General features: G+C 54.4%; 5 protein-coding genes across 6 annotated transcripts; 3 read left to right on the top strand and 2 right to left on the bottom strand.

Annotated features, from left to right (window-relative positions):
* Window positions 1–14,640: 14,640 nt before the first annotated feature.
* On the bottom strand, window positions 14,641–31,619 carry SOCS7 (suppressor of cytokine signaling 7). Its single transcript, XM_050715559.1, has 10 exons — window positions 30,691–31,619; window positions 26,103–26,167; window positions 23,369–23,473; window positions 22,502–22,603; window positions 21,533–21,663; window positions 20,951–21,119; window positions 18,225–18,353; window positions 15,543–15,678; window positions 15,074–15,231; window positions 14,641–14,780 (listed from the first exon to the last, which is right to left on the bottom strand). The coding sequence occupies exons 1-9, from the start codon at window positions 31,617–31,619 to the stop codon at window positions 15,111–15,113; spliced, it is 1,887 nt and encodes a 628-aa protein (XP_050571516.1). The 3' UTR covers window positions 14,641–14,780; window positions 15,074–15,110.
* A 2,179-nt stretch (window positions 31,620–33,798) lies between these two features.
* Window positions 33,799–43,703, top strand: GPR179 (G protein-coupled receptor 179). Its single transcript, XM_050715423.1, has 13 exons — window positions 33,799–34,289; window positions 34,776–34,884; window positions 35,960–36,066; window positions 36,207–36,402; window positions 36,595–36,663; window positions 37,173–37,282; window positions 37,356–37,594; window positions 38,040–38,178; window positions 38,349–38,454; window positions 38,579–38,725; window positions 39,081–40,043; window positions 40,107–42,451; window positions 42,524–43,703. Exons 1-13 carry the CDS (start codon window positions 33,799–33,801, stop codon window positions 43,701–43,703), a joined length of 6,201 nt encoding a protein of 2,066 aa, XP_050571380.1.
* Window positions 43,704–46,213: 2,510 nt separating this feature from the next.
* MRPL45 (mitochondrial ribosomal protein L45) lies at window positions 46,214–50,569 on the bottom strand. Its single transcript, XM_035569880.2, has 8 exons — window positions 50,484–50,569; window positions 50,012–50,207; window positions 49,460–49,577; window positions 48,986–49,084; window positions 48,382–48,430; window positions 47,988–48,137; window positions 47,731–47,904; window positions 46,214–46,873 (listed from the first exon to the last, which is right to left on the bottom strand). Exons 1-8 carry the CDS (start codon window positions 50,529–50,531, stop codon window positions 46,814–46,816), a joined length of 894 nt encoding a protein of 297 aa, XP_035425773.1. The 5' UTR covers window positions 50,532–50,569; the 3' UTR covers window positions 46,214–46,813.
* A 3,226-nt stretch (window positions 50,570–53,795) lies between these two features.
* Window positions 53,796–89,953, top strand: NPEPPS (aminopeptidase puromycin sensitive). 2 transcript variants are annotated; one of them, XM_035569882.2, is made up of 23 exons: window positions 53,796–54,089; window positions 63,510–63,594; window positions 70,498–70,575; window positions 71,951–72,072; window positions 72,982–73,089; window positions 74,027–74,227; window positions 74,697–74,793; window positions 74,899–74,932; window positions 76,383–76,497; window positions 78,784–78,948; window positions 79,342–79,446; window positions 79,820–79,880; window positions 80,669–80,778; window positions 81,513–81,576; window positions 81,987–82,126; window positions 83,698–83,832; window positions 84,963–85,182; window positions 85,778–85,920; window positions 86,516–86,572; window positions 87,063–87,170; window positions 87,392–87,547; window positions 87,649–87,696; window positions 89,532–89,953. In XM_035569882.2, exons 1-23 carry the CDS (start codon window positions 54,042–54,044, stop codon window positions 89,682–89,684), a joined length of 2,553 nt encoding a protein of 850 aa, XP_035425775.1. In that variant the 5' UTR covers window positions 53,796–54,041; the 3' UTR covers window positions 89,685–89,953. The 2 variants fall into 2 exon arrangements, with proteins under 2 accessions (XP_035425775.1, XP_035425774.1); XM_035569881.2 differs by lacking the exon at window positions 53,796–54,089 and adding an exon at window positions 54,698–55,144.
* A 4,401-nt stretch (window positions 89,954–94,354) lies between these two features.
* Window positions 94,355–117,692, top strand: KPNB1 (karyopherin subunit beta 1). The gene is made up of 22 exons (XM_035569883.2): window positions 94,355–94,471; window positions 94,749–94,807; window positions 96,547–96,729; window positions 98,480–98,680; window positions 100,644–100,796; window positions 101,876–101,935; window positions 102,308–102,397; window positions 102,832–102,942; window positions 104,171–104,272; window positions 105,391–105,615; window positions 105,835–106,026; window positions 107,287–107,417; window positions 108,612–108,759; window positions 109,031–109,102; window positions 111,364–111,508; window positions 113,198–113,280; window positions 113,900–114,007; window positions 114,265–114,408; window positions 114,513–114,618; window positions 114,960–115,074; window positions 115,687–115,848; window positions 116,406–117,692. Coding segments are annotated over exons 1-22 (2,631 nt in total). The 5' UTR covers window positions 94,355–94,431; the 3' UTR covers window positions 116,407–117,692.
* Window positions 117,693–118,060: the final 368 nt, after the last annotated feature.

Raw genomic sequence — 118,060 nt, 5'->3', positions numbered from 1 at the left:
GCACGGGGCCGGGCAGCACCCGGGCTGCTCCGGAGGCTCCTGGAAGGAAAAAGCTGAGGGAGATGCCCAGGGGAAGCGCCAGCTCCCGCACCTCGTGCCAGCTGCTAAAGCCAGGCAGCGACTGGAGCCTCCCTACAGCCGCAGGGAGGACAAGAGGCAGCAGGGGGGACACGGCTTTGGGGTCACAGCTCGGGACGGCCGTGGCACCGGGTGCTGACGGCATTTTCCTCAGGTTCCGAGCATCCAACGCTGTCCTGCAGCCCGCAGAGCACAACCTCTATCCCACCTCCCCTCCTGGACCTCCCCTCCTGCCCGCGAAGCTCGCCCCGCAGCTGCCACCCACCCCTTCCGGGGACATCGGTGCCCCGCTGGGACCACACCAGTCACCGCCAGCCCCAGCGGGGACCACGCTTCACCCCGAAAGCGCTGGCACCACAGCCACTGCCCGCCCCCCCCCCCCCGCCCGCCTCGGCCTCGCACAGGAGAAAAATAGCCCACTATGTGCCACAATAGCACGATTGTCCCCAGAGCCACCAGGCCCCTTCCCACCCGCCCCCGGGAGCTGCCCCACGCGCTCAGCCCCATCAAGGGCCCCTCTGTTGCCGCTGGGGCAATGGGCACGGCCTCTGCGAGCACCCCACACCTGCATCCCGGGGTGCCCCGCACCAGCTCTGCGGCACTGCCCCAGGGGTGTCTCCCATGGTGGTTATTTTAAGGCAGAGCTTCCCCTCCCTCGCCGCGGGCCGGTGGCAGGGCAGGGAGGAGCTGCCAAGCCCGGGGCCACCCGGCTGGCTGGGAACCTGCAGCAGCACCGGGAGCCACCTCGTCACCTGCCCGGGGACCCCAGCACCGTGGGGCTGCTCCGGCAGGATCAGTGCAGGACCTCGGCACAGCTCACCGCCCTGCTCCCTCCTGCCACACCGGGTGCTCAGGCGCCGGCTGGGTCCCAGCGCAGGGTGACAGCAGGATCGCTCCCTGCGGTCACCAGCGCTTCGTTTTGGCCACTTTCAGATGACTCACGAGCCGGGTTTCCACCCCTTTCCCTGGAGAGAGCCTGGCCACCAGAGTTGCTCTCCAGCTCCCAGCTCAGATTTTTCCCCTTGCTCAGCCCTTCCAGCCGTGCTGAGCCATCGCTCCCCGAGGTGCCCGCCCGTGCAGGACGCTCAGGAGTGGAGAGGGCGCAGCTGCCCCGCGTGGGGCTGGTGAGCAACACCGAACCCTCATCCAGCTGCAGCCCCAGGAAGCCAAATTGTACCGGGGCCGGGATCCTTGGGGACTAGCACAGCACCAAAAAGCCCTGCTGCACCCAGGGCTGAGCCCAAAAGGCAGCAGTGGGGAGCATCCCCTGCGCCCCCCCCAGTGCTCCTGGCTCCCTCCGAGGCTGCGGCACCGAGCGGGCGCAGCACAGCACCGCGGCTCTTGCGACACAAACCCGCGCCGCGCCTCGGCAGAGGTGTGCTGGCTGCCGTGCTGCCCGGAAAGGCAATTAGGGAGACTTAATGAAATCCTGGGGATAACCAGCCGTGGAAAAGGAGTCAGCGCTTTGGGTGCTGTGAGCCAGCGAGGAGGCGGCTGGGCCGGGGCCAGCAGTACCGCGGCAGGTTTGAAGCAGCCACCACGGTTTGCAACCCGGGGCATCCTGAGCCAGCCTGGCCCCTGGACACCCCAGACAGGTTTTCGGCACAGCACAGCACGGCGCAGCTCGCGCAGCCGGCCCTGCTGCTCGCAGCCTGCAGGCAGCCAGGTCGATATTTTCCAACTTGAGTGCTTAAAATAGGTCATCTATCTCCATTCCTTTTTAAATCAGGTCTTGCTGCCTGCTAAAGACAAACTTGGTTTATTAATGGGACAGCACCGACTTGAAACCTAATTTTTTTTTTCCTTTAATGAGAATAAAAGAGCATCCCAGAGGCCTGGCGTGTCCCATGACGATCCCCTCCCCACACTCTCCTCCAGCTTGCCCACCAGCAGCTCCGTGTGAACCGCAGGGGCGAGGCCCCAGCCCCAGCTCCTGCTCCAGGCGCTCTCGGCGAGCTGCTCGCCCCCTGCCCTGCCCGCCACGCTCCGGGGAGCTGCTCCGCGCCCTCCCACACCTCTGGCAGCAGCCACAGCCCTGGGCTGTGCCCACACCCCGGCCGGGAACCCACGCCCAAAGCGGGGAGCATGAGCCAAACCCCAACTTGTCACCAGATCTTCCCCCGCCGGAGACCACAGGCACAGAGGTGTCCCCCAGCCCTGCCTGCCACTAAGAAGATCCTTCAGCATTTCCTTCGCATTTGACGCCACAAACAACGTGGATGGCGCTGCAAGACCTTTGGGGGGTTTTAGGACACTAAAAGTCACCCAGGCGTCACCCTGCAGCGCAAGAGACGGGTGCCAGAGCTCACAGCGCGTGATGCGTGCTCAAGGTTAAACACTACAGCCGCTGCAAGCCCAGGAGCCCTCCGCACAACCAGGGACCCGCGGTGCCAAAACCCCCGCTCCGCCAACCGGCCCCCAGCACCTCGCCACGCCGCACGCCCCGACCCTGCGCCGGTGCCAGGTTTCACACTTGCAAGCCAGGATTGCGGCAGGAGGCCTGAACACAAGCTTTTCCTGTCTTTCAAGTTCAGGGTTCAGAAAAAAAAAAAAAAAAGAAAAAAAAAAAAGCATTAAGAAATGAGCAGCTCCGGTAAATAGGGAGCAGCTCCATGGGGCCCAATGCAGAAGGGTTCAGCCCCAGCAGTGAGCAGGGGGCTGTGCGTGGCCTCTGCCCCTCACCGGGATGGCAAAGTGCCATCTGCACAGAGCCAGGTCCCACGTCCCCGTCCTCCCGGCCATGCCAAGGGAGGCAGCGGCAGTTAAATTGCTCGCCCCATGTCACCAAGCTCCCCAAGTCACCCAGCAAGGGGGTGGCAGAACCAGGCAGAGAGCAAAGCCCCCATGCTCCTGGTCCTGCCCCTCAGAAGGGCACATTTCACCCCAAAACGCAGCAGAAGACAAGACCAGATTTCAAGAAACCCCCTCAAAAATCTCAGCCCCAACGCACAGCAATACGGAGTAAGCACGGAGGAATCCGAGGGGAAACCATGATTAATGCTCGGCGCTGCGACGAGCAGCACTCCTCATATCTGAACCATTTCGCACACCAATTAATCCTTTGAGGCCGGTTATTAGCCCCACTGCGGGGACGGGGAAGCCGAGTTCAAATAACCAGGAACTGAGGAACACAGCCCGAATTCAGCTCTGGGGCGAGGACGTGCAACCTCTGCTCAGAGCAGCAGGCGTCGTGCCAGTCTGCCACCGTGGCCTACATACCAGCCCGGGCGCTAACCCGGCACGCGCCCACCACCGGCCCCGGCCCCAGAGCCCCACGGTGGGGTCCCCATCCCTGCCCCCAGCCCCACGGTGGGGTCCCCATCCCCACCCGGGCTGCGGCACAAAGCCCGGCACGTCCCTCGCCGGCTGTGCGCCTCCCCGGCCGGTCGCCGCAGCAAGGGGCCTGATCCCGTGCCCCCGCTCCCACCGGTCCCCAGGGCGGTGCAGGACACGCTGCAGACCCCGGGACCCGGTGCCAGGGGCAGGAGACGAGGCTTTGCCTGCGGCCGGGCTGGCCTGCCCTCCGCCCGCCGGGATGCCGGTGCCGGCGCCACGCCAGCGGCATCGCCCCGCTGGGCTCAGCCCGGAGCCAGGGGCAGGATGGGGCCCGGCTGCAGGGACGTTTGGGGACCGAACCCCCCCGGCCGGCGGCTCCCGAGGGGGAATCGCGCGGGGCCGCCCGCGGCTTCGCCTCCAGCCCGGCCGGACCCAGGCGCCGCGGCCCCGCCACGCCGCCGCCCTCGCCGGGCACCGGGGACGAGCCCCGCAGCCCAGCCCCGGGCTCTGCCCCGCTCCCGGTCCCGGTCCCGTCCCCGAGGCGCCCGGGCATCGCCAGCACCCGGCCCCGGCCCCGTTCCCGGTGCCCCCCGGTCCCTCCCGGTGCCCCCGCCCCGAGCCGCTCACCGCGGGCGGCGGGATCCCGACCAGGCAGAAGGCGATGCCATTCATCGGGGCGCGGCTCGGCCCGGCGCGGCTCGGCCCGGCACGGCCCAGCAAGTCCCGGTCCGGCTCGGTACGGCCCGGCACCGCGCGGTCCCGCTCGGCTCGGCACGGCACGGCTCGGGCTGGGCCGGCCGCGGCCCCGGCCCCGGCCCCGGCTCCGCCTCCTCCGGGCGCCAGCGGGAGCGGGCGGGGCGCGGCACGGCTCGGCACGGCACGGGATGCAGCACCGGGACCAGGACGGGCACAGACCCGCGGGGGGCTGGGGTGGGCAGGGACCACCCAGGGAGCGGGACCGGGGACACCCAGGACACGAGGACGGGGACCCGGGGCGGGACGGTGCAGTGGGAGCGGGCGGGGGGTGGCAGGACAGCGGGACAGGGACAGCCGCACGGCAGCAGCAGGGAGAGGCCAAGGCCAGGCGATGCAGAGGGACGGACGGACAGGAAGCGCCAGGACAGAGGGACAGGGCTGCCAGGGACTGGCACGGGCCGGCACAGGGACGGAAACACCGGGCTGGGGCTGACGGAGGGCCAAAGGCTGACACGGACCATGGGGAAAGGAAACGGCCAGGACGGGAAACAGCGGGACAGATGGACAGAGCTTCGCCCAGCAGACAGAGGGACAGGGGACAGCCGGACAGGGCCTGGCACGGCTCCGACCATTTGGACCAGAGCAGAGCATCCTGAAGCCGTCCCGAAGCAGCCACCGAGCACATCCACCCCACGCCTCAGCCTCGGGGTGCCCACGGCTCCACAGAGGCTTCAAGACCACCACGGGCTTGGCCAAGGCACGCAGGAGGGACCCAGGTCTGGCCCGGCCGCCTCCCCAAACCTGCCTCCCCCCCAGGGACATCGAAAGGCATTTGAACAGCCTCGTGGGGGAAATTTCGCAGTTACCCTCCCCGCAGAGGAGGGAAGCCAAGCAGCTTTGCCAGCTCCTGCACCCTCGCCCTGGGGTGCTGCAGGGCAATGGCAGAGGGGAAACAGAGCCACACGTGACGGGAAAGCGGGAGGAGGCGCAGGAAGCCGGGGAGGAATGACGGCCACAGCCAGCGGGGACGCACGGACGCTGGGTGGGGAGGACGGGCAGAGCCACGGGGCTGGGGCTGGGCTTCAGCTGGGCGCAGCGGGTCTGAGCCCAGGGGCCTGGCACGGTGGTTTTGTTCTCCTGGTCTTACCACGGCCTGAGAGCAGCCCCGTAGGGGGCGAATCACAGCAGCACCCTGAGATGGGGCCCCTCAGCTGCTGGTGGGTGCCACGGTCCTCAGCCCAGCAGGGACATCGCTCAGTGCCAGCCCTGAGCGCTCCCCAGTCCCCCTGAGCTGCGTTCCCTGCCCACCCCCCGGAGGTGCCAACCTGCGCCCTCCGTCACACGCGCCTGGCGTGAGCACAGCCGCTGAGCGCGAGTTTTCCATGAAACAATGAAGAAAGTCTGCATCAACAAGGATTTCCTCTGGGCACTCAACAAAACCTCAGCACCACTAGGAAAAATAAATGACCCAGACGTCATCTTCCACCTCAGAAGCCCCCGGATGTGAAGGAGCCGCCGCTCTCACCCCCAGGAACCCGGGGCTGGAGAGGCCACGGGGCCGGATCCTGCTCCCAGGCACATCCTGCCCACCCCCAAGCTGCCCCCTGCCAGCTCCCCGTGTGAGCAGCGCCGGCTTCTTTGGGCAGCCACCAGCTGTGTCCCCCCGCGGGGACAGGGCCCAGGAGCTGCCCCCAGCTGAGGGGAGGGGGCAAGGGGCAGGGTTTGGCTCCAGGCTGAAGCTTTTGGGATGCGGCCGGCAGCAGCTGGCAGTGCCAAGGCCACGCGGGGCCCCTGCCATAGGGACAGATGTTCCAGCCCTTGGCACCGGCTCATCTGGCCTAGAGCCAGCCCTCGGGATGGAGCCACAGCGCCACTAGGTGCCAGCGGGTATTTGGGGGAGCTGGGGGGACCCCTCCAGGGGGACCAGTCCCAGCACCCAGAGACATGAACAGCATTTGAGGGGTGTGCGCCAGCTCCAGAAGCACGGCAGTGATGCCGGGAGCACGGCCTGTGCCTGGCTGCGGCGTGGGCAGGGAGCCCTGGGCGAGCTGTGACGCAGCGGGACCCCCACTGCTGGGCGGGCAGCACGGAGGGTCCCCAGGAGCAAGGAGGGGACAGTGCCTCGGGACCCATCCCAGCAGCCAGAGGGGATGGTTGGATGCCAGCAACAGGAAAGCGAGGGGATGTTTCCACCCCGTGAGGGTGCAGCCGGACCCACACCCTGGAGCCGTGCCACAGCTCCCAAAGCCCCCCCCGGACACCTCCCAGCTGAGGCCACGGGGGAGCGGGGCAGGGTTGGCCAGCCCAGCGGCTCTGCCATGGCCTCTCCCCAGGGACCTTCCAGGAAACCTCTCCTCCGAGCTGGGCTGGCACCGAGCACCAACCTGATTCCGTCCGCAGCCCTTCCCAGCAGCTGGCCCACGGGACAGAGCAGGGCAGCTCCCGGCCATGCCCACCCACCCTGCTTGCACTTTCCATCCTGGGGGTCTTGCCCCCAGGAAACAAGGCCACATCCTGCCTGCAGACCCCCCCATAGCCCCCACGGTGGGGCTGTGCTACCCAGCCAGGAGCCCAGCACAGTGGACGTGCTGCCAGCGGGACTCGGACACAGACCCTGGGGACCCCGCATACCCTTGCCAGGGCAGGGGGTGAGACCCAGGCTGGCCACAAGGGCCCTGACCCCCCACACACACACCCTGCTCCATGCAGGGCTGAGAGTCAGGGGAGGATCCTCAGGGAGACGCAGCCGCCCCCAGAAAGAGGTGGCCCCATTCTGGGGCGCGCAGCCTTGGGGGCTCAGAGGGTCCCCAAACACCAGCCCTGCTCCTGGCCCAGATTTTCCAGGTGGGTTGCCGAGGAGCGTCACCGCGCCCCCACCCAGCTGATGCCCCCCCCGCCAGCCCTCTTTGTCTCCCCCAGCACCGCAACCCCATCTGCAGGGAGAGGGTGGCACACATCGCCCCCAAGGGCACCCCCAAGCCTGGAGCTGTCACAGCCGCTCATCCTGCACCCCAATTGACAACGATAGACCCCAAAATCCCCATTCTGGCCCCAGCCACCAAAGCAGATGCCCTGCTCACTCGCTGTTGCCGCTTGCCCAGTTCATTGGGGCGGATCCGCCCGTGCCTTTAATCCCCCTCGGCCCCCACCCGCAGCCCAGATCCCAGCAGCTGGAGAACCGGGCTCCAAAACCCGGCGAGAGCGACCCCCCCGCCGGCACAGGCTGCCGCTCCCTGCAGAGCCGCTTACGCGCCGCAGACAAAGGGAACGAGAGGGGAATCACAGCTGGGCGATATTTTTTTAACCTAATCCCATGAATTAAAACGAAGAAAAGCAACCGCAGGGCACAGGAGCGGTGCTGGTGTGGCTGGGGCAGGGCATGGTGCTGGCAAATCCCTTGGCCCCCAGCTCTCCCCAAGCCCGGAGCGGGGCCATGCCCACAGCAGCGGGGCTGGGGACAGGGGCAGGTCCCTGGAGGACAGAGCGGGCTGGGCGCTGGGTGCCTCCGTGGGGCTGGGTCCCACACGGACCCCACTGGCCCCGCACCCAGCTCCACGCAGGCACCTCCCGGCCGGGAGCTCCTCTCCCCCCACAGCAGCCGCTGCTGCGCGAAGCCATCTTGAGCCGGCAGCAGAGTGGCGAAAGGGTTACGGCCCCCATCGCTCCGTCCCCACCGTCCGCCTCCAGGTCGGGGACAAACAAGAGCCAGGCGGCTGTGAGCGAGCGATGGATGGAGGTGTGTGGAAGCCCGGCAGCGAGGCTGAGCAACGCGGGGCGGTGCAGGCTTGCATCGATATCCCCGCACCAGGGAGGGGCCGAAATCCTGCAGGGAGCCGGGGTACCCCGGAGAGCCCCGGTTCCACGCACTGCCCTGGGCCCATTGCAACCAGTGGGAGAGCGGCCGGACGGAGCTGCCCCGCCGGCCCCTGCTATCCCTGCCCGGGTGCCGGCAGGCACGTGCCAACCTGCTGCCGATCACAGCCTAAAATTACCACGGTGCCGCTGCCAATCAGGGCGACGAGGGAGGCGTGCGGGCTGCTGCTCGGCAGCTCCTCTGCATTGCAGCTGGAGGAGCACGAGGGGGGATTCTCCAGCGGGAGAGCGCACCCTGGGGCGCAGCGGGGCAGGGGTGCGGCGGGGCCCGGTGCTCACGGCCCCAGGAGGATGCAGCCCCCGCAGGGTCTCAGCGCATCACGCGCAGACCGCACGTTGGCGTTGGCTGCTCCGGCGGGGCGGATGCGAGCGAGGTCCTGGGGTCCGACCGGGCTGGCGAAGGCACCAGCAGGCACTCGCCCACGCCACGCACGTGCCTGCGCGCTTCCCCGCCTCTCCTGGCCATGGACCTGCCCCAGGCTGGGGGGGGTCATAAGCACGCGGCCCCCAACGTGCAACAAAAGCTCGCCGTGCACTGAGGATGCCTCGTGCTGGACCACTCGCTGTGGCCCCAGGCCCGCCCGCCCCGGGGGGGCACAGCAGCATTGAATGCTCAGATCTGGGCCGAGCCAGAAGGATGGCGCTGGTGGCAAAACCAGGAGGCAGAGCCTGAGGGGCTGCAGGGTGGGAGCAGAAGCCCCTCGCCCTGGTGTGCAACAGCAGGGCCAGGAGATGCTCAGTGGAGAATAACCCCTCCGGAGGGGGACGGGATGGGAAAGACCCAGAGCCCCAGCATGGGGACACCGCGAGCAGCCACGGCCCGGGGTGGGCACCAGGGAAGGACGCAGCATCCCAGCACGATGGCCAGAACGGCTTCCAGAGGCGTTGGCTGGTAAATAACAGGGCTGGGAGACAAGGAAACACCAACAGACGCAGCCTCATCAGAGCCCCCCGTGCTTTTTCCGTACCCAGGCAGGGGTCCCCTCCCCAAATCCTGCTGCTCGCATCCTTCTGTTGCGCTACTGGGAAACACCCAGGCACACCTGGGGCCACAAAGGAGACCTGTGTCAGAGCAGGGACCATCCCTCTGGCCACCCACATCAGGTGAGGAGCCAGAAACCATCCCGGGGGCAAGCACCTGGCCAGGGCGAGCACCCATGGGTGCCCAGGGAGCTCACACATGGGGCCACGCACCGAGCATTCCCGTGCCACAGCTGGGGGAAGCGCTGCTGTCAGCGGGGCAGGGATGGGACAAGGGGACAGAGGTGCCGGGGGGTGGGCAGGGGCTCGGCCCCGGGGCTGCCGATGGGGTGGGGGGGCTGGCGGGGGTCGGGGGGCTGCAGGCTGGGGGTCTCGGGCAGTGATGCTGGGCGTGGGAAGCAGCGATGCCGGGCAGCAGGTGGGGGCCCAGGGAAGGAGAGGGGGACCCCCGGCCGGGGCTGCTGAGGAAAGCCTCGAACCGGGCCTTCCCCCCCCAGGACCGGCACCGCGCCCACGGGTGCGGCCCCGCACCGGCCCCTCCCGGCCCGCCCCCCCCGCTCCTACCTGCTCCATGGGGCCGCTCAGGGCACGGCCGCGGCGGGCCGGCCGGGGGCCATGGGCCGCTCCCGGTGCCGGTGCCGCTCCCGGAGCCGGTGCGCCCCGGTGCGGCCCCGCCGCCGCCGCCTCTCGCCGCCGCCCACGCCCGGCGCCGCCCGGCGCATCCCGGGAGCGGCGTCAGCTGAGAGCAGCGGCGGGAGGGGGCCGCGCCCGGCCCCACCCGGGGCCCCGCCGCCGCCGCCCGGCCCCCCCCCCGCATCCCCCCCCGCATCCCCCCCTTCCCCCGCCGTGCGCTCATCCTCGCCTCCATCACGCCGCCCGCATCCTCCCTGCCCCTCCCCATCACGCCCCCCCCCCGCCCTCCATCCCTCCAGCCGCCCCCCACCCAATTCGCCCCCCCCCATCACAGCGCTCCCTCACCCCCCTCCATCCCCCCCCAGGCCCTCCCCAGCTCCCTCGGGACGCCCATGGATGCCCGAGGGGGTGCCCGGGGGGGTGGCTGCTGGCGGCGCGGCCCCCCCCCCGCCCGGCTGCGCCCCCGCGGGCGGGGGGTTCGCGGCCCCGGCGCGGTGCCCGGGTAAACGCGGCCTCGGGGCAGCGCCGGTGCCAGCCCCGGAGCCCCGCCAGTGCCAGGGCCCCCCCGCCCCTGGCCCGGCCCCCCCCCCGGGCCTCAGTTTCCCTCCCGCGGCCCCGCACCGGGCCCCCCCTGCCCGCCGGGGAGCGGCGCGGAGGCGGACCCGGGGGGGCTCGGCCGGGCTCGGACCCCCCCCCCCCCCCCGGGGCCCCCGGCCCCGCCGAGCCCGGGGGGGGGCGGGCAGAAGAACGCGGCTTTGTGCGGGGGCCGCCGGCGGCTGCCAAGGAGCCATGTTGGGGCGCTGCCAGCCGGGGGCCGCCGCACAAAGGCGCCTTGTGGGGGCACGGGGGCGGCGGCCCCGGCCCCGGCACGGCCCCCCCGGCCCGGGGCTTCCCCGTCTGCAGCCCCGGAGGGCGACCCCAGACTCCCCCCCCCCCCCCCCGCATCTCTCCCCGTCTGCAGCCCCCCCGGCTCGGGCGGAGCAGGGCAGGGGGGTCCCCGCTACCAGCCCCCCCGGGCCGCCCCCCCCGCCGCCCGTTGTCCCCACGGGCTCCCCCCGGGATTCCTCTCCCCCCCCACCCCCACCCCACCCCCCGCCCGCCCCCAGCCGCGGGGGGAGCTCCCCCCACCCGCCCCAGCCCCATTCTGTCGCTCCGAGCCTTTGATCGGCAGCACGGGGGCGTTCAAAGCGCCCCAGCACCAGGCGGGGGGGTGGGCACGGGGCCCCCATCGTGCAGGTGTCCCCCCCCCAGACAGCCCCCAGCCCCCCCCAGGACCCCCCCGTCGGGCTCGAGGGACCACACAGCACCAAACAATTTCCAATCGTTTTATTTCAAACCCCCGCTCTCTCCCTCCACCCCCACCCCCCCCCCCCGCAAACCAAAAAACCATCGGTCAAAACGACGATAAAAAGGAGTTACAAACACAAAGTCAGCTCTCCCGGACTGACAGCTTACAAAAACTGGGAACTTCACACCAGCTTCCCCACGGGACCTGCAGCAGTTACTAACGGCTCCACACAAGAGGCCAAACATGCCTATTAATACAATATATACAGACAAACCCCCTCTGGAACGACCCCCAGGTACAGCCAGGCTCCCCCCCCACCCCCAAAAATAACCAAACACACCCAAAGTGCATTTGTCATGTTATATCAAAAAACATTTCTTCTTCTGAAAGATTGGCCTGCAAGTCTGTTCTTTTTTTTTTTTTAACCATTTAGTAACTTTTTAATATAGTTTATGAAAATAAATTATACAGCAACTATTTTAATAAATTAAGCGCACACACACACACAAAAAAAAAAGAAAATTAAGCAAAGCTGCATTTCTACTGGAGGTGGTTCCCAGCCGGGACCCCCCCTGGCCCCGCGCCTCCTGCTCGCTGTGCTCGGAGCCACTGCCCTTCGCCCCTTGCTCCGGCTCCGTTTCCACCTGAGAGCCCCCACCCAGCGCCGGGCGCTGCCCCCCAGCTTCCACCAGGGATTTCCCAAGTAAAACCAGGGGGTGGGCACCCGGCCCCCACCCAGCCACCGAGGGGCAGGCTCAGACCTCTTGGTGTAAAGCCATACACGTCAGATGTTAACTGCATGGAACCGAGGCCGAAGGCTGGAAGGTGCCTCCTCGGGGGCCCTGCTGCCGGGGAGCCCCCAAAGGGCTCCCCCCTAAAGGGCTCCTGGCCTCGCACTGCCCCAGAGCATCACCGAGCCTCCTGGGGGGGGGGGGGGGGGGCGCAGCCTCGCACTGCCCCCAGCTCACCTGTCTCCCTCCACGTGCTCACACGGAAAACACTTCCGTGAGAAAAACACCTCTGGGGTTTAAAAATTCGGACGGATATGTAAGGTGCCGGGTGCCCAGGCGGACAGGACAAGGTTTCTGGGTGCTCAGGCCCCTTCTGCTCCCACCCCAGCAGCACTGAGGCTCGAGGCTGCCCAAACCACGCTGAACTCTTCCCCTCCCTTTGGCCGCGAAAGGAGATCGATGCTGAGCTGAGAACGTCCACGTGAACACAGCGTCCTGGCACAAGGACGACCACACCAGCACACCGAGGCAGCCCTGGTCTGTGCTTTTCAGGACTCGGGCAGCACCCAGCAGCTGCCCTGAGCTCGCTGTGCTGTGGGACCATCAGCCACCCCACACCCAGGGCGTTTTAGGGACACGGGTGTCACGGAGCTCCTGATGGACACACGGGGGCTCTCCCACCCTGCCGCCACTGCGGAGCGGGTTGTGCGTTTTTGTCCCCAGCAAGCCCAGCAAGGGCACAGCTGGCCCCCTGCCCCATCCCAGTGCTGCTTCTCCCCCAGTCCGGCTGTTCCCCTTCCCAAACCCAGGTGCTGTTATTACACCAGCAATACCCAGTCCCCCCCCATACCAGACCAGGGATGGAATGAAAAGAATGCTGCCACCTCCACACCTGGGAGACACCAGCTTGTGCCCAGCTGCAGCAAGGGGGCATTCACAGCTCCCCCAGGTCACGCAGCTGGCCAGCAGGTCACAGCCAGGAGGTCATCGCCTGCCCCATGCCATCGCGTCCTCATCTCTGGGGTCTCCTTTTGGGGGAAAGCTTTGCAAGAGACATTTGCATCGGGCACACTCTTGCTTCGCTGGCACTGTGTAAGACACTTGAGGCATCAGCCCAGCCATGGCTGTCGGGAAGATTTTCTGTTCCAGCATACGGATAAGTTGGAAGATTCAAATCCTCAGCACACGAGCAGCTGAGATGCAGCAGGGCCAGGTGCGCTGATATTCAGGTTTCTGATATTCAGGTTTCCCGTGCACAAGGACACGGGTGCTTCCCCCCGTTGTGCTGTGCGTTGGTCGGAACAGCTGCACTTTCTGCAGGCTGATGGCTTGGAAGGAGCTGTGGGTCTGCAGCAGGGGGGGGGGAACGCGGCAAGGGCTGCAGAGGGACGAACGCCTGCCTCCCTGCGCAGGGAGGACGCAGTAGCTGTAGACCAAATTAGTTCACATTTCACCATGGGCTGAGTGAGATATGCCACCCAGCACGTTGTGGGGCAGCCACCCCGTCCTGATACCCGACAATGCAACGCAAAGTCAGCAGCGGGTAGCGTCCAATGAGGTATTTCTACAGATTTTGAAGATTAATTATTGGTTTCATCTGGAAGCCAAATCTTGTAAAAACCTTTTTTTCCCCAAGACTGAAAGCGAGGCCAGAGGTGGTGGTTAAGAAAGGGAGACCAGGATTAGTTAGCACCCTTTGCAGCAGCACTTGGCATAGGCAGACAATCAGGATTTTTCAAGGCTGCTTTAAGATCCACAGGACTGTGGATAATTCAAGGACATAGATCATTCTGCAGGGCAAGAACAAAGTCCCAGTGGCTCCCGAACAACTGCATCCAGCTCACAGGGCACTGACCCCATCTGCAGACCCAGGCCACACACAGCATCGCATTTTCAGGCCGCACGGTTGCAGGATGGGGTGTTTCTTTCGCCCAAGAACACAGGCTTGTTTCAATACCAGAGAAAAGCTTGAGACTTCTCAGCATCGCTTCGGGCAAACTTTAAACTTCACCGTGAAATGCAAACTCTTTGCAGTTGCTGTGACGGATGAAACAGCAGACCACGACTGAAAGGGACACGGGCGCTGCAGCCAGTGCTAAGCCCAGCAGCTCAGCAAGAGCTGCCGTCTCTCCTGGCGTCCTGTTCCTGAACTGCTGTGGTTCCACGGACATCCCAGGAAGAGGAAGCAGCGAGCTCCAGAAGAACCCTCAGCTGTTCCTTGCTCCGAGTCACCCCAGAGATGCTTCCATGCCCCATCAACCACCGATCGGGATCCTTCACACCTCGGTAGAAAGCCACTTCATTCACAGCTTCTAGAGACAGCCAGCAGAAAGGCTCAAAGTGCACGTCCCAAGGCTCTGCCAGACCGAGATCACTTCAAGTACCTTTGGTCCACAGGCTGCTGCCAAAGTTACAGCGACAGCTTTGCCACCTTCCTTCCACTCCTCACAGCAGTTCAGTGAAATCTTCCAGTGTTTGCTCAGGGGAACGACGCCTCCCCAAAGGGGCAGCCCTTGCTCCCCAGTGCAGCAGCAACCACTCCTTGTGGCAGAAGGCTCCAGGACATCCGAATGGCTCGCAGGCTTTTCCTTCCTTGGGCCCAGCTTTAAGGCCATCCCGCAGGTCCAGTAGCAAAGCTCGGCTGCCCAGGACGAGGCCTGGCCCTCTTCTCCAGATCCTAGGGAGCAGGGGAGCCTTGCCCCGTGCTCCCCAGAGGCTGCTCTGCGGAACTGTGTGAGATTCTGGCTCGGGCTGCCTCCCAGCAGCTCTCTGGCTGCCTCACCTCCGCAGAGCAGTCCCATCAGTGCCCAGAGCAGGCGATCTTCCCAGAGTCCCCTTCTCTCTCCTCACCTCGAAGTTTCCAAGGGAGGATAATAAAATTCAGCTGATCATAAGACAGTATTTCTCATGCTGAAAATAAACTCAAAAAAAAAAAGAAGACATCAAAAATAAAACTTTCAAAAACTTGTACATAGTGCCGTGACATTCTTTGTTCTGCAAGGAGTCCGCGAGCTGGGCTCAGCTGCCTCCGAGACCCCCTCGCCCTCAGCCAGGAGCCGAGACCCTTGGTCCCCTTCTGCTGTGCTTCTTAGGAGTCTTGAACCCTCTTCTCTCTACAAAAGAGCTTGAGAGCAGAAGTCACACTGCAGAAGCAGGCTTCACCTTCATGTGCCTCGTCCCCACCACCGCCTGACTTGGGCTACTGGATGGCAACAACCAAATTCCTAGTGGGGGGGAGAGAGAGAGGAAAGGGATCAAACAGCCCGCCCGACGTGGCCGAATCTGCCCCAGACCACTCGGGGTTTGGCACAAGAGCAAGCACAGGCCTGTGAAGGCACAAAACAAGCACAAGCAAGCGGCAGAAGCCTTGCTTGTCTCCCCGGAAGTAAAGGAAAAAGGCTGGTGGGAGCAAACAGCCTCCTTAGGGAGGATTTTGTCTTTCCTTCGCAATCAGAGGAACAGCCTGATTTAGGCTGGACCCCACGGGACAGCGCACGGACCAGCAGCACGCACGTACCATCAGTGACAGCAACACGATGGGCGAGCCGGCCTCGCTACGTAGAGGATTCGGTCTCCTGCTTCTGTTTGGAGATGAGCTGAGCTTCCTTCAGCGACAGGTACACCTCCTCCTGGGGGTCGTAGTAGTAAAACTTCCGGATGTAGGAGATCAGGGGCCTGGGGAAGGCAGGGGCAGGAGCTTCAGCCCCGAGCCACAGCCACGCCAGCCTCCGCAAAGGGGGACGAGAACCTCTCCCCCAGCAGGAACGGGAGCCCGCGCTCCTGGCAGCGGCACTGGCCGTAACACCTCACTCAGCTGCACCCCTGTGCCCCGCAGGACATTCATCCTGCTGACCCAAGGCCAAAAGCAAGAAGTCAACCACTCCCTCCCACAGCCCTTGCTGCCGACACAGAGGTCTTCTGCCTGCCATGGCGAGTGGCAGACGAAGCCAAAGCAAATTCTCCCCAGCCCAGTCCTTGGGACTTACTTGGGCAGCGGCAGCTCGGGGATGTGGTCGATCCGGACCAGCTGCCGGATCCGAAAGCGGCAAAGGTGCTGAAGGGATTTGACATTGCTGAACCTGGAGACTGGATACAGGAGCTGGACAGGTGTTGGAGGGAGACCTTTGGAAAAAAGAATATTGGAGAAGAGTGTTGTGTCAGATACGAACCGCAACCGATCCCCAGAGGAAGCGCTGGTCCCTGGGAACCGCAGCTCTCTGCGAGGCTGTGCCCAGGCAGCTCAGCACTGGCCAGGCAAACACGGGCGATACCACGAGCTATCTCCAGCCTCCCTCACAAGGCTGCAACAGCTCCTTCCAGCTCTCCCAACAGGGCACCTGCAGCCACCAGTGGTACAGCAGATCCAGGATACTGCCAACTCCTAACCGCCTCTCCCCCAGGACCAGTGGTGAAGAGTCCCTTTATACCGAGAAGCAAACTGCTTTCGAAAGGATGCAGAAGAAAGCCGAAGGGAAAGGCAGGCAGCGTGACCGGCACGTACGCTTTGCTCTGCATAACCCTTTGGGTAGCTGTATCGAGGCATTAAAAGGCCGTGGATTTGGCCAGCTCAAGCTGCGCAGGAGTTGCTCATTCTTGGGGTCACGAGGGTGGGCACAAAGGCAGAGGCGGGAGCAGCCTCGGCAGAGCCAGCTCCCCACGCAGGGAGCAGCCCGGCATGGCTGAAAAGGAGCTGCATCCAGCTGCCCCCCGCCCCACAACCTCCTCCCCCCAAGTTAAGAGCAACAATCAAGCCCACAGAACCAAGAGGTCAGCAGGAGCACCAGAAAGGATCTACGGGAGCTGGGCTCATTCACAGTGTAAGGTTTTATCTGTCTTTACAGAAGGATTCAGAGCTAGTTACACTCTAACCCCCTCCTGCTGGCCTGTCTCTGAGGGCAATGGAGTGAAAGGAGAAAAGGGAAAGCTCTTCACACTAAGATGGGCTCAGAACTGCTCCAGGCAGCTCAGGAAGCTGTGAGCCAGCTTTTGAGAAAGCAAAGAACAGGAATCAATTGAAGGCTGGGTTCCCCCCCCTCCTTATTCTACCAAAAAGGAATTAGCCTCCGGGAGCGCAGCCAGCAGCTACAGGGACGCAGCACGAGCTCTGCACGCTGTGCTGGCCGCGTGCCCCAGCGCCAGGAGCCAGGCGCCCGCTGGAAACATCCCCCTCCTCTGGGAGGCCGTTAGCGCTTCAGCAGGAGCACATCACTAACGAGCACGCCGGGGGGATGCAGATCCTAAACATTCTCCCACTAAAGATCAGGGATCAGCGTGAGACTTGGGTTTTCAGGGATCGAGGCTCAGCAGCCCCGAGCAGCGCCGGGGACCGCGGCTGCATGCAGACGGAGGGGCGCAGGAGCGGCCGCACAGCCGGCTGGCAGCTCAGTGGGGCTGGCACCAGGCGGCGAGGGACCCCCCGGCAGGTGCACGGCGCTGCTCAGGGGGATTCCTTTTCTCTTTGAAAGATATTTTCTAGAGCAAATCCTTTCTACTAAGGCGTTTGCTTGTAGAGCTGGCAAGTCCACAAAGCTCTGTTCTCAAGGGGAACAGGTCTTAGGATTGGGGAGGTAAAGTATTTTTGTATTTTTAAGTTGAAAGAATTTCTTGGAGGCAGGATACACGGCAGCAGTAGCTTTGCAGCCTTCTCCTCCCCAAAAGCATGGCCACGTTATAAATCGGCTTCCCAGTTATTGGCCATCTCTGCAGCAGGGGGCAACACTGAACAGGTCTGGGCTACGACTCCAGCTCTGCTCCGATCCCATGGGTGAGCCAGAGCCAGCCTGGAGCCAGGAACATCCCATCCCCTCCCCACCTGCCCCCACCAGGGCCTTGGCCATCTTCTCGATCCTGCCCCTCTCTGCTTCACCGCCGTGCCTTGCTTTGCTGCAGCCGCGTTCCCTTCTGCTCTGGTGCTTTGCTCAAAGCATCACCTCTCATCCTCCCTCCAACTCCTGCTCCCCACTGCTGCTCTCTCCCAAGTAAGGGGCGTATTTGTTCAGTTGGCAGACTCTTCCCTCTCTTTCACGCTGGATTTTCAGCTAGCTTTCTGACATGCAATGACAGCTGAGTCAAAACCAGAAAAAAAGTGATAAAGACACTGACCCAGTTGCCAGCCTGGCTCTCGCAGGAGGCAGATGTGAGCCCGTTCAGAAGGACCAGACTTTGCTGGATGGGAAAACAAGCACTCTGCAATTCCAGCATCATGCAATCAAACGTGCTCCAACAAAGCTTCTCAACACTCCCTCATGCTTGCAAGCACCTGCCTGTGGATGTGCCCTGGCACCACGGTCCCCCCGGGGACTCTGAACCTACAGCATCCATCACTCGAGGCTTGCATTTAGCTCCCCACTTGGAAGCGCTCCCACACGCTCAGTTTAATGCCTCTCCTCTCAGCAGCCCCAGGTGGGTCTCAGCAAAGGGAGAACTGGGAAGCTGCAAAGCTCGGAGAGGTTTCTCAGCAAAGCAGCCCTGAGACTGGGGGAGGGAAGGCAGCTGGGCTTCAGTAGCCAAGTAACTGGTAGAGGGAGCAGCTTTTTTTTTTTTTTCTTGTAATAGCCAAGCAGCTGATTGAGGGAGTAGACAAAAGCTGAACTAAGCTGGCTCTCTAGAGCACGCCAGCAGCTAATCACAGAGCAAGAGTCATCCCCCAGACCCAGCAGGACACTCACCTGGGACCCTGGACCGGAGGAAGTAAAGAAACTTCCCGTTTTTGGAGTGCATGATCGCTCTCTTTATGAACTCCACCACAGACTGGCAGCGGTCTTCGAACTTGGGATGGCACCACAGGCTGAAGGTCCCTTCCAACAGAACAGAAGAGTTTCACGTTACAGGGGCGCTGGTGGCAGGGAGAGATGTGGGACTGATGTTTTAAAGGCCAGGTGACAGCCGCCGAGAGCTGCAGCCCGGCTGGCACCGCCACCTGACACGGGAGGCACTGCTCGAATGGCAAACAATGGGACTGGAGAGGGCAGCCCAGGGGAGGCAGGGCCCCAACCTGCTGAGAGAACCCTAAGTAGGTTAAAGCCTCGAGTCAGACTGCTCTCACGCTCTTGGTGCTGCAGACACTGCCCTTCTTGTACCAGAGAGCAACCCTGCCTGTTCCCCCGCTTGCCAGAGAGCTGCCCGTGGTCCCCCCGTCCCCTTCTGCCCACAAAACCTTGCCCAAGCCAGAACGCCCTCGTGGCCAAGGAGCTACCAAGGGGATCAGGCAGTGCTTTGGCAGAACAGACCTTCACCAGGAGGAGCCCAACAGGATCCTAGGAGCGATCCCACCAGGCCCGCAGGGGGCAGATCCCCGCAGCAGGCGCGTTGCATCGCTCGTCTGCGGGCACCCTGGAACCTGGAGCCATGAGGCAGCGAGTGACTTGTGTCCCTGCACCCATCCTCGTAAAGCACTCATGCCAAGGAGAAGGTGTAGCTAAACCAGAGGTACCCAAAGTTGTGTTCCAGCCCAGGGACTTTTGGGATGAGCAGCTGCCCCAGCAGCGGCACAGGAAACCTAGAAGAGGTGGTGCTGGAGGATGTCCAGCAATCACAGCCCTCTGTAGGGTGGCCAGCAACCAGCAACAGAGGGCTTACACACTGCTCACAAATTTAAAATGCACTTCCTCTCCCCACAGCTCGGTCTGGTAGTATTTACTGGGAAATGGCATCATCTCACCCCTACCAGGGACCAGCGTGAGAAACAGTGATCCAGGTTAGCACCTGCTAAACATTCGGGCACCAGCAATCTCTGATCTGAATGAGCCCTTACGAGTGGCAAGTAGATGCAAAGGACAGACACTGGGGGGTTATTGCACAAACACCAGCCTCCGCAGGCTGCCTACTCAGCTCTCCTAAAAAAAGACAAAAATTATGTCTTCTTCCTCTCAAGTACCTGAAACCTGAAGGTCAAGCATTTATCTCTTTACCATTCCCTCAGCCCCACCATTTGTCATCTTCACGGTTTATCAGAGTGCGCAGGTCTGCAGTTCTGCACGCTGCTGCAGCACATTCAGCACAAGGCAGCCAGCCCAGGGGCAAGCATAGAGCCACTGATGCAGACAGAAACACTGGACCCAGGAATGAAGTTCTTGATGCCGTGCCATGCCTGGAAACGCTGCTCCGGGGATGGTGGCAGCACCAGCCTTCCCCACGTGCAACAAGAAATGCAGTTTGAGGGAAAGGAGGGAAGGACACCTGGCTAAGGGAGCTCTGAGAACAAGTACCCCAGCCCCAAAGCAAGAAACTGGACCGGCAGCAGCAGCAGTTTGATCCAAAGCTCAGTCATGAGCAAGCATCCTCCGTGCAGCCAACCTCACATCTCCCCCAGCTGGAAATGCTGCTTACAAGTTCTCTAAGGACAGGGTGATGAAAGCCAGTCCTCCTTATGCAATGGTCAGGACAACTGGCTCTCGACAGGCTACAATTAATGCTGGTGCACTTCCCACCAGAGGGGCTCATGACCAGAAACTCTGCTGGGTTGTTTAGCACTAGCAATGCTAAGGGAGGGGGAAGACACAGCGACATCCCCAGAGTAAGGGCAAAAAGGCAGAACAAGTGAGCTTTGCCCTGAAAGGTCACAAACCACTGTTTTCTCCAGCAGACTGCCTGGAAAGCCTCAGAACCCATTATCTGGCAGCACACCTAATGACAATGCTCTACAGGCAGCTGTTATTACAGCCTGCCCACTGGGTACAGGGCAGGTGCCAGAGTCCTGATGATGCCCTTCCCTCCTGTGCTGAGCCTTCTCGGGCTTTTCGCTCGGCCTGAGGGCAGCTGCCTGCGCTGGGGTTCGATACAGAAAACCACATCTGAAGACGAGCAGAAAAAGCATGTGGGCGAGGTGAGACAGACCCCATGCACGACAGCAAGCATGGCAGGAAGAAAGGGTGCAAACACCGCAAAGTTCTCAGAACAAACGCCCACAACAGTGGAGCTAAAACTTTCGCCTTGCACAGAGGGCAGCTGGCACTGCTGCTGAGCATCCCCCGAGCAGAACAAAGCAAGGTGACAAGCTGTGATGTCAACAGATCGCTTCTAATTTCACAGGGAGAGTTCAGTTTGGGGAATCGGACAGCTGTGAACGATGGCTCTCGCTATATCACACCTTCGTGATGAGGGATCTCAGATCTCCCCATCATCATTCTCTTCAAGTTCAGTTTTCCAAAGCAAGGCCTGAGGAGAGGCACGGGGAACTTTTCTATTCCCCGGTTTTTCATTGCTTTAAGGAAACTTGTGCCCAAGGCACAGATAGCAAGGTTAAATGCAGGACACAGAGTGAGGACACATTGCTGCTGCTCCCTCTTTTCTGCTACATCAGTGCTCCGGGCAGAGATTTGGGACCTTGAGACCAGACTGCCCACAGCCACGGGCCCCAGCCGTCAGCACCCCCAGAGCTCCCCGTGGCTCTTACCTCTGTAGTGCTCCATCCTGGTGTGATGGGTGATGCCCTGCGACCGGAAGCTGAGGCTCAGGATGTAACGGGGATCAGAACTGTCTCGGACCAGGAAGGACCCATCCGGCTTCCCTTTCAGCTTCATCTCTGCGTCCTCCCAGTTCATCGGCCCCCAGTACCACCCGCACTGCGGAAGCGAGACACGGAACGTCAGCAGACCAAAAGCAAGGAAGACTGCGTCACCAACTAAAGGCAGCACAGTTTGCTATTGTTAATTCACTTTTAATGCCAAAATTTAAGTTTCTGGTTACATTCAGCAGGAAAATAGATGGTTAGGACTCGGTGCTTTCTCTTCCAGGAGCGACATCACATCCAGCACCCAGAAGTAGTGAAATAACAGGTGTAACCATGACAGTTCTTCCCCGCATGAGCGATGCTGTTCTGCACTCACCAACGACCTCACTGGGAAAAAGGCAGGTGCTGTTTTCTGGCCCCGCCTTAAACTTTTATTCCTGGTCAGTCCCAAAAACCATGGCCTAGACCTGCAGCCTTCCCCTCCTGAGGTCCTGTGCTGCCAGCACCCCCCCACGAGGACGTTACCTTCTCCAGCTCCCGCAAGCTGGCTGCGAAGCTGCTCGAGTCTGGCCGGTAGAGCGGGCACTGGAGGTGCGGGGCGGGCTGGCTGGGCGCCGTCTCCATCGGCCGGAGGGGCACGATCCGCGGGAAGGCGTCTGCAGAGGGAGAAACGGTCCGGGCCATGGTCACCCGTCAGGAGCTCGCCCCAAAACCGAGCCGCCCCGTCCCCCGGCACGCCTGCCTCCAGAGGGCAGGGCAGGAGGAGATGAGGAAGCAGGACTGATGGACAGGAGGACAGCGTCCTCGTGAAGGACACGGCAGGAGCCACCACCTGGCTCTTCCAAGGTGACTCATTCGGAGCCCTCGTCTGCTATTTCCTTAAGCCAGCTTGGAGGGAAGCCAAGGGAAGTGCCAGGTGGCACCAGCTGGAAGGAATTAACCCATCCCAACACCTTAGTTCATAACAAGGGGGCAATTAAAGCCCCGTGGGTCCTGAAGGGCCAGAAACTGAAAACCAAAGGGGAGTTGCATAAGGAACATCCTCACATGCTGTTTAGCTGGACTGCACAGCAGGCGGGCAGAGCCTGGGCTCCTGAGCTAAGCCCTGCTCCTACAGCTGCTGTCTGACACTGCTGACACCCAAAGCACACGGAGAAGTCCACAGCCAGCGGCTGTGCTTCTGCTGAACCCAGGAAGAAGCAGAAAAAATGGGAGATGCTGAACTGAGAATAAAGCTGGCGCAATTACAAGCTTCAGGAAACAACTGGGGGCAACAAAAGAGCCACAGCACATGGAAAACAGACAAAGGACCAAGGCCAGGAAACCAGAGCCGTGACACAACGGCACACCATCAGTAGCAGTGCATGTCCCTAAGTGGGCAGAGGAGGCAGCACTGCTGCTGTCTTAAGTGCAGCCTTAAAGTTAACCAAGAAGAGCTGCAAAGTCCAAAGCCCTGGAGAACTAAATCCTTGCTGCTGCTAAAGCTAAGCTGACCTGGGGCATGGGGTGGAGGAGGCGGAGGCAGAGGGAAAGACTGCAGGGAAGACCCCATCGGACCCACTAGGACAGATGTAGGCAGCGTCCCACTGATATCATCTAGGAGAGAACAGAGGCAAGAGACATTCAGAAAACAGAAAGCGAGCGAGCCCTGCACTGCTGAGCAAACCAGCACCGAGCGCTGCCTGGAGCAGAAGGTGGAGCTCTTCTTGGAGAGCTCACGGTGCTCCGCCGACTTCTGAGAGCAGGGCACTGCTGCGGTGCCAAAGCAGCCCATCCTCAGCACGCTCAGAGGTTTGTGCACACACACCTGGAGCGAAGGAGTTAGTTCTCCAGCCCAGCTTCCTCCATGCACGCAGCTTGCAGCACAAGACAGGCATTTACAGACGACTTCACAGGCACAATGCTGCCCTAGCACGCGGGATGCGCACATCGGGTGCTGCTCACCAAGGCTGACTCGTGCTACGCTCAGAGAGGAGCCTCCTCCAGAGGAGGGTGCTGAGCAGCCGCGCCAGGCTCCTGGTACCATCCTCCCCAAAGCCTCCCTTCCACAGACTGAAGCAGGGGAAGGAACCAGCCTGGGCAGGCAATGGGAGGGAGTGAGGGATGTTTTTGTGGGCAGCCGTATCAGAGGAGACACTGCAAAATCAGCACATCACGTCCCACCTCGCATGCCTCCACCACAACCCTCCCCTCCTGCCCGACCTACAAGAAACACCGACACCACCAGCAACAGCAAGAAATCCTGCTGGGGCAGGGGGAGCAGGCAGCGAGGCCCTGCTAGGGCTCAGCACGGGCAGACAGACAGCTTCTGTGCTCCTGGACAGACACACGGATGGGCTCTCGAGAGGCACGGTGCCGTACCTAGCAGGCTGAGGCTTCTTCTTGGAGGCGGCGGCGGAGTTGGAGGGTGAGGGGAGGTCAATCCTCGCTGGGAGATGTCCACGTCCACTAGTGACACTGTTTCACCTGCAGGTTGGCGGAGCAAGACTGTTAGTGCTGCACCTCCCGGGCACGCAGGGAGGCAGGGGGAGAGGGGAAGGGGCTGGGACCCCTGCCCACGAGGAGTAAGGGAGCGATGGACACCGGTCCAGCAGCAGGCGATGGGGAAGCACTGAGCTCCTGCAGCGCTCGTCACCGACGTACAGCACTGGCACTTTATGTAATTCTTGGGAAATGGTTTCACAGCCCTACCCTGCTGATACACAGCTATGAGATAATGCGCCTATTAATTCCAGTTGGAGTTTGCCTACAAGCAGCCAATCTAACAGAAATACCTTCTATCCGGCAGGCCATGAAGGTGCCAGCTGGACAGGCCTCTACATTAAATTGCTGGAATTCACCTAAAGGCTCCAGACCCAGGACACTGGTTTGGGAAAATGACAATGCAAACTGAGATGTCTAACAAACTAGTAAAGCCTAAAATTAAACTAAATTCATGGGAGAAAAATGAAGCCATGAAATCAAGGTTAAACCATCAGTACCAGACCAACACAGACGTGAAAGGAAACCAGCTAACTCCTGAAGAGAGAACTGAGCGGTGTTAGCACAGCCAAGGAACTTTCCAAACTAAAAAAGTCTAACCCAGCTGTCACAAACCACTAACCAACACCAGAGCACCACACACACCTGAGCCATGGTCCCAGGGACCACAGGATTCGGCTGTGTCAGACTTCAACTCCTGGGGTTAGGGCCCCAATTCTGCTTCAGATGGAAAAACTTCCCCGGCCTCTCGGTCAGTACCTCCAGGTATTTACCGCACAGGGCATAGGACAATATTGACTCAGCTTCCTCCTGCCCGTAGAAGCCCTATCTACTAATAAGCAGCATTACGAGGGTTATTTATGCCTGGTTATTATCCGCGGCACCTTCTCCCTGGGGGACCGATGGGTGTGGGTGCACACGCATGCATGCAGCCACCCTTTCATTTCCACGCCCTACAAATAAAGCAGCCACGTAGGCTGGGTGCCTTCGCCTCGCACAAACAAAAAGCGACAAGACCAAGGGGGGCTGCAGGAGCCCAGCTTTCAAACCCTTCCCAGCACAGCAGCGATGGCAGCCACGTGCACCTACAGCGCAGCACGCCCGAGAAGGGGTCACAGAAGGCAAGGACCACTTCCCCAAGGGCCTCTGCTGGCCCCAGCTCGGCCCTCGCGCTGACCTGGAAGCAAGTCACCAAGAACCCCAAGCAAGCTGGGCCAGGCACTTGAGTCCTACTTTGGCAGCCCCAGCCTCAGAAATCCTCCACACAGACCTCAGCTGGGTAAGGCTGAAGTCACCAACAAATCAAAGCGACTAAAGGGCAGACACGCTGACGCTGGGGATGCTGGCACAGCCCTCTGCAAAGGAAAAGCTCCTGGAGGACACTGCCACCACTCCACCGACTTGCAAGAATTGACATAAGCCATTTTAAGAACGTTTAATAGGATAAGCTAACAATTAAATCAACCTCCCAGATTTAGAGCAGGAACTTGTCCACTCCATGCTCTCCTCTCTGTTAAATATTCATTTGAAGCCAAGATACTCAGCACGCACGGCCACGTAACGCCTGTCACCAGGAGGCACAAGAGCCACAGATCTCTGCCCGCAGCTTCCCCTAGTGACAGCTGACGGTGTAGGAGCAGGTTTTGCTTTAACCAGCCTCGATTTGCTGAATAAACGCATGTGACACACACAAAACCAGTCACATCTCGCAGGGAGCATCCTCCGCATGCTGCCCTGCTATCAGGACATCAGCCGAAGCAGTACGAGAATGGAGAAGACAACGGGCACCGGCACAGCCCGATCGCCCCCGAACGACTCCATCTCTGCAGGGCTGAAGGAGCCGCACAGAGCCACGAGAACCTGCAAGTCCTTAGCCCTGCAACAAGCCTCTCAACACGCGTTCGCTTTGTTCCTGAGCTCTGTGACACCGCGGTGGAGCTCTGCACACCTGACAAATACTCACTTGTGCCCTCAGCCCTCCTCTCCGCGAGCTTTAAGGCAGGACTCGCCCGGAGAGGTCCTGAGCCCCGCAGCTGGGGGGGCTCTTGCTGCCGGCCCACACCCACACCAGGCACATGACCGTGACAGAAGGCTCTCGGTATCAGCCGCCAGCAGAGCAGGACTTCCCCCTTGTGCCATTTATAAAGCAGCCAGCTTCCCCCAGCAGAAAGAGGAAGGTCAGAAACCAGCAGGAAGCGGGGAGAGGGGAAGCACGCAGAGAACAGAAGCTGCGCGGGGAGGCGCTGCCCCACGGAGCGGTTTCAGCCCCACAGCTGCCGGCTCCCCTCGGGCCACAGGAGGGGAGCACAGGCACAGCCCCTGCTCCACAGGGAGCTCCCGAACCACCAGTGCAAAAAGCCCCCGTGGAGGAAGGAACCTCGCCTCTAGCACAGCTCAGGCCCGCATCTCGACAGGAGAAACTGCAAAGTGCTGACATGAAACATCCCCGTTCTCTACAGCTCCTCTTGGTTCGGGTTTGAGGCCACGCAGGCCACAGGAGCTGCCCCAGGGTCACAGCTGAGGAGTAGAGGAAGGGGGCAGGCTGTCGTTACACATACACTGCTCTGTTCGCAGCAAAACGGCAGACCCAACCATACATGACTCAAATCCTTACCTGTGAAGAGGGGGCTGAAAACAACCGGGGAAAAGGCACTTTGAGTTCTTGTCAGTCTGTGTTTCCTGTTGGAAATAAAAAAAACAAAGATCATGAATAGGGATGGGGAGACTCGGTACATCCCAAAAGAAGAAAACACCGTTTGATCTCTCAGACTGGGAGAGCCTTCACCATGATTTACAGAGGTTCAAGACAGCTCAACGCCGCGTGTTTATTCGACTCCTAGAGCAGCGTGTTGGCTTAAGTAGGACAGTCAACCAGTAAAGCTAGGTCTCCATCCTGCTACTAAGCAAATCTCTAACTAGGTAATTAATAAAGTCTTTGGAAAGAAAAACCCCAAGCAAGTATCGTAACCGGAGCCAAGCAGCTGTTTCACAACAGGCACCACACCATTTCTCTGGACCAGGCATTGCCAAACGCCTCAGACAAACAGGTTGGGGCCCTGCGCAATCACGGGCTGTGCCTACAGCCAGCACACCGAATGCCCTCGCGCAGTGTTTGGAGGATGCCGCCTCCCCGAAGCGTTCCAGGAGGCAGCGAAGGGCAGGGAAGCTGAGCCTGGAGCATCAAGGTGGATGGAAACGGCTGAAAAGGCGCCTCCGGTGGGCATCCGAGAACACCGGTAATTCCTCCAAAGCTTCCTTCCCAAAACAGTGATTTTATAATGAGGCTGGAGCTACCCCTGTGCTCTCCCCACGCAGGGAACCAGCCCTTCCAGCACCCTCCCTGCTGCAGCGCCAAAGGGCTTTGTACAGACCTAGGCAGAGGGAACGCCGGCGGGGCACAGGGCACGGCAGACCCAGGGCACGAGCCCACGGCTGGGGCCAGCTGGGCAACGCGGCCCGCTGCCAGGCCTCACCACGGAAAGCGAGACAGGAGCTGTCCAACCTCTGCTATTTCAACCCAAAAACGCCGCTTAGGGACCACTCCGGGGCTGGAGGCACCCTGGGGCCAGAACCTCACTTCCACATGAGGAAAAGAGCAAAGCTGAAGGCAAGGGAGGCTCCGGTGCCGCGGATTCCTGCCCAGGGTCCTCCCAGCCCCCCGGTACACCGGGACGCGTCCCTGCTGGCTCGGACAAGGTCACCCCAAATTACACAGCACGGCCTCACTGAGCCGGCCGGAGGAACCGGTCCCACTGCACGTGGCTGGACCAGGGACCCAGGGGAGCTCTGAGACCATCCCCATCCCCTTCAACGTCGTCCCAGCGGGCCCCACGCCCCAGCCCCGCTCTCGTCACGGCCTCCTGAGCAGGCTGGGCACGGCTTCAGGGAAAAGCAGCTCTGAGCAAGGGCTCGCAGCGCTCGGAAGGATCGCGCTGATCAGACACAACTCAGCCAGCCTGCAGGGAGCAGGAAGGTGAGCTCCGGCCCCGTACGGCCGAGCAGCACGGCGCCACGTGAGCACACCGCGGACGGGTGCGCCCCGGCCCTTCGCAGGGCACCCCGAGTGCTTCTCGTCTGTGGCTGAGCTCCAGCAACGTCACCGGGTCACACAGCTGTGAACAAACAACTAATGCTGCAGGACTGCCAATAAAAGAGCTGAGAAAAATTCAACATCTCAATAGACAAAATCCCACTGAAATGCCTGGAAGTGTTTTCATTTCAAAGCTCTCGCACCTACTTGAGGGGTAGTTTTTTCGCCCTCAAAGGAGAACAAGTCACCAGTCACCAGCCACACGCGCTCACAAAGTCACACTGCGGGCTAACAGCAGCTAACCCTATAATACAGCAACTGCTCTGCTCCCACATCCTAAAGCAGAGGGGAAGGAGCACTGCCGGCACTCCGCTGTTACCAAAACAGCCACATTTTATGCCAACATCTTACGGCCAGCGACAGATTTCTGCGATTTCTCATTTCTAGCAAGCTCACATCTGCAGCAGGGTGAGAGCAAGAAGCAATTCACGTGGACTGAACACTCCATGGACAGACACGGGACCGGGAGCGCCTTGAGTGGCAGCAGACGGGGATTTCGGGGTCACCCACCGGGCCCAGACTGCAGCAGGGAACACGCTGACGTGGCCCGTCCTGCAGCAGTGACTGCAGGCAGCCTTTTAGCATGTCACAGGTCTTGTCCACCAGCTGGCTACGCGCTACTTTAGGTGTATTATATGGAGACATTAATAAAAACAAGGTCAGGCCATCAATACAACCATTGATACACCACCTTCTGCAGCTCAGGGCTGCCTGCCCTGACCCCTGAACGGCTGCAACCCAGCACTGTCCCCTAACCCTCCGTTTACCTCTGCGGTACAAATTGCTTCAAAAAGAGCAGTTTCACAGCTGCAGCCTTGAAATCCTTACACCCTGGGTGAGAAGCCTCATGTTCCACGTTTAGTTTCCAAGCCTCTCACATCTCAGAGCCCAGCCACTGATTCCAGCCAGCGGGGCTGGTTTGCTTTGAATTGCATGTGCACGCAGGAGGCAGAGCTGCCCAGTGCTGCCTCGAGGCCTGGCACTGCGGGATGCAGCTCCACACACCGGGAGCTGGTTCTCAGCGATGTCCAGGCACAGCCAGACTAACCCACTGCAGACCAAGAGCAACGTTCGCCAGCAGCGCCCAGGGGAGAGCCGCACGCCGGGAGCAGGCGCTCAGCAGCACAGACTGCTCCTTGCTGACCTTGTTCCTGTTAACAGGCAGGGGACGGCCAACACCGAGCACAACCTCCAGGTCCCACCGGTGCTCCACAGAACAGGAAGTGTCGCTCAAATAACCCGGACCTCTTCAGCAGGAGGGGGCTCCCAAAGCTGGAGGCAGCGGAGAAGTCCCTGAACCACAACAGCTGCTGCATCAGGCACCTTGAACTAACCTTTGTTAAAATCCTAATTAGCACAGCAGTTCCACGACGCTGGAGCGTGAGAAGTCAGCACTTCCCCCAGCAGTGACCATGAAACTCTCCGACAAAAGGGAAAGCCCAGGCAGCACCACAGTTCTCTCCCGCTCTGAGGAGAGACGTAACCGCCAGCCTTCCACCGCCCGAGCCCAGCGCGGGGAAGTCCTGAGGACTCCTCGCTCTCGTGGACGAGAAGAATAAGGAGTGAAAAAACCACAAGCGCGTTAGCAAAATACTGTGTCGTTACAGGCAACCTGCTCCACTGCTGGTGGAGGCACATTTAGTCGTTCGTGGGAAATGAAGCCGTGTATAAAACTAAGGCACCCTCCCACGAGGCAGGAGGTCACACGCGGATGCTCCGAGCAGCTGCGGGCCAGGGACCGGTGCAGACGGGGCTGTCCCACCTCGGAAGCCACCTCCCCTGCTGCAACGGGGAAAATTTCAGCCTCGTTGCCCCCACAACAGCTTCACGGCCGAAGCACCCGGTGAGCACAGACCAGAGCTCGGGGCTCAGCCTGGCTCCGCGCACGCCTCGAGCGAGCTTCGTGCCCACGCCAGAGGCACGCTGCCCCAGGAGCCCCGCAGGAGGAACGCCAACCCCAAAGTGCTCCAGGTACATTCAATTATTTAACGCTGCTTCCAGGCCGACCAGAAGCAGGCGTGCAGGCCTCAGAAGGGTTCTTTCTTCCTGCCTCCTGCGAGGAGTTTCACGCCAGCTGCTGGAGGTGCTGCAGGCAGCAGGCTCTGCAGCAGGGCCGGGGCTGGCACAGCACCAGGGCACCTCGCCCTCTCCTGTTGGCATCGAGCAGCTCACGGCCTCCGCAGAAACACTCCCCTTCGGCCTGTGCCACCAGGCTGGAACCGGGAGCACATCACAGCCAGGCTCACACACCAGCGTGAACAGCTCAGACCAACGTGATCCAGAACCCGCGCAGTCCCCACGCGCAGCAGGACCGAGCCACGCGCCCTCAGCGCCTCGAGAAATAGGGGCCAGCTGCTAAAAGCAGCCACAGGACGGAGACGCTGCTGCAGAAGGTCCTGGCGGTGCCAGGCAGCGGCTCAGCGCCCTGCGCAGGGCCAGCTGCTGGCGGAGCCCACCAGCCTGGTGGCTCTGCCGTGCAGTGACGTGCCCTCCCGTGACAGCGCCCGTGACAGCCTGTCGGAGGAACGGGAGCCGCCGGCAAAGGGCAGCGTTCAAACCCCACGCTGGATGAACACTGCGGGCTCTGAGCCGCGCAGCTGGAGCCAGAGCAGAAAATCCAAGCAAGAAGCCGATGTAAAGCCCCACGGCACAGCCAGCCCCGCACAGGGGTGCCAGGATCAGGCCCCCAGCACCTCCTCAGGCCTCATCCTGCACAGCGGGCTCTACCCACCAGCACCGAGGCTGAAGCCTGGGTGCCGGGCTCGTGAGGCTCAGGAAACCAGCAGGGAACGGGGGCTGGCACCGGGAGCCCCCGGGATGCGGCTCAGCATCCCCAGAGGCCGCTCTCGGGGTGCACTTCCCGGGGGCTGAGGTCCCCCCACACCAGCACCGCCTTCAGCAGGTGCCCAGCCGGCCCGGTGCTGCTCCCCCAACCCGAAGAGCCCCGCTCCCCCCGCGAGACCTCCCCGACCTCCCCAGTCCCGCAGCCCGGCCCGGCCGTGAGCACCGAGCCCAAGTCCCCTCCGGCCGCCAGCAAACCGTCGGGAGGCCGCTGCCCGGTGCCCCCCGTCCCGTCCCGTCCCGCCCCGCCCCGTCCCATCCCGGCCCGTACCTGCCCGCCTCCTGCTCGCGGCCGCGGGCCCCGCACACGTCGGTCAGGCTCCCGGCCGAGGCGGGCAGGTCCCCGGCGCGGCGGCTCCCGGTGGCGGCGGCGGCGTCCCCCGCGGCCGAGCCTCCGCTGCAGCTCTTGGTGCGGAAGAGGCGGCGGAGGCGGACCCGCAGCGAGCCCTTCCTGCAGCCCGCCCCGGGCGGCGGCGCGGGGCCGGGGCCGGGGCCGGGGCCGGGGCCGGGGCCGCTCCTCCCGTTGGCGCGGGCGGCTCCGCGCGGCGGCTCCTGCCCGTCGGGGCTGCCCGGTTCCTCCTCGGAGCCGCTGCCGGCCTCGTCGGGCTCCAGCGCCTCGAGCACCAGCAGCGCGTCGCTCGTCTCCTCGGCGGCGGGCCCGGCGGGCGGCGGCGGCCCGAGGCACGGGCAGCCCCCGGGGCCCTTGGGGCCCAGCCCCGGCGGCCGCAGCCCCAGCGCGGCCAGCTGCAGCTCCAGCCCGCCCGGCGGCCCCCAGCGCCCCGCCGCCGCCGCCGCCGCCGCCTTGGGCTCCAGGGCGCAGCGGTGCCGCGGGCACAGCAGCTCGGCGCCGCCCGCCGCCGGGCCCTCTCCGCCGCCGCCGCCGCCGCCCGCCGCCGGGCCGCCCTCCTCCGCCTCGCCGGGCCGCCCCTCGGCCGCGTTGCGGAACACCATCAGCTGCGGCGGCGGCCGGGGCCCCCGCAGCGCCCCGCCGCCCGGCAGCGCCACCGCCGCGGCGGGGAGGGGCAGCGGCAGCGGCAGCCGCCCCCCGCCGGGGCCCGGCGGCCCCGCGCCCGCCCCGCCGGTAACGGCGCCGCCCGCCGCGCCCGCCTCCGGCGCGGCCCCATAGCCCAGCAGGCGGCTGAGCACCCGGTACGAGGCCGCCGCCGCCGCCTCCCCGTCCCGCAGCTCGGCGCGCTGCATCGCTACGGCCGCCGCATGGCCCGGCCCCCAGCGGCGGCCGCCCCCCACCACCGCCGCCGCTCCCTCCTCCGCGGCGACGGCCGCCGCCGCCCCGCCCCCACACTTCCGCCGCCGGCCACGCCCCCCCACCGCCCGCGGCCACGCCTCCCTGCCCTCCGAAGCCACGCCCCCTGGGTGAGGCCACGCCCCCTCGCGCCCCCGGCACGTGCAGGCGCGGCGGGAGTGGGGGGGGGCTGAGGTGGGAGCTGGTGGGCGCTGCGCGGGGCTGCACCGATCTGCACCGGCCTGCACGGCTCTGCGCGGCTCCTGCATGGCTCCTGCACGGCTCCTGCACAGCTCCTGCATGCACGCTGCATGCCTGCTGCGCGGCTCCTGCACGGCTCCTGCATGCACGCTGCATGCACGCTGCATGCCTGCTGCATGGGTCCTGCACAGCTCCTGCATGCACGCTGCATGCCTGCTGCGCGGCTCCTGCACAGCTCCTGCGCGGCTCCTGCATGCACGCTGCATGCACGCTGCATGCCTGCTGTGCGGCTCCTGCACAGCTCCTGCGCGGCTCCTGCATGCACGCTGCATGCCTGCTGCATGCCTGCTGCGCGGCTCCTGCGCGGCTCCTACATGCACGCTGCATGCACGCTGCATGCCTGCTGCACGGCTCCTGCACAGCTCCTGCGCGGCTCCTGCATGCACGCTGCATGCCTGCTGCGCGGCTCCTGCGCGGCTCCTGCATGCACACTGCGTGCACACTGCATGCCTGCTGCACGGCTCCACGCAGCTCCTGCATGGCTCCTGCACAGCCCATGCGTGTCTCCTGCACAGCTCTCCATGGCTCCTGCACAGCTCCTGCACAGCTCCTACGCAACGCCCACACAGCTCCTGCACAGCTCTGCACACCCTGCACGGCTCCTGCACGGCTCCTGCGCAGCTTTTGCACAGCTCTTGCATGGCTCTTGCACAGCTTCTGCACAGCTGCTGCACAGTTTCTGCATGGCTGCTGCACATCCTTTGCACAGCCACTGCGTGGCTCCTGCACAGCTGCTGCACAGTTTCTGCATGGCTGCTGCACATCCTTTGCACAGCCACTGCGTGGCTCCTGCACGGCTCCTGCACGGCTCATGCAGGCACCCGGGGCAGCCCCAGCCCCCCCCCCCCCCCCGCTGGACGAGCAGAACCAGGAGCAGCTCCCGTGCGCCTGCCTGGAGGCCAGGGAGAAGCCGCCCTTGCTTTGCACCAGCCTCCCGTGCCTCAGTTTCCCCCCTGCATGCAGGCGGTGCTGCGTGACACCAAGGACACCCCCAAATTGGGGGAGGGAGCAAGGGGCAGGCTTGGAGGCACAGGACCCCTGCCCAGTGGGACCCCCATGTGCCCCCATCTCCCTCCCTGCCCCAGGACAGGGACTTTGGGCTTCCTGCCCGTGGGAGCCCAACCCCGGCCCCCTCCCCGGGGCCTGGGACGCTGCAGCACCGAGCCCCCGGGGCTACCCGGGGACCCGCGGGATGCAGGATGTGGATGCAGGATGCGGATGCGGGCTGCGGATGCGGCTCGCAGCCCGGTTGCCATGGCTGCCCGTCGGGATGCGCTTGCATCACGGGCAGCCCGAGGGGCCGGGGAGCGGGGTCCCGGGGCCGGCCGGGGGCTCCCCGCAGCGGGGCCGGTACCAACGGCAGGCGGGGGCGGGCGGGGGGGCTCCGGGCGGGCAGCGCCAGCGGCTGAGCACGGTTTGGAGCCGGTGACGTCTGTCGAGGGAGGAAAACAGGCGGCAGAGCGCGGCTCAGCGCAGCCCAGCGGGCTCCCGGCCGGCTTGGGCGCCGTGCCCACCATGCCCCACCCCGGGCCGGACGCGGGGTGCCGGGGGGCTGCACTGAGCCCGGCCATGGGGCCGCGGCGGTGGCCGCTGCTCTGGTGCCTGCACGCCGCGCTGCTCCTGGGGGGGGCACAGCGGCCCCCGGCCTCGCCACCCCCCGGGGTGCCCACGTCGGAGCCGGGGGCGTCGAGGGACGCCGAGGGCTGGGCGGCGGCGCTGGCCTTCCTGCGCTCGGGCGATGCGCAGCGCCTGGCCCGCGCCAACTGCAGCCGGGGCGTCGCGGCGGGGGCCCCCGGCCCCGGACCCCCCCCGGCTCTGCGGGCCGCCCTGCGTGCCGCCCCCGAGGCGCTGGCCCAGGCCGCCAACTTCCTCAACATGCTCTTCCAGAGCAACGACATCCGCGAGGCCAGCGTGGCCGAGGATGTGGAGTGGTACCAGGCGCTGGTCCGCAGCCTGGCCGAGGGGCACCCCTGGGTGCGCCGGGCGGTGCTGGCCCTCGACGCCCACCCGCTGGCCGCCAAGCCCCGGCTGATGCTGCAGGCCACGGCGGGCGACGGCGAGATCCGGCTGCGGGACGTCTCCGCCGCCGCCCCCAGCCTGGGCAACCGCAGCTGGGACGACGAGTGGTTCAACGCCCTCCGCTCCCAGCGCAGCCCCCAGCTCCGCAAGAGGGTGCTCAGCAACGACCTGCGCAGCATGGAGACCCCCAAGTGGCAGCGGGGCGACAGCTACGTGGGGGAGCCGGGCCACGTGCGGTGGTCGCCGCCGTTCCTCGAGTGCCGGGACGGCAAGTTCCTGCCCGCCTGGGCCGTCACGCTCTCCTCCGCCTTCTACGGGCTCAAGCCGGACCTCAGCCCGGAGTTCAAGTGAGTGGTGCCGGCGGTGACGGGGTGCAGGGGGCCGGGGGTGCACCGCGGAGGTGATGGGTGCAGCTGGAGGCATCGCCCCCAGGCGTGGGGCGCCACTCGTGTGCGGCAGGGTGCAGGGTGTGGGGTGCTGGCAGCCCTCCTCCCTGCGGCGTGTGCCAGCAGCCCCGGGGTGTGTGCGTGCCTGTGTGCATGTTGGGGGAATGTGTGTGCAGGCGTGTGCACGTGCGTGTGCACTTTTGTGTGTTCGTGCATGCGCACACACGTGCGCGTATTTGCACATCACTGCACCACACTGCTCCCCGGCCTCCTCGGCTGTCCGCGCCCCAGCCCTGAATCTCCCAGACCCAGCTCCAAGGGGGCACAGCCCCAGCCAGCGTCTGGCACCACGAGCGTCCCCCCCCCCGGGTCTGTGCCCCAGCTCCCCTGCAGCTGTGACCCCCCAGCTCCCAAATGTCCCGGGGCTGACCCCGTCCCCCTGCACAGGGGCGTCGTGCGGGTGGACATCGAGCTGCGGGACGTGGGCATCGACCAGTGCGCCAGCGGGCCGGGCTGGTTCACAGGCACGCACCGTTGCGACCTCAACAGCACCCAGGTACCCGCCACGGGCACCCTGCGCCCAGGACCCTGTTGGTCCCAGCACCCCGCTGGTCCCAGCACCCAGCACCCCACTGGTCCCAGCATCCATCCCAGCCCCTGGGGCACCGTGGGACTCCGTTCCCTCATCCATCGTGGCTGGGGCTGCTCCGCTCCAAACCGTCCCCGTCCCTGTCCCCGTCCCCGGCCAGGCTGTCCCCACCGCCCGTCCCTCCGTGCGGGATGAGCTTTATCCCCCGCCGGCCGCTCCATCTGCTCCGCTCAGCTGCTCTCGCACCGTGCCCAAGGTTTATTGTGCAAATCTTCTGCCAGCGCCAGTGCCAGCGGGGTGACCCAGCTGCCGCCCACCCGGGGACACCGGGGACAGCGCTCCGGGAGCTGGGAGCCGATGGGTGCAGCATCCCCACGGGTGTCCCTCAATGCTTCCCGGGCTGTGCCCACCTGGAGGTCACGGCAAACCCTGCAGAGCCCCAGTCTGGGGCAGCATTCGTGCCAGGGAGTTGGGCTCTGGTGCTGCCGGGGTTGTGGGGTGACAACTCGCTGCCCTCCGTCATGGGAAACGCCGGCCAAAAGCTGTCCCCACGCAGGCGGCACCTCCCCAGCTTCTATTTCAGACACTTTTCCTCTCTGCATGTAACTCCCTCGGGAGGGACGTGACCTGATCCGTGCCAGGCGTCTTTCCAGCAACAACAATACCCAGAAAAGCTCCCGGCCGGCCTGGCGGCATGGGCAGGGTCCGGCCCCAGTGCTGGGCAGCGGGGGATTAGCGGGGCTGCCGCGGCCGCTGCCGTCACGGCCGAGCCGCACGGCTGGATTAGCGCGCTCTGCTGCATTAGGTGTCCATTTAGGTTTTAGGGAGGGATTTGGGGGCCAGGCTTTGGCTTTTAATTCTTAAATGTTTAACCGCTGATTTCCAGGCCCAGGCATGGGGGAGGACAGCGTGGGGTCAGGGAGCCGGGGGTGTGCTGGAGCCCCTGGTGCCAGGGGAGCTCAGGGCTGGGGGGAGGCCAGGGCCAGTGCAACGCACGGGTGCAGGGCGATCCCTTCCGTGCACCTCTGCCTGTCTCCTCCAGTGCGTCCCCCAGGAGAGCCGCGGCTTCGTCCTCGGGCAGTATGTGTGTCGGTGCAAGCCGGGCTTTTACGGGGCCGGCGGAGTGGCCATCGGCACCGGGGCAGGTGGGTGCAGCAGCCAGCTGGGGGCCGCCCTCTCACCCTACAGCCCCCTGAAGGGTGCCGGGGCTGTGGGGGCTTTGGGATACCCAAAAGGGGGGTTTGGGGGCCTCACCTACCCCCGGCTCCATCCCCAGGCGTGGCGGGGAGCCCGGTGCCGGTGGATGGGGGGCCCCGGCTGGCGTGCCGCCCCTGCCGGGAGGGATGCGCCACCTGCGTGGACGACACCCCCTGCCTGATCCAGGAGGACCGGGCGCTGCGGGCAGCCGTCCTCTCCTGCCAGGCCTTCTGCATGCTGGCCGTCTTCCTCAGCATGCTCATCTCCTACCACTTCCGAAGGAGCAAGGCAAGCGCCAGCTGGGCTGCGCCGGGTCCCCCCGCTGCTGCTCCCCTCGCCCCGTGTCCCCCCGCCCGGCTGCCTCCTGCCGGGGGGCTCTCGAGGGAGGGTGTTCTGGGGTGGGGGTCCCTGCCCTGGGCTCTATCCCTCCCAGCACCCTTGGGCTCCCGGCTGCGCCCTCACGTGGCCCTGTCCCCGCAGAGGATCCGAGCGTCAGGAGTCGTCCTCCTGGAGACCATCCTCTTCGGGTCCCTCCTGCTCTACTTTCCTGTGAGTACCCACCCGGCCCCGTGCTGAAGCCCCCCCTCCATGCTCAGAGCGTGCCAGGGCAGGCGGCCCCGTGGCTCCACGTTAAGCTGTGGACCACAAATACACAGCCACGAGCCCCGGCATGGGGCTGCCCCCCCACCTGCCCCCATCCCAAAACGTGGCGCCGAGCCCCGAGCAGCCGTCCCACCCATCCGGCAGAGCTGGCACCGGGCAGGGCACGGGCACGGCTCCACCTAATTGTTAATTGTGCTGGCACAGGCTCCGAGGGCTGCAGTATAAACCTTCTCAGGAAACCAAATCCCTTTTCTCCCGCTGGCCACCAGAATTAATCCCTACCCAAATCCCCTCTCCCTCCCGGAAGGTCTGCGGTGGCTGCCGCGGAGCAAGGGGGAGGCGGGGGACCAGGCCACCCCCGGTCGCTGCTTCCCACGTCCCTGCCCTTTCCCCCACCCACATCACAGTGAGCGGGCACCCAACGCCGCCACCGACCCCTCCCTCCCACCGCCCAGGTCTTCATCCTATACTTCAAGCCCAGCATTTTCCGCTGCATCGTGCTGCGCTGGGTGCGCATGCTGGGCTTCGCCACCGTCTACGGCACCATCGCCCTCAAGCTGTACAGGTAGCGGGGCCGGGGGGCTGCCGGGACCACGCCGGGGACACCCAGCCCGGGGCTCACCCCCCGCACCTTGCAGGGTGCTGAGGGTGTTCCTGGCCCGCACGGCGCAGCGCGTGCCCTACATGTCGAGCGGGCGGGTGCTGAAGATGCTGGGGCTGATCCTGCTCCTGGTGCTGTGGTTCCTGGCGGCCTGGACCGTGGGGATGCTGGAGAACGTCGACAAGAACATCCCGCTGGTGATCCGCACCCAGACCACCCGCGGGCTCCACTTCTACATCTGCGGCCACGACTGCTGGGACTACATGATGGTGGTTGGTGAGCGCCGGCAGAGCCCCCCGGCACCCCCACGGCCGTCCCTGCCCGCACCTCTCCCCTCCCTGCTCCCCGTAGCCCCAGGACCCCGTCACATTAAGACAGCAGGCAGGATTTTGGTTTCCTCGTCCATCCAATCGAGCCTGCAGCAGAGCCGGGGCGTCCGAGCTGCCTCCCTCCCCCCGAGCACCCCCAGCTCATGCCCTGGCCCCAAATGAAGCACCCGGTGGCAGCAGCGCAGCCCGCTGCCAGTGCCAGGCTGTGCCGGAGGATGCCGTGCGCCTCTCCTGGCTCCATCTGCGGCACGCGCCAGCAGCACCTGGGTGAATGTGCTGGGCTGGATGCGACCCAGGGCAGGGAGGGCCCAGAGGGGAGCAGAACCCACCGGGAAAGCGTCCCCGCAGCAGGGTGTCGGGGCCGGGCACTCAGCTCCTGCTCTCTCCTGCAGCCGAGATGCTGTTCCTGCTGTGGGGCAGCTCCCTGTGCTACGCCACGCGCGCCGTGCCCTCCGCCTTCCACGAGCCCCGCTTCATGGGCATCGCGCTGCACAATGAGCTCATGATCTCGGCCGCCTTCCATGTGGCCAGGTAGGGCACGGGGCTGGAAATGGGGCTGGAAACAGAGGTTCCTGGCCCCGGCGATACAGAGCAGCAGCAGCAAAGCCCTGCAGCCAGCAGCTGCCCACCGGGGTCCCCAGGAGGGGCCAAGGTTGTGAGTGCCCCCGTGGGACCCCACGCTGCCCTCCTGCCCCTTCCAGGTTCGTCATGGTCCCCTCGCTGCACCCCGACTGGACCCTGCTGCTCTTCTTCGCTCACACCCACAGCACCGTCACCATGACCCTGGCGCTGCTTTTCATCCCAAAGGTAATGCCTGGCCCTGCCCCTGCGCTGCCCCGCGCCACCTCCCCCCTTGTCAGGGGCCTGGGACATGGGGCGGGGGCTCCCCAGGATTTTGGGGCCCCTCGGCAAGCTCGCCCCTTGCCCCCAGTTCCTGCACGCCAGCTCGCCGCTGCGGGAGGAGATCGCGGCCGAGGTTTACGAGGACGAGCTGGACATGAGGCGCTCGGGCTCCTGCCTCAACAGCAGCATCGCGTCTGCCTGGAGCGAGCGCAGTCTCGACCCCGATGACATTCGGGTGGGTGGCACACTCAGGACCTTCTTTTGACGCTAGCTATGCAGCCCCATGCAGAGTAAGAGTTGCCTTTTGCAGTCTTTCTCCTGATGCAAAACAGAGGGTGGAGAAGGGGATGCAGCAGCCGGGAGGGGGCACGGGGCGAATGGCCACGGGCCTTGGTGGGGGGAGCCCAGCCTGTCCCCTGCAGCCACCTCCTCGGGCGGACGGGCACCGGGCAGAGCAGCAGCACGGGGACATGGGCACAGCCCGGCCCCGTGGCTCCGGGGGCCAAGGTGGAGAATTGCAGGGTGGTCCCGTTGTACGTGCTCTCCTCTCTCCCTTCTCTCTGCCGTGTCCCCTGTCCCGCGGCGCGCAGGAGGAGCTGAAGAAGCTCTACGCGCAGCTGGAGGTGCTCAAGACACGGAGGATGGCAGCCAACAACCCCCACGTGCCCAAGAAGCGCGGGTCCCGACGGAGCCTGGGCCGCTCCTTCGTGCGCCGCCTCGCCGAGCTGCCCGAGGCCGTGGCGTCCCGGGGCAGCCGGGAGGAGCGGCTCCGGACCCCCGGCAGCCGCCGCGCCTCGGCCAAGCGGCTCCCCAGCGCCGGCAGCGCCAGCCTGAGGGTGCGGGATGGGGGCTTCCGACGCCACGCCGCCGCCCTGCACAAGTCCCGCAGCTCCGAGAGCCCGGCGTGGGACCCCCGGGGTGGCTCCCCTGGCCCCAGCCCCACCAGGGACACTGTGCCAGGGACACCAGCGGCGACCGCGGCAGGCTCAGAGCAATCCGACAGCGAGTCCCTCGACGCCGCCCCGCTCGTGTGCAAGTCGGCCAGCGCCCACAACCTGTCGGGGCACGAGCAGCCCCCCCAGCCCCGCGCCCTCCTGCTGAAGTCGCTGAGCGTCGTCGCCGGTGCGCGGGATGAGGCCCTGCTCGTGGCCAGCCGGGCCGCACGGGACGGGCGGGATGCTGAGCGGGATGCTGAGCTGCACGCCAAGCAGCACCCGGCCGGGGGGAGCCCCACGGACCAGGGACCCCCTGAGCAAGCTGGGAAGCCTCAGAGCCCTGCTGCAGCCACTGCGACTGCCGGTGCCCCCCTGCCAGCTGGCTCCGGCCGTGCCGACGGGGGTCCCTCGTGTGATGCGTCCCCCCCAGGGGATGGCAAGGTGCAGAAACACGTCACCTACGCGCCCACCAAGAGCATCAGCGTTGACAGCTCCCACTTCTCGGGGCGGGTGCGGGTGGCAGTGAGGAGGACCCCGCCGCCGCCCCCCGTGCGGTACCAGAGCCTGGTGCACCACACTGCGGCAGCTGGGGACAGCAGGGAGACACTGGAACCACCCGTGGGGACACCGGTGGGGACACCCGTGGGGACACTGGGGCGAGCATCCCCCATGTCGGGGCAGGGCCGGCTGCAGTCCGCCCGCTCCATCCCCGCGGAGGTTTGCCCCTGGGAGCTGATCCAGGAGGAGATTTTGAGCCGGAAGCAAAAAGCCGCCGAGCCTTCAGCCTCAGGGACCCCTGGTGACACCCCAGTGGCCCCCCCAGGCCTCAAGCCATCCTCCCAGAAAACCTTCAAGAGCCTGGGGTTGGCCATCAAAGCTTTGAACCGCTCCAGAGGGAAAAACAGCCTGAAAGGAAAGAAGGAGAGCGAGGGCAGCCTCAGGACACGGGGCCGAGACCGAGATGGGGGCAGCAGAAGGGAGAGGCCCAAGCTGGCAGGGACACCCACTCTTTCTCCAGGGGGGAGCAGCCAAGGTCCCACAAATGGAAGCCCCAAGCCCAGCCCGCAGGAGGGGGACGCGGTGCCCTGCCGGCACAACAACAATGCCGGCTCCATGTCGGAAAGCGCAGCCTGGGGGGACAGCAGGGGAAAAGCAGAGGGACAGGAGGACGGCACGGCTGTGCACACAGGCGGTGGTGAGGAGCTGGCAGAGGAGCCCAGCGCTGCCCCGGGGAGCGCAGATGCCGGCGGGGTCCCGGAGATGCCCTCGGGAGCACACGAGGTCTCGCCCAGCACCAGCCGCCAGGACACCACTGAGCATCCCCACCAAACCCTGGGGGCAGCCGGGGCAGCGCAGGCTGGTCCCCGGGCAGGGGCTGAGCCCCCTGCAGTGGGGCAGGGGCAGGAGGCCCCCAGGCACCCCACCGAGGAGCCACCACCAGCACCACCACCACCACCTGCGGAACCGGGCACGGGCAGCCCCCGGGTCCCCGGGCACAGCGCGGCCGCTGCGGGGCCGTGGGCTGAGGTGTGTCCCTGGGAAGCCCTGGGTGCCCCCCGGGGGGCTTTGGCACTACAGGAGGCAACAGCTGCAGGGGGGGGCTCACCGAGGGGGGGAAGCCCCATGAAGGTTTTGGGGAAGGGGGGCAGCCAGCCCGGCCCCTGCAGTGCCAGGGAGGGACGGGGCACCGAGGGGCTCCCCGCAAGGAGCAGGAGCACAGAGGTGGCCCAGGCGGGTGGTGGCCTTAGAACGGAGATCTGCCCCTGGGAGGGGAGTGGGGGCGAGGCTGGTCCCCCCCATGGGGGTCCTGGCAGCATCCGGCCAGGGGCAGAGCTGGGGAAAAAGCCCCCAGAGCTGCCGGCAGCGGCTCCAGGGACAGCAGGCAGCATGGGGGGCAGGATGGCCGAGGTCTGTCCATGGGAGAGTGCGGAGGGGGAGATGGCCAACAGAGCAGAAATTTGCCCCTGGGAGGTGGGGAAGCCTCAGCCGGAGAAGGGGAAGGTGCAGCAGGACGGGGGGAGGCTGCCCAGGGGGGGCAGGAGCATCCGCCCCCAGTCCCTGGGTCTGCTGAGGGCACAGGAGAGCGGGGGCAGGCAGCCAGCGGCCCGGCGGCCCTGGGGCAGTGCCAGCACCGAGCTGCCCCCCCCTCGAGCGGCCCCCGACAGCTCGGATCTGCCAAAACTCACCTCCAAGAGCCCGGAGAGCGTGAGGGCCTCGGTGTGTCCCTGGGAAGCCACGGGAGCCAGCAGCGACAGAGCAGAAGTTTGCCCTTGGGAAACAAGCACAGCCTTATCCACGGCAGAGAAAATAAAGGAGGAAAACGAAATTTCCCCAGCGGTTCCCCTGCAGACGGCAGCCCCGGGGGGCAGGAGCGAGCCGCCGCACGCCGCGGACCAAGGGAGCAGCCAGCGCGTGTCCGTGTGCCCCTGGGAAGGTGCAGAGGAGCCTGGCGAGGGGCTCACGGCAGAAAGCCCAGCTCTGCCCAAAACATCAACCCAAGCTGGAAAAGCTGGCAGCAAGAAGGCCGACGTCTGTCCGTGGGAAGCTGAGGAGGAGCCGCTTGCTAAAGCAGAAATTTGCCCTTGGGAAGTGTCCGCAGCTCCGCCGGGGAAGGGAAGATGGAGTCAGGACACGCGTGGGACTCCCCCAGCAGACGACAAACCCAGATCAAGAGAACCTGAGGGAAGCAAAGTAAAGCTGGCAGGGGAGGGGGGTCGGGCGGCTCGCAGGGACACCCAGATCTCCGCTAAGCTCTTTGGGAAGAGCCTGGAGGGGTCGAAAGCTGAGCCAAAGAAATCCCAGAGCACGGAGAGCCCGAAGGCAGAGGTCTGTCCCTGGGAGGCTCAGGGGCTGGAAGCTGGCAGCAAGGCAGAAATCTGCCCCTGGGAGGCGGCTGCACCCCCCTTCGATGAGCAAAAGGCAAAGCAGCCTCCGAGGGCAGGCCCGCGGGGGGAGAAGCGCATCACGCGCCAGGCAGCACTGGCGAGCCCGGCGAGGTCCCTGGAGAGGGGCGGCAGCGAGGCCGCGTGCCCCTGGGAGCCTCCAGCCAGACCCCGCACAGGGAGCCCGGCGCTGCCCGCAGCGAGGGAATCCCAGAGCACCGAGAGCCTGAAGGCGGAGGTCTGTCCTTGGGAGGCTCAGGAGCTGGGAGCCAGGGATAAAGCCGAGATCTGCCCCTGGGAGGTGGCCGTTCTCCCCTCAGAGAAAGGGAAACCGAGGCAGGACAAAGGCGGTCTGTCCAGAGGGGGCAGAAACACTTCAACGGATCAAGGTGTCTTGAAAGAGACCAGAGACAGCCCGCCTGCAAAAGCGGGCTGGGACCGTGAGTCCGTCTGTCCCTGGGAGGGCCTGGGCACGGGGGGCTCCTCCGCGGGGGGCACGAAGAGCCCAGAGCTGCCGAAAGCTGCTCCCACGAAACCGGGGAGCACCACGGCCGAGGTCTGTCCCTGGGAGAGCCCGGGCTTGGGGAGCCCAGCGCTGCCCGCAGGGAGAGCCCTGAGCACGGAGGTCTGTCCTTGGGAGGCTCAGGAGCTGGGAGCCAGGAATAAAGCTGAAATCTGCCCCTGGGAGGCGGCTGCGCCTCTGCCAGGGAAAGGAGCCTTTTCTGAGAGGACCGGGGCAGCCCCGGGAGAGGTGAGCCTCTGGCCAAAACACTGGGGTGCCTCCAAGGTGGTGGAGAAGGGGAGCAGCGAGCGAGAGGCCGTCTGCCCCTGGGAGAACCCGGGCACGGAGGAGCCCCCCCAAAAACCTGAAACGGGGGGAGAGCCGTCCAAGAAGTCGGACAGCTGGGAGAGCAGGAAATCCGACATCTGTCCCCGGGAAGCAGCGGAGCCCAAGGCCGTGCAGATCCACGCGCCCAAAGCGTGCCCACGGGGAGCTGATGGAGCAGCCCCCGCTGGGACCGGGGAGCCAAAGCCAGTGTCCACATCTCCACCAGCCCTGCGGAAGGCCGGGGGCTGCTCTGGGGGCCAGGCCGAGCACAAGCCCCTGCGCCGCGTCCTGCCGGGCTCCCAGCCCCTGCGGGCAGCTGCAGGGCTCCCTTGGCAAGCACACGTGGCAAGCAGCAGCCCCAGCCCAGGTGCCACCGTGGCCGAGGTTTGTCCCTGGGAGGCAGAGGAGGCTCCCCCTGCCCCTGCCCCTGCAACCCAGGAAGCGCCCACGGCGTGCCCGTGGGAGAGCACAGACCCCAGCCTGAGCCTCTGCCAGGCTGGGCAGAGCCCCGGAGAGGGAGGCATGAGGGAAACCAGCCCCGACGTCTGCCCGTGGGACCACGAGTAGCTCTCGCCCACTCCAGCTGGGAGCTGGCAGCGGTTGTGCAGGGAAAGTCCTGAGCTGAAGCCCGCCGCCTGCCCGCGGGGGGACCCAAGAGCAAGGGCTGGGGACAGCCCACGGCTGCCTTCAGCGAGGGTCTGGGCTCCCAAGCACCCGGTACCGTGGGAATTCAGAGCGGGGGGAGCTGGCAGCCCCTGCGCGCTGGATCAGGTCACTCTCTCCATCGTGAGCCCAGGGGAAGAGTCAGGCCGGGGCAGCCACGGTGCCACTGGGGAGGAGAACAACTGTCCGGAGCTCCTGCAGCCCAGCTGAAGGCACCAGGGCTGCTGTCACCTGCATTTAATGACAGAGCGACTTCCATAAGAACTGCTGGGACCGGCCAGGTTCCGATGCCTGGGACAAGGCCGCTGTTCCCAGTCAGCCCCACGGCACGTTTGGCTTCCTCCGGACACCACCACTTATTTCTGAACATCCTCTGAGGCTGCTGAGCCAGCCGCGGGACTGTCACGCATGCAAAGCTTCCCCTTCTGCTCTGCTTCAGCCCAGATTTCAGGTGCTGCCAGCCCAGCACCTTGACACTGCAATGAGGCGATGCCCACCGCTGCCTCGCGTGCCCGGGTGCCTTTGCCTATCGCTGCCCCGGGTGGGACCAGCCAGCCTTCAGGTCACTCCGCTGCTCTGCTCCTAGAAAGCTTTGCTTTCGTGACAGCAGAGAGAGGTACCCCCACTACCGAACTCATCTCTGGCTGATTTCACAGCACTGCTGCACTTCTCTTGGCAACTCAGCTGCAGAAGTGTTTGTCTTAATTACACTATTCAAAACATTGTTATTACTGGTTATTTCTCCTGTACGCCTGTGTGCACATGTACACATTCACCATGTGTGCAATGCCCAGAGCTCACCTTCCCATCGCAGGGCGGATTTTCCATCACCCTTTCCACTGGCACTCCCAAGCCTTCACTTTTACTGCCCACCTGTAGAAACACGGGATGCCTTTATCATCCCCCATTTCAACTTCTTCCTGTACTCACATTCCTTTCGGGGGCAGAAATGGAAACCCATTCCCGTAAGACAGTGAAGGTGCTGAGGCCATGGTGGCACTACGACCTCTGGGGCATGAGGCAGGGCTGATCCCATCACCACGAGAAGAGCTGGGGTGCACGCTGCGGGCTGCACAGGTCCCACTCCCCCCGCTCCCTCTGGGCAGCACAGCACAGCAGTCTCCCCAGGTTTGTTCCCCTGTCTCTGTTTGAACAGAAGCAAATCAAAACCAGAGGCACAGAAGCAAACGCTTCTGTTCTCTCTGATCTTCCTGCAAGGCTGGGGCTCGGGGCTTGTCCTGCCGTTCCTTCGTCGTTTGCCTCCTCTCTCCTTAGAAAGTGGCATTGCTGTAGTGTGCTGTGATCCTCAGTGCCGAATGTCAAAGTCACCCAATGGTGTAAGTGTACATACAGAAAATAAAGTTATCTTCAGAGCGCACACTCGGTTGATTTATGGGCTGTGGGCAACATACTAAATACATTTAAGGAAGAGCTACAACAAAAAGCAGTGAGGCCGTAAAGGAAACCCAAGAACAGCAGTGGTGTAGTCAGAGAGGTTGGCAAAGGAGGTGGGGAGCTACACGCTGCTAGGCTGGAATTAAATGCTGTTCTCCCAGAAAACCCAGCCACTGTCAGAAAACGCACTCCTCTCATTCAGAGCCTGAGCTGGAGAATCGTGTCCGTAGGAAGTGGCTGAGCAGTCACGGCCGCACCCGCTTTTATGCTGCCTTAGTCACACCAGACACAAACCAGGCAGCTCGTTAATTTATTTTTGTTCCTACCCCAGCTCACATATGCTGGAGCACTGAATCTCTCTTCAGCTCATGAATGAAGCGTAGGCAGAAGGCTCGATATAGTAGGTTCTTGCAGGAAAGGCAGACAGATTGTGACACCCCTCTGATTTCCAAAGAGATGAAAGGGATTCCATCGCTGGCTCCTCTCCTAACTGAGCATAGAGATGATATTCTGCCCTTTCAAAGGAACATCATTCACAGGCAACACTGAAAACTCTGCAAGCATAAGGAGCCATAAATCACACTGCGTGCTCTGTAAAATCTCTCTCAAGGAAGAAAAAAAGGCGCTCAACTCTCATAAGCTCTTGAAAATGGCTGAGTTAAAAAGCAGTACGAGGCTGGAAAAGGAAACACTCAGTTATCTGACGACTAGTGAATTTTCTGCTCTGTGACTAGATGCAAATAGAAGTTACCTGAGCAAAGCAGAGCAAGTACAGATTAGCAGTGCACTGCCTTACTTGCAGCCATGGAAAAAGGTAACCTCTGGGTACGTTTTCTGGACTCACGCAGCCTGCTAAACCAGAGGGCCTGATGTGAACGTCATCGTGTCCACAGGATGGTGCCAGCTGCTCATTAACAACATCCCATTGCTAAATTTGAGAGCATCTGTAACAAATGCACTGAAACCCATCAGCTATGAGAAATGCTGCCTTTTGACATTAGTTGACACAAACGCTGACCTCAGGAGTCAAAAAAATTTATTAAATTACCAGTGCTGTGCTACAGCTTGGCCGTTAACAAGCACCCATTCAGCAGGACCCACTCAGGAGAACTTGATTTAAAGTGTGCTTGCTGTTCTTGTTTTCTGTTAGGAAAAGAAGCCTGGGATTCTGTACAGACAGGGAACGAGGATGGGAAAAGAAAGCACCAATAATTACAGCTGTAAGTTTTAATGAAAGCCCACCAGGTCTACCATACATCCCATGTCTGGACAGACTTGTGTTGTCAACGGCTCTCGCCACACAAGTTCGGCACAGAGATTAGCTCAGAGAGCCGCCCTGAAGCAAGCAGACTTCTGATCTGCACAGAAACACAGAGAGGGTTAAGACACAGCACATGGTCTATTTGGACAGAGTAAAGCTCTTAGAGCTCATCTGAATCCTCTCCCACGACTCTTTCACTCCTTTCAAGGCAATTTCTTAGTGACTGGAGTCCATTTCTAAAGCTGCTTTGCTTGTTGAAAAGCACGGCTACACCCAGCCGGCTACCTCCACAGACATTCTCCATTTTGTTCCTTCAGGGTTGTTCGTACTGCTGTCTCTGTACTTGCTCTGAAGTTTCTTATTTATTTTCTTTAACCTCTTGTGAAGAATCCAAGGTTGGGCCAGGAATCATCACCGTCTGGAACAGCAAGGACAAAAATCAGCACAACATGGAGCAGCTCGGAACTGTTGTAACGAGAGCACGAGAAAGGGTGACCAGGAGGTGGTGGCAATGCAAGAGCCTCGCACAGGAAGATGACCAGATGGCAGCAGCATGGGGGAGGACACAGAGCAGGGAGCGGTATTACACGCATTGTACTACACTGCACTTCTCACCTCCTGCCTCTCTAGGACCTGGTTTTAGTCACACAGGAGGACAGAGCACCTGCATCAGTTTGCCAGGCTACGTACAGGGAGCAGTGAAGCCCTAAATTATCACATACCTATCAAATACCATTGGTCTGCTATTACATCTTCCAGGTTACCCTAAAATATGTATTTATCTCTATATATTTTCCAGACGGAGATCTCAAACACCCTACAGACTTCAGTGAAGTCCTCTGTTACCCCTGAAAACTAGGTACAGGAACAATCAGATGGCTTAAAACCCAACTCACTGTGTACTTCAGAGCAGAACCCACATCTGCCTCAAGTTACAGATTTGTCTTTTGCAGAGTGCTGATGGCTCTCAAGTTTTTCCTTTAACCATAGGAAACTCTAGGCAATATACAACAATATGTCCTTAACTAGGACAGAAGCACACAAATTGCAAATACCTCCTGGGACTAAACCCAGTGCCCAGCAGTTGTAACATTCACTAGCCACCATGAGAGATGCTAGAGGCTGATAATCCCACGTTAATAAATGGGACTGCTTGCAAGTACATGCACCACCAGCCCACTACAGGAAACTCAGCTCTGTTTTTGCACAAAATTATCTAGGAGCTTATGTTTCAAAGCCACAGGCCATGCTGGTGTCTGCTCTTGGTGGCATTACCTTAATGATGGGGTCCTTCGGTGGAGCCCACTCTGGAACAATCTTGCCATGCATCCTCCATGTGCCGTATGGGTTGACCAAATACCTCTCAAATACGACATACTCCAAAACATCCTTGGGCACCTGCTCCCCACCGTACATCAGCCGACCAAACCGGTCATAGATAGCCAGAGTCTGCAACAGAGCCAGGAAACACGCGTTGGGCTGGCCCCAGGCTGGAGGCAGCTGGGACACACAAAGGGGGCAGGGGGACGTACCTGCCGCGTGTGCATCCGCACCGTCACCTGGCCGTACAGGTTACTTGGATTCACAATGCTGTTGCACCGAATATGGACCACTCTTGGAGGCTCCAGAGACTCCACAAAACTCCACCGGATGGTCTTGTACCTGTTGCCACGGACCATGTCCTAAAAAGGAAAAAATAAGTCGGCACCAACTTAATTAGGATGTGAATTGAACAAGCAAACTACTACATGTAATGAGGCATTTGTTCGTCATCTATTACCTAAACTTGTGGTTTGTCTCCCCACTGTCTTTGTTGTATTCAGGTGGGGAAAAAAAGAAAAGAGACAGGCAATTTCTCAACCCTTCCACACTCTTTAAGACTCTCTAAAACCAGTCAAGGACACACTAACACCCAGATAAACTTACCGGATAGCAGCGCTCTGTCACCAGGGAGTGAAGTTTCTGCTTGTTAAAACTGCAAGTGAAACACACCCAGTTACTCAAATACATGTATTGTAAAGAGGCTTACTCACAAATTCCTGCTTCTCCAGAAGATATATAATCCACCGGCAAAGCAGAAAAACAAGATTCTCAGCTGTGATCTTAACACAAAATCAGAACCTGAATGCCAGCTGGCTGACAAGACTTCGGGGAAAGACATGACGACATCCCTTGGAAGCTAGTTATGGTCTAAGTGCTTTACTGATGTTTGGAACAGTAACCAAAAATGGTGCACTTCTGAAATCTGTTCTATTCCTACAAAGTGGAGCAAGTCAGCAGAGCATCCTTTCACATCCAAACCATTCCCTGCGGCATGATGCTGAACAGCAGCAACCACCCGCTCAGCTGCTAATAACACTGATTCCCAAACCTCCGATGCCACCTCCTCTTCGGAGAGATGAGGGCAGCAAAAGAAAGTACTTGTTGCAGAGGAGGCACGAGGCTTAGAAAGGTAAGGAAGAAAACCAGAGCATATAAGCAAAAAGAAGCAGGTCCTACATAACCACTTCAGTCAGAGACCAGGTCTTACTTTGCCAGGCAATTGTGAGCTTCAATGAATATCTCCTGGGCCTTCTCTGGGAAGGTTTTCGTGCTGAAATCCGGATCGTGATCCTTTACCTTCCGGAGACTGAAAAGACACAGAAAAAAAAAGCTCTGCAGCAAGTAAAAAACATTTCAGTGTTTCAGGTGACAACAATCGTATCCAGTTCTAGAACCACTTTTCCCAGGGAGTAACTGGGAACCAGAGACTCCCTCCCCACTGACACACAGTCTCTAGGTGCTCATAAGAAAAACATACTTCTGCAAACCCAAAGAACCCAGAAAAAGCGAGTACACATTGCACCCCTTCGTGCCAGGACAGACGCCTTGTGTTCACTCTCAAGCCAAGGACAGAAGTGGTACAAGAGCAACAACGTTATAAACAAACACACCACCTCACCACTGCGAGACAGAACTGGGCAAGACTTCGACACCACAGACTAATTAGAAGGAAGGTACATACGCCAGCTGGGAGGCAGCAGTCTGCTTCAGCTTCTCCACCCTTTGCTTCAGCCCATCTTTGGATAGGGAAGTCATGCGGGCATCGCCCTCAGGGGGGACATAAGGGTCTATAATATCAGCTGCATGAGAGAGAAGAGAGGTCAGGAGGCTCAAAAGCTGCCAAACGCTGCACTCTGAAGGAAACAGAGTGGCAGCACCCTGGCTGCTGGAGAAGGATTCCTCCCTGAAAGCATCTTTAGGATGAAATAAAGAGCGTGGCCACAAATGATAGGGGCACCTCTCACTGTGAACAAGCTGTGTTATACCATCAGCTCTCCTGCTCTTCCATGCAGCCCCGGGACGCGAGGATAAGACACCCTGCAGGAGGAAACACGGCCTCCCATGCTAACGCCGGTCCCTGGGTATGAAGGGCCAACAGCCCCACGCACAGCTGGCAGCAGCAGGGCCGCTGCTTTCACCCACCCGGGGCAGAGCAGGTAACGGAGACTGCTGCAGGCAGACGCTCCCTGTCAGCACGGTCACAGCGAACCGCCCCCGGAGAGCCCCGTAGCACCTGTGCAGGCCAAGAAGAAGGCGCGCTCCACGCGGTCCTCGGGCAGCGCCCTGCTGGCGGCGCGCAGCCTGCGCTCCTTCTGCTCCGGGGACAGCTCCCTGGCCCACTCGGGCACGAGCAGCCTCCGCTTCGTCCTCACCGGCACCGCGAGGCAGGGCGGGGCGGCTCGGGGCGGGCGGAGCGCCGACCCCAAGGCCTGCGGAAGGGGAACGCAAGGCCGGGCGTTAACCGAGGGCCGGGCGTTAACCGAGGGCCGGGAGCGGCCGGCACCGGGCGCTGCTTCCCCTCGCGCCTCCGGACCGCGGAGCCGCCGTCACCGCGCCCAACGCCGCCCCGGGGCGGCCGCCCGGAACCGTGCCCGGAGGGGGAGCCTGCCCCCGGCCCCAACCCGACCCCAACCCGGCCCCAGCCGCTCCTCACAGCAGCCCCGGCCCCCGGCCGTTCCCCCCCGGCCGCCCCCGGCGCCCCGCACCCGCCGGCCCAGCAGCCCCGGTCCCGCCGCCCTCATGGCGGCCGCCATCTTGGCGCCGCACGGCCCGACGGGAAGGGGGCGGGGCCAGAATGGGGGAGGGCCAGAATGGGGCGGGGCCCCGCGGTGGCGCGCGGAGGGGGCGGGGCCGTCGGGAGCCCGCGCGGCGGCGGCGAGTGGAAAATTCCATCGGCTGCGGGGGGGGGGGCGGGGGAGGCTCCGCCCCCGGCGCGAGGCGGCGCGAGGCGCCCCCAGGGCCCCGCGGGGGGGGGGGGGAGGGGAAGGCCCCCCCCCCCCCCGGGCGTGACGCAGCGGGGTGCGCGTGCACGGGGCGGGAGCCCCCCTGCAGCACGGGGGGGGGGGGCGCGGCGCCCACTCCCATTGCACCGCCCTGCGCCGTGCACGGGGAGCAGCCCCCCCCTCACCCCCCCCCCGTGCAACGTGCACGGCTGCAAACGTGCAAGAGCCCCCCTGCAGCACGGGGGGGTGCAGCGCCCACCCCACTGCACCGTGCACGGGGTGCAACCCCCCCCCCCCCCCCGCCATGCAACGAGCAAGCAGCGAGGGGCCCCCGTGCACCGTGCAAGGGGTGCAACCCCCCCTCACCCCCCCCCCCCCGGGAACGTGCACGGCTGCAAACGCGCAGGAGCCCCCCTGCAGCACGGGGGGGGGGGCCCAACTCCCACCCCATTGCACTGTGCAAGGGGTGCAGCCCCCCCCATGCAATGTCCTTGCGTGCCCCCCCCTCGGTTCTGACCCCCCCCCCCCCGGCCCCTCTGTCCGTGTCTGCCTGGAAGTGGGGGGCTCCCTGCGGGGGGGGCGGGGGGGGGGCTGCGGGGGCTCCACATGGGGCACCCAGCCCCACATGGCTGGGAAGGTGCTGGGGGGGCCAGTGCCAGGTAAGCGGGTGCAGCACCTGCAGGGCCCCCGCACAACCCCCCGAGGAATGCAAGGGACGGTGCTGGGGGGGGTCAGCCCCATCCGCCCCCCCTGGGGCAGCACGGCCGCCAGCAGCTTGGCTCGGCTCGGCCCAGCCCGGTCCGTCCCGCAGACCCGAGGGCAGTGGGGAGCAAAGCGTGGGGCCGGGGGGGCGGTGGAAGGCTCAGGGCTGCGCTGGCCCCCCCCGGCCGTGCTCCCAGCCCGGGGACTGTTGATCTTGGCCGGGAGGGAGCCCCCCCGCCGGACAGCTGGTTAATGTGTAGTGACGGCCCTGCTGCGCCCGGGACCGTTGATCCCAGCCCACGCCGCTACCGGGGCCTGCCCCCCCCCCAGTAGGGGCCGTGACGGGGTGCATGGGGGGGTGGGTGCCACTGGGGGGCTCTTGCAGCAACCAGGGGCAGGGATCTGCTCCAGCGAGGGTGGTGGCCCCTGGAGATGCCACCTGACGGTGGCCCTGGCCTGCCCGTGCTGACCCCCCCACCCCCCCATTTACAAAACTCCCACATCTTGCCCCGTTGGGGCCTTTGCCGGGCTTAGGCAGGACCGGAGCACCGGGAGGAGCAGGGCTCGCTCCCCGCCGGGGCTGCGCCGTCCTCCAGGCAGGGCTTTGGCCGCGTTGGCACCATCCCTGCACCGCGGAGGTGCTTGTGCAACGCGCCCCGGGTGTGCGGGGTGCAGGAGGGACAACGGGCAGGGCAACGGGCAGGCCGGCACGCACGCCACCGCCGCCACCGCTGCGAGGGGGGAGCAGCACAGAACGCTGCCAGCCCCCCTCCTGCCGCGGCCTCGTGCTGGGGGCAGCCCCGGAGCCACCCCGCAGCTCCCAGCACCGTCCCCTGCTCCCAAATACCTCGGATTCCTGCCCTAAGCCGCGGCTGGACCTGCGAGGCAGGATTAGCCGGTGCCCTCCGGCTGCTCCCGCTCTAGCAGGGACGGCAAAAACCCATGCAAAAAGAGAAGAGAAGAAAAGACTCTCCAGGATCTTTCTTTTTTTCTTTTTTTTTCTTTTTTTTTTTTTTTTTCCCCTCTTTCCCTTGTTTTCCTAATTAAGCCAGAGCACTGACAGCAATTTGTGGCTGCAGGATCCACGCTCATTACAGACCCTGGCAGCCACCGCGTCCGCTTGTCCCCAGGCCTCCCCACGCTGGTGCGGCAGGAGAACCCGGTTTGCTCAGGACACGGCAGAGGCGGCAGCTTCCCCGGGCATCTCCTCAGAGGCTCTCCTTCTCTCCCTCTTCCTTTCTTCCTTTCTTTCGGTCATGATTCTTGCTGACAGCAGCATCTGTCATCGAACAATGCAGCAGCGCGGGCCAGCCGCCGCGGCAGGGAGCCCCGGGGGTGCAGCGAGGCTCGTCGGGCACCACGGCACACGAGCGGCGGCACCGAGCGACCTGGGGTGGGAGGCAGAGCCCCGAGACAATCCCCTCCTGCCTTCATCCCGCTGCTGACCCTGCTGCATGCCCGGGGAGAGGAGCGGGGGGAAAAGTCTTCCTGCCCCACCAGGTCTCTCCTGCTGGCCGGGCGGCCGTCTGTCCCACCGGTCTGCCCGTGTCCGTGTGTCCCCGCGGAAGGGGACGGTGGCAATGCCCAAAGGCATCGGAGGAGCCGGGGAGAGTGGCGGCGCCCGGAGCCCTGCAGAGCCTCCCAAAGCCCCGCATGGCCCCAGCTGCTTCCTTCTGTCTCCTTCCCTCTCCTCGGGGCACTGTAGCACAATGCGGCCCCGAGAAGCCCCAGATGAACCCATGCTCATCAGCTGCTTGGTTTTTATAATTACGTGCTAAGATCCGTCTGTACTTTCTCCATGCCCCAGTTCGTGCTGCAGACTCCTCCAGGTCTCAGCAAATCCCTACTCTCTCTTTGCTTGGTGCTACTTTATATTTTAAACAGTGAGATGTCGCTTTTAGCGAAAATAAATCTTTTTTTTTTTTTGGGGGGGGGGGGGGAGAGAAGAAAAGGAGCAACTGTGATATCCAGCGGCAGAAAGCAATTAACAGCCAAATGCTTTCCTGCCCCAGCAAGCTGTGCTTCCTTCCGAACACGAGGGAGGTTGTGGCCCCGGCAGAGCCACGGCACGCCGCCTTTGGGGGGCCGGGGCTGAAGTAGGTCAGCGCTCCGCGCCGCGCTGGGTTCCCGGCAGAGCTGCGCCCAGAGCCGCGGCTCCCACGCAGAGCCCACGCAGGGCTGGGTGCGAGGGCAGGGCTGGGCCGCCGGGGCCTCGGGCCCAGCACCGCTCTTCCCGAGGAATTTGATTTTTCGCCCTTCTCTTTCCCATATAAAGTCTTTATTAAGAATTTTTAAACTTCCTGCTGGTGTTTGTCACGAAACCAAGCAGCCATCCAACATCACCCACTTGGGACATTTATTACCCTGTAAATACTGCTCGCTGTGTTGTGTACATAGCTTTTTAAGACAGATTCCTGACATAGCATCTTCCACAGGCCCCAGCAGCGCTCCGCAGCGTGGCCGGGCCCCACGGGGCCGCGGTACCCCAGGGCAGGCAGCAGCTCGCCGCACCGCAGGAGAGGGCAGAGCAGCTCCCCTCTGCTCCACAGCCTGAGGTTTTTTAGGCTTCGGAGGACAAAATGGGAACGAGTGAGCGTGAGTCCAGACAGCAAGGGCCGTATGAGCACCTCGAGCCCTGTTTTTCCCTGGGAGTCCTGCAGCACCCAGGTTTGTTTCTCCCCCTGCTGCAGGTCAGGCTCAGGAGGAGGAGGAGGAGGAGAGGAGGCGAGGGGCGGCCTCAGGGTGGCACAGGGAGCAGCCCCGCGCCCTGCAGCTGCCCGGGCAGGTACAGCAGGCCCGAGGACGGGAACAGCAGGCCCCAGGGCAGCGCCTCTCCTCGCCGCTCCCGTCTCCGCGTACACGCTGGGGTTTGCTGCAGAGCACAGGGGTTTTTTAAGCTGCTGCCACAGTTCCATAACTGGGGGGTCGGCAGCAGCTGGGGCTGGGCCCCAGCTCCCCGAGCGGCACTGGCCCCGGGGGCTAAGCGGCCACCGAGCCGGGGACAGGGGGCCTGCCCCGGGGGAGAGCCACCGGCAGCCGGGCAGGCATCGCCCCGCCGGTACGGGCAGGGGCGGCACCGACCGGGCCCGTACGGAGCCAAGAGCCAGGCCTCAGGCCCCGGACCCCCGGGAGGGCCCCGAGCCGCGGCTGCGCCCCGCGGAGCCCGGTCCCGGCGGCCCCGAGCGCGCGGCCCCGTCCCCCGGTCCCATCACCGGGGCGGGTCGGGGCCGCCCCCGCCGCTTTACGCAACGCGCTCGCACCGCGCTACGTGCGCGGCCGCGTGGCGCCGCCGCGCGCGCACGCGCGGTCCCCGTCCCTCCCCCTCCTCCTCCCCCCTCCCCTCCCCGGCCGCCTCGTGCCGGGAGCGCGCGCGCGCCCCCGCCCCTCCCTCCCGCCGCCACCGCCGCTCGCCCGCCGTGTCGGTGCGGGGCCGCCGCGTCGCCGGTTGGAAGCCCGCGGCTGCCGCTGCTCGCCCTCCTCCTCCCCCCCCCTCTCCTCCTCCTCCTCCTCCTCCTCCTCCTCCCCCCGCCGCCGCCGCCGCCCCCTGCCCGCCGCCCCGCCGCGGGGGGGCGCAGCCCCGCAGCCCGTGCCGCCCCGCCATGCCGGAGAAGCGGCCCTTCGAGCGGCTCCCCGCCGACGTCTGCCCCCTCAACTACGGGCTCTGCCTCAAGCCCGACCTCATCGACTTCACCTTCGAGGGCAAGCTGGAGGCTGCCGTGCAGGTGAGGCCCGGCCGGGCCCGGCCAACCCCCGCCCCCCCCTCCGCCGCCGCCGTCCCGAGCACCCCCCCCCCCGTGCCGGGCCGTGCCCGCGGGCAGCCCCCGGCGCGGTGCCGCGGTCGGGCAGGTGCAGGGCGGCCTCCCGGAGCAATCCCCCCCCGGCCCCACCGGGCGCCCCCCGCCCGCAGCCCGGCGGCCCCGCCCCGCCGCCGCCCCCGGGAGGGGCCCGGTACTGGGGGGGGGGGTGGTGGTGGCGGCACGCTCCCGGGGGGGTGGGGGCGGCGGTGGAGGGGGGGGGGAGCGCCCGGTGCCGCCCCTCCCGGCCCCGCAGCCGGTGCCCGGCCCCGCTCCAGCCCCGCGGCCGCGGCTCGGTGCCGCCGGGCCCGGCCGGGGGCCGCCCGGTGCGGCGCCGCGGTAGGCCGCAGCGCGGCGGGGCCCGGGGGCTGCCCCGCGCCCTCCCCGCGGAGCCGGGGCCGTGCCCAGGTCGCCCCCCGGTCCCCTCCGCGACCTCCCCGAGCCGCCGCCCGGAGCCGCGGGGGCTTCCCGGGCGCTGCCGGAGCCCCCCGGTGGCCGGGCGGAGGGCCCGAGGCGCTCCCGGGGGAGTGCGGGCACGGGGCTGGGGCTGGGAGCGGGGCGAGGCCTCGGCCCGCGGCGGGGCAGCACCGGGGGCACGGCCGCAGGCCCCGAAGCGCCTCGCAGGGCCGGGAGGGCGAAGGGCCCGGCCGCGGCCTCGTGACGCCGCGGAGCTGCAGGGGGATGAGCAGGGATGAGTAAGGGCGACACGGGAACGGCGGCTGGGAACGGCTGGGGACGCGAACCGGCTCCCCGGGTTGTCACGGCTCCAGCCCTCGGCTTTGGGGGCTCGCCGTGGTGGCAGCCCCTCAGCCCGGCCGGCAGCGCCCGCCCGAGAAATTCCCCGTCCCTTCCCTCCTAATCCCGGCCACCTATTCCTGTCTTCACGCCCCAGCCGCCGCTCCTCAGCCCCGCTCCAGCTGCGGGGCCGCGCTGTAAATGGGATCACTGCAATCACCCCGGTTAAAAATAACGCTCGGGGGGAGGGGAGCGCGGCTTTTTAAGCCTGCATCGCTGCGGAGCAGGGAGCAGCGCTGAAGTGCGGCCGCGGAAACTTCGGCTGAATCCCAAGAATAACGACAGTTCGCAGGCTTCTCGTGGAGGTGGCGTTGGGTGTGTGGATTTTTGCCCCGTTGGGATGTTTAACGCCCCGCTGTGCGGGGATTGCTCAATAGCCTCCCAGAGCAGCGGGCACCACCTGACAACGCGAAATCCTGGACTTTCCTACCAGCGGAGGGCATAAGGAAGAATATTGCTCCAGAGGGTTCAAGGTTGTAAGAAACGCAGTGCACATGGCGAGCATGATGTTCCCATGGCAGAAATAGGAAAAATGAGGTGATGTTTTAAAATGTGCCTAAAATCTGTGTTCTTAAATTTCTGAGTAACCCAACGCCACAGACTGGGGAACCTTCGTGAGGCTGCATCCCCCGGTGCATGCACGCCAAGTGCAGGAGAGGTGCGGGGAGGTGGAGGTGGTGCTGGCGTGCCTCGAGCAAATCCGGAGGTTTGCTGGGGCCGCCGGTGTCCAAAGCATGGCAAAGGCACGTTGCAGAAAATGAGAGGGTGACTCCTGTACCTTGGTGGAGAGAAGAACAACCGGCTCACGCACCGTGCTAGGTGGGCAGGGTGCTTTCTGTACAAGGGAACGGCTTGCTTAAACGTAACATGCTAGCGTGTGCTAGTTGGTTGTTACCGGTTTGGGATTGAATCTAGAAAATAAATTAGTTTTGTGCTTTTTGATCTAATTGGTTCAATTAGGGACTTGCTGGCTGTTGGTACCAGTACCTTTTAATAAGGTGGAGTGGAACTCATCAGAGAAGGGTTCTGTTTTCAGCGTGCTTGAGAGCTTTGGCATGCACTGTGCACGCATCAAGGTAAAAGTAATTTAACAGTAAGACACAAACTTTGAATTGTCAAAATTTTGGGTAAGGAATTAAAGTAAGTATTAGATGCGTGGCCTACTCTTGAAGGTCCAGGTATCTTTTTTCATATATAATTAAGTAGAATTATCCCCGCCAATATGATAGATGTCCCATTCCAATATGATAATGGCTAGACAAATGATAATTTGCCTCACATACTTAAAGGAGGGATGCTTTCTGACTTGCATGGCGAGTACTGCAACTTTGACACTGGAATCAATCGTAATTAATGACAAAATTAGGGAAACTTCATTATGTACTTCAAAAGTGTTTGCTGTTTTGCATATTTAATAGCAAACTGGAATTAGTGGAGGCTGCAATACTTAGTCAAGATATTACAAGTAAACACTTGATCAGTGAGTTTGTGTTTTTAATTCGCAGCCCTTAAGCAGGATTTGGCAGCTTTCTGTGTAGAATTTTGGTAAGTCTTTCAACTTGAGCACCAAGCCCTAAAAAAATGTTAAATAGCCTAATCTTGGCTTTGGGGCAGTACACTTACGCAGGCTTTTGCATGTACGAATAACCTAAAACACTTGGTCTTTTTGCCACAGTAATAAATGTTGCACTTCCTATGTGTTGTCTTCAAATAAGCTTCCGAGGGTAAAGCCCTTCGTGATTCAAAAGATAAAGCTGTTGCTTCATTGTCAACAGTGGCCAGGTTGGTTTCAAAGGCTTAAAAAGAAATAATGCGGTACTTCGAGTTTTCAGGTTAGGGGATTGGCCCTCTGTCTAGTGTTTGTCATTCCTTGATAAAGGAACAATACAGTAATCTGTCTGTTGATACAATTTAATTCCTTAGCTTTTGCAGCTGAGCTTGTTAAGTATTTGGTAGCCTAAATACTGCTTGGTTACTTGAGATTTTAAAATAATGTAACTCGTGGTCATACAAACGTTTTGGAAGTCAGCGGAATTATGTAGCAATTACATAAACTGGTAATTTATCCTTGCCACTTATCACAGTTTAAAAACCAAAAGTCCTTGCAGGTTCCCTGTGAAATCACTCATTTATCACGGCCAGAACCGAACTCGATGTGGTTGTGGGAGATCAGACGCTGCGCGTTGGTTGCGGATCTGGAACTGAAGTAGAGCCGCCCGTACGATCCTGTGACCGGTCTGTTGGTTAGGTTGTCTGCTGGGGTCCGAAACTGCTCTGTTGGGCTTGTGTGGGTGCTTCTGAATGAGCACAATTAAGGTTTGGTGTTTTGATTGGAAATTGTTAATCTACTTTATTCATCTGTTAGCTTGAGATTTAATTATTACAGCCCTGATTCTCGGGGTGTAGTTATCAGTGCAGCGCACTCGTATTACTCACTGCCTGGGTCAACGCTTCGCTATTCTGCTCTTGACTCCTGGAAGGCGTAAGTGAGGGCTGGAACAAAGAGGGGATGTGCTGCCCTTCTGGTCTTCAGCATCGTGCTGCAAAGGCGAATATGAGTAACTCACATCAGGAGCAAACATCTGGCTCCCAAAGTTCAACATTTGTTCTAAGCTTCTGAAAGGAAGCTCTCGGTGCTGTCACGGCCCCGAACAGTCACCTGTCCGGCACAGGGTGTAGCGGTGCAGAGCTTGGGAAAGGTACACGGCTGCGTTCTGACTTCCTGGTATTAACCACTACATAAACTGCCATCTTTGGAGAGGGTGGTGGTGATTCATTCCTTACAAACGGCAGGAAGGTGTTCCTTGGTTGCAAAGCAACCTGTTTTCTGCGGGAAAGAATTTACAACCTAAGGTGGATGGCTCTTTCGAGTATCTTTCCCAGTCCCTTTAATGTGTCTTAGAGATACTCTGTTATATTTAGCAATGTTTAACCTGCATCTGTTGCTTTTTATAGGTTGATTATGCAGTATCTGCTAGGCTGAAGATGTGCAGCCTTCTGATCTCGCTGCATGCCAGTTAAAGATTGATTGTGACACTCGTGTATTTAAACCTTGAAAAAATTAACCATTAATAGGTGTAGTATTTGTGGTCAGCATCTCCTGAGGCAGGGGGAGTTGTTCAGTATAAATACACGGCCGTGTTACCCAGCGTAGTAACTTACATTTGTGGCGCATTAAATTAGGTCTGAATTTGAGTAATCCGAGCGCTAAAGGTGTCCTGTTGAGTGTTGGAGTCTGCTCCTTCGCAGCCAGGAGCTCTGGGCTCCGTACCCCTCTGCCACCAGCTTCAGAAGTAGGAATGTCTTTGCTCCTCTCCCTCACAGAAAGGGCCCTTTCAGTTCTGTAATTCACAAGGCTAAGATGATTGCATTAATCATAGCTGGAAAGGGATTTACTTGCCTGTGCGAATTCTACACTTCTGAGCTATGTGTGGCTGCTGCGGGTGAACGCGGTTGAATGCTCCTTGGAACGCAGTGAGGTGCTCCAGAGAGCCAGTCAGTCTTGGCATCGGTAAGTGTACTGCTCGGCTACCATAATTTGCTCTAGATGCAAATTAATGCAACTTTTTTTTCTCTTCGCATTTAGGAATTCTTAAAAAAAAATCCTAGGACAGGACTGAAGTAATTTTGACTTTTTAGAGAGTAAAATGCTGCAAGCGTACGTGCTTGTTATGATGCTATGTTAAGGGAAGCGTTCCGAGGCTGAGAGTAGCAAGACTTTAATGACCTCCCTCATCTTGTGAGCGGCTCTGCAGAGTAGTCACAGAAGGATTGAGGTTGGAAGGGACCTCCAGAGATCGTCCAGTCGTGGCGGCAGCAGGTCTTTTGGTGCTCCTCGTTCTGCGCTGCAGGGAGGCTGGCGTTGGCTGAGGCCATTCAAAATCCTGTTTCTCATGTCCTAAAACCATTTTTTCCATCAGGTCGTTTCCTGATCTGATAACTAGTGAAAATAAAAAGCTGTACAGCATCTTTGAGTCATATTTGGCAGAGTTTTGAAAACCTCTTCATTGTTTCGTGCTTTGAGAATAAGAGCTTAGGTGAGACCGCGCTGGTGGCTCCTGCCAGCGAGCTTCGTGTCTCCGCAGTGGGAAACGTAACGTGGAGGTGAGCGGGGAAAGGAGCTATGTAGCACTAAGGTGAGAGTGATTTCATGTTTTGTAGTATGAATAATAGTCAAATAATTGGCCTTTTTAGCTCGTCTCCTGTTTCGAGTGATATTACCTTGGAAAATTTTCGGAAGGAACTTAGGCTGTGGGTCTCCTGTTGGGTGAGATTTTCCTTTCGAGAAGCAACTGCTGAGCATGAAGATGGACAAGAAGCAAGTGCTGAGCATGAAGATGGATGCGCAGGGGGTGGGAAACAGAGGTCGACGGCTTGGGGTCTGCTGGCTTGTCGCAGGGCAGCCCTGCCTCTGGTACCTGCCTTGGGCTGATCCTGGCGGGTGTCCGAGTTCTGACGGATGCCGCTGGAGCTTCGTGGGAAGCAACACACTCGAGGTTTTGAAACTGGTTCCTGCATTCCAGATACTGATCTTAGCTCATCTGCTGCTCTTAAGCGTGTCAGCCTTATGGCAAAACTGCTTCCATTGTGGCCATTTGTAGGTTGGCATTTATTACCTTCTCCTTCTTTTACACTAAATTGCCTTGATTGGCCTCCTCTTGCTGAAGAGTGGGTTTATTACATCGCAGAGCAAGGTGAAGCAGGGGGATGGTTCACATCTGTGCAGTTTCATGAGCGCTTATACCTTATGCAGCGAGGTGCTGCTTTGCCTCTTAAATATGATGGCGTTCATGGAAAAACGCTGCGTGAACAGAATATCTGCCTTCCAGAAAATAATTTTCTCAGAAATGTAAGAGCGATTTCAAGGTTCACTTGCAGTAAAACACGTTCATTCATCTTCCTGCTGCACATGGTGTACCTAAGATCAGGCTGCAGGTTCTCATGAGATAAAATGGTCATAGGAGAGGTATGCTGGGCGGTTCGTGGTTTTTTTTTGGTTTTGCTCTTACAGGTGTGTCTGTGCTTCATCATTTTTGTGGAGCAGAGGGAGGAGGCTCTTACGCTAGGGCCTGTGTGCCAATATGAAAACTTTTTTTTTCCGCAATTAAATTATGAGAGGCTCAGAAGTGTGCCGTACAGTACGTGGTCAGTATTCGTATCCGTGCGCTGAATTTTGCCCTACATCTTTCAGAGCTGGAGGGTAACCATTTTTCAAGCTACTGGCTCACTGAGTCCCTTTAGATGTTTTCTAGCTTGTTGTGCTCCTTTGTAAAACTGGCTTGGTATTTGTAGGAGGTAAGGAAAGTCTAAGAATAGGTAATTGCCTTTCTAAGGAGCCTCTGAATTTGTCTCTGCTTAAATGTAAACTTCTTATTTTGCAGGCACAGTCTATGCTGAAAATTCTTCTGTCCTCAGAAGAGTTCATTTTTTGCAGACCAAGCCTATTGTTAAATCCAGTATTGTCTGCAGTTTGGACGACTACTGATGCATCTTGAATTCTTAATCCAGAGAGATTTGGATTTGTAGATTGAATAAAGGTCTCTACAAGTACATTTATAAAAAGATTTTCTCATCCTGATTTTCTGTGTTTTAGAAGACCTCCTTGAAAACCCCCAAACCTTAGTGTTGTGATGAAAGCCACTGGGCACGGACCTTTGGTCTGGGAGGTGTTGCAATCCTGTGCTTGCACGCACCCAAATGGAGCAGACAGGTCAGACTGAGGCTCTGGGCTGAAGTACCCAGTCCAGCCCCAGCCCCTTCAGCTGTCAGTTTGTTGGTTCCTGCCTGCCGGGTACGTTGTACCCCTGCTGCAGGATTGCACCGAGATCCTTAGGTAACTTTTTTTTGGTTTTATGACCCTAAAGAGGCAACGTGGAGAAAACGAGCGGGGCTGCGCCGCTGCGTGCTGGCGGCGGGGCTTGGGAAGGTTCCCCACGCTCGGCGAAAAACGCAACGCCGTGCCTGGTGTTTGTTGTGCAGACGCTCTGTTGTTAGGAATGGGCCATAAACGTTTGCTTTAGAAGCAGAGTTGGTGACTGAGGTTGTGAAGAAGCTCCCCGAGGAGCCTCGCCTCTCACCGACCGCCCTCGGCAGGGGGCGGCTTTCCGTGGAGGACCTGGTGCTGGCAGGTGGGTTAACAGATTGCTGGGTTAGATGGGCCGTTCTTCTGATGTGGGCACTCCTGTCAGGTTACACATTCGGGTTTGTTAAGACTCTCGTCGCTGACCAGGTTCAGATTTGTTTCTTGTGTACACAATGACTAAGGAACCGTTCTTCAGCGAGCCTGGGCAGCTTGGGGCCGAGTACCCGCCTCTGTTTGCTCATCCCATGTAGACACCAGCTCCTGTGCGGCAGGAGGAGATGTTTTCCTTTTGGCTGTGACACTTCGCAGCTGGCATCCTCTGGTCCTGCAGGACGAGGAGCGCTTGGTGCTGGGGGCCCGTGTCCATCGCAGGCCGTTGGGCTCGCCTGGTGGGACGTGGGCAGCCAGGGCGACAGCACGGGTGTTAATGTGGCAGTTTTAGGTCATAACAGTGAAAAAAAGAAAGGGACATGAGTCCGTATGCTCTAAGGAAAGAACCATCTGGGTAGGGAGCAGGTTCCTTGTGCTACGTTAAAATGCAGTTGGCTGTTACAGAACTTCTTGCTCTTCTCTTTAAGGCTCTGGTATCGCCTACTGCCAGAAATTGTCTCCTGGCCCAGCAGGATTACCAGCCTCATCCAGTGTGGTGGTTCGGGTGGCTTCAACCATAAGTTTCTGAGTAATTCCTAGTTTTGTTCCCAAATATTTTGCCCCTTTGTAATTAGTTAATTTTTAATTTGAATTCCTCTGTATTCAACCTCTTGCATCCAAACAGAAAGCTGGCACGCTGAGGCAGTTTATTACTACGCTGGGAGCTGGCCACTTGTTAAATAAAGCAAAGAATGTGTAGCCAAGAGCTGGCAGAAGGAAAGCTTTCAGGAAAATGTAAAGACGAATTTCTTGGCAGATGTTTTTAACCTAAAAAGTTCCTATAGTGTCAGCAGCTCAGAACGCTGTACTGTAGGTCGTGTGGCTTCTGGTCTCTGGAAGATGTAGTTTTGTGTTCAAAAGCATTCCACTTGCACTACGGTCTCCTGAAGGTTGTCGCTAAAAGGCAGCCTACAGCTTTCTATCTATTTTTATTGGTCTTGGATTCCCAGGCATGTACAAGGGCCCTATTGTCAGGCTTACATAGTGATTTTTAACAGGCAGTCCATTCCCTTAAATAATTTACGGTATTGATAAGTAGGTCTAGATGGCTGGAACATGATTTGAGTGCGCATGTTCCAGAAAGAATGAGAGCAGTCAGTGGAAAATCCTTTTCTTTTTTGCCAGTCTGGAGCCCTACCTTTTATTTCAAACACTCGGTGATGTAGGGGTTGTAGATTAAATGGAGGCTGGGCATGCCTACCCGAGGGAGCACAGAGGAGGAGGGCACACCATTTCTTCCTGATGATGATACAATTTCTCTTACAGGTGAAGCATGCAACCAACCAAATTGTGATGAACTGTGCTGACATTGACATTATTACAGCTTCCTATGCGCCAGAGGGAGACGAAGGTAGGATTGTTTTTTTTGCCGGTGTTTTTACATGTTAATCCGTTTCATTTTTGATGTGTCGTTGCCAACAGTTAATTTCAATTGCAAAAATATATAGTAGTCGGAGAAGGTAATCTACCTGTAAAGCACAGAATGAGTTATTTAGCCTTTGTTCTTTTCTCATCCCTACCGTTTGCATTATGCTTCAAAAAAAGTTACCTCACACTTCCATGAAGTCTGTTGTACTGTCACCTTTGTGCCTCACAGGCAAAAGGATGACTATTTTGATGTTGCTATTTATTTGTATAGCAGATACTGTGTAAAAACATGATCTGTACCTGTGGACATGGCAACACTGAGAAAATCTGCACCAAGGGCTCAGATAAAAATGTATCAGTAGTGGCTTGCAGTGGGAAATACTCATTATGAAGGGTCTGCAAAAGTACAGAAAACACTTAATTGACATTTAGCAGTATTTCCCTAGTGTATGGCAGCATGGAAAGAGGTGTTTGTGTGTAGGAGACAGTGGCTGGGTACAGTTCAGTGAAAGACTGGAAGTTTCTGGAAAAACAAAAGCAGCAGCACCTATTTGTAACACTTTCGGTAGTTGATGTCATCAGCAATTGCGTTTAGAGGAGGTTTATCAGGCACAAAAGAAGTTTCAGCAATTAAAGCATGAAAAGATTAAGATCTGGAAAATCAGCTCTTCGAAAGCGAGCGACGTGCTGGAGGCGTGCGAAGTCTTCTTGTGGTGCTGTGGAGCCTCTGCTGCTTCGAGCCTGGCAGCTCTGTGGTCCGTGAGGCACAACTGTGTGTTAAATTCTTCAGACAACAAAAGGCTCGCAGTTTCCTTTCCGTGAGGAAAGCGCTGCAGTGGTGTCACGAAGCAGTGTTAAACCATGACTGTGAACTGTAGGCATGGCCGTGGTGACAGGTAGGAGGAAGGTGTTCCTTTGGGTAGGTGAAATGTCTCCAGCACGGTGATCTCAGAGCTGTTTCTCAACACCCAGAGAAGAAGAACCTTATCTCTCCGGATTCAGTAGGGACCGTTTGGTTCTTGTTGCAGTGCTCGCTCACGGCTGTCCTGTGGCTGATGGGTTTTTACCTGGCAAACGAAACCTCTGCAGTGAGTCTTTGCATTTAAATCGCTCTGACTTTCTTTTAACGTAGCATTACAGTAACAGGAGGGCTCCCTAGGTGCAGTTGTGAGCAGCTGAGCCGTGCTCGAGCAGCCGGGGACCCCCGTCCGAAGGAAGCGGCGTTGGGCAGGCGTGTTGGGGAGCAGAGCTGGCAGCAGGAGGAGCCTCGCCGGGAGGTTTGGGCAGCGAAGGAGCAGGGTGCTGGCCATACCCCTGCTGCTCCCAGCTGCTGTCAGGGGTGTGTGGGCACTCCCAGAGCTTTTTCTTCCATGGAGTAATGAGGAGATAACGAGAGAGGTGGTAATAGCTGTGCGTGTCTGCAGTCTGGTCCAGCTGCCACTCTGCCGCAGGCCCAGACCTCCTTTTAATTTTTTATTTTATCCCTGAGAAAATGAAAATAAATGGGAAAAAGTGCCTAGGAATAATCTCTTTCTGCTTGAGTCAAGGAAAGTTAATACACGCACCCTCTCTATTTTATTATCTTTTTGTTTTCAGAGCTGATTTTCCTCTCCTGCAGGGTCTATTTTTATGTTCTTTAACAGCAATACTCTCTCCTTGTAACTTTGAAGTATTAATAGCAGAGCTTAAGGGAGACTTTTTTTTTGCCTTTAAACTGAGTAAACTGGAAATAAATTTCCGTGGCCTCGGTTCCTTCATTCTGATTTTCAGATAGGCTTGAATATGGCGCTGGGCACAGAGGAATACGAGTACAGCACCCTGGCTGTGGTAAAGGCACTCACCTCTCAAACTGCTGTAACGTAAATGGTTGAGGTGTAGTCCTGCATTTTTTCTATAACTACACTCTGGCTTCATGGGGTTAAAACATATCTTTCAATTTGGTAAGCTGCCAACTAGTATAATGGCTTTGGAAGTAAAATTGCATGAAATTGGCAGACTATTTGCTGGCACCTGTTGATACAGATCGAGTCAGTCTTACTAACGCTTCTATTGTGCACAGCTTTTGGATGGTAATTTTATAACTGGTCTCAAAAACAGAATACGAAATGTAGTCCAGTGAAGCAACAGAAATCAGCCAGATCAGCTGGATTTAGTTACTTAGGTGCTTTTTCATGTTGCCTGTGTAGAATATTTGAAAGCGAGTTAATGTTCGTGATGTTTCCTCCTTAAAGGCTCTGGTGGGAAGTTGTTACCCCATTTACTTCTGCACCTCCGTGGGAAAGAGAAGGTAATCGGTCAGCTCTCTTCTTTCAAGTGTGGTTATGTTCTGAAAAGCAGCTGTGTGAAGGAGAGACCTTGTTCACCAGATACCCTTCCTTCATTTGTGGAGCTGATCTGTTGACTCTTGTGCAGAAGAGTTTATTCTTCTGCTAATGATTCTTGGTAGTTTAGAGTGCACTGTGGTTTGTGCAACAGCGCAACTCCTAACTGGAGCTGTGGGCCGTGTTTTCCCTCTCTTCCTATCCATTCTTCTAGAGACGAATACAGCAGAGGGTAGAACTTGGTCTTTGGAATTTTAATGTAGATTTGCCAGGAAATCAGGTTATTTCCCAAAATTCAACAGGAAGCTGAGGAACAATTGCTGAAGCTTTAACGTCAGAGTGAAAATTTTTTGCTACATAATCCACGGTTGAATGTTAGTGAAGAATAAACCAAGAGATTGATCATGCAGTACTTTGGAACAGAAAAACTCCCTGTTTTGTTACAAAATTAAGTGCAGTGATGGTAACTGAAGGATGTGCATTTGCCGTTTGTGCCAGTTATGTTGTAATGGAACAAGGCTACTCAAACAAAAAGATTGAGTTTTTTTCTGCTGAAGTTATGATTGGCTTCTCCCGCTAGTCATAACAAGCAATTATTTTTGTTTTTCAAGAAGCTAGTTTTTAGCATTTGTAGTCAAATGTTTACAGTGCCGTCCTAGTGGCTAGGTACACGCGTGCTGTACTGCTTTAGTCCTCATGGTTGACTTTGTTCAGCTGAGTGAAGAAGTGAAAAGGCATACCCACGCAAGTTGCTTTTAAAGTTAAATTTTAAGGGACTGAGTTTCATCCCTACTGGACGTTATGCAGTTTGAGCTTCCCATGAATCTCCATCAAGGAGCTGTGGAATTGTGGTGGAGTTGTGAGCAGTGTATTACCTTGTCTTTGTTTAGCTTGGATAATCTTTCAGATGCTGGGAGATCTAATGCAGTTTCTTAAATTTAGAGATGCTTAGGGAGTAGTAATTGCCAATTTCGTATCGAAGACTACAAGCAACTGTAACGATGCTTTTTTTAGCAGAAATAATCGAGTGAACTTTGATTTGCACTTCATCTTTTAAAAGGTTTTAAGGCCAGAACCTGTTTTGTTTTTTTTTCCTTCATAGGATTGCAGGGACTTGCCTGGATGCTCGTGCTTAAAGCGGTGTGGTTACACCAGAGCCTCAGCTGATTTTTAAAAATGACAACAGAAGATCACTAGTGCTTATCAGAAGTTAAGCAGTGTGGCCCAAGTGCATCTAAGCAATGCATCCCCGTGGCCTGGGATCACTGCTATTCCACCCCAATGTGAGGTGCTCTAAAACCGTGCTGCTGCAGGAAGGGGCAACGAGGCTTGTCTTTCTGTTGGCATTAACGTTCCTTCTGCAGAACAGCCATGTGGGTGAGGATTCTGCTCTGCCTGAAAACTGCCTCTACAAGGAGGAAGGGAAAAAGGAAAAAGGCAGCCTGGAGACAGATCACCTTCCTGATCGTGGTGGTTGCGTGAGTGCCAGCGTAAGGAACGGGGACATGCAGCTGGGGCCAGGTGGGGAACGTGAGACCGCTGTCCCTGCCTGCAGCAGACTGGGTTTGTTAAGCCAGTTGTGAAACCTTTCTTTGCTGTAGAAAAGCCCGTTTTCATCCTTTCTTCTGGAGAGGAACTTGATGTGACACAGAAATTTTAATAGTAGGTTATTTAAAGAGGTCTGGGCTGCGCTGGCATAGTTTGGGAATATCAGATAGGTGAGAATATTTCTGGCTCCTGTAAAGGATTTTACAACCACTAGTTTGAGACCTGCGAAAAGATGTGACAGCACTTGAGAGTGTTCTCAGGAACGGCATCGGCATAGTTCAGCGCTAATGCAGAAGGATAGCGTATGACATGTCAGCGTGTAGATGCTTTAAGCTAAAGTGTTTAATTTGCAGGTAGAGTAGGCAAAGAGAGCACGCAGCACTGTCACAGCAGCTCAGCTGATGAGTACAAGTTCATTAAGCCACCATACCTTCCATTACCAGTGACGGGGGGGGCTTCTTGGGGGGAAACAAACCTGCCTGTGTAGGGCAACATTTTTTACAGTCAGCTTGATTTATGATATTTATAATTCCATCATTTCCACTTGGCTTTGTCTTCGCTTTGTAATACATGTACATTTGACTTTGGTTAAAACCTTTGGCTAGGATCCACATTTATAAGTATGTAATACAGAAATTGGAATCATTAATTGATGTATCCGTCTAGTTACCATGCAATTTCAGGAAGTACTTTGTAGGACTGTAACTCGTTTAAAATGCTGTTGTAAAATTTGATCCGTAGTGCCCTGAGTTAGGGAGAGCTGCTAGGTCTGCTCTTTATTCATTTTTTCCAAAAGCATCGAGCACCAGCCACTTTTTATTTTCTCATGCAACGTGGTCCAGACTGTGCACTAATGTGCTAGTGATTAACTTGCAACCTTGCAGTGCCAAACTCTCCGGAGTTAGTAGGCTGCCAAAATTGTGTTGTTCTCTTCAGGAGCTTTTGTATTCAACAGTGTTAGGAATTCAGACGGCCTTTTACTGCAGTTACATCTTTGTTATAAGCAGTTCTCTCAAACTACAGCAAGTATCGCTGATGGTTTTCTATGGTTCTTTTGCTGTGGATTAAATTAGCGCTGAATAGTCGGTGTATCTTTGAACCTTTTGTTTATATTCTACAATTTTAGAGCACAGCATCTCCCAGGAAATGGTTGCTTCCAGCCTGTTGGAGCTGTAACTTGTTTAGTTGTCATTTGACCTTCGAGCAGCTGTGATCTAGCACTATGAAATGAGGGGGGGAAGCCCTCTGCAGCTTGCAGTATGTGTTAATGTGGCTTCTCAGGCTGGTGGAGGGAGGGAGCTAAAGGTCTTCGCCTTCATCTTGTGCTCACGTTTACCTGTCGTTCCTATGGCTTTCCAGTGCAGGTGAGAAAGGTCTTAAAGTAGTGGAGCTACAGATTCAGCTCCGCTTATGAGGACTTTGTGTTTGGGAGAGGAGGAGGGAGAAGTTTGATATTCATTGTCAATGTTTGGCGGAAGATCTGCATAATGCGTGTTGTTCCCTACTTCAGTTTCCATGGGTTATAACCATGGTACCGAAATCCTGGTATTGTTTGTCTTTGGTATCAAATTGCTTCTGGTAGAAGTTGTAAAGAGATACAGACGTTTTGGGGTTGCCGTAAGTACTTGGAGGGAAGTGTTTCCACCTTCTTGCACTGAGCTGTCTCAGGATGTACTCAGGCTTGCTGGCATTTTGATGGCTGAGGCACGTATTCAGTGTAAATGATGTGTCCCATCCCACTTAGAGCTGATTTAAATCTTGCAACTTCTCAGTACAGACTATCTAGAGTTCTCAGTCCTGTAAAGATATTTTTCTCTTGAATTTGTGTCTGTACTGTATGTCTTTAGAGCCAGAATTGTTTTATTGCAAGTATTTGTATTAAGCACCCTACAAGGGTGCGTTGCTGTGTCCGAGATTACCCAGCTCGTTAGTCCAAGGCACTGATGTGTGGTAGAAAGCATTGTTCTTCCTACTAAGCTGTTTTGATTCAGGTTTGTGTCCTTAAAGACAGGTAGTCATTGCAGTGGTTAAGTGTTGGTGGTTAAGTATCGGGTGATGAAGATAGCAGGACTTTGCACAGCAAGACCCTCTGCAGCTATTTTAGGTTTCTGGTTGAAGGAGCCTGGTTGTACATCACCTGGGATGCAGTGATGGCACTTGGTGAGTTAGGAAGGTGGGAGCAACACGAGGTATTCTCTCTTGGCTCTGCTATCCCTACGCTGCAGGACAGTTTAATTTCTGTATAATGATTCCCTCCCCCAGCTACCCAGCTTGGCCTCATAGTTCAGATGTTTGCATCTACAAATAGATCCAAATGCTGTGTAAATGCCATACTGCTTAATATTTCAGTTGATTTTGGATGCCCTTGCTGAATGGTATACAAACTCCAAGGTAGGTCCTTGGTTCTGAAGACAATTTTTAAATAAAATCAACATTGAGTTTTTCTTAGTGGTTAAAACCAAACGAAAACACTTTGCTGTGGCTATTGGTGTGCTTTTCAAACTGAGATCCACAAATTACTTAAATCATGAGCATCCTGTTCAGAATAATTAGCAAGAATCCTGCCACAGGGCTGTAGTAGTTGTTTCCAGCTTTCTTGGTGTCGTGCAGGACACTGCTCTTAGCGCCAGCTGACAATTGGGCAGCACAGATTTCAGCACTCACGCGGCAGCAGACGTCCCTCTGCCAGGTAGGAGGCAGCGTTCTGAAGGCAGTATGTGCCTCAGAGGTGGACGGAGCCTGGAGGTGGTGGTTTGAGGCTGTGGCTTCATGCTCTGAAGTAAATGTGCTAAATTTAGTTGTCTGAAGCAAGGTAACATGAGGTACAACTCCAGCAATGGGTGGCTTTTCTTTGGCTGCTTGAAATTATCATTCTGGATTATTCAAAATCTTCTTTGATTTGGCCACTAACTGCAGCATGCTGTTGGGTTCAGCTGATTCAGTTTGTTTTAAGTGCTCAGGAGTTACAAAAACACCACTGGGTCTTATTTCAAACAAAGTCTGTTTCTCTCTTTCAGAGGTACACGCCACAGGGTTCAACTATCAAAATGAGGATGAGAAGGTTACCCTCTCCTTTCCCAGTACCCTTCAGAAAGGTAAGAGGTATTTAGGTGCTCTTGGCTTTTGACCACATATTTAAGGAGTTGCACCCTGAGAAGCTGGAGCCGTAGCTCTGTCTTCCCTTCAGTCACTGGCTGGGAGCACGGTGCTCCCTCGGGACTCTGCCCACTGTAAGTCAGCAGGAGGCTGAAAGAGGGGCACTCTTAAATATTGGTTGTAAAAGTAGATTGAAGTTCATTCTGAAAGGATTTTAAAGTTGGGCTTCCCTTTTCTAGTACAAATAATGTGTTTCAAGTAAGTGTCATAAAAAATTGCTGTTCTTCTGTCTGCCTAGAAAGTGTTTTGCTTATATTTGACTACTCAGTGCATGGATAGCACTAGAATGGGCAGTGCAGGTTAGCTCCTGACATAGGAAATCTTTCCTACAAGGTTCCTTTGATATTAAAATCATTAAGATTAATGGGAAACGGAGGTGATAAAATCACTTTGACCGTGGGTCTCTGGAATTGAAGAGGTTGTTTTGTTAGTGGCAGTGCTTGCTTCTAACACCTGAGGTGACTCTATTTACCTGCTCCTGGGCGTTAAGCTCACGAGCTATTTATGTCACATACTGATGATCTGTTCTCCTCTTACTGAGAAAGAGCTAATCTGAATTACCGCAGTGTGTTCCTAGGCATGAATGCACTAAATCTTTTGGAAGTACTGGTTTTTGCTCTACAGAGTTTGTGGACTGAAACTTAGCTCCTCAGTTTGAATAAAGCAGTTTTAGTTAATCTTTTCAAATACAAATGTAAAGATTCTAGGGTGATAAAATGTTAATGTTTCATTCTGTGTGATATTGGCATGCTGCCTTTCTGGTCAAGATCAGGTTTCCCCTTTTACGCTGAGACATCGAGGGCAGAATAAATCCTGAGACTAATTGACTTAGAAGCTTGAAGGCAGCCAGTGCTCCACTTTGGCCTTCGCAGTAGATTTCAGAGGATGCTATTACCACTTAGTAGCTATCCGGTATTTTTTGCAAACTTTACTCAGAGGTAAGAGTTGCAGGATCAGAGTTTTCAAGTGGCTTAAGGTAGGTGTCTCCTGGTTGCTGTGTTGTATTTAGAGGATGAGAATGAGCACTGCAGGAACCTTACAGGAATTTAACCGTCAAGTGCCAAAACACCATGATAGGGCTGGCTTTGCCTGCATTGTTTGTGATGTTTAGCTCTGCTGGAGCTTATTTTTATGTAACGAGGGTGAAGGGTTTGAGGGAGGCTGGCAAAAAAGTCATGGGTGGAGATGAGTTAAGGAACATCTTACTTCAGAGGGGCAGTGGGCCAGCTGAGCAGCCTGGTCTGCAGGTCCAGACCAAATAAATGCGCTGTTTGGCACGTGCAAATAACAATGTCCCATCTGTTTCTGTTTCAGGGACAGGAACGCTAAAGATAGACTTTGTAGGGGAGCTGAATGATAAAATGAAAGGTTTTTACCGAAGTAAATATACTACCCCTACTGGAGACACACGCTATGCTGCTGTCACTCAGTTTGAGGTACGGGCTATATTTTTGTTTTCAGAGAATGTCATTCTTAATATAGGATTTGTTCTTAAAAGCGGCAAAGGCCTCGTTTCCTAGCTTTAGCTCTACCCTCTGGGCAAACTTCAAAAATCCATTTTTTGCTTCCTGCTTTGAGTGTGGATGGATAACGCTAAAGGTATCCTTTACATTGTGTCTTGAAGGTCAGTACATTCTGGGTCTGGCAACTTCCCCAGCCAGGGATCACGCTGATGTGTGATGTGTTGTATATATAAAATAGATGTTTTTAAACATTGCATCTATTTATTTAGAAGTGGTCAAACACATCTCTATAACTTGCCTTTGTGAAATATATTAATTTTTAATAGAACATCCAGATTTAATCTCAGCATCTTAATGACATCCAAAAATGTGAGCCAGATAATGCCTCAAATGTTATGTAAACCCTGGTCATAATGACAGAATTTTATACCATATTGTAATTTCATCTGCCTGGTTACATAAAAACTCAGAGTACTTACCTAATACAAATGGAACATTTCTTGGGTGCAATATAGTGATAGAATATAAATAGGTGGTCTTGTGTGCACTGTCTGTGAACGCCTGGGTACCTTCTCTGCTTTCACATGACTGAGCTTTGCTCCTGTCATGACTCTGCTAAATTTTACTCAGACTGTAGAATTCCATCAGAGCGCAAAGAGCATTAAAAAATATAAATAATAATAATAAAAAAAAGGAAATAAGCAATCACAGTAGTAACAAAACGCTGTAATGCAGGGGTCAAGGGGTATCAGTGAGGACACTACACCAGTGACTAGCCATCAAACATCCAACTTCTTGCCTGTAAAATATGCTGAATTTTTGTGCGTTCTTACTGCAACAGTATCTCGTGATTTATTTGGTTAATGTTCTTGTTTTCTTCAGGCTACTGATGCTCGCAGAGCTTTCCCTTGCTGGGATGAGCCTGCTATTAAGGCAACATTTGATATTTCATTGGTGGTCCCTAAAGACAGAGTAGCTTTGTCAAATATGGTAAGTTCTTAATGCGCAAGCAAACTGTATTTTAAATAAAGCTATAATAAAGGCAGCTGACTGTTTGAAAGGTAATAATATGTTTTGGGACTTAGGAATATAGTCTATCTTGCTAGCTATTACTAAGCAGCTCTAAATTGAGATAATTCTTAAAAAGATATTGTTATTTCAGATGCTAACACAAAATCGAAACAGACCGTGCAAACCACAGCGGTGTGTGTTTCTTTTTAAAAGTCTTAGCATATGTCAGGCCACGTGCTGCTTGATTAAGAGTGACTGGAAAAAAAAAAAAAGCCTTCGCATGTTTATATAGCTGCTATAACTTGAGATAAATAAGCATGTTTTCTGCCCTAGAGAATTTCTGAGCAGAACTAGGGTAAAATGTGCAAGTAAAAGTACTTCTGTAACAAATACAAGTGGGCATTTTCAGGCTGCTATTTTAAATAGGGTACAAATATTTCTGGAAAAGAGCAAGTGAGTTTTAAAGTAGATTTAAAAATATATATGTATTTAAGTTCTAATAACACTAACCTTCATAGTTACCTGTAAAGTCTAGTTTTGCCCACTGACCATGTGGTTACAGGGGTTTTTTGGTATGTTAGTAAAAGTCTTGTGCCTTATTTGGAATTGGGTAATATCCTCGTTGGAGAACAGCAGCTGATAACTTACATGTTCAGCTGCCTTTCCAGTAATAGAATATAATGTGTCTGTGTGTGTGTATATATATATATATATGTATATATAATAATAAAAGCACACCCCTGTATATGATGGGGCTTTTTGTAGCTAGGCGGGGACCTATGGTATGGTCTGTATTTTATAATCAGAGATCTTTCATGTTAAATGTGTGACTCTTAATGACGCAATAGTTAGTCGAATGTGTTGCATAATGCAGTTTCAGTGCCATGAGACTAACCGATTCTCTTTCGTGTTGAAGAACGTCATTGACCGCAAGCCGTACCCGGATGATGAAAATCTGGTGGAGGTGAAGTTTGCTCGCACCCCTATAATGTCGACATACCTGGTGGCATTTGTGGTGGGCGAATACGACTTCGTAGAGACCAGGTCCCTGGATGGCGTCTTAGTGCGTGTTTACACTCCCGTTGGCAAAGCAGAACAAGGAAAGTTTGCATTAGAGGTAAATGTGCTCAGGGTGATTTCGTTACTGCTGTCGTGACCTCCGACAGGCTGGACGTACCTCTCTCCTCTGCTCGGTCACGTAAATGTGCCCAAAGCTTGTGGGGGTGTTTTTCACTTTAATAGCTCAGGGAGACTGGCCTCGATGTTAAACAAAATTTCACTTGTGGGCAAACTCGTGTCTTTAATGACAAAAGTATGCATTTTACTTGAGTTGTTTTGATTCAATAGTGTAGACTTTCATCCGCAGACAAGGAGAAGTGCTGACGGGTTGGCTGCAGCCTGGGAGGAGAAGGGAAGGGGAGTCTTCCAAACCACCGTGCTCTGGAAGCTGGGAATTCAGCTTCTGGAGGAAAGCTTGTGTCTGCTGTTTTCTTAGGCTACTTTCAGCCGTAAAGAAATTTTCAAGTTACACCAATTGTTCCAAGTTCACATAATATTTACTAAGTTTCCCCTCTTATCTCTTACAGGTTGCTGCTAAAACTCTGCCTTTTTATAAGGACTACTTCAATGTTCCTTACCCTCTTCCTAAAATTGATCTCATAGCTATTGCAGATTTTGCTGCTGGTAAAGTAACTCACTTTATTGATGAACTGTATTTTATTTGAATTATAAACATTTAGGAAGAGGTGTGTATCAATATCAATAAACCTTTGTATTTATTTTATAAAGGTGCCATGGAGAACTGGGGCCTTGTTACTTATAGGTATGCTGTTAAAATACTGTCTTTCCCCCTCTTTGTTCACTAATTCTTGGAAGTAACTGGATTAGTTTTAGGGAGCTGCTATCATCCCAAATAAGACTGAGTAAATACCTCCAGATCTTGCTTCAGTTTGGATAATTTTGACTTCTGCATAAGCGCGCATTATTATACTAATCTTAGGAAGGCAAGACTGAGCTAGCTATATGACTACTGTCCAAGGGTGTGAGGATTTTTAACTGTCTGGCAGCACTGCCTGTTCCACAAGAGAACTTTCTTGGCTGCTTTTTTTCCCCATAAAAGTTATGTACTTACTGACACGGCTGGAAGGGTTTCTTACTTAATGTTGTAGGCAAGTTGGTAAATTTAGCAACCACATTAAAATCATGTAAATCAAAAATACTAACTTGCCTTCCTTTTCAGTTTTTTATGTTCATCTGATCAAGTTTTTGTACCTTTGCTCGATACTCTTACATTATCTGTGCTCATTGCTAGACTGATTTTCCTTCATTTTGTGCAAGATTGGACTTGCAAGCTTTGGACTTAAAACTGAAATCATTTGAATTTCTTATGCTAAACTGTTGATTTGGCCTCAAAAAAATTGTAATGGAAATTTGAACCTAGGTTTAAAATCAACTTCTTGTTGCAGTTTGGATGAAACCTGATACTTTACTCCCTGTGGGGAAAAAAAAATATTTGTCTTGAATGAGCAGAATTTTTGGAAGCCTTTCTTAATTTTGCTGTTAAATTTTCCCCCCCTTGTACTCGGCTTGGCACGCTTGCTTTATCCCTTTGGGGACAGAAGGTCGGCATAATCCGCAGGCACCACCTCTGTTTTGAGGTGCCCGTTTTTCCCCTGTGTCGCAGCGGTCCAGAATCCTTTTTCTGGCTGACCCACCGTGTCCTGACCGTGACGGGGGTGTTGATAGCGCGAGGCCGTGTGCCTGACCTAGGGAGCACGTGCATGTGTGTGCTGTGCGTGGAGAATCCCGTGCACCTGCAGCGGCGTGTGTAACACAGCCGGCCGTGCACTTGGAAGAGCTGGAGTTCCTCTGGGGCTGGGGGAGGCAGAGGAGGTTTGCTGTGCATACAGCTTGCAGTGCAAAGGGAGTTACAGTTAAGGTGAGATTTGCCCTCTCCTCCCCAAATCCCCCCTTCCTAGATTACGTAGGTGAGCTATTGCATAAATAAAGGGTAAACTTTCTTGTTCCTGCTTGGGTTTTTGCATTTGTCTTCTTGCATGCCATGAGGAACTATTGCTCCAAAGCATTCCAATAACCATGGAATTTAACAAAACAATTTTGTGTCTAAACTGAAATAGCTCTTGTTTTTTCCAGTTGTACTGATCACTTTTTAGCTCGCTTAGGTAATTTAACCAACTTGTGATTGTTTTTTTTTTTTTTTTTTCTCTAGGCATGTGCCACTCTGTTCAGTTATCTCTCTCTTTTAAATACAGGGAGACCGCATTGCTCATTGACCCCAAAAATTCCTGTTCTTCATCTCGCCAGTGGGTTGCTCTGGTTGTGGGACATGAACTTGCTCATCAGTGGTTTGGAAACCTTGTGACTATGGTACCTAACAGTTACAAGTTCTTCTAGTTTTCTTTGAAACGTGCTTCATATCATGTGCTATTTAAAGTGTCCCTTAATAATACCTTGGGCATGTTATGTTAATTTTTTTTTTTAATTTATAACTAGTGCTTTATTATCACTCTCTTCTTCACCACTGTGTTCTTTAAAAGTATTTTTAGACTTTCTCTGTGTGAAACATTGTTCAGTTGTTTGAATACTGTTCTAGTTAGAGTTGTGCCGGTGTTCCATGCAAATGATTTTGGCTAGTCAGATTACTCAGAGGCAATAATCCAGTTTTCCTTTCAGGTGGGCATGATTCACTCATCAGGCTTTCATACCAAGGCATATCAGTGCCAGCTCAGCATTGCAAATCACTCTAGTCCACTAGCTGAGAAGGTGCTCAGTAGTAACTTACGTGAATTATTTCAGGTATATGGGAAGCCAGCTGTCTGAATGGTTTGATGTTTAAGTCATTTTAGTGGGAACAGAAGCATTATCTGAGGCAGCAAGACTGAAATCTGTAAATAAACTCCATTTAGTGCTAAAAACTGAAAGCTGTATCTGTCAGAGTTTCTGCTGTTAACAAACAGCGTCAGCTTACTCTGTTAATTAGATCTGACACTCCTTATCCCCAAACCCCACAAACAGATGTTTGAATCCAAATATTTCACAGGTTAGGAAGCTTCTTGTGTTGCTAGAAACCAGCGTGTTTGGCAAAAAAAGAACATCGCCTCTGGAGCCCTAGATCTGCATTGTTCTGGCTTTCAGGCTGCTTAAATGAAGTGTGAGTGGGTGGAAGAAAACCACCAATATAAATATTAACGCTCAGCAGAGGTTCTCAAACTCCTTCACAGTGCTGTGCCTCTTAAATTCTGGTCAGCTGTGTTCTTGTTTGTGATAGCACAGGTAACTTCCATGCGAGAGCAATGCAGAGCAATTTCTCTTCTGTGGTGTAGCTGTGAAAAGTGAAAACAGATTTCAGTGTTACTTCCAAGTTTCTGGAAAGTCAGCTCTTTCTCCTCTTATAACCTGAGGTGCTTGCACCAGCCTCAGCATCACTGGTTTAGTTTGCCAGTACCAGGTCTTACTGGGCAGCACAATGTACCAATTCTTCTGTAGCAAATATAAATGAGATCAGAATACTTTCAGGGGAAGAAGTAGATTCTTGAGCAATTAGGTTGCAAGTGAGATGAGGGAGAAAAATGCGGGTGAAAAGATTTAGATGTCCAAACATTGCTTGAGAATCTGTTTTGCCGTTGTAGTAATCCTTTGGCACCAACCTTTGTATTAGAACCTTGTCCTGGAAATGGATGCAGTCAGAAATGTAAAAGAAAATGAGATAGTCTTCGCTCTTAAAATAAAGCTGGGCTTATCTGCATAGAGTTCCAGTAACAGCTTTCCTTGCTGAAATTCCACTCTCCCTGGGGTAAATGTCTCGTTTGTCATAGAAGCAGTAGTGCTTTGTAGAACAGCTTACTGGGTTGATTCTACGTCCTGTTTAGTTTATTTTCTTAAGGGTCCATATCGTCACAGCCACGCTCTTCTCAATTAAGCGCCACGCTTAGGTTTATACGATGGTAAGTGTGGTTATGAAAAGGGTGTTTTCGTCCTTGCTATCCATAGCTTGTTTCCTTATCTCTTCTGCTTCAGTTACATATCAGAAATGAAGGGAAAAAAAATAAATGTCAATGTAACATTCACGTTTTAAACGAAGCCCATCCTTGGCTGGGTGAAACCACTTTTAGCTATTCAGTAGATTTCAGGTTTCCATAGTCTGGAACACTTCTAGACGCCAGGTTTTCTACTGTATGTAAGTATGTTCATTAGCAACAAATAAAAAAATAGTTTTCTGCAGCTGATCTTATTCATTTTGAAGAAGACACTGTTGTGTTGCCCACAGTTCTGCTGCTTTGTGGAACCGTGGCCTTGCATATCACTGACTCAGCTTCCTAACCTAGATAACATTCGTAGCAGTCATTCATGACAATTCCCTTAGTGGCTCTGCTCTGACCTCTAGTCTAGTCTGGGAATTTCACTTGTACCTGATGCAATTCTCCATGCAGAATTCCTAGAGCTTCAGACAGGGGAAGACTCTGCTAATCACTGTTCTTGGGTTGCAGACTTCTTTATAGGGAGGAATTAGTGTTTACATCTATTACCTTTTTCTGATTTGTGCTACACTAGGCTGTTAACAGCTTACCTTTTCTGCAAACCTCTTGTTGATTAACTGATGTTCCTGGAATTTTGTTGTTAATTTTATTTTATTTTGCCTTCTCATCTTTCCAGGAATGGTGGACCCATCTCTGGCTGAATGAAGGATTTGCCTCCTGGATTGAGTACCTATGTGTAGATCACTGCTTCCCAGAGTACGATATCTGGACTCAATTTGTTTCTGCTGATTACACACGAGCTCAAGAGCTTGATGCCTTAGACAACAGCCATCCTATTGAAGTAAGATTTTTTCTTTGTTCTAGTCATCTCCCTTTTTTCTTGTCAGCTGGATGTGAGTTTTTTTTCCTCTTGAGAAAAGAGAACTGTGCAGTCATTCATAATGCAAAGGAAAATCTGAAGTTGCATTTACGCTTTGTGGCTTTTCCTTTGTTAGAACTAGTATTTCAAAAGTGAAGTTTGAGGGTTTGATGATGGCTTCTTCAGGAGTGTTCCTCCTCTACTGACTTGAAATGGCAAAGTGGGTGCAGAGATTCCACTAAGACAATTTGGGGATGGATATGTGTGTGCTTTCTTCAAAGAGAAAAGTCAGCTCCTTAAGCAATAAAACAAGCAAAATCAAAATCTTGTGGCAATTAAAATTGTTCTCACTGTTAATTACCCTATTTACCGCAGGTTAGTGTTGGCCATCCATCCGAAGTGGATGAAATATTCGATGCTATTTCTTACAGCAAGGGAGCGTCTGTAATCCGAATGCTACATGACTACATTGGTGATGAGGTAAAAAGATTGTTGTCAAAAACCTAAGTGTAGGTTGCCAAATCTTTTTACAGTAAAAAAAAACCTTTCTACTATTAAATTTATGTATTTTATATTTTGAAGGATTTTCTCCAGTGTGGTTTCTGGTCTGTATTTGAACTTAGCTAGGAGAAATAAGATAGTTTTATTTCTGTATTTTCCCCACTGTTTCAATACTAAAAGTTGGCTAACAAAAATGTTTTAAGCTATTCTTTCTAGTAGCATAGTTTAGGTCAGAGTTAGATGTGCATACTGATCCTAGGATTGTTTGGTTGATTCTTGAATATAAATGCAGTGCGGAGGGAGGTAGAGACGACATTCTGGTGCCATTACCTATTCAATTGTGTGTTCCCAGGACTTTCGGAAAGGAATGAATTTATATTTAACAAAGTTCCTGCAGAAGAATGCAGCTACAGGTAACTGATGATTATTATATGCTTAAGAAAACTGATTTCTGGAGACAAATTTTTTATTGCTAAATTGATGGATTCTTACAAAGCTGGTTTTCGAACTGAGATAACTGAAATGCAAGGAAGTATTTGGCTTGTTTTTTATACAGTGTCACCTGCACAGCCAGAATTCAGCATCCTGTAGGGGTTCTGTATCTCAGGAGTGTGTGGATGAGATAATCTGAAGGACCTGCATTTACCATTGACAAGCATATCTGTGTGATAATTTAATTTAGGAGTAGAGTATGGTGGTTTGCCATGTAAGCCTTTTGCAAGCTTCCTTTTGCAGTATTGATTGCGTGTATGATTGAACAGTTCAAAGTCTGGTCTAACATCTCACAGTGCTTTCTTTACTTAGACCTTTTTTGTGCATCGGTCACAAATGCGGAGGTGGAACATCGTGCTCTGTCAGCCTTTAACAGCCCATGTTGTTCAGTTGGCTCTTTGGCATAGTATGTGAAAAACCTGAGGAAAAGATGCTTCCGTTTATCATTTTGAATATACAGTGTGTATTGATTACATTCTGTAGTTGTAATGAAGTTTTCTTCCTCCCTCTCCTCACCTGTGAATGGTTTAAACGATTTCCTTTTTCTTGCCCATCATCAGTTACAATTTGACAAAAAGGCAGTCAAAAACACGAAGGGCAAACTGGAGTAATAACGTAGCCTCCCACCCTCCAGTGCCTGTGTGGTGTCTGTAGTCATGTCTGACGCGTCAAGGCTCTGGGAGACCTCAGTCAGACTTTTCTTCTGCAGAGGACCTCTGGGAAAGCCTGGAAAAAGCTAGTGGTAAACCTATTGCTGCTGTGATGAATACGTGGACCAAACAAATGGGATTTCCTCTTATTTATGTGGAAGCTGAACAGGTAAATTGTATAGCAATTCCCCATATAATAACTCTGTTTTTCAGTACTTCAGATCAAATATTCTGCGTTTAGCTGTGTTTAAGATCAAATTCGGTAGTATCCAATCACTTAAATAATAATAATAATAATAATAATAATAATAATCTTTGACCAGGAGACATCACAGTGAATTGCTCTGTTTAGTGACAGAGCTGATTCTAAAGGGAGGGGAGAGCAACTCACTTGAGGAGCCCAGTGGAAAGTGATAATGGAGTTTATCCACAAGCGCTCTGGATCACGTGCTGGGAGTTTGCTGACATAGCCCGTTTGCTCTTTGTGTGTGAAAAGGGGGGAGGAAGGGAATATTTGACTTAGGTCCCCTTGCAGCAGTTTGCTTCTCGCTCCAGTTTGATTATGCTTACTCTACAAGATTGCAGACTGAGGATTAGTGGCTAAAAACTGAGGTCAGACAAAAGTCTGACAAAAAAAATCAATGGAGGGGTTAGGGCTATGTATGTTTTAACAATAACAGTGATTAATAAACTGGAATGAATTCTTGTGGTTAGCTTCTATTTGTGGAGGAGAATGAAAGTTACTCCAAGTTTAAAAGTGCACAGAAATAAAGAGCGATCTACAGAAGTTGAGATTAGATGCGCTGGTAATTCCTTTCTCCTTTCATTTCATGAATATTGAAATAAGTTGCAACTCTTTTGAAATGTTTTTTTTTTTTTTTAATTATTATATTTTATTTTTAGCAAGAAGAGGACAAAGTGTTGAAGTTAGCCCAGAAGAAATTCTGTGCCAGTGGACCATATACTGGTAAGATGAGTGCTAGGAGCAGGAGCGGAGTGTTTGGATGCTTTTGATGAATGCCTGAAACTGATGTCCAGTTTAAGGTCAATGCTGCTATCTGAGGAGCTCTGTAAGCTGCTGGTTTTATAGTCGTGAATAAATAAAAATGCCTCGTATGGAAGTCAGCTCTATTTTTAAGATACAAATTCTGCCTACCTCCTCTGCTTATGGAAATTGAAGTGTTTGGCTTCAAAGGTGATTTAGATTTTTGGCTTTGGAGTCTAGAACTGCTCTTTTCCTTCAGGTTTTTGTTAATTTAAATTTAAGCAGACTTACTTAAACTGCTGCTGAAACTTGTTCGAGCATCAGGCAGGTTTCTCAGTGTTTGCATACCTTTCTTCCTTAGGCCTTTTCCTTTTTTTGGTTTCCTCTTTTAGGGGAGGATTTTCCTATGTGGATGGTCCCCATAAGTATTTGTACAAGTGATGACCCCACCTGTGCCAAAATGCAAATATTGATGGACAAACCAGAGCTGACCTTGGTTTTGAAAGATGTTAAACCAGACCAGTGGGTGAAGGTGAGTTGTCACAACGGAAGAGAACATATTCCTAGCAATAAGCTGGATTGTCACTGTAATGTGCCCCTGCATTTCAATTTCCTCTTCTCTTTTTTTCCTTGCAATCTTGTATTTCTTGTGGAGGGCCTTTCTGTGTTGCTGTTGGATATTGGCTGCTCCCTATAATGCTTGCTTAGTGTGGTCCTTTCTCTCTTGGAAGTTTTGCTTCCAAGAGTAGTCCAGACGATATAAACTGGAACGTTTTGGGAGTGCAAGCCCAGAAAAACAGAGCACCATTAAGTAGAGGCAACTTTTGATTTGAAATGTGGTGGCTTTTTCAGTATCCTATGGCAACCACAGTTTAGTTCAAGTCCGTCCTGAGCAAAAATAGTCCTGTTTATCTTTCATTAAGTGTGAAGGTTTTCAATGGGCTATTACCAGGCGAGTACAAATCTGCAAGTGAAAAAATTCACTGTTGAGATCTGTTGCAGACACCAGTCAGAAACAGAATTTAAAAACTGAAAGACAGCAGCTGACTGGGATTATTGCCATATGAACTAATGAGGTTGAAGAATAATTGTTTCTAAGCTGGAGCTGTACTCCGAGAGGTGACTCCATGAAATAACAGTAAGGGTTAGTCTCTTTTTCATTCTAAATCAAACCTTTCCATTTAACTAACAGGAATATTGCAGCTGTCAGACCTGTGTATTCCCTTGTATCACCATATCTATCTGCTTCCCCCTGGTGATAGAGGGACATGTAATGAACAACCCCGAAACCCACCTGTCCAAACAAGACCGAAGATTGATACTGCTGCCTGAGAAGGCAACAGTTCGGCTCAGTCCAAGGTGAATTTGTAGGACTGCTGCCTGCAAGGGTTGTCAGCCTGACGTTTTTAGTTAGTGCCATTGTCCTGAGGACTGGCAATTGGACTGACCAAAATTGTAGCACCAGCAAAAAGGGGGGTGACTTCCTGATGAGCTCAGCAATGTTTCTGGTTTATGTCTGGTACTGTTGTTCAACCAACCAAAATATTTGACTGCCTACACTGAAATACCAGCAGGTAGTAGCATGTAATCCATCAAACTTGCTGACCATGACTTGCGTTTATGCAGGGCAGAGGTACTTGTTCTCCTTTCTTAACTTTGATAGAGAACCATTTTCTTGAATTGAGCAAGTTGAGAGTGAGGTTACAAAAGTTAAGATTCTAGCACCAGCAGTCTGCTGCATTTTATCTTCCCAGTACTTGACTACCCTTACTTCAGTTAGGAGTTACCCATAGAAGTTTCTCTTCTCTCCTTGCTCCTAGCCTCTGCTTCCTCATGCCAGCTCCCTCTCATCTTCTGTCTCTCTTAGAGAGCATTCCTTATTTAAAATTTTAGTGTGCCCTCCCCCCCACCCCCACCCCTCCCTTTATTTTAAAATTTGGTTTAAATGACTGATTGACTTCTCTGAACTGCAGTACTTTGAGAAACGTCTCATGGTACAAGAACAAAACAAACAAAACACACACACACACACACACAAACACCAAAACACCATTTCATTTTTGTTCCTTACTTTTAATTTTTTACTCTTTTGGTACTTTTCAGTTAAACCTTGGAACAGTAGGGTTTTACCGTACCCAGTATAGCCCTGACATGCTGGAGAACTTAATACCAGCGATCAAAGACCTCTCCCTACCCCCTGTGGACAGACTTGGCCTGCAGAATGATCTTTTCTCTCTGGTAAGCAACCTTTGCTATTCTGTCTAATAATGAGAGCTATAGTAGCTGCAGAAAGCAGTGCTTGTCAGTCTCCATTTCCGGAGGCAAAGCGCCTTTGGGATTACCGCATACATTTAACTATTAATTAGCTCAACAAGTTCTAACTTGTATTACAAGACTTAAATCCTGTGGAAGCAGTCTGTCCATAACTCCCACTTTATCTGTAGGGATGTATTATTTTATAGTCTTATAAAATTAATTATTTTGAGAACTTGCTTTCTTTTAACTCCTAAAAATAAGGATATTTTAATTACCCCCTCAAAGACTTTATCCAAGACTTTATCAGCACCATGCGTTTTACCCAGTAGGGCTTGCTAAAGCTGGAGGAGGTGGCTGTTGGGGATTCCTACTGTTTAAAAGCAAGTTATTACCCCAAAAGCAGATGGTACTAGCTCTGAACAATTAACGACTGTACTATGTATTTTGAATTGCACTTTCTTATTCTTGCTGGTTAGCAAATATATATATGGAAGCTTTAAAAATGTGTTTTTGATACCCTGTCTCTCTAACTTGGAGATGCTCACTGTAGGTATCATCAGCTGTTCTGAGCACAGAAGTGTTTTCATGATGCTCTGAATCATTTTGCCGGCAGAGGTGGAAAGGCAGTACTACTTGTACTGTTTCACGAGTAGCAAGAAACAAAAATGATTTCTGCAGTTTTACACTCTCGATTTAATGAAGAACAAAAACGAAGCCTCTAAATCTTCACAGTTTTTAGTTAAAATAAGATTTTGGTGGGTGTAGTATCTGGCTGAGAAAAACTCTGTAGGTTCGTTATCTCTTGCCAGCATTGCTGCAGTTTTGTTAAGTCACTTAATCTTGCTGTCTGCTTCCTGTTTGCAAAATGTGCTTATAATTACGTAGCTGTCTCCTTGTGAAGTGCTTACCTGTGTATGAGAAGCATGGTGTGCCCTGAGCAGACAGCTAAGGTACTCTGACCAGTGTCAGCTCACCTTGGCAGAACCTCACAGGAGAATCGGTGTGCAGGCTGTGCAAACTGAACAGAAAAGACTGTTAAATAAGGCAACGAGCTATTAAACATCTTAATTCTGTTTGGAAGTAAAACTAACCTGTGTCTTTTCTTCTCCCAGGCCCGAGCTGGAATCATTAGCACTGTAGAGGTTCTAAAAGTCATGGAAGCTTTTGTCAATGAGCCCAATTACACCGTGTGGAGCGATCTCAGCTGTAACCTGGAGATTCTCTCAACTCTCTTATCCCACACAGACTTCTATGAGGAAATCCAGGTGTTCGTGAAAGATGTATTCTCACCGATAGGGGAGAGACTGGGATGGGACCCCAAACCTGGAGAGGGTAGGAAAACTTACACTGTGAGATCCAACAGTGGTTTTGAAATGCTTCTGTGTAACTAAGCCATTGAGACTTTGGGAAGGGCAGAAAAGGAAGGAAGAGGAAGGTCTGAAGTAGGCATTTGGGGGTATTTTTATACTTAAACAGCCAAACCCCAAAACAATCCTCTTTTTCTCAAGTGCAAGCTAAAATAGTGAAGCTTTTCCCTACCTGGTCACTGATTTAGTGAAAATTCTCTGCTTGTTAGACTATAGGGATGGGAAGCCACATACATGCATGCTTACTTGTCGTAGTTAGTTCTGTTGTAGACTCAAATGGTTATTACTACCAGCCTAGCTCAGATTACAGGCACAGCCTGTTGTATTTGCTCCAGAATTTTCTTCTCCTGACCCTCTTGCCGTAGGAAAATCAATGCATTCTTCCATTGGCACCAATGAGAGTGGGAAAAGTCCTAGTTTCTTTAGGTATCCCCAAGCATGTGGAAGGATTATTATACAGCTCAGCCCTGATCAGTCTACATGGAATTAAAGAATTACATTCATTAATTTAATTGCTGAATTGTCTCCAAATAATTGTATTTTATCCTGCTACTCATTAGGTCATCTTGATGCCCTTCTCAGAGGTCTGGTCTTGGGCAAACTAGGAAAAGCTGGGCACAAGGCAACATTAGAAGAAGCCAGACGCCGATTTAAGGACCATGTGGAAGGAAAACAAGTTCTCTCAGCTGATCTGAGGAGTCCTGTAGGTTATCGTAAATTTTGATTCCCATGTTTTGCACACATTTACTGATGCAGAACAACTGTGGTCTCTAGGTGGTGTTGATTTTGGGGGTTGGGAGACTGTTCAAGTGCAGTGCTGAACCTGAGCTGACTTCTATTCATTTTCATTTGCTTATGGCCACCTTACATCCTCCAGTTTTAAAAGCAACGTGGGAAATTGTGCAGGGATCCTTGAAGAGCACTACAGGTGTCAGCTTGGCCTCACTGAGCACAAAGTCCAGCTGTGGTGGACATGGATTGGGTATATATGAAGTACTTGCTAGCTATTGCATGGTACAAAGAATCCTTGTTCTGTTGTTTTGCTGTAGTTGAAATTACCCAAATTATGCTGAAACTGAGGAAGAGGCCAAGCAGTTGATGAGTCTTTAAAATTCAGTGTTAAAACGAAAGGTGTTGGTGCAGGTATCTTCCAGATCTGTTCGCCTGTCAGAAATCTAGCCTAAATACGTAGAAACTGATTGTTGTTGTAGAGCCCTTACATCCCTTCTATCAGCTTTGCATCGCATTTCTAAAAGCGTGATTTGTGAGGGACTTCCCTTGTTTATGCTCTCTCTTAGGTATATGTAACAATTTTGAAGCATGGAGATAGTACTACTTTAGACACCATGCTAAAGGTGAGTGCACACCCTTTTGTTAACACTGCCAGCTTATGCAATGAAAAGCTAAATATTCTACCCCACAAGTTCGTCTTAAGACGTAGTTTATCTGCAGACAGGCCCAGTCGGATGTTTTACAGATGATGTGAACGCTAGGACTTGATTGCAGTTTTCCTTGGTCCTTGTGTAGCGTGAAATTGCCACCTAGTGGATTGTTGCATCTCATTTTAGGATTATTTTTCATTGCTCAGAGGCACGGTTCTACTTGACCTTATATAAACAGCGGTGAAGATCAGTTTATTACTATTGGTACTTTCTGCTGATGGATGTGTAATGAGGTCTGTAATGTAGATAGCTGCAGGATTATTCACGAACATCTTCCGTTTGTCCACGTACTACGGTTAAAGACTAATCTGGAATCTGTAGTGTATACAGCAACTTCAGTAGTGCTAGGTGAGAGGAAGTCACTTAATACCATGCGCTAACATTGTTCGCTCTGGCTTTGAAGCTTCACAAGCAAGCAGACATGCAGGAGGAGAAGAACCGAATTGAGCGAGTTCTTGGAGCCATCTCCCAACCAGAACTGATTCAAAAAGTTCTCACCTTTGCACTTTCAGTAAGTTATTGGAAAAACCTGTTGTTTCCTTACGTAGAGCACTGTACTCATATAATGAAGGGAGGGAAGAATAGTTTTAGCAATTAAGTCTGATTTGTATCTTAAAGTTTGTGGGGAAAAAAAAAAACACTATCCTGGATCTTCAACGTAGAAATGTATAAAGCCAACATGCTGCATTTGTTGGAACAATATTGAATATTTGTCCCCATTCTCCCCTTCAGGAAGAGGTACGTCCCCAGGACACAGTATCTGTTATTGGTGGAGTAGCTGGAGGCAGCAAGCAGGGGAGAAAAGCTGCTTGGAAATTTGTAAGGGACAACTGGGAGGAACTTTATAATCGATACCAAGGTGGATTCTTGATATCCCGACTAATAAAGGTATGTGTGGCTATGAGGAAAGTCCTGTTCATATAGCAGACCAAAACTAAGTTATATCTGAAATGTTAACTGCCTACCCTTGGTTATTTTTTTTCCTTCAGCTAACAGTGGATGGATTTGCAAATGATAAAATGGCCGCAGAAGTTAAGGTAAGAATTTTACTTAAATAGATCATTAACTTCATCTGTGACAGATGTGGCATGCTCTGGACTGTAAGCACCTAATGGAAGAGCCATGAGTTCCGTGTGGTTTTTGGTTTTGAACTGAACAGAAGCTCTGCCTCTGACTCTGTTGACTGTTGTGTACTCCCTGAATCGTATTGCTTTTGTTTGAGTTACTCTATTGAAATGTCTTAAATTAGTATTTTCATAGACTAATATGCAACTTTTAATGATTCATATTTCATTAGTCTTACTCATTTAAATGTTTATAAAATGCAGCAGAGTTTGTGGCATGGGTTTTGAGACTCCTTGAAAGATAGCCTTTAAAGATAACTGTGGTAAATTCCATAGTTGTTACTGCTTCTGTAGTAAGCTGAGGCTTACACCACCACTTTGTTCCTCCTCAGACTGACACGGCACATGTTGTGCTGACTGCACTAGCACACGGTGACTCTTAGAGGAATTAACGTGTTAAAAATTAGCTAAATTCCATATTGTAATTCCAAGTTTTGTCGTCATTTGTGCTGTGTATGAAGAGCAAGGCTTTGACACAAGACAGACTCACGTGTCTGCAGAAAGCCTGTCGTGAAGTTGGTGGCCCAAGGTGATGTGATGTCACTCATGGACTCGAGCATCCCCTCAGACTTGGGAGTGTAGGCACTGGTCTTGGTAGCATTTTGAGGATGTGTGGGGGTTTTATTTGTTCTTTGCCTGCAGTTTTACGGGGGCTCCTTCTTGGAAGAGAAAACTTAAAAATGTAGCCCTTGATTATCACTTTGCCGTTAGGAAAATGTTCAGGAAGAATTCATATTTCAAAGATATTCTGAGCCACAAGCTTTGTCTGTCTTTTTGTCATCTAGTGATCCCTTCCCTTAGAAAAGATTTAGTAGCACAAGTGATTTTACAGAGAAACCTTGCACTATAATTTATTTTGTTCTTAAAAAACACTTTGCAAAACATTTACCAGAGCAACTTTCCATAACTAAATCATAATTAGTTTGCAAGAGAACTTCCTGAGACATGGTATACCTAGTTTTTTTGCTGGAATGCTTACTGTGCCTGAGTCTCCGTGTCGTCCTGTGGCATACGTTAGTGTAAGGGGATCTGCTAGATACAGGGAAGGTATGCTGAAGCGGAGATGAAGGATGACTCCCTGCTGTGCCAGCTTATTCCACCCTTTAACCAGTTGCACAGTGCAGAGTCACAGAAGCCTCTGGTGCACTTTCTTCAGCCCGAGCTATTTGCAGGTGATCGATGCTGTTGATTCTGGAGGAAGAAACCTGAGAACATCCAGCAAAACTCTGAGAGCTGCTGGTGCCTGGAGGTCATAATGCAGTTTGGACAGAGGCCTCCTTCAGTCCTGAGAAATCTGATCTCTAGACAAATGCTTTTGCAAAATGGCCTGAGGCTTCAGTTAGTGTCTTCTTCCAAGTGTCCAGAAATACACACTTGATTTGCTGCTCATTTGTTGCCTCCCAATGAGGGACTGAAATCATCATTCAAGTGCCGCTTGCTGTCCCTGGCAGCGAGGTCAGGACAGACAGGAGGCAGCGTTTGGGCTGGTTTGTAGAAATGCTGCCGTGGCTTTCCTCTAGCAGAGAGATGGAAGCATTTTGCTGTTCCCAGTCTGTACCTGGGATTACTGTCTTGCAAACTCAGCAAGCGCTCTGCAGATTTTTCAGTCTGTGAAGTTGGTGGGAGCAGATACGAGCACAGAGAAGCGTAGTTTGTTTCTGTACAAACCAGGGAATTTGGGGACTTAAAATATAACCTTGTCTGTGGCTGTTTACACCCTTATGGACGGTTGTGTGCTTTTTGTACAGGCCTTCTTTGAGAGCCACCCAGCTCCATCGGCAGAACGCACTGTCCAGCAGTGCTGTGAAAATATTCTGCTGAATGCAGCTTGGCTGAAGCGGGACGCCGAGAACATCCACCAATATTTTCTGCAGCGCAAGGCCCCCCCAGCCATGGTGTGAATCTGTGCATGCCACTGCTGCAGTCCTGCTGCCTCATCGCGGGGAGAGGGAGGAGCTACCCAACAGCTGATTCATATGCCAAGAATTCGGAGTCTTTTTCTCAAACGGATGGGGATTGGACAATGAATGTAGTTAACTGGTTCCTGCTCACACTCCAGAATTAAATTCTATTAAAATTATCAGCAATTCAACAAAAAGAGAAAAAAGAAAAAAAGAAATCTGTAAATATGATAGTAATAAAATAGAGCATAACAAAACTGTGAAACTTCCTCAAGCCTTGTCAGTGGTTAAAATATTTAACGCCCTCCCCCTCCTGACACCCTTATTGACAGATGTTCTGTTTTTTACACCCTCCCCCCAAAAAGAAGAAACCAGTGGTTTCTAGGTCAGTGGAATTTTGTGGAGAGCCTGGGGCAGCAACGGGGCAATGCCTCTGAGAGCGTTGTGTGGAACAGGTCCCTCGGCAGGGCAGGTAGCTGGCGTGACGGAGGGTCTGCGCGTCATTCTGTGCGAGGTTGTGGGGAGATGTTCCCGCAGTCCCCCCCAATCCAAGGAGTAGGTTTCCCTCCCTTTTGTGTTACCTCTCAGCAAAAAGAAAAATGTTCTGTCGCTCTTCGGTTTTCTCCTCGGTTTCACTCGCTGATGTCCTTCTTAGAGATAATGGAGTTGTAAGGAAACATCTTTCATAGCCACATTAAATAAGAGAACGATTCATGCAATATTTTTTTTTCCTTACTAAATTGCACCCTCAAAATGCATGCAAATGAGGAGATAAGTACTGTGTGACTGGTTCTCCTGGCTGCTGTTAGGGCAGGGCTCTTCTCTTCAAGACACCGTTACTTGTCTAAAAGATCCAGCTTGTTCAATCTCCTCATGGCCGTAGCAACACTAGCTTTTCGTTCCTTTCTGTGATGTTGATGGTAATTTGATTCAGAAGCCTTAAATTAGTGATGACTGGCGTGATGATGAAGTCTAAGCTGTGTGCCATCATTTACTTCACAAAGCAGCGTGGTCTACTAACCGGGCACGACACCCTCTAATACAAAGGTTGAGCTCCATTTTTTTTTCTTTAACAGGAATTCGTATTTGGTGTGGCTTAACTGTATTTCAGAAGGTCATCAGACTAACTGTCAGACTGCTTCCCTGAAACATTTTTGTGCTATTGTTTAAAAAAAAAAAAATTAAAACAGTTGGCGTTAATAAAAATGTCAATGTGAAATTCCTGTCCTCCCCTTGTGTTCTGTTTGAAGCCTGGGAGCGTCGCAGCTTTCCAGGGACGTAAATCCGAGGCAGCAGCAGTGGTCACCTGCCGATGGCATCTTTAGCAGCCCGAGGAAAGCCCTGATCTTGGCCCTTTCCTCTTCTGCTCTCAGCGCTAGGTCTTACGGCAGCTGAAGGAGCGTGACGGCAAGCTGATCTGTGTGACCTTGACAAAGGTTGTACCTGAGCGCTCAGGAACTAGCCGGGACAGAATTTGGAAGGTAAAAGGTGGAAAAGAAAAAAGTAAATTAGCAAATTTGTACAAAACGCCTGAAAAGCTGAGGGAGTGCGCAACCAGGTTTGGGCAGAGGCTGCTGACAGAACCAGGGTGAGCCCGGGCAGGCGCCGCAGCGCTCCTGAGCGGTACCGCGGTGGCCGGGATCCCCAGGGCTAGCGTGGCTACGTGGCCAGAGCCAGCCCGGGATCCTTTTAGTCCTGAGTCACTTCTGCTAAGTTTACTGATGGTTTTTCCAGCTGTCAGCACTGCAGAGCCAATACAATTTCAGAAGAGTAAGCTGGTTTCTCTTCTGCTTCTTGCACATTGACAAAATAACGTGCAAAGCTGTGATTCTGGCATGACTGGTGATGTATGAGAGAAGTACTGTGGCTGCAAGTTGAGGTGGTTTTGTTTTGACTTTAAACAATGCAAATGACGTGCAAGCAGTTGAAGGAAAGTGACAAAAATAACGAGCTTGTGGTCAGTGAGCAAACCAAATGGTCTCGGACAACTGCCTGGGCCTCGTCTCTTCTGTGTGCAAAGAAAGTAATGTTAGTTTTCATGGAAGTAAGTCTGGGATTTGTCCACTTAGATGAAATATTGTACAAGAACGTCTTACAAGAAATAGGAAATGTTTCTTCACTGGAGTCAAACTGATCCTTGGGACAGGGTCAGCACAAGAATAGCAAGAGGCATTGAGGATGAGGAAAGTGATGGAAGCGGCAGAGCTGCAGCTGGGGCGAACGCGATGACGAGCGAGGGCATTGCCCCTACGAATTAACTGCGTTCCCCGGGGCTGTTCGGGGCGCGGTGTCCCGGCACACGGCCGGGGTACCCACATACATGGAAACTGGCTTCGAACAAGGGCCCCGCTGTACCTACTGAAGTTAGACGTGTTTAAAGAAACTGATGTATTCTTTCTCCACTCTTGGACACTTTCACTAATTTCTGCGTCAATTTTGTGACACAGTTGTCTCACATTATGTGACACAATGTCAATATTGGTCTGACCACGCGCGGATGGATGCAGCCGGTTGTGAGTTGGGTTTTGTCTGGGGAGCTGCCTGGCAGCCCTGCCAACGCTGCCCTCTGGCATTTCGTTTTCATTGCTCCGCTGCCAGCCTCCTCCTTGGGCTGATGGTATGGACTCATTAACCTTTCTTTTACAGGGACCCAAACTGGGAAAGAAAAATGAGGCTCTTTCAAGTCTGAACACACTTGGAACGTTCTACCTAAGCCAGGAAGACCAGGTGAGTGCCTCTGCTCGGCCTTGTGTAAGTCACTGATCACTACCGGCTGCCCAAACTGGATTTCCTCACCTGTCTGGTAGGAAAACGCATCCCGCGTGTCCAGCACGTAAACCAGCCTCGGGGCTGCTCCAGCCGAGTGAGCGAACGCACAGATCTGCCACGTTGCTGCAGCTCAGCACCAGAGATGCCAAGCACGAGGCCGTCTTCCATGCCGCTGCTGCAGACGGGCTGCGCCTGCTGCGTGTGGCGTCCCCCCGCGCTGCCACCTTCGTGTCCACCTCCTTCTGGGGGCCTGCACTGGCCTCCCGCACCCGGCGCCATTCGGCTCCGTTTGATTTGCAGGAGCTCCCCAGAGGTTCCCGTGGCGCTCCAGGCTCTGGGTACACACCCATCACAGACCATTCCTGTCCCTCGAGGTTTCTCGGTGTAGGATTTTCTGTGAAACCTGAAGGCACCGGAGGGAACCTGCCCACCTGGCCCTAGTTCTGGTGGTGCCACTCGTGGAGGTGCCGGCACCGTCCCTGCAGCTGTTCCGAGGGCAGCACGTCGCAGCAGTTCTCTCCTGGTGGCTGCAGGCACTTCATGGGAGCGGGGGCTGACACAGAATCCCAGAACCATCCAGGTTGGAAGAGACCCCCAAGATCACCCAGTCCAACCTCTGACCTAACACTACCCAGTCCTCCACTAAACCGCATCACCGAGCTCCACATCTAAACGTCTTTTAACCACCTCCAGGGGTGGTGCCTCGACCACTTCCCTGGGCAGCCCATTCCAATGCCCAACAACCCTTTCGGTAAAGAAGTTCTTCCTAATACCCAGCCTAAACCTCCCCTGGCGCAGCTTTAGCCCGTTCCCCTCGTCCCGTCACCGGGCACGTGGGGGAGCAGAGCGACCCCCACCTCGCTACGGCCTCCTCTGAGGCACCTGAGGCCCCGCAATGCGAGCACCGAGGGGGCCATTTACGGTAAGAGGGGTACGTGTGAGGAACATCCCCACGGCGTCTGCCCCAAGTTCACGGCCGCAGCCTCACCCCGACTGCACAGCGGGTTTTGGGGCCCCCACCGCTGCCGCGGCCGGACGGGTGCAGCCCCCCCCGGCCCCCCTCTGGGTGTGGGGGCTCTGCCCCGGGGCTGGGGCAGGCCCGTGCCCGGCCGAGCCCCGCGGCGACCGGGAGCTGCCCCAGGCTCTGCCCTGAGCAGCTGCCAGAGCCCCGATTTCACCGGATTTCACCCCAAAAGCTGCTGGGGGAGTTCCCTGGGAGCTGCGGGGCGCGGTGGGCGATGCCGGGGCCGGGGCCGGTGGCTCCGCGCCGAGCCCGCCCCTCCCGGGGCCGCCCGCACGTGGCGCTGCCGGCCCGGCACTTCCGCCCCGCACCGGGAAGCGGCGGCCCCGGGGCGGCCCCGCCCGGTCCCGGTCCCGGTCCCGGTCCCGGTCCCGGTCCCGGTCCCGGTCCCCCCCTCCCCAGGCCCTGCCCCCCCACACCGCCCCCCCCCTCCCGCGGCGCGGCCCCCACGTGGCCGCCCCCTCCCCCCCCCCCCCCCCCGCACCGCCGCTGCCGCCGCCGGGGCGCCCTTCTGCGGCGCCGCCCAATCAGCGCGCGCGCCGCCGGAAGCCCCGCCCCCTCCTGTCCTCCCCGCCGCCCGCCAATGGCCGGCCCCTCGCCCGAACGAACCAATCGGGACGCGCGCCGCCGGCGGGCGCCAGCCAATGAGCGGCGCGGCTCGGGGCGGCGGGCAGCGCCTGGTATCCCTCCGCCGCCCGCCCCGCTCGGTGTGCGCGCGCGCGCCCGCCCCGCTCGCGCGGCCCTTTTCTCCCTCCGCCGCCGCCGCCCGCAGCAGCCGGAGCCGCGCCGCCGCCCCCGCCCCGCCGACCCCCGAGGCCCCGCGCGGGACCCCCCCCCCTCCCCCAGCCCCCGGCCCCGGCCGCCGCCGCCCGGGGCAGGCCCCTCTCGCTCCCCGTCCGCCGGCCCCCGCCCCGCCCTGCCCCGTCCCGCCGGTGCCGGAGCCGCCACGCCGCCGCCATGGAGCTCATCACCATCCTGGAGAAGACCGTGTCGCCGGGTAGGGCGGCGGCGGCGGGGCGGCGGCCGCGGGGCCTCGGGCGGTGGTGGCGGCGGCGGGGCCGGGCGGGGCGGGGGCGGCGGCGGCGGCGGCGGCGGGGCCGGGGGGGAGGGGGGGCCGGGACGGGGCCGGGGCTGGGGGGGTCGGAGCGGAGCGGGCCGGGATGGGCCGGGCCGGGCCGGGGCCGCCGCTCGGGCCCGCGGTGTCCGCCCGCGGGCAGGGCCGGGCCGTGCCGGGCCCGGTGCGGCCGCCGCGTGACGCCCGCTTCCCCCCGCAGACCGCTCGGAGCTGGAGGCGGCGCAGAAGTTCCTGGAGCAGGCGGCGATCGAGAACCTGGTGAGCGCGGGGCCCCCGGGGCCGCCCCGCCCGGCCCGGCCCGGCCCTGCCAGGCCGCGCCGCCATCGCGGCGGCCCCGCTTCCCCCCCCCCTCCCTCCCCGCCCCGCGCCCGCTCCGCGCCCGGCCAATGGCGGCGCCCCCCCCCCGCTGCCCGCGGCCAATGGCGGCGCCGCGCCGGGGAGCGGCCGGGCCATGTGCGGCCATCGCCGCCCGCCGGGACCGGGGGGGGGACCGGGGCGGAGGGGGGCGGGGGGGGGCTCGTGGGGTGGGGGGAGGGGGGGGGGGGGGAGCGGGCACCGCGCGTGCGGCACCGGCGGGGCCCGCTCGGTCTGGGCGCTGCAGGCCTCGGCCCCGCGGGGCCTCGTTCCCCGGGGGCACCGGGAGCCGCGGGTGTGGGGCAGCACCGGCTCCAGGCCCCGTTCCGTGCACTGCCGGTGGTGCGGCCCCAGGACACCCTGAAGCCCCTCGGGGCACCCCCGGCTCTGTGCTTCGGGCCCCGGGCCTGAACGTCCCCCCTCAGGGCCTGGCCGCCGTGCCCTGTCCTGCCCCCCGCCCGCTGCGCAGCCCCCGCCCAGCCCGCAGGGGAGACACAGGGGGCTCCTTGCCCACCCTCCGGGCTCCTCACTCCCCCCCCAGGCTCCTCACCGGCGCTTTTGCGGCCGCAGAAGGGCTCCTGTGGGTCTCAGCCCTGAAAGACTTCCTTTTTTAGCAAGATCTGTTCCTAGAGCTTCGTGAGAATAACTTGAGAGGGAAATCCAAGGATCCTTCAGCTCCTGGGGCGTTAGGACAGATTCCTTCTCAAAGGCAGCAGCACTCTCATCTTGTCTTTTGAACAGCTCCCCACTTTTAATCCGTTATCCCAAAACCAGATGTAAAACGGGAGCATTTTCGATGGACGGGAGGCGTTGTGGTGGTGTGGGGCGCTCGGGGGGTTGCCTGGAGCACTGACGTTCCAGAGCATTTCCCCTGCCTCGCGCTCACCGGCTGCAGTTGCCCCACGTGTTTCTCTTTCCCAATTCTGCATTTCAAACCTTGGGAGCGCTGCACAGCCCAACAACGGTTTGGTGAGGAGGAGCACTTGATCACTCAAAAAATGAAGTCCAAGATAGCGGAGTTACTCTTTTTCTGTTGGGCTTTTGGAAGTTAAGCTAAATTTTAAAAGGAGCTATTTTTGGTGCCCTGAAACCGTCCTGTGTGCCTTACGCCCCGTTACACGGACCTAGCGATGGGTTGGGTGTAGCTGCCTGTTAAATGTTCTCAGGAAAGCCGCGTCCCTGCCTGGCACGAAGTGGTTTTGAGACCTGCGCGGCTGTCTCCAGCCTTTCCCAGAAGGTTTCCTTAGCAGGCAAAGGCTTCGTACAGCCAGCGGGACGCAGAGGTTTCACTGCTGAGGCTTCAGGTTGGGTGCTTGCCTCGAAGCAAGGCAGCGAGAGGCAGCGAGCGGCTCCTTGCCGCGTTTGACACCCACCCAGGGGACACAAACCTCGGCTGGAGACCCGGGTCATTCTTTAAAGGAATACTTTAGGCAGGCCGTGGTGTGGAAGGTGGCGGTCCCTCGGGTGAGTCGATGACACCCAGCGAAGTCGGGGCCTGTTCATGCCTCCTCCCAGCGGTTCTGCTCAGCAGCTGGGCTCCTAACCCCGGGCGGGCGGGGGGCTCGTGGGCGGGGGGTGCTGGGGGCTTGGGCTGGGTCTCAGCGCCCTCCTCCTCCCTCTCCTCCTCCTCCTCCTCCTTGCAGCCGACCTTCCTGGTGGAACTGTCCAGAGTGCTGGCCAACCCCGGCAACAGCCAGGTGGCGCGGGTGGCGGCCGGGCTGCAGATCAAGAACTCCCTCACCTCCAAGGACCCCGACATCAAGGCCCAGTACCAGCAGCGGTGGCTCGCCATCGACGCCAATGCCCGCAGAGAGGTCAAGAACTATGTGAGTCCCGCATCTCCCTTCTGTTCTGTTCTGGTTTTCTGGTTTTAGCCCATTGGTTTCTCTTGGGGGGGGGGGGATGAACGATGAATGTCTTCTCCATCATTTTCCCCCCTAAGTGTCCCGCTTGCTGGCTGCTCCCTTTCCCAAGACCAGTAACTTGGCTTTGCTGTGGTGCTCCGTTGCTTATAGCCTGTGTAACCTGAAGAAGCGCTAGGGTGAAAACCAAAGAGGTGTGAGGCTGCTGCTTTCACATTGTCGCATGGAAATGTTTCTACAGAGGGGGTCTGAACAGTCGGGTGTGATGGCTGGAGCTAGTGGGCACAGCTTCCCCGCTCCGTGGTTTCAGCTGGGTTGGTTTTGTTTTCTCTTTTTACGCTTGAGCAGCTTCCTCAACTGTTTTCCAGTCCCTCGTGAACACCTTTGAGGCGCTCCATGTGTGTGAGCACACACGTGTGCGCAGGGCCTGGCAGATTTTACGTGTCAGAGGAAGGTAGCCATAAACAGGCAGGTTCCACATGGGGAATGGGGAATTGTTAAACCTTTGCCCAGGTGAGGGATCTGCCTGAGGACCCCGGGCTCTGCACATGTGGTGGCTGAGGTCTTCTGCGGGAGCACAGTTGTGCCTGGGTGTGCGCAGCGCTCCATGTCGTTGATGCAAGTTGGCTCTGCACTTCAGCTAATTGTTCTTGTCTTAACAGACAGCTTTGAGTCTGTATCTCGCAGCGTGAGGTTGGGTCACTGATTACATGGCCTGTTATTTACATTGATGATAGAGAAAGGATCGTGGCTTATCCTGTCACCAGGAGCCGTCATATTGCCGCGTATTAAAGCTACCAAAGCCGCTTTATTGCTGCATTTATGTCAAACTAAAGCAAAGTCCCTTGTGTCTTATCGTGCTGTCACGTTCGGTGCTTCCCCTTAACAGTTCCCCTCGATTGGCCCTTTCCTCAGCTGTGAGGATTGCCGTTACTTCCACCGCCGTGTGGAGGAGCTGAGTGACCAATTAGTGCGCGTTGATTAGGCGGTAGGGAGTTGGCAGGTCCTGGTCCTCGTCCCGTGGTGAGGCTGTGTGGTCTTCGGTGCCAGCCGGTGCTCTCAGCCCGGAGCCTTCCCCTTGCTCCAGGGGTGGGGATGGGGAAGAGTTGTAGAGTCTGGGAGAAACTAAAGAACATGAGGAATGGGGTGTTTGTTGGGCGGGTTTGTGGGAGGCCGAGGTGTGCCACCAGAAATGTGACACAAATCCGTGCCCCTCCCTCCTTTATGTTTCCCTAACAGTTACTGAGGTGTACCAAAAAGTTACTCTTCTGATTGACTGCAAGCAAAAAGAAATGAAGTCATACTTTAGTCATACTCAGGTCATCTTGGCATAAGCAGTATTTCGGGAGGATTTTAAAGCACGTTAGCTTAGCTTTTGTCAGGTCGCTCCGTAGTGCGAGCGGGGAGGGATGTTTGGTGAGTCACCGGCGCGCACGGCGGCGTGCGGCGCTGCGCATGGGATGCGGAGGATGTGGTGGCAGCGTGTGCGATCGCACAGCTGTAGCACACTTCCTGCAAGGGGTAGCCCTGGCCAAGTTCATCTCAAACGGTACTTGGCTGTGGTCACGGGCCCATTTGCAGAGGGAGAAATGAGGCGAGCGAGCCGCTTTACTGAGGAAGGGGCGCAGTGGTAATAGCACCCGGGGAGGACCTGGCTGCGGCGCCCATCGCCCTGGGTGCTGACCCGAGTGCTTGTGCTGATCTCTTCCCGCAGGTTCTGCAGACGCTGGGCACGGAGACGTACCGGCCCAGCTCCGCCTCGCAGTGCGTGGCCGGCATCGCCTGCGCTGAGATCCCCATGAGCCAGTGGCCCGAGCTCATTCCCCAGTTGGTGGCTAACGTAACAAACCAGCACAGCACAGAGCACATGAAAGAGTCCACGCTGGAGGCCATCGGATACATCTGCCAGGATATTGTGAGTATGTTTGAAGTGTGCCGAGCTGCCCTAACCTCTCCCAGCACATCTTCTCTTCCAGGCTTCCGTTCGTTACACCTCTCCCCAGTAAGCTGCGCGGCCTCCTCTCGGCTGTCTGTTCGTGCTTGTCCCGAGGATCTCTCAGCGAACAGAATGACAGGCAGTAAACATGCAGGAATGGTGTCTGAAAGAGCTGACCTGCTTTCACAGCAGAAATCCAGGTCACCTTTCGTAAGGTGCAGGCTGAAGTCTGTGTTGCTGTGGTCGTGAGGTGGGGAGGGGTGCTGTCAGAAAACTTCAGCCTGTGGCTGGTTAGGTAAAGTGCTTCAGATGAGCAGCGAGCGCTCGGTTCCTTTGGGCGTTAGCTCCATCTTACACGAGGAGTCTCTTTTTTGATAACAAAGGAGCACAGGCAAGAATACCTTGCTCTTTGGGACACTGTCTACAGAAGGTCTCAAGGTTTTATGAGCGTAGTTTGCAGTATCACGACGTGTCGTCAAGTATCTGCTCTGAACTGCTGGCAAAGCCCCTGCGTGCTGCCACACCTACCACTGAAAAACAAAATGGGCTGCTGCAGTGTGGTGCCACTGAATGCCTTTGAGAATGCAGATCCAGCACATTGCTTGTTGAACTTCAGTGTGGGGAGGCAGAACGAGAGATCTTCTGTTCGGTGTTTCTGTCAGGCTGCAGGGGACTGGTTTACTCGTGAGCAGGTTTGGTTGCAGACATTCCCGTGCCTCTCCTTTGCTGACTGCTGCTGCCCCAGGCAGGCTGCCCGCAGGCAGAAGGACGCAGCGTGGGCATCGCAGCCGCCTCGGGGGCAGGCGGGGAGCTCCGGGGCGCGTGGTGTCTGCAGCAGGTGCCCCTCTCGTGGAGGACAGGGAAAAGGGGGTGAGGGAGGCGCTCTCGGGCAAGGTGAGGAGCAGTAAAAGATGACCACGGACAGGTAGTGACAGAAACAGGCGGAGTAAGGAATAGGGAAGGAGCAGTGGGAGTCAGATTTTGAAAGCCACCTGAAAAGGTGCGTGCTTGTCAGCATGCTGAACGAACAGCTTGTGCTGACCGATGCCACACAAAACAATGAAAAGACAGCAAAGTGCAGGGGAACAGGCTTAGGGTGGAGGTCGGTTGCTTCTCGGAGGCTGAATGAAATAAATCAGGAAATCTAGGAGCTCACAGGAGGGCTGCAGGTCCAGCACGATCTGTTAGGAGATCCTGCTGGACTCGAGTGCAGGTTAGTTGGTTGTTTGGGTGGTACCTATTGTTAGCCTTAGGATTTTTGGAGACCCTGGTTTACTGATTGGGTATTTTGTAGCCAAGATCTCTGCACTAAGCTTGTGTCAGTCGCATCGTGACACTGTACGTGTTCCCCCTAGTCTGGGAATCTACAGCTGGATAAATTCGGATATAACAATTAACTCAAGTCTTGTAGTCAATTTACAATGAAGAAAAATTAATCTTCAGTCTATGTTCACAACTTGAATATTGAAGCCTTGAACGCTGAACAGCTAGCTCTCCTTGCTGCTGACCCATGCTGTACGTTTTCATCCTATGTCTAAAGAAGGCTGACAGCTTTACCGATAACAGCGTCAATCACAACTGCTGCCATAGAGCTCTGCCCAGAATGTAATGGGACTGGAAAAAAGTCAGCATCCTTAACTTGCTAATTGGAGTAGTAGCCTGGAGCTTGTTGGCCCATAATTTGAAACAGTGGAGTTTGACTTAAATGCCTGGAATCTCCATCCTCAGTTCAATCTTCTTTTCTGTATCAGAAGCTGTGAAGATGTGCAGGTGCACGCATCTCCTGTATTTGTGTTCTGGTGGTCCCAGTGAACAAAAGACTCCTTGGCCTTAATGTCTTAACAATTTCTGCTTGTAGATTTTGGGATCAAACTTTGATGATACTTTAAAATACAGAGAAAGTTGTTCAGCTGGCAAGTAACTTTATCAACACTTCTTCTAGGACCCAGAGCAACTTCAGGACAAATCCAATGAGATCCTGACAGCTATCATCCAGGGAATGAGAAAGGAAGAGCCCAGCAACAATGTGAAGCTAGCAGCTACTAATGCACTCCTGAACTCTTTGGAATTCACCAAAGCAAATTTTGACAAAGAGGTAAGGGGGACAGTAGTAGCGATTCTTGGCCTAAAATGCAAGGACTGAATCCACGGTCTATGATGAGAAATCATGCACCACGCTGAGTTTTGATGCATAACTCTACAACAGCTGAGACTTGGATTCGTTTCCTTAAATCCAGGGTGTTCTTGTTGTAGTGCAGAAATGCCATGGAAGTCTTCAGAGAGGTTCGTCAGTGGAAAGGAGGCAGCATTGAATTTTTTAGGATAAATTTGAACTGACCTTAGAGTTTAGCCTATTAGATGCTCTGCTTCCTAATCAAACTCTACTCTGTAATACCGCTGTAAGTGTCCAAGCTTGGATCAGCACTTTCTTTCAAGTGGTGTGGCAGCAATCCAGATTTAACTTTGCCTCTGGAAATGGCTGGGGGAGGAAGGCCTGTAAGAGCCTTCAAAACAGTGGCATCTGTTGGGTGTTTTTTTTAATTTCCCTTTTTTGGATAAAGTAGGTTCTCTATGTCTACCAGGGGGAGTATGGAGAAGATGAAATATTGAACCTTCAGCTTAGAAGGTCTTTTAATGAAAACCTTTCAGAGGCAACTATTCAGCAGGTGTTGATGGGATCAGCTGGAGTCCTTCAAAATTTGAGATGCAGGTGCAGAGTGTTCCTGTTGGGCTTCAGGGCTGTAAATAGCCTGGGCCTCTAAGTCTGTTCCTTCCTACTAAAATGCAAAGCCATCCAGGTACCGCCCCAAGAAATTTATGTCCTGACTGAGTTTTGAGTTTTCTTGAAGCAATTGCTGAAGTAGCTGATGAAACAGTAAGCTTTTTTTGTTTTGTTTTGCTGTCTCAGAATATGTAGTATCTTCAGTTCTGCCTTATCTTTCTATTTTGGACAGCTTGCTAAGCATCTTTTAAAGTGGATTGGGATTCCGCTTTGAGAAAGAAATTAATCAAAATACTGCAGTGAATAGTAACCTGCACCATTCCTTGATGTTTAGAAGTGTTCTCTGAGTGCTTGTACTAGCTCTGACCCAAAATACATTCACCATAGGAAGGCTTGCAACGACTTCAGTGCATTTGTAATGCAGTTCTAATGTTCTTTTATTTCTTCTTCAGTCTGAAAGGCACTTTATTATGCAAGTAGTCTGTGAAGCAACACAATGTCCAGACACAAGGGTGAGTGAAAATGATACAATGCGAAGGTGGGTGGAAAAAAAGTGCCCTGATCTGCCCCTCTTCCTTTCTTGGGAAGATGACTAGAATCTCTGGCATCATAATAAACAATTTGAAAGTGTTACATAAAATAAACAACAGTCTATTAAAAGTCTGGTGCACATGTAAATTCTCGAACACAGTGAATTTTACGCTTAAAAATAGTAAACTACCAAGAGGATTTAAGTTGCTTATGGTGAAAGACCTTATTAGGCATGGAGTAAACTAAATCAGTACAAGGCCTGGGTTGTTAGCCTGTGGTAGGCTACAGCTATGCTTGTTGATCAGAGCACTCAGGGAAATATCACATCTTTGATCCATTTTGTACTCTGGCAGGTACGAGTGGCTGCCTTACAGAATTTGGTGAAGATAATGTCCCTTTATTATCAGTATATGGAGACATATATGGGTCCTGCTCTTTTTGCTGTGAGTACTCAGGTTTCTTATATGTAATTGATCTCTGCTTGTACTTCCTTGTCTTCTTAATCTGAGAGGAAAAGTTTTCTTATGGTCTTGATTTGTTTTTCTTTCTTTGGATGTAGTTCTGTCTCTGAGTGCATGCTGTGACTACTTCTCTCCTAGCAAAATCCATAAAGCCGACGTTGGGTGCCTCGGACTTGAGGCTCCCAAGTGTTAGGACAGTGCAGGCTGCTTGATTTGCTCTGCAGCCCTTACCAGGTGCTGGTGACTGACAAACTCGTACGTGAGGAGGTTGTCTTCAGGAACAGTAACTCAAACGTGGCACATAATTTCAGACAATCTAGAATTTTTTACTACTTGGCTCAAAATTGGGGAGCATATTTGAGGAGAAATAACGTGCTAAAACATTGTTTTCCCTTCCTTTTTTTGTGTTTCTAAAGATAACTATTGAAGCAATGAAAAGCGACATAGATGAGGTGGCTCTACAGGGAATAGAGTTCTGGTCCAACGTCTGCGATGAGGAGATGGACCTCGCTATAGAGGCATCAGAGGTGAGCTTGGAAATGACCACTGAAAAATGTCAAGTGCCTGTGAGCATCTGTACGGGAATGTTTTTAAACCACATTGGAAGTCCTCCTGTTCTTCAAAACTTCTGCTGCTGTAGGAGAGCCAACCTGAGCCCCTCGTGTGACAGTTCTGGGTCTGTGATGAGACACCATGCACCACTCTGATGCTGCGTGATGCATGTCTGATACAGAAGCTGAGACCTGGGGCTGCATGAAGCCCACAAGGCTTGTTGGCTCTGTGGGTATCAGGTGTGCTGCAGACATCAGCAGTGTTGTGGTACCCAGCTTAGCTGTTAGCTGCTAGCTTGGGTGCTGGCAGCTGCCTTAATCGGGGCTCAGCTACAACTTATTTATTCTGCCGTTCAAGGTAAACGTGAAGCTTGTAGCTGAGGTTGCACAGAGGCCACCATTAGTAATATCTTTGAGCTGTTGCTTCATTAAGTTAGCATCTTGAATTGCTGAAATATGTTCCATGTTGAAGGGAGAGTGTTTCTCGAATTACCTGCTGTGTGTCAGGCCTGGTAGCCTCTGTGCTGTGCTGATGCGTAGGATTTCTAGGGTCTGTTAGAGGCACGGGCAACTTAGTCCTATCCTGACATGCAGAAAGACTGATCACGTTCTATATAATATATTACTCATGAGTTAAGTTTAAAATTATGGTATGCAATGAAACTAATCATCATCCTTTACAATGGATGGGCTGGAGATGAATTTGGGGTATTGTTCTGCATGCAGATGCTGTTTGCATAAATTAGTTGCAAAGATCAATAACAACTTAAACTTTGAAGGGCTCTAGATGAATCATATCCATCTTTAAAAGTAGCTAAATATATGTTTTGTGTTGCCTGCCCAAAATAGCAAGGACAAAAGGACAGTAAGCATGTAGGTTTAGTCTGTATGCAGCAAGACCTCTTGCTTTTCCTACTTGGGGTCACTTGTTAATTATACGTAACTGCAAACTGAAAATATTTATATTTGTACCATGCAAGGAGGGGCACAATACATGTATGGAATGGCAAATTGAACTTGCTTATTGAATATTTAACTGGGCTTGGTGCAGAGTGTCCTTGAGGTTCCTGTGTGTTATGGTAACTGAGTTTGTGTTGGGCAGGAGTGGAAAGCATGCAGAAGGGAATCTCTATCTACTGCAGTTCATAACTCAGACTTCATGCCTATATAGCCACTGAGAACCGTTTTATAACCTTCTTTCTAGGCAGCAGAGCAAGGAAGGCCTCCGGAGCACACTAGCAAATTTTACGCTAAGGGAGCGCTACAGTATTTGGTCCCAATTCTAACACAGACGTTAACAAAACAGGTGAGTTGCAAAATGCCTGCTGCATGTGAAAGTGGTCATCGCTCACTTGCATAACTGACTTCTCGACAGGCTTGGTCCAAAAGGTGCTTTAGGTCCCCTCGGGCAGTTTATAACCGTGTGCTTGCCCTGAGCACCTGTAGCAGCAGCCCTTGGTCTGTGATGAGGCATCGTGCACCACCCTGACGTAATGACGCATCGTTCTTTAGGGCTGAGACTTTGACACTGCACGGACTGTCGCTTTTATGCTGAATCCTGTTAAGACACATCTGTATTTATGATTTCTGAAAAGGTTTTATAGTTACCTGTATTCCTCGTGAAATGTTTGTGAAATTAAAGCCAATGCAGAATCTGAGCAGCATTTGAGATCCAATTTTTGGAATTCCTGAGCTTTACATGCTCAGCTGTGAGGTCCATGTTTATTTAGTAGCTATTAAGCACTTCACAGGGACTTGTTTGGACTCTGTTTCACAGTCTAATAAAAATTAATGGAATCACTTGCTGCAGCAGGTCTAATTATAAAATAAAACTGTTAATTAAGCTATACAGGATGGAGTTCATTTACTTACTGTGATGAACTGGGAAAGTGGTTGGTGCTCCTAGTGAAACCAGAGAATTGTTTCCCTGTTCTTGTATTGCTGTCTGCTTGGGTGCGGAGAGTTAAATTGCAGGAGGTTCTGAAGTGATTGTTAAGCCAGGGAAGATAAAACAGATAATAGAATCACAGGTACACAGCTTCAAAGGAACTTGGCTGAGCTAACAGCTGGGGGGAAGAAGCTATTTAACTGACTGCATCTAGGTACAGTGGCCACTCTGCAAGGCAATGGCATGGATCAAAAAAAAAACAAAACCACAAAATCTCCACCTAGAGGAGAGAAGCAGTTTGGAAGATGTGTGAGGCTGCTGTAGGCCTGTCAGTAAGGAGCTAGGAGTCTTACACTGAGATGGAAAGGTACCAATGGTGCAAGGAACTCAGGCTGTTTCTCTAGCACTTCCAGACCTGAATGAACACCTGGCCACAGGGCAGTGTCACTCGCAGCAATGCCAGCGGGGTGCCACTGCCTCGGAGTGGTAAGAGAGATTTTTTTTCCCAGACTGACAGGGTGCTCTTCTCCTCCTAGGATGAAAATGATGATGACGATGACTGGAACCCCTGTAAAGCAGCGGGAGTCTGCCTCATGCTCCTGGCGACCTGCTGCGAAGATGACATTGTTCCTCATGTGCTGCCATTTATTAAAGAACACATTAAAAATCCAGATTGGCGATACAGAGATGCAGCTGTGATGGCTTTTGGGTGTATTTTGGAAGGACCGGAGCCTAACCAGCTCAAACCACTAGTTATACAGGTAAGATTATCTGTGTTTCTTGGAGGCTTGTAAAACAGAAAACTTGGATTTATTTGGAGGACACATGCTTTGCATGTTGCTCTTCTGAGGAGAAGCAGAAGGATGTCTGCTTTTACTCATTACCATAGGTAATACGTTAAAATTAGAAACAGCGGCCAGTTTGTATTTCCCTATATTGCATATGATCACACCTTTCTCTTGGCTGGAATTGTGTTTTAGGCAATGCCAACTTTAATAGAACTAATGAAGGACCCCAGCGTTGTGGTTCGAGACACAACAGCATGGACCGTGGGCAGGATCTGTGAAATGCTTCCCGAAGCTGCCATCAATGACATTTACCTCGCTCCACTGCTGCAGTGTCTGATTGAGGGCCTGAGTGCTGAGCCCCGAGTGGCCTCCAATGTGTGTTGGGTAAGGCAGTCCCTTCGCTGTTTGGTGTGTGATGAGTTTCTATTTAAAAAAAAAAAAAAAAGGCGAGGGGAGCACAGCTCATTTTATATATATATATATACACACGCACACACATATGTGCTCACACACTTAAATGGGCTTCAGAGATGATTCATGACGTGGTCGTCCAGCAAGCACAGCTGTTAACTGTAAGTTATTTCTTAAACGGACTTGAGATAAATAGTTAATATTAGCAATTTTCTCCTTTAAAACTAAGTGTAAAGTTACCTGAAGTTTGAAAATGCTGTGGAAGCTGTTCTTGATAGCAGGTGTGATGGGTGCTTAGAGGAGGCATGCTAGGATTTTTTTTTTTTCGTGGGGGCAGCTGGATTCCCTGCTTAATCTTGAGGGAGACACAAGACACCTTGTTTCCTGTTACCTAAGCCCACTTCTGAAGTGGCTTCAAAACTAATTTGAGGAGCATGAAATTTTTTTTGTTCCCTTACAGAGCTGCAATCCCTCGGGTTGGCTTCCTCACTTCAGCTGTATTGTCTTGATGAATGTGTACTACCACGTAGCATATCTGATCTTTCACTATAAAGAGGATGTGTCCCTTACTGCCTTTTAACAGAGCTGCTAAATAGGAGTTCAGCTAGAGATGAGTATTTGCACGTCAAAACAAGTTCTAGAAATGACAAGATTCATTCTGTCAGTATTGCAGAGATTTGAAGGCTTCTAGTCAGCGTGGAAGCTTCTCCCTGATCTGCTGATCCTGGCAAAAGTCCATGTAGCTGTGGCTTTTGTCTTCCGAAGATGATGACTAGTATGCGTCTTTAGATTGAAGTGAAAATGAGGAGGCTTTCAACGTTTTTAATCCACGTGTCTCAGAGCTGTTACAGCTGTTCTGCAGTTGGGAATTTGAGCAGCCTTGTCTAAACCACGATTTTAACTTGCAATGATAATGCCAGGTAGCGGGTAGAGTCTGTTAATAGCCTGTGTAGTTCAGGCAGTCTGCCTTTATTCGGTCGTTGGGACCAGCAGCACTCTGCAGATGTGTCTGTGGCAGCGCGACTGCCTCACACGATGATGCTTACGTTCGAGTCTTAGAAACCTTCGTCACTCTTGCACCAAAGTTCAGTGCGCTAAACCGTTACCAGCTCATGGAGGGAACTGTTAATCCTGCACCTGATTGTTTTGTTAGCATAAGAACTGTTGGGATATGTGTTTCTGGACTTGCAAGAGTAAACTCACTTTAATAGAAATGGTTGTTCTGTGTTTCAGGCCTTCACTAGTCTTGCTGAAGCTGCCTATGAAGCTGCAGATGTAGCTGATGATCAGGAAGAACCAGCAACCTACTGCTTATCCTCTTCGTTTGAGCTTATAGTTCAGAAACTTCTGGAGACCACAGATAGGTAACATTAACCCAGCTGGCTTAAGCTCTACAAAGATGCTTGTTTGTGTTTTTTTTTTTTTTTAAGTAAACCAAAACTTTAGGCTGTTGGTCGTCTTTCTCTTGCAGCTTAAAACTGAATGATGTTTTATTAGATGGGGCTTTTTGACTTCATGTGAAATATAGAACACACTTCCAGAGGAAGAACACTGTTAATAGAGAACAATTTCTCAGAGTTTTGCCCATACCTGCTTCTAGTAAGCCTGGGCTTTCCCCCAAGAGTGCCTATTCCATGATTTCATTTGAAGTTTTGGACTACAGTGTAATACTGTGCAGATCTTTGTACAGTATTTGTAAGACTCTTAAAGGTTGGCTAGAAGGCCATTGAATAGTTAGGATCGCAGCAAGACATAATTAGTTTACTGTGACTGTTTTGTGCGGTGGTTGTTGCTGCCATGTTGAATCTGTTTACGTTAGCACCAGGTACTCCCAGAAGAGTTGAGGGCTTAGTTAGGCTTGATACTGTCCTTCTCCCAACGAAGCTGAAATATAGACAAGGCAAAATATTTTCTCAGTTGTGCAGAGGCAAAAATAAGGGTAATGAAGTTGTATTCTGCCTTCAAGGTTGTATAAAGAATCTCGACAGCTCTGCAGTTCAATTCTTGGATCAGTTCAATCCTCAGTTGAAGACTTTTGCTGCAGGATAACTTCTTAAATGGTGTCCCTGTCTGAACAATTCAAAGTCTAAACTCTCTTCCTGTCTCGTTCTCTTCCAACCAGAAGTGTCGTGTCTCGCTCAAGGCTCTGAATTCCGTCTTAGCATAGATCTCTATCTTTGTTTCAAGCTTAACACCCTCACTGATGTCTCAGAGGGATGTCAGAGAGGTAAAATGTATGCCTCTCACCTCTTGAGACCATTTCTTTCCAGGCAGGGTAACAGCACACTGGAAGATGTGGGTTTGAAGCATTTTCTGCTCCTGGGCTTGTAATCTGTGACTGAAGATATTGGAAGTCATTAATAGTAAATGAAAAAAATGGTCCGAAAATGGCTTCAGAAATTTCATTTACTTTCAAGTCTTGGAATACAGAAATATGATTTGCTTCAGCTTGTCACAACACTAAAATTTAGCTGTTACCAATTTACTAAAAAAAAAAAAAGTCTGTTTCTAAGCAAGCCTGAGCCCTGGGAGCTGCAAATACATTCCTTCTGTTACAGGCCTGATGGACACCAGAATAACTTGAGGAGCTCTGCGTATGAAGCTCTGATGGAAATAGTGAAAAATAGTGCCAAGGACTGTTACCCTGCTGTCCAAAAGACAACTTTGGTCATTATGGAACGACTTCAGCAAGTTCTGCAGATGGAGGTCGGTGAACGTGATGTTTAAACCCCTGTTGTTTGGCTTCGTCTGGAATAGAAAAATGAGTGTTGTTGCTGACTGTATATATCATGGTATAACGTGTCCTTGGTTTTTATAGATAGTAGATATATTAAGCTTACAAACAGCACCTCTCATCTTAAATTTTGAAGAAACAAATATTTAAAATTGATTCTCTGCAACTCGTAGTGCTGTCAAAATCTGGATGTTCATGGACTGTGAAGAAGGCGTTCTATATATGGGGTTTGTTCTTTTTCAGTCTCATATCCAGAGCACTTCAGACAGGATCCAGTTCAATGATCTTCAGTCTCTTCTCTGTGCTACTCTCCAGGTAAGTTCCTGTTTCCTGCTTTGTGGTTTCGGGAAGAGGTGGTTTAAGGGGTGTCCCTGTGCCCCCAGGGATGCAGACTTAGCTCCGGTGTTGATCTCTGAATGGGGAGTTCCCACCTGTGGGAGGTGGTGCGGGGTTCAGAAGGCTTCACCCTTTGCAGCAGAGTACAACTCACAAAGTTGAAAATAACTTTTTTTTAAAATAAAGTACCTTGTATGTGGCATGTTAAGAACTGTATGTATGTTCAGATTGGCTCTTATATTGGCTATGGACTGAACAACTGCTCTGGTTGGCACAGGCAAAAAAAAATCTCCATAACAGCTTTAATTTGTTCATCTGCCTCTTGTGGCTGGTGTTCTTATTTAAAACGGCACTAATTAAAATGCGCTAAGTGTCCTTGAAATTAAACATCTGGTAATGAACAGCCCATGTGACTTGGAGCACTAGCACATTTCAGTTCCTTGCCTGTTCTTACGAAGTCTGCTGAAAACAGCCACCTCTTTTTCTAAAACTGTTCTGGACGTTGATCAGACCATCCACCTGAGATACAGGGTGTTTGATATCGAAGCCTTCCTGTTTGCACTGCAGGAAGAGCGGTGCTGTGCTGTCATGCCCAGCTTATTAAAAGTTACAAGGTGCTGCTTTAGAACTGTATAATAGACGTGGATTCAGCATCAGCACAGCTCTGTGCGGCTCACAGAAGAAAGGATTTTCTCCTGGAGATGTAGCTGAGTAGCGTGTAATCTGAAATAAAAGCAGAGTTCCGCATCTCTCTCTGCTCAGATTTATTCCTTTGTTCTGTTTTGTTACCCATTCTCTGGAGTTTGTCTTTCATTTCTGTTAGCTGAGGAGACTGAGCCTTTTCCTCACCTGCGGGTGAAAACCTGCCTCTCTTGGCCATGGGTTTTAGCTTCCATTCTCTTAAGTGAGGTTATAAAATCTTCTGGGCATTGTCTTCAATTTTGTTTGAGAAATTTTGACTTACTCCTTCTAATTCAAGACTGTAGCATTAGCTGATACTTTGGTCCTCTCTGATTCTTGGGGTAATTTTTCAAATAAAAGGTAGATGGAAACCATCTGTCCTAGTGGTGGGATTTAGTGGGGAGACCTCGGTCACTGAGGTCTTTCGGGACACCTCTGTTCCCTTCTGGAAACTGGTACGTACAGATAGCACACGTGGAATTAAGCTGCTAGTTTTAATTTGCAGACACAGCTTTCTTCGTTATCACAAAATCTGAGCTTTAAGTATTTACAGTAGCTGCAGCAGATACTTAATTCCATTAAGTAAAAATTAGCAGGAGGATTTTTTCAGTGTTACTTAGTAAAGCGTGCCATTTTGTTGCAGAAGAGAGAAACCATTAAATCAAGACCTATTATTTGAACAGTCAAACTCAGTCTCTTTGGAGTGACGCAGTTTAAAGAATCAGGCATCAGATAATTATTTTCCTGTGCAGGTTAAAGGATCAGTCTTTTCATAGGAAGTGCAATTATATTGTAAATAAGGATAAGTCAAAATTGTGTTCTGTAGTCTGTACACCGAAAGGGACGATCAGGGCTGTACAGTGGGAGGAGAGCAGAGGTGAAGCTCAGGTATTTACCCGGGGAGCCCTCCTGCTCGCTGTGACGTGCTGCCGTGCTCCCCAGGCTGCTCTCCTGGTGTGCTGGGCTGCCTCTGCTCTCTTCAGAAGTCAGTTTTGCTTTTCAGATGCCTCAGTGCTGAACATGTTCATGTAAACTAATGCATTTTGCATTGTTTCTATGTTAATTTATTCTCTGCTTATCCCAGATAGGAGAGGTTTGACTGCAGTTAGCAGTAGACAAGCTTGCATCTCAGTTTAACAGGCATTATCTCTGAAGTTTAATTCTCTGGTGCAGAAGCGAAGCTTCCATGCAGCCTCTAATTGGCAATAAGAGATTGTCACGTTGCTGTGATGGAAAAAGGGCTTTTTTTTGTAGGGCCGAATTTGGGCTGGTCACATTTAATGCCAGCTTACAAAAGGAAGGCCTGGAGAACAGCCTATGCAGCAGGAAAGGTAAATTCTGCTTGTTCTGTAGCTGGGAAATGGAGTGCAGCCGAAATGAATGGGACTTTGTGCTCACACTGACAAAGCATATTTTTGCAGCGGTGAAGTTCAAACAGCAGCCTTGCTTTTAGCAGCCCACTGTGGTCCTGAGTGTTCAGAGGCAGCACAGATGTGGAGGCATAATTCAGCCCAGTACGTGCAGAAGCAGTTACAGTCTCTTTCCCCTTTCCTGCCTAGAACGTCCTCCGGAAGGTTCAGCACCAGGACGCGCTGCAAATCTCGGACGTGGTGATGGCATCGCTGTTGAGGATGTTCCAGAGCACGGCCGGCTCGGGGGGCGTGCAGGAGGACGCCCTGATGGCAGTCAGCACCCTGGTGGAAGGTCGGTGCTGCGCTGCGGAGCTGGGGGTGCTGGGGGGAGCGGGACTGGGGCAGAGCCCCTGCGCTTCCTTCTCTTTTTGACTATCTGGCAAAAAAACAGCATTGGTTCCTGCCTTGCTTGAGGTACGGTTTTGACCGCACAGCTCACCACATCTGTCACTGAAGCCTTGAGACTGCCTGATTATGCTAGACTGTGTTTCTTGAATGAATAGCTCGTTTTCCGTTAATAACGTAGTTACAATGCAAATTTTGCCAGGAAAAAGAGCTAGCGCTACCCTGTGCAGTGCTGAGCACAATGGGAACCTGCTGGCTTCGTGCTGCTGCAGCACCGGCTGAACGTTATCTTAATGATTCATACTTGCCTGCTGCCTGAGACCTGTTGCTGTTTTGGGATGTTTTGTCAATGGCTGATTTATAGTCATTGTTCTTATTTAAAAGAAATCACACCGGCAAAGAGCAGCGTTAGAGCGAGTCAGGATTTGTGAAGTTAAATAAAATTTGGGTTGTGGCAGTGCAGGCAGTTGGAGCTTCGTGGTTCGTGTTCAGAAGCTGGTGTCTGGAGCTCCAGGAGCAGCGCTGCCGAATGCTCCGTCCGTGGCTGTGGGAGTTGAGGAGCTGCTGGCAGCCTGTGTGTAACCTCAGTGCCCTCTGCTGCCACGGGTAAAAGCCCCACGTGGTTCAGACACAGGTCTTCAGAGAGCATGGCTCAGGAAGAGGTTCCTTTGGATCTTCCTTCTTTTTCCTGAGGCTCTAACTGTGACTGGGTTGTTCAGGGCCTCTTCAGGTGACCAGACCTATTTCCAGCAGCAGTATGTGCCCATTGCTCCAAGAACGCAGGACAGCTTGTAAACACGTCAGTTTGGGCTTTTTGGAGCAGCCCCTTCCAACAGTTCAGAGAGCAGGTCTGTGACCTCGGCAGGTGCCCCGCTGCAGAGGACGGCTTTATGACTGCTCCTGGGTTTGTCTGAGGAAGCTGGGAAGTGAATGGGCAAGTCAAGTGGGAGAATTGAAGCTAGGCAGCAAGCAGAAATGGAAAGCTGTCCCCTTGAGACAAAGGCCTTTTCCCTTTGGATAGATGTTTGCACGTGCGACCTTAGTAATGCAAGCGTCCTGGGGAAGGCGGGAGTTGGAGAAGAGCAGACATAGCATAAAGGAAGTCTTTCACTTCAAATATTTAATATCTCCTAAACACAAACACACTGGGGAATGCTCGAACTGCACAGCCATGAAGTGAAGAGGTTGAGCAGCCGTTTCCAAAGGGAAGGTGTTCCAGCTGCGTGGCAGTAAAGCAGTGTGACAAGGCTCCGTTTTCAGCTGGTGCGGAGCTGGGCAGTGGTGCTCCTGCTGCACTGAACCCAATGTGCAGAGCCCTGCCTGAAGCGTGCTGCTGCATCTGCCGTGCTCGTTCAGGGAGCACCCGGCATCATTTCTTAGCGCGGGGTGGAATGGGTTGTTTATCTTCAAAAGCCTGCGAGACGTTGGGCTCTGAATCATTTTAGTCCTGACGGATGTATTTCACCAGTGCTCAATTTTTGTCTAACGTCTAGCGGAGAACTGATTTGTTGTGCCTCTGTGGAAAATACAGGTACTGGTTTGGGGTAGAATATGTTGAGTTTCTGGTTTTGGTGAGTTCCATCATATACGTAGTGGGCTGGGATTTTTTTCTGACAAGAATATTTTCCATGCACAGTCTTAGGTGGAGAGTTTCTGAAGTACATGGACGCCTTCAAACCGTTCCTTGGCATCGGACTGAAGAACTACGCAGAGTACCAGGTGGGTCAAACCAGGCTGCCCTGTGCTTGCAACCTCTAAATTTCTCACCTGCTCTCAGGTGCTGAGTTCAGCGCATGTGCGTCTGTAAAACACCACAGCTTTTGGTGATGAAACAAAAATTGGAGCCCCATAGATTTTTCTGTAATTACTGTCTGCATGCGCAAACTTAGACACTCTTCTACTTAATTCACCAGAAGGCCTTAATTGGCTTTACACCTGGGTTTTCTCAGTGGCTGCGTATTAGTTGGCCTTGATGAGGAGAGAGGTTGCTACTGGCTGTGAATTTCCATTAGAAGGTCAAGTCATGGTTCTCACTGTGGGGCAGATATTTAGGCTCTGCATTTGGTAGTGGTGGTTCAGAACAAGTACCTGTCCCTTTGCTGGCACCTGGACCCCTTGCCTCCCCTGTTGGTTAGGTGCGTTCAGCTCTTCAGGGCTTTATGTAAGTGGTAACAGCAGCTGCTGAGCCCCTGCTTTATGCGAGGGTCGTTCCTGTCAGTGACTTCAATGGCTGCAGACTCTCACCACTACTTAGCGCTTCAATCAGCTGAAGCTGTACAGATAGAGTGTGGAAGACTGACTCACTGGGTGGGTGTTTGACTCGCTGTTCTATTTGCAGGTTTGTCTGGCTGCAGTGGGCCTGGTTGGTGACTTATGCAGAGCCCTGCAATCCAACATCCTGCCTTTTTGTGACGAGGTTATGCAGCTGCTCTTGGAGAACTTGGGGGTGAGTGTTTACCTTCTCATTAGCTGGTTAGTAACAGTTGGCTTGCACATTGAGAGGAAAAGTGGGAGGTGGGAGAAGCAGAAGTGTTAGGCATGCTCTGAAGATCCCGTGTTTGACAACTATGTCGCTTAGTGTTTGAATTGAATCCAAATTTATAGAGGATAAAGATTTATGTTTCAAGTAAATGTCTTAATTTATTAGCTCCTCCCCTCTTAGAAAAGTGCAGCTGAATGTAATGGTGCTGAAATCTCTTTCAGAATGAAAACGTTCATAGGTCTGTGAAGCCACAGATTCTTTCAGTGTTTGGTGATATTGCCCTTGCTATTGGAGGAGAATTTAAGAAGTACCTGGATGTTGTACTGAATACCCTCCAGCAGGCTTCCCAAGCACAGGTTGATAAGGTAAGCCAACAGTGTGCTCTGCAGTTCATTAAAATCATAAACAAGGAAGGGCTGTGCACACTTTATCAAGGGCACTGATACATGCTCTCTTGCTGCCTTTTTAGTCTGACTATGATATGGTGGATTACCTGAATGAGTTGCGGGAGGGCTGCCTGGAAGCTTACACTGGCATCATTCAAGGATTGAAAGGAGACCAAGAAAATGTGCATCGTGAGTACTCTGTCCTGGTGTGGTCTTTCTGTGGCTGAAATGACAGGGAAATAGCAAGAGCTCTGTTTGGATAAACTGTTTCACGGTAGTTGTCACATCCACAGGCACATTCTTGTTAATTCACTTCTGTGTGGGAGGGAATGCTCGCTGCCACGAGCAGGGAATGGGCTTAGAAACACCACAGCGGAGGGCTCTTCCTCTGGCACGTGTTGTTCTTCGTGTATCAGAGTGGTTTTGGGGTCAAATTTTGGCTGTCTGGGAGTATGCTGGAAGCCCTTCTGAAAGGCAGACCATTAAACGTGAGCTGTCTTTCACCCTGTAATGAAGCTGTTCTCTTTCAGCGGATGTGATGCTGGTGCAGCCCAGAGTAGAATTTATTCTGTCTTACATTGACCATATTGCTGGAGATGAGGATCATACAGACGGAGTAGTGGCGTGCGCTGCTGGACTGATAGGGTGAGCATCCCGATCCTGTCTGAAAACTTACAGCCCGCTCATTAGATAGAAGTCTCTGTGCAGCAGCCTTAGTGTTTAAAGCTGCATTTTCGTGACTGTCAGAAGCATTTGATGTCAGTTTGGGATTTTTTTTCAGTCGAGCTTCGAAAATTTAGCTGAACTTGTGAAGTAGGTAACACAGGTGAGGTCCTTAACTGGCAGGGTAAAAAAACTGTAGGTATGAGAGAAAGTTGTTGAAGTTATTGTAACATGCAGATCTGGGATTTTTCAAGGGTGATCTGGGTTTAAAAGCCAAAAACCCAAACCCTCAATTGCTTGTATATGGAAGATCTCGGGCCAGGGCGTCTTAATCTTTTCTGGGGAATTTAGGTGGAGAGCTGATGGAAACATTGGGGAGATCAGTCTTTGGACAGGAGATTGAATGTCTCCAGTTAGTCACAATTCCAGAAAACTGTTCAGCTCTCCTACTGCTGAAATTAGTGACCATATGCAGCATTTTAAAAAGGACATTAGCTGTGAGTCAGATTTCTTCTAGCTAGCAAGAACTGATCAGAGCGGTACTGGCACATCTGTTTGTGGCACTCAGCCTCAAAGCCTCTCTTGCTTCTGCAGGGATTTGTGTACAGCATTTGGAAAAGATGTACTGAAATTAGTAGAAGCTAGACCCATGATACATGAACTGCTAACTGAAGGAAGAAGATCCAAGACGAACAAAACAAAAACCCTTGCTACCTGGGCGACTAAAGAACTGAGAAAACTGAAGAATCAAGCTTGGTAAGGGATTACACCCACCTCCTTTTCATGTTGCATAATTATGAAATTGGCTGAACTCCTGAGTCTGAAAGAGATGCTACACAAAAGCCTTGTTCTATGTAGAAGGTTGTTTTTAATTTATTGTTCTGTAAACAAGCCCCATCTGTGGTCTTGTATATCAGAACAAATGCAAACAGGAAAACAGAGTGAACTGCTTGACTTTGACAAATCCAGGTGCAGACTTGAGGGCTTCTTGCATTGTGAAATGCTTCATCCTTGCCAGGCTGGGACAATCCTGAAGTCCTCCAAATGCAGCAGAGTTGAAGTCTGCTTACTCCGCAGGCCTCCTGAAGCACCTTGTAAAAGGAGCTGGTTGTTGAGGGGCAGGACAGTGTCTGCATTTGGGAGAATAAGCCTGCTACAGCTTTCTCACCCTACTTTGAGAATTTTGTTAATATCCCCGTTATTTCTTTTTTCTTTCTGTGGAGTCGACTTTTTCCACTCGCTGCTAGTGTCTCGTATCGCCTGGCCGTGGGATTTTGCGTGTGGCTTTTTTGACCAGCCCTTTCTGCTTGCAGATCTGTTACCATTGGGATGACACCTGAGACCCCCACTGGAAATCTCCAATCTTTTGAAAAAACCCGGAAGTGAGGAGTGTGCACGGATGCTGAATGTTTGGGAATGAGAGGATGAGTGAGTGAGGCTTGGAACACACCACATTGAAAATCCCGCCACAGCAACAGCAGCGGCGCTGTTAGCGAGCTGAGCACTGACTTGTGTCGGCAGCCTGGCCTCGGCCACCTTCGGGAAGAGGGGACGACCGGCTCCTGCTGGGGAACGGGCAGCCTCTTCCGACAGACCCGGGCTGGCGTCCCTGGAGCGGCCGGTCTGGAAGAGGAAGCAGGGCTCAGCCGGGGCGCGCTCTGCCCGAGGTCGGCTCTGGCTGCTGGGAGAGATGGAGCCCGGGCCTCCAGCCGCCCGCAGCAACCTTGGCCACGCGATGCTGTCGGTGCACGGGATAAAAGGAGGGGTGAAGGATTTTCAGTCTAAGAGTGAGTGTGTGTGAATGAGGCGGTATCCACATTCTCAACTTCAAGTCATTGCAGTTTATCTTTTCCCAAAAAAGGGTTAGCTGTTGCATTTCATAAACTAACCGAAGTTCAGTCTACTGATGCAGCATAAGAGATGTAAAAAAGAAAAGAGGAAAAAAAGGAAAGTCGCTCTTTAGGGCTTTTTATTTTAGGGAAACACTGACGAATGTTCAGAGCTCCCGTTCTGAGTGACGCTTTTCATGATCTCGTTTCATCAAAGCGCCTTTCCTTCCTTAATATTGTTCAACTGTGAATGTAGAAATGGGGGAAAAAAGAAAAAAAAATTAAAAAAAAAAAAAGCAAACTCTTGCATTAGAGGGTATAGAAGTAAATTGTCAAACAAGATTTCAGGCTTACAAACAAAAATATAAGCGTTAAGTGCTCCGAATTGGCAGTGAGAACGCAAAGGGAAAGATCTCTCCTGACTTGTACTGTAGCAGCCCGAACACCCACAAAAATTGTGCCAAAGAGTTGAAAAACAAAATAAAACTTCAGGTAATATTTTGGATTGCAAAATGAGGATAAATTCAATGTTCAAACAAAATCTGATAAAATGCCATTTGGAAACTGCTTGGCCTTTTGTGCTCTTTATTTGATCAAATCTAATGTGGTATTGGTCTCTTGCTGCACTTCAAAAACAAAAAAAAGGAAAAAAGAAATTTATATAAAATATATATATACTGACTTGAGCTTACACAAGACGGCACTTGTAAAAGGTTATATTTTTCCACTGCAGTTGAAGATTAATAAAATGGTGTCAAACATTCCCCAAAACTTCCTTTTTGTATTCTTGGTCTTTCCAGTAAAAAGGGGAACCCATTAACAATTTTTTAATAGAGTAGTAACAGTCTGATGGGCAACTCTGAAATGAATTGGCTGCTTACTACTTCCCTAATCATGCGATGTCTTACTTTCACATGAAGGATCAGAATCTCGTTTCTTCTTAAATGAGACTTTTGCTTTTGAGGAATAGTCCCTTGCTTATCCTAGATTGTCAGCAATAAGCCAAGAAAAACGGAGGAGGTGCAGGGCTTCAGACTATTTTTCATTTCATTTTTCTTAATGCAGCTGTTGATACTACCAGCATTTGAATCTGCAGTTTAACGTGGACATTTTTAAAAGCTGCTTGTGGGAGGGAGAGT

The sequence above is a fragment of the Cygnus atratus genome, chromosome 25, assembly GCF_013377495.2.
Source record: "Cygnus atratus isolate AKBS03 ecotype Queensland, Australia chromosome 25, CAtr_DNAZoo_HiC_assembly, whole genome shotgun sequence".
Lineage (NCBI taxonomy): Eukaryota > Metazoa > Chordata > Aves > Anseriformes > Anatidae > Cygnus > Cygnus atratus.
The sequence above is the reverse complement of the archived record's forward strand: the minus strand, read 5'-3'. Positions and strand labels throughout refer to the sequence as shown.

What these genes read in the sequence shown, in the direction of transcription:
- SOCS7 (XM_050715559.1), bottom strand. Translation starts at nt 31,619, where the DNA reads ATGCAGCGCGCCGAGCTGCGGGACGGGGAGGCGGCGGCGGCGGCCTCG. An exon ending in CCTCCGGTCCAGGGTCCCAG is followed by an intron (nt 15,679 to 18,224) that starts GTGAGTGTCCTG and finishes TTTTTTCCAAAG; the next exon opens with GTCTCCCTCCAACACCTGTC. An exon ending in CCCGAGCTGCCGCTGCCCAA is followed by an intron (nt 15,232 to 15,542) that starts GTAAGTCCCAAG and finishes TGCCTTCCCCAG; the next exon opens with GCCCCTGATCTCCTACATCC.
- GPR179 (XM_050715423.1), top strand. Translation starts at nt 33,799, where the DNA reads ATGCTCTTCCAGAGCAACGACATCCGCGAGGCCAGCGTGGCCGAGGAT. An exon ending in GGACTACATGATGGTGGTTG is followed by an intron (nt 37,595 to 38,039) that starts GTGAGCGCCGGC and finishes TCTCTCCTGCAG; the next exon opens with CCGAGATGCTGTTCCTGCTG. An exon ending in CGCTGCTTTTCATCCCAAAG is followed by an intron (nt 38,455 to 38,578) that starts GTAATGCCTGGC and finishes CCTTGCCCCCAG; the next exon opens with TTCCTGCACGCCAGCTCGCC.
- MRPL45 (XM_035569880.2), bottom strand. Translation starts at nt 50,531, where the DNA reads ATGGCGGCCGCCATGAGGGCGGCGGGACCGGGGCTGCTGGGCCGGCGG. An exon ending in CTTCTTCTTGGCCTGCACAG is followed by an intron (nt 49,578 to 50,011) that starts GTGCTACGGGGC and finishes TCTCTCATGCAG; the next exon opens with CTGATATTATAGACCCTTAT. An exon ending in ACTGCTGCCTCCCAGCTGGC is followed by an intron (nt 49,085 to 49,459) that starts GTATGTACCTTC and finishes GTGTCTTTTCAG; the next exon opens with TCTCCGGAAGGTAAAGGATC.
- NPEPPS (XM_035569881.2), top strand. Translation starts at nt 55,022, where the DNA reads ATGCCGGAGAAGCGGCCCTTCGAGCGGCTCCCCGCCGACGTCTGCCCC. An exon ending in TCCCAGTACCCTTCAGAAAG is followed by an intron (nt 70,576 to 71,950) that starts GTAAGAGGTATT and finishes TTTCTGTTTCAG; the next exon opens with GGACAGGAACGCTAAAGATA. An exon ending in TATTGCAGATTTTGCTGCTG is followed by an intron (nt 74,794 to 74,898) that starts GTAAAGTAACTC and finishes TATTTTATAAAG; the next exon opens with GTGCCATGGAGAACTGGGGC.
- KPNB1 (XM_035569883.2), top strand. Translation starts at nt 94,432, where the DNA reads ATGGAGCTCATCACCATCCTGGAGAAGACCGTGTCGCCGG. An exon ending in TCAAACCACTAGTTATACAG is followed by an intron (nt 105,616 to 105,834) that starts GTAAGATTATCT and finishes ATTGTGTTTTAG; the next exon opens with GCAATGCCAACTTTAATAGA. An exon ending in AGAACTACGCAGAGTACCAG is followed by an intron (nt 113,281 to 113,899) that starts GTGGGTCAAACC and finishes TTCTATTTGCAG; the next exon opens with GTTTGTCTGGCTGCAGTGGG.